Source organism: Scyliorhinus canicula, chromosome 21, assembly GCF_902713615.1.
Source record: "Scyliorhinus canicula chromosome 21, sScyCan1.1, whole genome shotgun sequence".
In the NCBI taxonomy this organism is placed as follows: Eukaryota; Metazoa; Chordata; class Chondrichthyes; order Carcharhiniformes; family Scyliorhinidae; genus Scyliorhinus; species Scyliorhinus canicula.
Genome location: NC_052166.1, coordinates 22,416,820 through 22,560,998, shown reverse-complemented (window position 1 = coordinate 22,560,998; position 144,179 = coordinate 22,416,820). Strand labels below are relative to the sequence as shown.

Sequence of the window (144,179 nt, the reverse complement as noted above, 5' to 3'; positions counted from 1 at the left end):
TATTTCAAATGAACTGAACCACCGCCGAGTCTATTTGGACAGCCTGAAACGATCTGAAGTTATTTTAGACAAGAATTCATTGTTAAGTTCCTAACCGTAATCTTGTATTGACTTTGCTCCCCTTTTTTCATTTTGGGAGATTTGTTATCCTCAGATATTCCTGAACAAAAACTAATGGAGTGTTTTAGCAACTTTCTAATCAAGGTGGATAGTCTAACTTGGTTCTTTTCCATATGCGCATTCCGTTTTCAAGACCTGTCAATTCTATACTCAATTTTAATTCTTTATCCTGCCAGCTGGCTAACAAGGAGGCATCCTTCAATTTTGGACAATATTCCCTCCACAGAGCAACTAACTTTTTAGCAGTTGACCCCCTATTATTTTCCTAAATCACTTGTTGAGCTTCTATTACTGTTGATCTTTAGTTGTTCACACAGCGTTTGCAGTACGCTGCCATTTTTAAAAGTTGTATCTAAAGTTTTACCCATTGCACCCTTTGTCTGATGCCAGATGGTCCTTCCGATTACAATTTTAACAATTGATTAAGGAAATTACGTGTGTGATGTTTTATGTCAGGGTCCACACGCCTTTTGCCCTGTTTATGTGTTGTTAAGCAGAGTTATCCGCATCTGCAGGAGATTATAATTTAAATAACGGAGTAATCGCGCTCCGTACAAACTAATTAACAGCTCGAAGGTGACACCGTAAAGATTCTGTGTCACCCGCCTTACAAAGTTAACGGGAACCTTTTATCGCGAAGGTTTCAAGTAATAACAAAGACCATGTTGGCATCGATATCTCTTTTCCTCTTTCAAATAATCACAGCTTGAAACATAATTTTTAAAGTCAAAGTCTGAAAAATGAAATATGAATTCTTTCCCTCTCTCTCTTATCTATCTCTCTCCCTCTCTACATAACTCTGTCTGTCTTTGGAACTCTTGTTGCTCTTTCTCTTTATCTGCCTACCTCTCCATCTCTGCCTCTCCCTGACTCGCTCTCTTTCGCTCTCTCTAACAGTTCCTGTCTCTGTCGCTGGCTCTCTCTCTCTCCTTCAATCTCTTCCTCTGTCTCTCTTTCTCTCTCTTGGATTCAGCCCTTGTCCTTGCGGATATTTTGAACAAAAATTTTTTCATTCTCTTTCGAAAACTTTATCTGTGTTATTCCATTTAAGTCAATTTGCACTGATTAATCTTAGAGGCATTAGCTGTTCTCTGAGATGTATTTCTTTTGTCAATTCAGAAAAGACCAACTGTCTGTTGAAATGGTTAATGTTTCCTGCAGAATCTAAGGGGCGGAGAACTTGGCGTGATGCCATTTACGTCTTTTCACGCAATCTAAAAACGTATTCATATTTCAATTACTCTTATTCGTAAAGTTACTTTCTTTTAAACTGATATAGTGTGAACTGAACAACTTTGAAAACATTTGCAAGAGGAATTATGAATGTTTTGCCATTAGTTTTAAAACAATTTGAGTACTCATTTTGTTGTCCTTCAGAAGAACCACTTGTTATCATAATAAGGCCAGTACAACATTCCAAGCAGTAGTCAGTTTACATTATCTGATGTACTAAATTTTGTTCAAAAACAATGTTAAAATCCAGTCATTATTGCCAGCATACTTCTAAATTGGTAACTTATTAACTTAACTTCTATAATTTCCTTATTGTGGATCTTTTAATCAATACCTTTTAGTCAATTATCATGTCTTCCGTAGAGAAGGGTTGTTCGATATTTACGGCTTGCGTCTGTGACTGAGTGCGTGTCGCTAAGGGGGATACGTTAGCGGGAGTTTCATTGGTAATGGGATCAGAAGTGGGAGTCAGGACTTGGGAAAGTGGAATTGTAAGATCGGGGAGCGCAAAATGAGGGTGGGGTCCAGGGTTCAAATTCTCCTCGTCTTCCGTATCGCTTGAATAGGGGAACATCGGCATGCCAGAGCAACTGGGAGGATCCTCCTTTCCTATAATCTGATTGGCCAATCCTACTTTTCTGCTAACAGGAGATTTGTTATTTCCAGATTGCTTTTTTTAGTGTTTTGATTGTTTTCTATCCCAAAGCTCACATTACAATTTTAAAGTATCCCAATCTTTCGCTTTACCGTTCACACACTCATTAATATCTCTTTTGGGGGCGTTATCTTTCCAACTCATTGTGATTGTACGTTGCGTTAAGTGGACTGATTTTTTCCACTGTAAAATTAAACAATTTGAAACCGGCATTTTTTTTTTCCAGATTGCTTTTTATTTCTGCATCAATGCTATTGTCAAAGTTCCAAGATCCCTGTGTTACCCAGTGGCCAGATATCGTTACCTAATTTATTGTTTAAAGCAGCGCTGCAGCCAATCTTCGAATATTACGTTCTTGAGAAGGAGTTTCTAAACACATGAAAAATAGTGGGGAGTTGCCACTAGTTTTATCTAAAGTTTGTCGCATAATGTCAGTAAAATGTGCCCCAGGCAAAAAACAAAATGCTCAAACAAAATTTCTGGTACCAAATCAAATTGGAGGGTCCTTGACCCCAAAAAATTACTGACAGGGTCCCTGACCCCAAAAAAAATTACTGACAGCCTGTATAAATCTGATGCGGATGAAAAACGAGATCAACGAGGTCCCTGACCTGCGGCTAATTACACAAAAAAAATGTACTCACAGTCAAATTTAGATTCGAGAACCGTCACCTGTTTAGTTACTTCCATCAGGGATGAGGGGTCGCAGCACAGATCCGAGAGAGAGAGAGACCAAGGTCTTTTTTTTTTTAAATTTAGTGTACCCAATCATTTTTCCAATTAAGGGGAAATTTAGTGTGGCCAATCCACCTAGCTTGCACGTTTTTGGGTTGTGGGAGCGAAACCCACGCAAACACGGGGAGAATGTGCAAACTCCACACGGACAGTGACCCAGAGCCGGGATCGAACCTGGGACCTCAGCGCCGTGAGGCGGTTGTGCTAACCACTAGGCCACCGTGCTGCCCTGAGACCAAGGTCAATCTTACCTTGTGCCGGCGTCTGTCTCTTTACTCTGGTCGTGGCTTTGATCACTTTTTCTCAGTCCCTCATGGAAGATCACTCAGGATATTGGATTTTTTCTCGCAGCGCCAAATGACGTATTCAATATTTTCCCCGCTTCTTGACTGTGATAGAGAAATTCAAACAGCATTCATTAGGTAAGCAAAACTGAACTTTATTTACGAATTAGAACTGACTGCTAGCAGTAATGGCTGAGACTTTTGAAGTCGGAAGGCAGTCAGTACAAACTGCTGAGTCCGTCCCAAGTCTGCGATATTACAGAAAAAGAAGGCGATTCTTATACATTATAGGATCAAGATAACATGAATACAGCTTGGTCAGGAATTTGATCGAAAGTAAAACATAAGTAATAATCGTTACTATGGCGTCACCTTGCTGACCTTTAGGGGACTGGAGTTTCATATCATTATCTTGTCTTTGTTTTAAGAAAGGGACAAATTTGTTTACGTACAGGAAGAGACAGTTTTTTAGCTTATCGTATATATTTAGACTCCTCTGGTCTCATGACGAACGAGTCTTATCTGAGTGTTAGTCAGCCAGTTCTCGGTTGACCTCGGCTGTCTGTATCTGTGCCTTAGGTTTAAATTCAATTGTACCAAGAAGACTTGACTAGTTTTCCCATCATGCCATTATTTGCTTCACACAATACCACACCATGACTTGCCCAGCATTGCGGATGCTCCACAGTGAGTCCACCCTCAGCTCCAGCTCCAAAATCCGTTCTTGGTCTTTCTCACACTTGTTTACCCTGTCGGCTCCGCTCTCGGTCTCGCTTTTTCCCGTGCTCTTATCTCGCCCCTGCTCCGCCTCAGTTTCGCTCTTTCTCACGTTCTTTGATCACCCTGGCTCCGCTTTCAGTGTCGCTCTTTGACAGTCAGAATGACTTTCACAGTTTCAACCTTATATCGAGGTATCTGCTCTCCATAGATACAGTTCATGATGGGAACACCCTCTTGACTGATACATTGCTGCCCGGCAGGCACAGGGTCAGTTTTGTCATTTTTATTTACATTTACATGTGATACATGTATCACACATGTGGTTACATGTATCACATTCCGGCATTCCTTCCCTAGTAACTTGACTGCTGTTTCAATCTCAAATCTTCGAGGTCTTTTTTTGAAAGTGGATATTTCAGATCTCCCAAATCATTTGTATGGTTTTCCAATACACTCATTTAATTTATCTCCGTATTGAACAAAGATCTGGGACTGATTTTTTTAATGATTCTAGTTTCTTCCAGGACTATGAGTAATTTTTGTACCAAAACGGCAAGAAACATTCCACGCAGCACGGTTCAATCCCCGTACCAGCCTTCCCGGACAGGCGCCGGAATGTGGAGACTAGGGGCTTTACACAGTAACTTCATTGAAGCCTACTCGTGACAATAAGCGATTTTCATTTCATTTCACACTGTAACCGGCTTCTTTTCGAGATTGTTTAAGATATCAACCAAGGGCAGCACGGTGGCGCAGTGGTTAGCACTGCTGCCTCATGGTACTGGAGGTCTCAGGTTCAATCCCAGCCCTGGGTCACTGTCCATGTGGGGTTTGCATATTCTCCCCGTGTTTGCGTGGGTTTCACCCCCACAACCCAAAAATGTGCAGGGTAGGTGGATTGGCCACGCTAAGTTGCCCCTTAATTGGAAAAAATCAATTGGGTACTCTAAATTTATTTTTTTCAAAAGATATCCACCGATTCTACTGCTGGACAATCATTTCCATTCGGAGATTTGATTCTCTCGTGAAAAGGTGTCATATGTGGACGGTTAAAAGGAAGCCAGGATTCAGGGGACGAATCTTCAAATATCCTGTGAAAACTTACTTGCCACCTTTTTGTTGATGAAGAAAACTGTTTCATAAAAAACAACTCAAAAAGCCAAAAAGCCCTGTCGAAAGCAGGTAGCGTTGACTGACACCTGACATCACCATGACCCAGTGAATTCTGAAATTCTTGTCCCACATACGGACAATAACCTTTCTGTCTTTCCAGTGAATGTATGAAAATATCCAAACGTTCATTAGAATGTTCCCAATATCAACCAGGATTGCACCCACTGCAGTTTGGCATGCATAATGTGAGTGGGCCGTCTGTGGCGGGATTCTCCGGTGTCCGGTGGGCGGGCCTTACTGGCGCCGAAAAGTGGCGTGAACCACTCTGGCTTCGGGCCGCACCAAAGGTGCGGAATCCTCCGCACCTTCGGGGGCTAGGCCAGCGCTGTAGTGATTGGCGCCGTGCCAACCGGCACCAAAGGGCCTCCTCCTGCCGGCGCGTGTTGGCGCATACGCAGGAGCGCCAGTGTGTTCCCAGAACTGCTGGCGTGATTAGTGCGCATGCGCAGTGGGTATCTTCTCCGCTCCGGCTGAGAAAGAGTGCCCCCACGGCACAGGCCCGCCCGCAGATCGTTAGGCCCCGAACGCGGGCCAGGCCACTGTGGAGGCCCCCCCCCCCCCCCCCTCCTGGGGCCAGATCCCCCCGTGCTCCCCCAAGGACTCCACAGGCCGCCTACAGAACAATGTCCCACTGGTAAGAACCTTGTGTAATTTACGCCGGCGGGACAGGCCAAAAACGGAAGGCCGCTCGGCCCATCGCGGAGCCGAGAATCGCCGGGGGGGGGGGGGGGGGGGGCGGGGCGCTGCCAATGGCTCCCGAGCAGCGCAACGAGATTCCCGCCCCCGCCAAAAAAACGGTGACTGAGAATTCGGCAGCCGGTGTCGGGGAGGCGGAGCGGGATTCACGCCGCTCCCCTGGCAATTCGCCGGCCCGGCGGGGGGGTCGGAGAATCCCGCACCCAAGTCTATTATTTCCCTTTTTAAGCTGGTCTTTAGTATGCACATATTCTCTTCTGTGTCACTGTACCCTGCCAATGTTCTTGTATTAGCTGCTGACTCAATTCCACAATTATTTATCTCAACCACAATACTGCTGTATCTGTAAAATGTCAGACACTTCGACCAGTTTATTAATCAAAGGTTTTACCCAGATGTCTTCATTGACGAGATGCGTATAAACATAGAACAGTACAGCACAGAACAGGCCCTTCGGCCCTCAATGTTGTGCCGAGCCATGATCACCCTACTCAAACCCACATATCCACCCTATACCCGTAACCCAACAATTAGGACACTACGGGCAATTTAGCATGGCCAATCCACCTAACCCGCACATCTTTGGACTGTGGGAGGAAACCGGAGCACCCGGAGGAAACCCACGCACACAGGGGGAGGACGTGCAGACTCCACACAGACAGTGACCCAGCCGGGAATCGAACCTGGGACCCTGGAGCTGTGAAGCATTTATGCTAACCACCATGCTACCCTGCTGCCCAATAAAGTTCAACCAAGTTTATTTAACACAATAACATTAACTCTTAAATTAGCCCAAAATCATTCACAAAAAGGGTCCCAAGGTTCATAATACGACCCGTGCCGATGGACTCAATCGTGCCATGGGTCCGATTCTCTGAATCTCGCATTCCTCAGGGATCACGCTGGCTGTCTCCTTCTGTCTTTGATCAGCCACCCAAATTGTCAAGGTCATTTCCACGGCAAGTCTTTGCTGGGATGTGTCTTGGGGAGTCTACCTTCATCCCCCTCCCTTTGCGTCTTTCCAGAAACTTCTCTGGGCTCGGCATATTAGCTATCGGGAGGATGTCCCAACACCTAATGGATTTGCTGATGACCATTTGGCGGAACACCTGGGACCCGTTCCTGGGTGTCCATCTCCATAGACATAGAACATAGAACAGTACAGCACAGAACAGGCCCTTCGGCCCTCGATGTTGTGCCGAGCAATGATCACCCTACTCAAACCTACGTATCCACCCTATACCCGTAACCCAACAACCCTCCCCATAACCTTACTTTTTAGGACACTACGGGCAATTTAGCATGGCCAATCCACCTAACCCGCACATCTTTGGACTGTGGGAGGAAACCGGAGCACCCGGAGGAAACCCACGCACACACGGGGAGGACGTGCAGACTCCACACAGACAGTGACCCAGCCGGGATTCGAACCTGGGACCCTGGAGCTGTGAAGCATTTATGCTAACCACCATGCTACCGTGCTGCCCACTCCGGTAACATTGTTCGCATGTAGCCTGTTGCCATATAAGGTAACGGCTGGAACTCTGGGTGCCAGAATGTCTGGCTCAATCTGAGTGTGGTGAATGTAACTTAGTAATTCACACTGTATTGACCAATACCATTGTAAGCGCAGTAGCGTTATCCAACCACTAGGGGGAGTAGCTCTGGGAATGCTCAGGAGTTTGTTCATATCTTAAAGCACGTGTCTAGTGAATTGATGGTTCCATCAATTTAATCTACTTAAGAACAGTCAGGATCGATCATGGAATCAGCCCTCAAGCCTGGACGCCTGGAACTCGATCCACAGGATGCAGAGGCAAAAGAAATCTTCTCCCACTGGCTGCGGTGCTTTAAGGCCTACCTGGCAGAAACGAGCACAGCTGAAACAACAGAGGAACAGAAGTTAAGTCTACTGCACGCGAGGGTAAGCCACAGAATCTCTACGCAACTAAATTCAGCTCGTTCATATACTGCAGCGCTACCGATACTCGATAAGATGTATGTAAGGCCCATTAACAAAGTTTACGCACATATTGTGTTCACGACTTGCCGCCAGCGGCCTACAGACTCACTCGCCAAATTTTTAAGAGAGCTCAATAATCTATCAAATGACTGTAACTATCAAGCGGTTACGGCGGCTGAACATAGAGAACTTGCTGTACACGATGTTTTTGTAGCGGGCCTCAGGTCTAATTATGTGCACCAATGACTGCTGGAAAAGGGGGCCCAAGACTTAGAAATAACTGTGGAAATTGCTACCACGATGGAGGTCTCCTTCCGCAGCCTCACCTCATTCCCCGCGGACCCCGCGTCCCAATCATGGGCCCCCAACCAGCGACTCCCCCAGGCCTGTGCCACGCGGCCGCCCAGCCACCATGCTGCCCCATCCAGCCACAATGCTGCTCCAGCCAGCCACTATGCTGCTCCAGCCAGCCACTATGCTGCTCCAGCCAGCCACTATGCTGCTCCAGCCTGCCATTTCTGCGGCCAGAATCAGCACCCGCGGCAGCACTGCCCGGCCCACAACGCGACCTGCAGCAGCTGCAGGCGGAAAGACCATTACGCAAGAGTGTGCCTCGCAAAAAGGGCCCCAGCTTCCAACTCCCCAGTGGCACAAAGTAATCGCTCCCCACATCTGCAGGCCTGCGGGGCCCGAAACTCTGCAGCCTATGCCCCGACCCCGCGCCCCGCCACGTGCGATCCATGAAGGCCACCATCTTGGCAAACCTCCACCACGCGGCCGGCCACGTGCGACTCATGGGGGCCGCCATCTTGGGCGCCATCTTCCTCGCCGCCCGCCTCATGCGATCCACGGGCCCGACCTGCATCTCCACGCTCGGACAACTCATCGGAAGAGTATGACCTCCCCGGGCGCTTGTCACGCGGCCCGCAACTCGGCGCAGTTACCCTGGATCAATCACGCCCGAAGCATCTGCGAAATTTGATGGCAGAGGTCCAGATCAACGGGTACAACACGCCATGCCTTTTCGACTCCGGGAGCGCTGAGAGCTTCATACACCCAGATCTGGTAAGACGTTGTTCGCTCCCCGTTTTCCCCATGCGGCAAACTATCTCGCTCGCTTCAGGCTCCCATTCTGTCCAGATCCAGGGGCGCACCGCCGCGACACTCACAATCCGAGGCGCTAGCTATTCAAAATTTCAACTCTACGTTTTTCCCGACCTCTGCGCGCCACTCTTATTAGGCCTAGACTTTCAGTGTAACCTTAAGAGCCTCAGCTTCGGCGTGCCCCTGCCCCACTCACTATCTGCAGCCTCGCTACGCTGTGAATCTCTCCCCCTCCTCTCTTCGCCAATCTCACAAAGGACTGTAAACCCGTAGCCACTCGTAGCAGACGATACAGCCTGCAGGATAGGGTATTTATCAGATCAGAGGTCCGAAGGCTTCTCAGTGAGGGGATTATAGAGGCCAGCAATAGTCCCTGGAGAGCTCAGGTGGTGGTTGTTAAGACCGGGGAAAAATTCCGCATGGTTGTCGACTATAGTCAGACCATAAATAGATTTACGCTCCTCGACGCGTATCCCCTCCCCAGGATTGCAGACATGGTAAATCAGATCGCCCAGTACCGGCTCTTTTCCACGGTGGATCTGAAGTCTGCATACCACCAGCTCCCAATCCGCCCGGAGGACCGCCACTACACAGCATTCGAGGCTGATGGCCGCCTCTTCCATTTCCTCTGGGTCCCCTTCGGCGTCACTAATGGGGTCTCGGTGTTCCAACGAGCAATGGACCGAATGGTGGACCAGTACGGGCTGCGGGCCACGTTTCCATACTTGGACAATGTCACCATCTGCGGCTATGACCAGCAGGACCACGACGCCAACCTCTACCGTTTTCTCCAGACGGCTCAGAAATTAAACCTCACTTATAACAAGGAGAAATGCGTTTTCCGCACAAACAGACTGGCCATCCTCGGCTACGTCGTGGAAAACGGAGTCCTGGGCTCAGACCCGGACCGTATGCGCCCCCTCTTAGAACTCCCCCTCCCCCATTACCCCAAGGCCCTCAAACGGTGCTTGGGCTTCTTCTCCTACTACGCCCAGTGGGTCCCTCAATATGCGGACAAAGCCCGCCCACTCTTTAAGGCCACACGATTTCCCCTGTCAGCTGAGGCACGCCAGGCCTTCAACTACATCAAGGAGGACATCGCCAAAGCGGCCATGTGGGCGGTGGATGAATCCACTCCATTTCAGGTAGAGAGCGACGCCTCAGAGGTAGCTCCAGCAGCCACACTAAATCAGGCAGGGAGACCAGTCGCATTTTTCTCCCGTACCCTCTCCGCTTCAGAACTCCGACACTCCTCAGTCGAGAAAGAAGCACAAGCCATTGTGGAGGCTATTCGTTACTGGAAGCACTACCTCGCAGGTAGGAGGTTCACCCTCATCACCGACCAAAGATCAGTTGCCTTAATGTTTGATAACTCGCAAAGGGGCAAAATAAAAAATGATAAAATTCTTCGGTGGAGGATCGAACTCTCCACCTATAGCTACGATATTAAGTATCGACCCGGGAAGCTCAACGAGCCTCCGGATGCCCTATCCCGCGGGACATGTGCCAGCGCGCAGATTGACCGACTGAAAGTCATCCACAACGACCTCTGCCACCCAGGGGTCACCCGGCTCGCCCACTACATCAGAGCCCGAAACCTGCCTTTCTCCAACGAGGAGGTAAAAGCGGTCACCAGGGACTGCCCGATCTGTGCGGAGTGCAAACCGCACTTCTATATACCAGACAGGGCCCACCTGGTCAAGGCTTCTAGGCCATTTGAACGCCTCGTGATTGATTTCAAAGGACCACTCCCCTCAACTAACAAGAACATTTACTTTCTAAACGTCGTAGATGAGTTCTCCCGTTTCCCATTTGCTATCCCGTGCCCTGACATGACCTCCCACACAGTCATTAGGGCCCTGCATAGTATCTTTACCCTGTTTGGTTTCCCCAGCTACGTGCACAGCGACCGGGGTTCGTCCTTCATGAGCAACGAGCTGCGTCAGTACCTGCTCGACAAGGGCATTGCCCCGAGCAGGACTACCAGCTACAACTCCAGGGGGAACGGGCAGGTGGAGAGGGAGAACACGACGGTCTGGAAGACCGTCCTACTGACCCTCTGGTCTAGAAAGCTCCAAGTCTCCCGGTGGCAGGAAGTCCTCCCAGACGCGCTCCACGCTATAAAGTCCCTCTTATGCACAGCGACCAATCAGACCCCTCACGAGAGACTCTTCATTTTTTCCAGGGGCACTACCACGGGGGTCTCACTTCCGGCATGGCTGAGGACACCGGGCCCGGTACTCCTCCGTCAGGGCACACAAAACCGACCCCCTTGTTGAGAAGGTGCGCCTGCTCCACTCCAACCCCCAGTACGCCTTCGTCGAGTTCCCTGACGGCCGTCGGGACACAGTATCCCTCCGGGACCTGGCACCCGCCGGATCCAGCGCCCCTTCTGCCCCCACAGAAGGACCCCCTCATCCTACACCCCATGCTGCCGCCCCCTCGCGCTCCCGAGCCCACGAGCTCGCTCCACCAGCTCCGTGCACCCGCGCCGGCCAGCCCCCAGCGCCCCCAGTCCCCGGTCGAACCAGAAGAGTATGAAGCTTGGATACAACCCTCCCTGGAGTCCACCATCGTACCCCAGCACACAACACCCATCCAGCCACCGCAAGAGGCTGCAACCCCGGTGCTCCGCAGATCACAGCTGACAGTTCAACCACCGGACAGACTTACTTTGTAGACCACCACCCCCGCCGGACTTGATTTTTTTGCAGGGGGTGAATGTAATTTAGTAATTCACACTGTATTTACCAATACCATTGTAAGTGCAGTAGTGTTATCCGATCACTAGGGGGAGTAGCTCTGGGAATGCTCAGGAGTTTGTACAGGGCTCCACCCTTGGCTCCGCCCACAACTCCTCCCCCTGGACTGCTGTATAAATACCCTTGTTCAGAGCCAGCCTGCAGTTCATCGAGAGTTCAACGGGTAACAGGCTGGCTCTGTAGTAAGTAGATTAAAACCACTGTTCATACCTTAAAGCACGTGTCTAGTGAATTGATGGTTCCATCTCTGAGCAACCCAAAACAAATCGATGCACAAGAATGGAGCTGATTATCTCCTGCTGGGTGATTGATAAGGCAGGTTCAGACATGTCCTGGCAGTTTGTCTGTGCTTCGTGAATTTGAGTTTGGTCAAGTTCAAATTCCCATAGGCTTTGTTGGAGTTGACTGTAGATTGATGTAAAATGTCCAATTCTTAATTTAGACTGTCCAATTTCCTCAGACTTAAAATCCAGGCCATTCCACATCACCACTATGCGCTCTACGTGTCTTTAAGTATGCCAAAATCTCTCATTCTTTTTTCTTTTTTCTATTTTCTTTTTTCCTTTTCTTTATTCTCCCACCAGGGGCGGGTTTATTTTATTTGATGCTTATATTGTCAGGTGGGCCGTTGTTTGGGGTGGTGGAAGAATGGGATCGTTCATAGATCATAGAATTTACAGTGCAGTGTTGTTGATAATGGGCTTGACATTGTATTTGTTACTGTTTACTGTTTGTTGGTGGGGTGTAAATTCTGAAGAAAATGTGAAAATGGAGAATAAAAATATATTTTTTACAAAGTATGCCAAGATCTGCAACTTTTGTTTGCATGCACATTAACACTGAATTAGCCAACCAAGACAGGAAACAATTTTCCTTTCTTTTACTTTCTACCTATTGTCCATTGCGCCTTAACATTCAATGACATTACCATTATCAATTCCCCCACTTCTCGGCAATCGCTCGCTAACGAGTATTATCCACCCAAGAAACTCTGTGTTACTGGTCATGGGTTCTGTGGGTCCTTGCATGGCCGAGGAGCCTGATCCTAGAGCCGCATCTTTGACCGCGCCCTTGGCAGGAAGTGGGATTGGTCCTTGGACTCTAGATTGCTTGTATTCCTTTCTCAGGCTCCTTTTTCTCTTCTTGCCGTCGGGTGTCTTCGAAAAATTGTGTCCCTTCAGTCAATGAGGTTCCTCCAAGTAGGTATCCTCTGAGCAAGGCTCTCCCTGACATTGACATTTATGTTGCATTTCTTGAGGTAAGCCTTTGGAGTGCCTTTGAGGTGCTTCCTTTGTCCTCCTCTTGTGCCGGAAGCTTTCCTTTAGCTGGGCGAAGAAGATTTGCTTTGGTCAGAATTATGACATCCTAAGCACCTGGCTGGCCCAACAGAGTTGGTTTCGGATGATCGTGGTCTCATTGCTGGTGCTCTTGGGTCCTTCAAGGACACTGATGTTAGTACGCCTGTCCTTCCAGCTAATGCATAATATCCATCTCAGACAGCATTGCTGGTACCTCTCCAGGGTTTTGAGCTGGTGTCTATAGATAGTCTAAGTTTTTGAGCTATTAGAATTGTTGGAAGTGACAACTGCCTTATACATGAGGATCTTGCTGTGAGCATGAATGTCATGGTCATCAAAGGCTCTCATCCCTAGGTATCCGAAGGAGGCACTCGCCGGCTGGATACGATGTGGTTCTCCGCATTGATGTCAGCCTTTAAAAAAAATAAATTTAGAGTACCCAATTAATTTTTTCCAATTAAGGGGCAATTTAGCATGGCCACACCACCGAGCCTGCACATCTTTGGGTTGTGGGGGCGAAACCCACGCAACACGGGGAGAACGTGCAAATTCCACATGGACAATGACCCAGAGCCGGGATCGAACCTGGGACCTTGGCGCCGTGAGGCAACAGATTTAACCACTGTGCCACCGTGCTGCACTATCGATGTCAGCCTTAGAGGAGAGGTGGCTCTCCAAATGGGAAATGTTCCACACTTGTCAGTGTTTCTCTGTTGATCTTGATGGAGGGAGAGACCAGATCTTGCCCTGGGGTGGATTTGTAAAGGATTTGAGTCTTGAGGTTGAGGCAGAGACAGTAAACCTCCAGTGGCAACAAAATAAAAGAACTCCAGCTACAATTCCGCCCTCTGTTCGCAAGAAATCATGGATAACAAAGGCCATCTAGCCCAGCAGATCTCATCCATCCACAATTACTCCACAGCATCCAATTGATTCTAAAATGATCCTGGGCATTTCACTCACCTTGTGCATCCAATGGCTCAATGAAGGGTGTTCTCATGTCAGTTACATCAGGCAGGGACCGCCACTGCTGACCATTGGGCAGCTGTTTGGTTTTCCAGCAGGAATTTCTAACAAAATCAGGACCCTGAAGTTGCCTGAAGGCCAGGAGCCCAAGCTGCTCAGTCTGGATGGCGAGAACTCGCTCTGTTTGCAACACCGGGTTTTGATAGAGTGATTAAGGAGAGATTATTTGCAGTGGTAAAAGGGTCGGTTTCAGAGGACACAGATGTAAGGTAATTGGCAAAAGAACACGATAAAGAAGCATTTTTAATCCGGAAAGAACTGATTGAAAGGGTGGAGCAAATAGATTCAATAGCAACTTTCAAAAGAGAATTGGACAAATACTTGAAAGGAAAGAAAATTGCAGGTCAATGGGTAACAAGCAGGGGAGTGGGACTAATTGGATAGCACTTTCAAAGAGCCAGCACAGGAAGGATGGGTGGAATGGCCTCCCTCTGTGCAGTATCATTCTATGATTCCATATCTCCAATCACTTTGACCCAGCCAATGCAGAAACCACAGTTACTGTAAACTGTACTTTATGAAACATTCCATAGATTATGTTTCTATTTTGTCCCTCGCCAAATTCTCCTGCAGACTTTGACCAACTTTGAGTATCACTCCATGGGTGCTAGCCACCCACAGGTACCTCTCCCAATTCATGCCATCTATGTTCAGACATCCCTCTCTGTTGCTGCCAGATGCCCTTTGGTGACTCTCCAGCAGTGTATTTCTTTTTTTTAAATTTAGAATACCCAATTCATTTTTTTCAATTAAGGGGCACTTTAGCACGGTCAATTCACCTAGCCTGCACATCTTTTGGGTTGTGGGGGTGAAACCCATGCAAACACAGGGAGAATGTGCAAACTCCACACGGACAGTGACACAGAGCCGGGCTTGAACCTGGGACCTCGGCACCGAGAGGCAGCAATACTAACCATTATGCCACCATGCTCAAGCAGTGCATTTCTAACATTTATATTGGGCTGGATTTCACAATTGAAGTCAGGAGGTGTTAACAGTCTGTTAACTATATTTTTCGATACCTACAATACAGAAGGAGGCCATTCAGCCCATTGAATCAGCATTGATGCTCTAAAGGAGCACCCTACCTAGACTTACTCACCCCCCTGCCCCCCCATCCCGTAACCCCATCTAAACGTTTTTTAATAAATTTAGAATACCCAATTAATTTTTTCCAATTGGGGGCAATTTAGCGTGGCCAATCCACCTACCCTGCACATCTTTGGGTTGTGGGGGTGAAACCCACGCAAACACGGGGAGAATGTGCAAACTCCACACGGACAGTGACCCAGAATCGAACCTGGGACCTCAGCACCATGAGGCTGCAGGGCTAACCCACTGTGCCACCGTGCTGCCCAACCTCACCTAACCTGCACATCTCTGGACACTAAAGGACAATTTAGAATGGCCAATCCACCTAACCTGCACATCTCTGGACTGTGAGAGGAAACCGGAGCATCCGGAGGAAACCCACGCAGACACGGGGAGAATGTGCAAACTCCACACAGTCACCCAAGGCCTCAATTAAACCCGGGTCCCTGGTGCTGTGAGGCAGCAGTGCTAACCACTGTGCCACCCCGTGCGTCCTACACAGGTGGAGGAAAATGCTTTATTAAGTATCTAGAGCACGTATAAAGAGAGATTGCTTGGATGCTGTGGGCAGGTAGGAACGAGATATTTGTAATGCTGTAATCTGTAAATAAACCTATTATCAAGAGAAGTCTTAATGCTCTTTTCACACTTTGCCAACTAGTTTAGGAGCAAATTAACAGGGGCTTGCAAAATCTTTCTCTGTGTCTACGCTCTCATGAACTGTTTGAAACTTTATTGGGGGGGCAGGGTAGGGACCAATTAATGGCCACTTAAGAGCTTCACCCCAGCCCCACTGGTATTTTATCCACAATATGAGGACAGAGACTGTGGTGATCTACCACTGTATATATATGTGTGTGCTTGCATTAGGGAATGTATGACAGTACCTGTATTACAGGTTTTCCGGTAAGCCCCTGCCGGCTAGCTCCGCCCACAGGGAGCAGTATAAATATTCATAAGTTTCCCTGATATGCCATTCTACAACTGCAGCCGAAGGAATAGCATCTCACTGTAATAAAGCCTCTCTTGTACCGATTCGAGTCTTTGTGTGCAATTGTTAGCGCCACAGAGACCACGGCGCCCTGTAAAATCCAACCCATTGTCTACTGCTCAGATTAGGCCATTCGACTCAGCTGATTTGTGCTGACATCTTTGCTCGATACAAGCCTCCTCCCAGTCTTCACCCCCAACAGCATTTCCTTCTATTGCAGTTTCTCCCTCAACTTTATTCCACTTTCTCTTGAAGGCATTTATACCATTCAACTCAACTTTCATCTTGTGGCAATGAGTTCCACATCCTTCCCACTCTTTGGTTGAAGATGTTTTTCTTGAATTCTTTATTTCATTTATTAGTGACTGTGTTACATTTGTGGTGTCTATTTCTAGTCCCTCCCTCCTCAGTCGGAAACATTTCCTGCACTCCCACTCGACCAAACTCTTTAATAGTCTTAATAATCTCCATCAGATCAACCCTCAATCTTCTCCTTTCTACAACCCAGCATGTTCCATCTTTCCTCAATTCTGCATTAATCCTGAATCTTTTTTTTTGCACATTCACCAGTGTCTTTTTATCCTTTTTATGATATGGAGACCGATGTGCACAGAATTTGTTTTTGAGTACCAAATTCATTTTTTTCAATTAAGGGGCAATTTAGTGTGGCCAATTCACCTACCTGACACATCTTTTTGGATTGTGGGGACTGAGACCCACACAGACACGGGTGTGCACGGAATTCCTTTTTTGTAAATTTAGAGTACCCAATTCATTTTTTCCAATTAAGGAGCAATTTAGCGTGGCCAGTCCACCACCCTGAAAATCTTTTGGGTTGTGGGGACGAGACCCACAAAAATACAGGGAGACTGTGCAAACTCCACACGGACAGTGGCCCAGAGCTGTGATCGAACCTGGGACCTCGGCGCCGTGAGGTAACTGTGCTAACCACTTGCGCCACCGTGCTGCCTTGAGCACGGAATTCTAAGTGTGCTCTAAAGAAGGCTCCTTACAAGCTTTTCAATGATATTCCTCCAGCAATGAACACCCAATGTTTTGTTTCCTCTCTTTATAGCCTTGTTACATTTTAGTGTTGCTACTTTTAGTGATTTGTGAATATGTACATCTAGATTCTTTGTTTCTCGACCAATTTAGACTCTCCAAACAGTAAGTGACCTGCTTGTTTTTCTCTGAAGTTCATTTGTCAATTATTCACAAATTTATGAATGTCTCCTTGTATCTCATTGTATTCTTGGGTGTTAGCTACACATTCCATGGGTGTTAGTTACACCCACAATTTGAAATCTGGAACATTTTAAAATTGCTTTTCCAATTACTGATTGCAGACATTTTTTTTATCTTTTAATTAGTTCAACATTGTATTGACTCAGTTGATTGCAGATTTGCATTATTTGAAGATATTGGGTCATGAGTTTGTCAAGAAGTCCAAGTCTCCGTGATATTGATATTTATCTTCAATTATTGAAGATGATGTTATATATGGCTACATTATTTTTGTTAATTTATGGGAATGTGGTTGTCCATGGCCAGTCCTGCAATGATTACCCATCCTTAATTGTCCTTGAGGAGGTGGCAATGAGTTACTTTCTTGAACCGCTGCAGTCCATGTGGTGTAAGTACACCCACAGTGCTGTTCGGGAGGGAGTTCCAGGATTTTATAATCATTAATGGGCTCTGTGTTTTCTTTCTAACCTGCTTTGTCATCTCCATATTTCGGCCTATTAATTTTGTAATCCCCAACCTGCATCGTCTAAATCCACCGCCCCTCTTAATTTGGGATCATCTACTTTTATTCAGACCATGAACACGACACCTCTTCCAGCCCTACATCCTGCTCACACCCATCACTCACTTAAGGTTCTCTGTATCCCACACTCCCTCTGTCCAATGCTGGTGGCCAAACTCTGAAGCTCCCACCCTTAACCCTCTGCCTTGCTACCTCTTTGACTTTGGTCTCCTCCCTTAATCAGGAAACAAAGGAAATTCGGCCTGTCCACACTGACTCTTATCAACTTTTACAGGTGCACCATTGAAAGCATCCTATCGGGCTGCACCACAGTCTGGTATGGCAACTGCTCGGCCCAAGACCATAAGAAATTTCAGAGAGTCGTGAACACTGCCCAGTCCACCACACAAACCCGCCTCCCATCCCGTTGACTCCATCTACAACTCCCGCTGACTTGGGAAAGCGGGCAGTATAATCAAAGACCCCTCCCACCTGTCTCACTCTTTTGTTTTACAGTTAGAGGGGGCGATTCTCCGAGCCCCGTACCGGGCCGGAGAATCGCTGCAACCGCGCCACAACCCCCCGACGCCGGCGCTCGATTCTCCGAGGTGCGGAGAATCGGGGCCATTTGCGTCGGCGGGTTTGATGCAGTGCCGACAGCGGGCCGCTGGAATCGGCGGGGCCGCCGATCCTCCGGCCTGGATGCACCAAGTGGCCGCGCGGAAACGACAGAGTCCCGCCGCCGCCATTCAGCCCTGGTCGCTGCTGGCGGGAACTCTGCGCGAAGGGTCGGGGGGTGGCAGTCTGTGGGGCGGGGAAAAGAGCTCCTTCACCAAGGCAGCACGGTAGCATTGTGGATAGCATAATCGCTTCACAGCTCCAGGGTCCCAGGTTCAATTCCCGGCCTGGGTTACTGTCTGTGGGGAGTCTGCACATCCTCCCCGTGTGTGCATGGGTTTCCTCCGGGTACTCCGGTTTCCTCCCACAGTCCAAAGATGTGCAGGTTAGGTGGATTGGCCATGCTAAATTGCCCTTAGTGTCCAAAATTGCCCTTAGTGTTGGGTGGGGTTACTGGGTTATGGGGATAGGGTGGAGGTGTTGACCTTGACTAGGATGCTCTTTCCAAGAGCCGGTGCAGACTCGATGGGCCGAATGGCCTCCTTCTGCACTGTAAATTCTATGTAAAGAAAAAACAAAAAAGGGGGGCTTCGATGGGATCTGGCCTGCTATCGGGGCCCACCGATCTCTTCCCCCCGGGCCTACTTTGTTGCGCGGCCGGACCCTGAACACCGATGCCATGTTGAGTTGGGGCGCTGAAGAAGTCCCCCGCGCATGCGCATGTTGGCGCGGCCCAACTGCACATGCGTGTGTTGGCGCGGTGCCCATTTGGCACCGGGAAGGGAGGCTGGAGTGGAGTGAACCGCTCCAGTGCCGTGCTGGCCCCCTGTGGGGGACAGAATCGATCGTTCCTGTGCCCGTTTAGTGCCGCCGTGAAACTTGGGGCGGATATTCTCCACTCCCGCGCGAAATCGGGAAGGCCGTCGTGAACTCGGCCGAGTTTCACGACGGCCTCAGAGGCCGCTCCTCGCACCCACCCCCACCCGGGGGGGGGCTAGGAGCGGCGCTCCGTAACTCTCGGCCGCCGGGCCTTGGCGCTGCGTCAAGGTGGCGCGCCGAGAATGACGCGACGGCGGCGCCTAAGTGATGTCGGCCGCGCATGCGCAGGTTGGCCGGCTCCAACCAGCGCATGCGCAGCTGACGTCGCGACGGCTGACGACTCCAACCCGCGGATGCGCGGTTGCCGTCTTTCCCCTCCGCTGTCCTGCAGGACGTGACGGCTTGATCTTGCAGTGTGGCGAAGAGGAAAGAGTGCGTCATTTGGAGATGCTGGCCCGTCGATCGGTGGGCACTGATCGCGGGCCAGTCCCCTCCCGAGCACGGCCGTGGTGCTCACTCCCCTCTCCGCCCCCCACAAGCCACAAACGAGAATTTGGAGCCCATGTTCACGACGGCAGCGACCAGGTGTGGTTGCCGCCGTCGTGAACCGGTCGGGAACGTCAGGCCGCTCGGCCCACCGGGCCGGAGAATCGTCGGTCGCCGAAAACGGCGAGCGCCGATTCATCCGAGCGGGGGGTGGGAGAATCGCGGGGGGGGAGCCAGGGGGGCGTGTCGTGAGTCGCCCGGTAGTCCCGCGATTCTCCCACCCTGCGTGGGGAGTGGAGAATCGCCCCCCCTCCATTTTGGAGAATTGTCCCCAGAGTACTCAATTCATTTTTGCAAATTAAGGGGCAATTTAACATGGCCAGTCCACCTACCTTACACATCTTTGGGTTGTGGGGGTGAAACCTATGCAAACACTGGGAGAATGTGCAAACTCCACACAGACAATGACCCAGAGCCAGGATCGAACCTGGAACCTCGGTGCCGTGAGGCAGTGCTAACCACTGCACCACTGTGCTGCCCTGGCTTACTCACTCTTCCAACTTCTTCCATCAGGCAGGAGATACAAAAGTCTGGGAACACGCACGACAGATTTAAAAACAGCTTCCTCCCCACTGTTATGAGACTCCTAAATGGCTCTATTATGTACTGACCTGAATAATACTACACTCCTGAATGCTTCACCCAATGCCGCTGTCTAGGTATTTTACATTGTGTACCTTGTGTCGCCCTATTACGTATTTTGTTTACATTTACTAAATGAGCTGTTTGAGTCGCACGCATAAAATACTTTTCACTGTACACCTGACAATAAACAAATCCAAATCCTTGCCAAATCCCTGCTTGGTTCCCAACCTGAAAGGCATCTGAGGTTGTTTCTCTGCATTAACGATACTATAGTTGTGAATGTGCTTGAACTCCATTACCACCACACAGTGAACCTGCAGTAAGGGACGATGGCGCATTAACATTTTAAATTGTTTGGGAATTTGGCATGAGAGTGTGAGAGATGACACAGGTCAGGAATGTGCAAGATTCAGGCTGAATGGGGCAGCGCGGTGGCGCAGTGGGTTGACCCTGCTGCCTCGCGGCGCCGGGGTCCCGGGTTCGATCCCGGCTCTGGGTCGCTGTCCGTGCGGAGTTTGCACGTTCTCCCCGTGTTTGCGTGGGTTTCGCCCCCACGGCCCGGGGATGTGCAGGGTAGGTGGATTGGCCACGCTGAGTTGCCCCTTAGTTGGAAAGGGTTAATTGGGTTCTCTAAATTTAAAAAAAAAAAAAAAAAAGATTCAGGCTGAATGCCTGAGGGTCAGTGTGTAAACTGGGTCAGAAGCAGGCTTCAGCTATAAGGTGCACAACAGCCGAGGGCACCCCTTCTTTATATACCCCCCCCCCCCCCCCCCCCCCCCCCAACCAACCCTCTACATTCCTCCTACTGTTACAACTGGCATTTCAAATGTTTGAGGTATTTTCAGCAGAAAGCCAGCATGTCACTCTGCGGCCTGAGGTCTTTCCATCTGTTACAATCTGCCATGCCTGAGTTTTTAATATTGGAAATGTAATTAGCTATACATTATATTAGAGAATATATGCATATGTATGCATACAGACACTGAACACTGTGCATATATATACATATATATCTGCTGGATCATTGAAGCTATTTTGCGTGTCACAAACTGAAATGAAATCTAAGTTTTACTATTTTCTTATTGCTGAAAGTTTTTTTTTAGAACATAGAAGAACATAGAACAGTACAGCACAGAACAGGCCCTTCGGCCCTCAATGTTGTGCCGAGCCATGATCACCCTACTCAAACCCACGTATCCACCCTATACCCGTAACCCAACAACCCCCCCCCCTTACTTTTTATTAGGACACTACGGGCAATTTAGCATGGCCAATCCACCTAACCCGCACATCTTTGGACTGTGGGAGGAAACCGGAGCACCCGGAGGAAACCCACGCACACACGGGGGAGGACGTGCAGACTCCACACAGACAGTGACCCAGCCGGGAATCAAACCTGGGACCCTGGAGCTGTGAAGCATTTATGCTAACCACCATGCTACCCTTGATATTCTTGCATTGAATAATCAAGACTTTTATTTCACACCTTTCATGACCTCAAGATGTCTCAAAGCTCTTTAAAGCCACTACAGTACCTTTTAAAGTGTGGTCACTGTTCTAATGTCCGGAACAAGGACACCGCATCTCTCAAACAACAATGTGACTATGACCAGACATTCCTATTTTAACTGAGGCCAGTTGAGGGAGATTGGTACCTCAAGGGAATCTCTCCTGCTCATCTATTGAAATAGCATCATGGAATCATTTATGATCACCTGAGAGGACATGGATGCTAACCTGTGAGTTAAGTGACATTTGAAAGCACAGAGTGCTCCAGCAGGACCATCGTGTAGTCATACACTGGCAATCGTGACCCTGCATTGGTCAGGAGACAACAAAGTAGCATTGCCCTGGCATCTGGGGGAGACGTGGACACTACATTTAAGGATAACTTACTGCGCTTGTTAGTACTGAAGGACATGTCAGGAGAGGTGTCAGCGCATCACTTTCATTCGACTTTATGGCTCCACATTTTCGACCTCCCAAAGTTAAATCTTTCCAAGGAAACCCTAACACACTGTTTGCACAATTAGGTGATAAAATCCACGTTGAATGCCCATTAGTGACCTGTGAAAGGAATTTGACCATGTCACTCTCGGAAGCCCTTCAATTACAAACTTAATTCCTCACATGTAATAAGCTGGTATCAACAGGCTGGACAATCACCTTTGACACCGCTCACTCAACACCATCCAGAATAAATTATAAATGATCACGAGCTGAACCAACTTCCACAGCTCTGCATCCTGCATATAGACAGTGGGAAATAATAAAGGATGAATGGTCAGCTGTAAATACGGTAATGAGAGAATGCTGCAGGCAGCCATGGGAGCCTATGGTCCTCAATGATGATTCGTACTGTGAGCTAAACCAAGCAGTCCTGAATTGCAGGCAATTGCAAAGTGTGCGAGGTTGGAGTAATTCCAACACGGTTCTCCAGCAAATCCTATTGTATTCACAAAGAGAAATTTCAGTGCTGCTGTATCAGCATGATCAATAATCTTCCAAGATCAATAGTCACGAGGACGGGGCAGCACAGTGGCACAGTGGTTAGCATTGCTGCCTACGGCACTGAGGACCTGAGTTTGAATCCCGGCCCTGGGTCACTGTCTGTGTAGAGTTTGCACATTCACCCCACAATCCAAAAATATGCAAGGCAGTTGGATTGGCCACACTAAATTGGCACTTAATTGAAAAAAAATAATAATAATTGCGTACTCTAAATGTATTTAAAAACGCGGACAGTTTATTCGATCCTTTGGCTTACATTTGCATTGTACAACCATCATGTTTCGTTCATTTCACTTATGTGGGACTGACTGAGATGATATTGGACTGATCTCTGTCCTCCCCTGCTAATTCCACCCCCTCCTCCTCGAAACACGAAAGGTCCTGGAACTTTGGCCTGCCCCTTCCTGTTTGAATCATAGAATCATAGAATTTACAGTGCAGAAGGAGGCCATTCAGCCCATCGAGCCTGCACCGGCTCTTGGAAAGAGCACCCTACCCAAGGTCAACAACTCCACCCTATCCCCATAACCCCATAACCCCACCCAACACTAAGGGCAATTTTGGACTCTAAGGGCAATTTATCATGGCCAATCCACCTAACCTGCACATATTTGGACTGTGGGAGGAAACCGGAGCACCCGGAGGAAACCCACGGGGAGGATGTGCAGACTCCGCACAGACAGTGACCCAAGCTGGAATCGAACCTGGGACCCTGGAGCTGTGAAGCGATTGTGCTATCCACAATGCTACCGTGCTGCCCACTTTTTGCGAGCTATCATGTCCTGTATGAAGACAAGTCCATGTATTGTGATCAGAACAGATGGAAGAGGAGTGCAGAAACATGCATGCCTGCTATGTGTGCTTACCCCTCCTTAGTAAGGGCTGAAGACGCTGTTTGTACAGGGTACTGCATGAGATGGTGATGTTAGAAGGGGCAGCCGGATATTCTGTGCTGATGTCCCATTTTTTGGCTGTGTTTGAAATCCCTGTGGACCCTTAGACTGTCTAATGCAGAGTGTGAGTTTGGAGTGAGGAGAAGGTTGACTTAGCCTGGCAGAGTATTCACTCACGCACCTGGGCTGCATGTGAGTGAAAACGTGTGTGGGTGCCATTTAATTATGGCGCCAGGACCTTCGACCCCATGAGATAACAACGGGATGGACCAATCAGTGTGTGCCCCAGCACAAGATTTATTAAGCTCCTTGCTGATGCACAATTAATGAGCTGGAAAATCAGACAAGAGAACCCCCCACCGCACTCCCCTCCGCCCATCAGCAGGAGACATGTTGATTTTCCTTCCTACCACCGCATTTAGTCTCCGAAATGGAACATTCTGCCCATGAGTTCCACTCCAGTGATCTGAGTGTATAGTCTAGGCTGACTCTTCAGTGCAGTACTGAGGGATTACTGCAATGTCAGAGATCTTTCAGTTGAGATATTAAAGAGTGTCACATAACACCATCCCAAAGAGCAAGGGCATCCGGGGGCTCGGTATCAAGACGCAGCCTCACCATTAATCAAGCCTGACAGCCGGCATTTGAAGAGATGCTTCTATGTGGATTTAAATTTGTCTCACGACTCACATGTGGCAAACATTTATTATTTACAAAAAATTTTTTGTTTTAAATTTAGAGTACCCAATTCATTTTTTCCAAATTAAGGGGCAATTTAGCGTGGCCAGTCCACCTACCCAGCACATCTTTGGGCTGTGGGGGCGAAACCCATGCAAACACAGGGAGAATGTGCAAACTCCACAAGGACAGTGACCCAGAGCCAGGATCGAAACTGGGACCTTGGCGCTGTGAGGTAGCAACGCTAACCAATGCGCCACCATGCTGCCCTCATGTGGCATACATTGACTGAAGATTCAACACATGGGTTTGGGGGATGGGGGTGTTCAAATCCCATGTGTGTATGGCAGGGTTTGGACCTGGGGATTGGGGTCGTACTGGGGCAAGGAGGGTTGGGGGTGGTGGTCAATCCAGGAGGGAGAGGGGTTAGTCTGGGAGTGAGGGATGGGGGGTCAGTCCAGGAGGTTCCCAATCCGGGAGGGGATTTAGGGAGGAGAGGGTGGTCGGCCGGGTCGCATCGGGAGGAAGGTTTGGGTTGGGTCGAGGTTGGTGGGGGGGGGGGGGGGGGGGGGTGCTGGTGAGTTGGGTCAGGTGTGGGGTGGTGTAATGGGTCCCCTGGGGGGTTATGTTTGTGCGGGGTGTCCCGTGTGAGGCTGGGTCTTGGTGTTTAAATTGTCTTTTTAAATTTGGAGTACCCAATTCTTTTTTGCCAATTAAGGGGCAATTTTGTAGCGTGGCCAATTCACCTACCCTGCACATCTGGGTTGTGCTGGGCAGCACGGCGGCGCAGTGGTTAGCACTGCTGCATCACGGCTCCGAGGTCCCAGGTTCAATCCCGGCTCTGAGTCACTGTCTGTGTGGAGTTTGTACATTCTCCCCGTGTTTGTGTGGGTTTCGCCCCCACAATTCAAAGATGTGCAGGGTTGGTGGATTGGCCATGCTAAATTGCCCCTTAATTGGAAAAAATGAATTTATCAATTAAATCAATTTTAAATGGCCAATTCACCTACACTTTGCAAATCTTTTTTGGGTTGTGGGGGTGAAACCCACGCAGACACGGGGAGAATGTGCAAACTCCACACGGACAGTGACCCTGGGCCAGGATTCAAACCCGGGTCCTCAGCGCTGTAGGCAGCAATGCTAACCACTGTGCCACTGTGCTGCCCTGTTTAATAATAAATTTAGAGTACCTGTTATAACCTGCCTGCTTACCATTGGCTGGGGACTAATGACAATCCCACAATCCTGTGGGAGTATGAGCTTCCCCAAGGAGGGGGGGGGGGGGGCGGAGAAATCATTAGCAGACTCCCTGCATAAATAGAGCTGGCCAGTTTGGAACCAGCAGACAGAGAGGAGTGAGCAGCAAGGGAAGTTGCTGCTGTTGTATATATATGTTATTGTAAATAAATGTTACTGGATTCTTCGTGGCCCTCACAAAAGTACCCAATTCTTTTTTTTTCCAATGAAGGGGCAATTTAGCATGGTCAATCCACCTACCCTGCATCTTTTTCTATAAAGAGATAACTGGACAGTTCCTCTCATGATTAATAAAACATTAGTCAATGTTAAATTTGACACGGGAGCGAAGGCCAATCTGATAAGTTTATCGTATATCCAAGAAATGAAAAATAAACCGCATGTTTTAAATAAAACAGGATACTTTTGAAGGATTATAATGCCAAAAGAATTCACACTAGGAGTATGCGAACAAGAAGTCTGTGTAAAGAATAATATGCATAAAGTGAATTTTTCCACTGCAGAGACTGAAGGTGAATCACTTGTGGGAGTGGAAGCCTGTGAAGCACTCGAATTGGTAAAAAGAATACACAGTGCTGACTGTGCTGTGACCATGCAAAGTACCTCAGTGGATTCAATCCTTAAATAGTTTCTAGAAATATTTCAAGGATTCTGAGTTTTGTCATTCACGTATTGGATCCAACTGCAAGAGAACCAGCCATACACGCACCAAGACAAGTACCAGCTCCACTAAAGGAATGACAAAAATATGAACTGCACAGGATGACAAATCTGGGGGTGATAAAACAAATTGAAGAAACAACCGATTGGATGAACTCCATGGTCTGCATGAAGAAACAAAATAATGACCTGAGAATCTGCATGGATCCCAAAGATCCCAATTTAAATATAAAGCGAGAACATTATACATTCCGAAAAGAGAAGCGGTTACATGTGAGATGTCAGGAGCGACATGCATCGCAGGGTTTTTGGCAACTCAAGTTGGATGTGGAGAGCACAAAGCTGTGCACCATTAACTCTCCATTTGGGCGATACTGTTTTCTCAGAATGCCATTTGGTATTATTTCAGCATCTGAAATTTTCCATAAGGTAATGGAACATGTCGTAGAAGAAATTCCAGGTGTCAGAGTATATGTACGCGATACCATCGTTTGGGGTTCCACAAAAGAACAGCACGATGAAAGGCTTACTAATGTGTGGAGAAGCATCAAAAAGCATGATCTCAGATTAAATAAAGCCAAATTCCAGTTTGCTGTTGAAGAAATTACATTCTTGGGAGACAACCAGATATGGAGAAGAAAAAGGCGACATTAAACATGCCACGTCCAGGCAAAACAGGAGCCTTCGTGATGCAAGGTATGATAAATTTTGTAGGAACGTTTCTTCCTAATTTATCAGCAAAAATGACATGCTTGCGGCAAATTATTAAAAAGGATAGTATTTTCCAATGGTCTGAAAGACATGAGCAAAAGTGACGAATGCTACAGGAAGCATTGACAAAGGCTCCAATGCTGACATTTTTTGATGCTACAAAGAAGACAGAAATATTGACAGATGCATCGAAAGATGGGTTGGGAGCAGTGTTATTGCAGCAAGACAATGATGAAAATAGGCTTCTAATTGCCTATCCTTCAAGGTCAATGACTGACACAGAGCGATAGGTCTGATAAACTGCTTAGACAAATTCCACGATTACGTATATGGCCTCCCAACATGCTTAGTTGAAACAGATCACAGACCACTTGTAGCGATAATGAAGAATTATCTAAATGAGATGTCCCCAAGAATACAGCATATGATGATAAATTTACAGAGGCACGACTTCAATCTCATATATACTCTAGGAAAACATTTTGTAGTAGCTGATGTACTCTCTCGAGTTACAGATATGATGCATGAACAACTCATGGATGAGGATGTGCAAGTACACATGAATCTTGGGACAGAAACTCTTCCAGATGTTAAATTGAAATTGATCAGAGAAGAAACCAACAAAGATGAAATGTTACAGAGGATCATAAAATACCTCAGTGAGGGATGGCCAAAAGGATCCTGTTCCAAATATTATAACATTCGAGCGGAGCTAAGTGCAGCCAATGGTTCTTTTGCTCAGGCAAAACAGGATTGTCGTACCACAATCTCTAAGACCCATGATTCTACAGAAAATTCATGAGGGGCACTTAGGCATAGAAAAATTCAAAGAGCTAGAGAAAAGTTTTACTGGTCAGGAATCAATAAGACATTCAGATCACGATAGAAAATTGTGCAACGTGTCAGAAATTTCAGTGCAAAAAAACGAAAAGAACCAATACAAATGGGCAAAGTAATAACGATTCCATGGCAGAAAGAATGGATCTGTTCTATCTGGTAGGAAAAGAATACCTGTTAGTGACCGACTATTTCTCTAACTTTCCAGAAGTGTACAACTAGCCAACTCATCAGCCATGTGTGCCATCAAACAAATCAGGGACATTTTTGCTAGTCGTTGAATACCTCAAATTGTCATGAGCGACAATGGCCCATGTTTTAGCAGTCATGAATGAGTTCGCACAGAGCTATGATTTTCGACATATTACTTCTAGTTCTCTTTATCCGCAATCCTGTGGGAAGGCTTGAAAAAGGTGGTCACATTGTGAAAAAAACTATGGATAGTCGGGAGGACCCATAGCTTGCGTTACTTAGCTATAGAACAGCACCATTGATTAATGGGTTATCACCTTCACAATTGTCAATGAATCGACAACTCAGAACTACCATACCATATCTCCCACAGGAACCAACTGATCACAAACTTGTGAAGAAGCTCACATTTCAAAAAAGGAGGCAGAAGAGGTATGATGATAAATCGACAAGATGTCTGCAACCGTTGGTAAAGAATCACAAAGTCAGGGTAGAAGATCCTGATGGAAATGGATGGTTGAAGTCTGCAAAGGTTATACAACCATCAGGTCCTCAGTCATACATCATCGTCGTCACCGATGAAGGGCAAGTTCTAAGAAGAGGAGAGCCTTGCTGAAGGGTCAGCAATCCCTTGTTTCAGAACTACTGGATGATGTTGAAAGCAATCTCAGGACAACTGAACAAACGTTACCTCAGCATACAGAAACAGAACAAGCTGAAGATGTACAAAGTACAGAAACACAGTGAGAACCATCTTCAACAACAGTCGAGAACCAGTCAAACTCACAAGTTCAACCAGTGCTTAGAAGGTCGGCAAGACACAGAAGAAAGCTAGACAGATTGAATTTGTGATGGAATTTAAATATGTAATTAATTGAAGCGTTATGCATATCATAGGGATTGTATATTAAATTTGAATAATGTATGCAAATATTGTACATTTCCAAAGGAAAGGGGATGTGATGATATGCACAAGCAATCATGAAAATATTAATAGATACAAACTCCAACCAGCAGGTGGCAGTATAGGACAACCACATGACATTCTTACCACGAGGAGTGTGGAGATAGTCGTCGTTGTGATAGTCACATTTGTAGTAGCTCTTAGATAATTTAATTTAATAACAATTTAATAATAGTAATACAGTAGTTAGTAGATTTTGATTGTTTTTTTTATTGTTAATAACATTGGACACAATGTTATTGTTTAACAATAGACATTCAACTAGTTACGAACTAGTCGTTCTCTAGTGCCCTAATTCTGACCGCCAAGCACCAAAATATAACAGGTGGGGTGCGGCAGGCCTCCCAAAAGAAGCAGCAAGATTTGGTCAAAGAAATCAGATCATTTAAGATTGTGAATCTGATCTTTGTAAGGAATTTTTTACATCTGGCCCACAGTGGTTACCTGGCAGAATTGTGGTGAAACCCGGTCTGGTCAAACACATGTTAGACTTGCAGGGCAGATGTGTGCAGAAGCACATAGACAATGTAAGGAGCCGAGAGACCACTACTCCCAATGGCTCAAGGGTGGAACCAGCAGTGCCCCCGCGTTGGAGCCAGAATCAACAAGAACTGGGGAGTTCTGTAGAGGCCCTGCCGACGACCCCTGAGGGAGCTGGAGAGATGGGTCACCCCATCAAACCCTCGAGGAAACCCCTCGCCCCCCCCCCCCCGACACTGCCTAATTGGTGGAGGAGCAGTTTGGTGGACTAAGGCAGTCCACTAGGTTGAAGAAGTCCCCATGATTTGCCCGATGAAGCACTGTTATAGACTCCCTCTTTTACAGTATCAATCTTTTATTGAACATAGTTGACTGTAAATGACCCATGTTGTGTGAGTGGGCGAGTAAGTGGAGCTGAGTCCACAAAAAGATCAGCCATGGTCTGGTTGAATGGCGGAGCAGGCTCAAGGGGTCAGATGGTCTACTCCTGTTCCTAGTTCTTATGTTCTTATGTTACTGAGGGACTTAAGGGGAGGAGGGATGTGGCAGCACGGCCCCTTTAAGGGACGATCCTATGTGAACGGCTCGATGCTCATCAAGCGTTCGCACGCAAACCTAGAGAAGGCCCGGACACCTAGGAGCAGGGTCCCGGGGTCAGTGTGGACCCGGTAGTCATAGACTGAAAGGCAGTTTCAGAGACGTCTGTGCCTGCATATAGTTAACCTTTCCCTTTTGGTTATACAAGAAGCCACCGCAGTATTTAAAAAAATAAATTTAGAGAACCCAATTCATTTTTTCCAATTAAGGGGCAATTTAGCGTGTTGAATCTACCAACCCTGCACATCTTTTGGGTTGTGGGGGCAAAACCCATGCAAACACGGGAGAATTTGCAAACTCTACACGGGCAGTGACCCAGAGCCGAGATCAAACCTGGACCTTGGAGTCGTGAGGTCGCAGGGTTAGCCCACTGCGCCACCGTGCTGCCAAGCCTCCGCAGTATTGCCTCGAGCCACCACATCTCAGTTTACCCTCACGAAGACTACAGGGAAACCAGTATCGATCACCCCGTGGGACCCGTGGGGTACGAGCTTCCCAGGCAGGGGATGGCACCCAGCTGGAGCTTGTTAAAGATCTACACACAAAAGCCGGCCCATGCAGGGTCCGGAATTGTTGGTTGTCCTGACAAGGACTGGATCAGGAGAGAGTTATTGCCGTGGGCAGAGTATTGTACATAGTTCAATAAATCCACGACTGCTTGATTCCTCAAATTACTAAACGGTGCATCTGACAGATGGCACCTCCAACAGTGCAGCGCCCTTAAATGCCAGCTGACATTTCCTGCCCAAGTGTCTGAGGCTAGCGTGCCACTGACCGAGTCACAGCTGGCATTCTCTAATCTACTTTCAAAATGGATTTGGACAAATACTTGTAAAGCAGGAAGACTGCCAGGCTATGGGGAAAGAGCAGGGGGATGGAACTAAGTGGATAGCTCTTCAAAGAGCCGGCACGTACACGATGGGCCGATTGGTCTGTGTCTTCGCAATATGTGTCTATGTTCAGAAGCATCATGGCTGGAAGGGGCCAATTATTTTTTTAAAATTTAGAGTACCCAATTAATTTTTTCCAATTAAGGGGCAATTTAACATGGTCAATCCACCTAACCTGCACATCTTTGGGTTGTGGGGGCGAAACCCACACAAACAGGGGGAGAATATGCAAACTCCACACGGACAGTGACCCAGAGCTGGGATCGAACCTGGGACCTCGGCACCGTGAGGCAGCAGTGCTACTCACTGCGCCACCGTGCTGCCCCAAAGAAGCCAAGAGAAGGGGAGCAAGGTGTTCACCTGCAGTTTCTCGCATCTACAAAGAGTGAAAGATGTTGGAAATAATGTGCCAAAGTCACCGGGGCAAAAAATAAAATTCAGGTCTCTCAAAATGCAGTGAGGTGCCGTCACAGCTGAGTCATTGAATCGATACTTGAGCTTTGATGAGTCACATGACCTTTTCTTGTCGCCGGCTTTTCAAATGCCAACCCAGCTCCTCGTGTTTCCGTGGAAACCGCACTGTTTATGATGGCTGATGCTTGTGGTCCACGCCTGACCTCCAGTGGTTCCCCTGTGATATTGCAATATGGCTGGGGGTGGTTTTAACTCTGGCAGTGTGTAAATCAGATGATATTTGAGCGGCACACCTGTTGTACACCGGGGACTCATTCACCTTCAGGTTAAAGTCAACAGACGGCGCGTATAAAGATCAGCTGATATGACGTTGCTGTTAAAATGGCACCATGTAAGGCCGGGGTTTTGAGAACAGAAAGTGACATTTATGCTGCAGCAATGCCTGCAGATTTGAAGTATTTCCAATTTTCAATGAAACCTTGCCTCTGAAAATTCTCAATCTTTATGTGCTTTGCCATCACTGCACTACGTTGCATCAGTTGAAACAGTGTGGTGCAAGGTTGGAGCCTCCACCATCACAATCCAAACCTTCAGGCTACAAAGTGTGTGTAGAAGTGCATGTGGCCACAGCAACTTGGCCTCCCCAAGGGATTTGTGACACATCACCACCACACTCTGGCTTCGTCTCCTCCTTTCCCCAAAGCACAAGTTTATCATAGAATCTCTACCGCGCAGAAGGCCATTCGGTCCATCGAGTCTGCAATGACCCACTGAAAGAGCACCCGATCCTAGGCTCACTCCTCCACCCTATCCCCGTAATCCGCACTAACCTGTACATCCTTGGACAGCAATTTTTTAAAAAGACATGACCAATGTACCTTTGAAAAAAAATAAAATTGGAGTACCCAATACTTCTTTTTCCAATTAAGGGGTAATTTAGCGTGGCCAATTCACCTAACCTGCACATCATTTTGGATTGTGGGGTTGAGACCTACGCAGACATGGAGCGAATGTGCAAACTCCACACGGACAGTGATTCAGGGCTGGGATCGAACCCGGATCCTTGGCGCCGTGAGGCAGCAGTGCTAACCACTGTACCAGTGGGCTGCCTGTAGCCGCATCTCCCTTTCATGCTCGAAATGCAATTGCATTCCCTCCAGTTCAATACCCCACCAGAACATATCCTCGATGCTACAGTACTTATTTTATTTTATAGATTTAGAGTACCCAAATCATTTTTTCCAATTAAGGGCCAATTTGGCGTGGCCAATTTCACCTACCCCGCACATCTTTGGGTTGTGGGGGTGAAACCCACACAAACACGGGGAGAATGTGCAAACTTCACACGGACATTAACCCAAAGCCGGGATCGAACCTGGGACCTCAGCGCCGTGAGGCAGCAATGCCAAAACCACCGTGTCACCGTGTTACCCTATGCTACACTACTTATTTTTTTTTTTTTTAAATTTAGAGTACCCAATTATTTTATTTTTTCTAATTCAGGGGCAATTTAGCGTGGCCAATCCACCAAACTCAGGGCAGGGATCCGAACCCGGGTCCTCAGCACTGCAGTCCCAGTGCTAACCACTGTACCACATGCCACCCCCTGCTACACTACTTATAATAATAATAATATTTATTGTCACAAGTAGGCTTACATTAACACTGCAATGAAGTTACTGTGAAAATCCCCTAGTCACCACATTCCGGCGCCTGTTCGGGTACACGGAGGGAGAATTCAGAATGTCCAATTCACCTAACAGTACGTCTTTCGGACCCTGTGGAAGAAAACCTGAGCATCCAGGGGAAACCCACGCAGACAAGGGGAGAACGTGCAGACTCCGCACAGACAGTGTCTCAAGCCGAGAATCAAACCTGGACCCTGGCGCTGTGAACTCTTCTGTGTTCCTAGCATCCCTTTCAGATTTAAATGTTGATTGATCACTTCAATTATCTCCACCTTCTTAGTTTTAACCGGTACCTCTACCTCTAATGCACCCACCAATTTGACTAGCTAGTCTTTGCGAAGCTCTTTTAACTAAACCAGAGATAAGTCGTCCACCTTAAGAAAAATCTTAGCCGCTTTCAGTGCCATCCTGTCATCCCTACAAATCTGGCGTCTCTTTTAATTTACACTGTAACCCATATCTATTGTCTACTGTTCCACAAATCCTGGACACGAGTCTTCAAATTGTGTTATGCCATCCAGGGCAAATGTGCGGTAAATTCCAGCCCCATGTGCCCCAGAGTGACAGCACGAGTGAATTAACCAACTATTTTTATAAAAAATCTTTGGCCCTTGGCTGCCCAATAATTCCAGACACGAGGGCCGGGATTCTCCCCTACCTGGCGGGGCGGGGGGGGTCCCGGCATGTTGGAGTGGCGTGAACCACTTCGGCGTTGGGCCGCCCCAAAGGTGCAGAAGTCTCCGCACCTTAAGGGACCAAGCCCTCACACTGAGGGGCTCGGCCCGCGCCGGAGTGGTTGGCACTCCGCCGGCTGGTGTGAACAGCCTTTGGCGCCACGCCAGCCGGGGCCGAAAGGACTTCGCCAGCCGACGTAAGTCCACACATGCGCCGGAGCATCAGCGACCATGGCAAAGGCGGAAGAAAAAGAATACCCCCACGGCACAGGCCCACCCGCCGATCAGTGGGCCCGGTGTCAGATCGCCCCCCCCTCCACCCCCCAGGACCCGGCGCCCGCCCGCGCCGCCAATCCCGCCGGTCAGGTAGCTGTTTTGATTCCTGGCAGCGGGAGAGGCTTGTCAGCAGCGGGACTTCGGCCCATTGCGGGCCGGAGAATCGCCGTGGGGGGCCCGCCAATCGGCGTGATTCCCGCCCCCGCCGAATCTCAGGTGGCGGAGAATTCGGGACACGGCGTGGGCGGGATTGACGCCGGCCCCGGGCAATTCTCCGACCCGCCGGAGGGTCGGAGAATCCCGCCCGAGGTTTGTAAGTAGAAACATAATTTTACTGTTTTTTTAAAACAAGAATGATGGTGAAATATGCAGTGAACTCAACTGGATAACAACAAGCTAACCTTCTGCCCTCTTTAACTGTCCCACCCTCTACCCACACAAACTAGGTAAACAAACATGGGGGGGAGGGTAAAAATGATACGTTTGAATGTGAAAGGTTAAGAATGTTTGTTTCCAATGGTGGTTCTTTAACATGCTTTTCTCACATCAAGCTCGCTGATTAAAGTCTCTGGTTTACAGCTGGTAATGACCTTCCTTGTAGAGTCTGTCATTCAGGGTCCCAGCAGGTTAGAAAATTTAATACTCACTGGCAGCAGGCTTTCTGGAGAGGCGCTTTATTTCTTAGCAATCTGGGCCTTCCGCTCGAGGTTCACATTCAGATCAATATCTTTCTGTATAAACACTTTATTTAACACCTAACCTTGCTCCCAGCTCGTGGTTTGACTTCAAGTCTTTTTGTCTCGAGAGAATGACACCCAGTCTTGCTGGAGAGAGTCAGTCCTCACAGTGGATTTCTGGAGAAGATTAGTTAGATATTAGATCTCTGAACCATTTCAGTGGGGTAAGATCTGATCACCACTGGTTCCCAGGCAGAACACAGCCCTTTGGGCCAATTCATTGGCCACCAGCCGAATCAATCAAACCGAGTCATCATTGTTGTCAGCCAGTCGAAAACAGCACAGCCTTCTGGATCCTTCTGTTTGAATTAAAGGCACAGGCTGCCTTAAAGCACGAGACCACAAATCATCCATGGAGCAAAAATGTAACAGTAAAAATAAAAGATAAAGAAAATAAGGGAATAAGCAAAGAACAAAGAAAAGTACGATGCGAAGATGCTAGCGTTGGACTGGGGTGAGCACAGTAAGAGGTCTTACAACACCAGGTTAACCAACACCAGCACCTACTACCCTCTTTGTAAAAAGCTTCCTCGCAAATCTCCTCTAAACTTTGCCCCTCGCACCTTAATCCTATGCCCTTTATTGAATTGGATTTGTTTATTGTCACGTGTACCGAGGTACAGTGAAAAGTATTTTTCTGTGAGCAGCTCAACAGATCATTCAGTACATGGGAAGAAAAGGGAATAAAAGAAAATACAGAATAGGGCAACACAAGATACACAATGTAACTACATAAGCACTGGCATCGGATGAAGCGTACAGAGTGTAGTGTTAATTAAGTCAATCCATAAGAGGGTCATTTAGGAGTCTGGTGACAGTGGGGAAGAAGCTGTTTTTGAGTCTGTTCGTGCGTGTTCTCAGACTTCTGTATCTCCTGCCCGATGGAAGAAGTTGGAAGAGTGAGTAAGCCGGGTGGGAGGGATCTTTCATTCTGCTGCCCGCTTTCCCTAGGCAGCGGGAGGTGTAGATGGAGTCAATAGATGGGAGGCAGGTTCATGTGATGGACTGGGCGGTGTTCACGACTCTCTGAAGTTTCTTGCAGTCCTGGGCCGAGCAGTTGCCATACCAGGCTGTGATGCAGCCCGATAGGATGCTTTCTATGGTGCATCTGTAAAAGTTGGTAAGGGTTAATGTGGACATGCTGATTTTCCTTAGTTTCCTGAGGAAGTATAGGCACGTTGTGCTTTCCTGGTGGTAGCATCGACGTGGGTGGACCAGGACAGATTTTTGGAGATGTGCACCTCGAGGAATTTGAAACTGCTAACCATCTCCACCTCGGCCCCATTGATGCTGACAGGGGTAACAGTACTTTGCTTCCTGAAGTCAATGACCAGCTCTTTAGTTTTGCTGGCATTGAGGGAGAGATTGTTGTCGTTACACCACTCCACTAGGTTCTCTATCTCCCTCCTGTATTCTGATTAGTAATTGACTCTTCCACCCTGGGAAAAAGCTTCTGACTATCCACTTTGTCTATGCCCCTCATAAATTTGTGGACTTCTATCAGGTCGCCCCTCAACTTCCATTGTTCCAGTGAGAACTAGCCGCGTTTATCCAAACTCTCCTCATAGCTAAGAAAAATATGGCACAGGAACAGGCCCTTCAGCCCTCCAAGCTTGTGCTGACCATGCTGCTCATCTAACATAAAACAATCTACACCTCCGGGGTCCGCGACCCTCTATTCCAATCCTATTCATATATTTATCAAGACTATCCTTAAACGAGGGCAGCACGGTGGCGCAGTGGGTTAACCCTGCTACCTTACGGCGCTGAGGTCCCAGGTTTGTTCCTGGCTGAGTCACTGTCCGTGTGGAGTTTGCAATTCTCCCCGTGTTTGTTTGGATTTTGCCCCCACAACCCAAAGATGTGCAGGCTAGGTGGATTGGCTACGCTCAATTGCCCCTTAATTGGAAAAAATGAATTGGGTACTCTAAATATTTTTTAAAATCCTTAAATGTCACTATCGTACCTGCTTCCATCACCTCCCCCAGCAGCGAGTTCCAGGCACCCACTACCCTCTGTGTAAAAACCTTCCTCGCACATCTCCTCTAAATTTTGCCCCTCACCCCTTAAACCTATGCCCCCTAGTAATTGACACATCCACCCTGGGAAAAAGCTTCTGACTCTCCACTCTGTCTATGCTCCTCATAATTTTGTGGACCTCTATCAGGTTGCCCCTCAACTTTCTTTGTTCCAGTGAGAACAAACTGAGTTTATCCAGCCTCTCCTCATAGCTAATGCCTTCCATACCAGGCAACATCCTGGTAAATCTCTTCTGTACCCTCTCCAAAGCCTCCACATCCTTCTGGTAGTGTGGTGACCAGAATGCTATGTTCCAAGTAAATGGACAGGGAATAAACAGAAACAAACAGGAAGCACAGTTGCATAAAATGTACATCATCCCACAAAGATACTATTAACTTTTGCCAGGAAAATGAAACTTACCTTAGCATTGAGAATGAAGGCCAGGAACTTCAAATCCTGATGGACCTCAGAGCTTTCGATCCTGTGCAGACAGGGTGTGGGCAACACAGGCACAGATCGGCATTTTTAACGTTCGTTGGGCCCAGTGTGCATGTGCGAGGAGGGAAAATGGCACAAAGACCAAGATCAGGTCACCAGCAGCAGAGGGCCACCAAAGGCTGGTTTAGCACAGGGCTAAATCGCTGGCTTTGAAAGCAAACTAAGGCAGGCCAGCAGCACGGTTCAATTCCCGTACCAGCCTCCCCGAACAGGTGCCGGAATGTGGCGACTAGGGGATTTTCACAGTAACTTCATTTGAAGCCATGGCCAATGTACCTTTTTTTATTCAATTCATTTCAAAGGCAACAGTCTCAGGAAGGGAACAGGGGGAATCCCCAAAAGGGAGAGGGGACAGGGAGAAGTCCCAAAGGAAGAGTCCCAGAGAGGAGACAAGGACAGGAAAAACATCCAGTTCAGGTGAAAAAGAGAGGCACAGCAAAAGAGGCTCTGAATAGGAAAAGGGCTGCCAGGAGTGGACTTAAAGTGAAGAAGGGGGCTGAATGTTGGTGATTCCGAGCTGTAGGCCATCGGGGCAGGGCCCTTGGAGCAATAGCGTTCTGTTCAGTGTGGCCAAGAAACTGGAGTTGTGCTTGCGAGCTGGTGCTTGATTGCAGAGTTGGGAACTCAGGGGAACGGAAGTTCATGAGATGAGATTGAAACCCTGTGAGGTGGGCCATTGTTGATGCCGTCCAGGTTGGAGTGATTTTTGGAAAGAATTTCCAAGTTTGTTTTTCAAGGGTTTAGACGGAAATTCCTCATGAAAGAGACAGATTTTCAGTGCGATTGATTGACTCACCGTGTTACTGATATGTGTGCGAGTTGTTGAGAAATTTGTAGACTCTGTCTTAGCCGCATCTGCATTTATTGTGCAGTGCAGTGTTTACGACCATAGTTGTCTTATTACTTCGCGTGTATTTCATTTTCACGATAACTTCATTGCAGTGTTAATGTAAGCCTACTTGTGACAATAAAGATTATTATTATTATTTACCCTGCATGTTAGAGGAGAAGATGGATATTGTAAATTATTTTATCTTTCCGACTTGTATATTGTAAATTATTTTATATTTCTGACTTTAAAAATTATTTTAGAGTACCCAATTCATATTTTCCAATTACAGGGCAATTTAGCTTGTCCAATCCACCTACCTTGCACATCTTTTTGGGTTGTGGGGGTGAAACCCACGCAAACACGGGGAGAATGTGCAAACTCCACTCGGACAATGACCCAGAGCCGGGATCGAACCTGGGACCTCGGCGCCGTGAGACTGCAATGCTAACCACTGCACCACCGTGCTGCCTGTTTATATTTCTGACTTGTATAGTAAAGCTTATTTTGGTTTATTCAAAAACTGTGGTAAATCTTGTAGCTTTATTCACTGAGCAGACGTCTTGAATCTAAATCTAAACAAAATGTTGATGGTCTGTAATCAGATATTACCAAGAACTTTGGGGGGTGGGGGGGGGGGAGTTCTGGCCGAGGATCATAGCACATTCAATAGGTAAACTGTTTCCAGTATACCCCTTTTGTCGAGTTTCTCCAAAAATAGTCGACAAATAGAATCCCATATGTACTTTTCCCCCCACAAAAGTTAGTGTTTCTGCAGCTAAAGTACTTTTCATGAACCTTTTTATTTTCCTAGCTTCTCACTAAAGGGCAACATTTTCCTTTTCCACCAATTGAAAATATTATGAAATCAGCTGCACTTGAATGTCCATCAGGAAGACTGGCATGAGAAGTATCACGAAGCATAACTAATTTTATGTTATTTGGGTTGCGCAGGGATGGAAACTGAATTTTGTATTTCTCCACATTTATTTGTTTTAGATTTTGTTTGCCCTTAAAACATCCTTGACTTTAGGGTGCCATATCATAGTGGTAGCATTCCCGTACCAGCCTCCCCGGACAGGCGCCGGAATGTGGCGACTAGGGGCTTTTCACAGTAACTTCATTGAAGCCTACTCGTGACAATAAGCGATTTTCATTTCATGTTTTCATTTCATTGTGCTACAGATGACTCAAGGTGTCCAAGTTGCTGTGACTCAAGCATGTTGTAGTCTGGAGCTATGGATAGCGATGGTAGAGCTTCCAACTTTCTCTTCATTACATGATGGACCAGGAATCTCTCTCATGCTTACCATCTGCCTTGGAAAGGATTTGCAAGTTGATGATCAAACTGTTTGCTTCATCACAGTTCTCAGTTCCAATTCATCAAAACTAGCATCCGATCTTGTCTGTGAATACAAAAACCCTGGAACTCCCTCGCTAACAGCACAGTGGGTGTACCTACACCTCAAGGATTGCATAGGTTCAAGAAGGCAACTCATCACCACCTTTTGAAGGGCAACTAGAGTTGGGCAATAAATGCTGGCCTAACCAGCATTCCATAAATTAATTTTTAAAAATACAACCAATTTAACTGACCAGTTTGCAACTATTCCGTTTCTTCTCTCGATGAGATATCATTATTGTGAGAACCTGTTACAATTAACCAGAATATGACTAATACTCTTTAGATAGGATTGTTGATTCAAAGTGACTCCCCACATATTCTGTTTCATGTTTAAGCCAGTACATTTAGCAGCGCATGGAGCCTATCATCCAATCTGAAATTCTATTTTAATAACTTAATAACATTTCTCACACCCCATAGTACCACCCCACAAGAAATCATCAACATGCATCAAGTAGACTCTGCAAAGTTTCCTTTAATAGTCTAATTCTGGGCAGCACTGTGGTCTAGTGGTTAGCACTGCTGCCTCACAGCGCTGAGGTCCCAGGTTCGATCCCGGCTCTGGGCCACTGTCCGTGTGGAGTTTGCACATTCTCCCTGTGTTTGCGTGGGTTTCGCCCCCACACCCCAAAAATGTGCAGAGTAGGTGGATTGGCCATGCTAAATTGCCCCTTAATTGGAAAAAAAAATTGGGTACTCTAAAAAATAAAAAAATCTAATTATTTTGCGTGGCGGGCAGCACAGTGGTTAGCACTGCTGCCTCACGGCGCTGAGGTCCCAGGTTCGATCCCGGCTCTGGGTCACTGTCCGTATGGAGTTTGCACATTCTCCCCGTGCTTGCGTGGGCTTTGCCCCCACAAGCCAAAGATGTGCAGGGTAGGTGGATTGGCCATGCTAAATTGCCTTTTAATTGGGAAAAAATGAATTGAATACTCTAAAAAAAGAATTAAAATTAAAAATATATATTTTGCATGGTGGGGACGAGCTTAGATCCCAAGCTCAGGGGGCTAAGACCCCAATAGGCTTGCACGGCCACAGGGCTGGATTTTGGCGGGACTAAGGGAGAAGGAAAGAAAGGAATGTGTACGGGAGGGGGGCAATAAAACTTCTGATGATTGCACAGGGTGGAGGGAAGGAGCCAATCCTCAATCCTGCAGCCTTGGCCCTGAGCTCCCCGGGGTCCGATTGTAAATTATTTATTATAAGAAAAAAATAAGAATAAATGCCTCTGGGTTATTCCTGCAACTCTTAAAATATTTCTACTCAAAATGGGCCCCAGGATTGTGTTTTTTGAAGAGGCTGCTGCAATTCAAAGAATTCCTAGTAATCACTGGGTTTTAATGTACCAATAATCAATAACTAATCCTGTAGATTGTGTGCAATTCCACAGAATCAAAGGATTATCCGGTTAAGCATGTTGCATTTTATAAAGAGCCCTGGCTTTTAATGGATTATAGATTGATTCCGTTTTTGTTTACTTATTGAGTGATAAGTTGGAAGATTTATCTGCATTTAAAAAGAAGATTTTTCCATTTCTGTAAACATAATTGTAATTTTTGAAGTGAATTTTTATTTAAATTATTCAGTGATTGTGTTAACTTCTGTAGCATTCAAGCACTGATTATCTTGAGAGTACTTCAAACAATATTTCATTTGTTTTTAGAAAATGCTTCTCATAGAATTTACAGTGCAGGAGTAGTCCATTCAGTCCATTGGGTCCGCACTGGCTCTTGGAAAGAGCACCCCACTTAAGCCCACACCTCCACCCTAGCCTCATATCCAGTGACCCCACCTAACCTTTTTGGACACTAAGGGTCAATTTAGCATGGCCAATCCACCTAATCTGCACATCTTTGGACTTTTATTTTTTTTTATAGAATCTACAGTGCAGAAGGAGGCCATTCAGCCCATTGAGTCTGCACCGGCCCCTGGAAAGAGCACCCCACCCAAGGTCAACAACTCCACCCTATCCCCATAACCCCATAACCCAGCAACCCCACCCAACACTAAGGGCAATTTTGGACTCTAAGGGCAATTTATCATGGCCAATCCACCTAACCTGCACATCTTTGGACTGTGGGAGGAAACCGGAGCACCCGGAGGAAACTCATGCAGACACAGGGAGAACGTGCAGACTCCGCACAGACAGTGACCCAAGTCGGGAATTGAGCCTGGGACCCGAGAGCTGGGAAGCAACAGTGATAATCACTACCATGCCGCTTCTTTTGAACGTGTTTGTGCACAAGGGTGGCATAGTGGTTGGAGGGCGGCATGGTAGCACAGTGGGTTGGCACTGCTGCCTCAGGGACCTGGGTTCAATTCTGGCCTGGTGGAGATTGTACTTTCTCCACGTGTCTGTCTGGTTTTCCTCCATCAGTCCAAAGATGTGCAGGTTATATGAATTGCCCATGTTAAATAGCCCCTCAGTGTCCAGGGACATGCAGATTAGGTGGGGTTACTGGGGGAGCGGGCCGAGGAAGGGTGCTCTTTCAGAGGGTCGATTCACCATCATCCTCCCTACCCATAACTCTTCTTTTGTGTTGGCACCTACATCCAGTATAGGGATGATCTCAAAATGCTACAATAGAGTCCTCCGTGCTTTGTAACACCGTGGAACATCCCTTTGGTGCCATCAAGGCTGCTGGAAACCATTGCTTCTCCAGGGAGTCTTTGAGGCAGTAGACATCTGCCCTAAAAAGAAGTTTCTTTCTGAAAAAGAATCCTCAATTGGGCCCGGGAGTCTGTCCATCTGCAACATCTTCGCACAATCCAGTAATTTAAATGCCAGCACTGAAGAAAGAATCTCTAAAATGGAATCTCGGTGATCTTTAATACAGTTTGTTAAAGTCTATGTGATGTTCCTGCATGGAGTGATGGCTTAGCTTTCAAAGCCTGACTCTACATTATGAAACCTAATACAAGAATTTTTATCTTCTTCGGAAGCAACAATGCAAAGGCCATACATTGCTTCCTCTTTGATAGGGCTGGAATTCGAAAATCCACTTCACTCTTTCACTGGTCTTAAGGACTCTCAGAATATTGGCGGGTAATCAAATCCTGACAATTTACTCTTGCTTTTAGCCATTCCTCACAAAAGGTTTCTCAGATTGCAATTCCCTATGTTTAATCTCCTTTGACTTTGTTTCGAACCATCACCTTTTGGTAACCCTCCTTTGCGACTAGATTAAACGTCCGACCATCAGATGGTGAAAGAGGAGGCCAGAAATCAATCTTCACTCAGTTCTTGATTTCTTTATCAAGTGAAACATGACAAGGGTAGAGTTCCTGATGTTATATCCCACCAGCAGTGTCAGTAAGTGTCTTGCTCGACTAAACAAGAAAGTTTTCACAGTAACTTCATTGAAGTATACGTGTGACAATAAGCAATTATTATTATTATTATTTTTTGTTTTTATAAATTTAGAGTACCCAATTCATCTTTTCCAATTAAGGGGCAATTTAGCATGGCCAATCCACCTACCGTGCACATCTTTGGGTTGTGGGGGCAAAATCCACACAAACACGGGGAGAATGTGCAAACTCCACGCGGACAGTGACCCAGAGCCGGGATCGAACCTGGGACCTCGGTGCCGTGAGGCAGCAAGGCTAACCCACTACACCACCGTGCTGCCGATTATTATTATTATTATTATTAAATGAACAAATTAGCTCATTGACCACCCCTTAAAAGCGGCACTGTGACAGAAGTCAAAGGGTGGGGTTCTCCGGTCAGCCAGCTGCGTGTTCCTCAACGGCGCTCCATCGCCGGCAGTGGGATTCTCCACTTCCACCACCTGCCAAATGGGATTTCCCATTGTGACTACCCTCCGCCGCTGGGAAACCCGCCGGGCATGGGTGCACTGCCAGTGGAAATAAGAGACCCGCCGGTGGAGAACCCTGCCCAAAAACGACAAAGAAAGCCTATTAAAGTGAAATAACATTGCCGGGGCTGATGATAAATTCCAGCTCCCTTTACTTTACACCTTTCCCAGGGATACTGCAGTACTGGGTCGGTGTGTAACATGGGTTTAGTGAGCATCTATTCCATCGCCCTGCTCCAAAAATCAATCATTGTGGGCGGCACGGTAGCACAGTGGTTAGCACTGTTGCTTCACAGTTCCAGGGTCCCGGGTTCGATTCCCGGCTTGGGTCACTATCTCTGTGGAGTCTGCAGGTTCTCCCAGTGACTGCGTGGGTTTCCTCCGGATGCTCCGGTTTCCTCCCACAAGTCCCGAAAGATGCGCTGTTAGGTAATTTGGACATTCTGAATTCTCCCTCTGTGTACTCAAACAGGCGCCGGAATGTGGCGACTAGGGGCTTTTCACAGTAACTTCATTGCAGTGTTAATGTAAGCCTACTTGTGACAATAAAGATTATTATTATTTAATATACAGTCCTCAAATAAGAGTCGTATCAGATATTAAACCGACATGTGCACAAGTCATTATTCTGTAGAGACTTGCTCTCAATTTCAGTGTCCTGTCAGCCCTGCATTTTTGTCTAATTTATTAATGATTGCTTTATTAAAAGAGTATGAATAGGGGACAGCTGGGTCACTAGGTGGAGTGAGAGCAGAGCTTTGAGAGTGGACTAGTCAATAAATATGCTCAGTACAGAAAGGTATACTGAGATCTATTAACGTAGGTGCTCAAATCGCTAGATGGTTACAGAATATAGTTGAAAAGACTAATGGAATATTGCCTTTTATCTTAAGGGGTCTGTGACACAAAGTTGAGGAAGTGGTTTGTTAGTTCTATAGACCCTTAGTTACAGTTCATCTGGAGTAAATGTGTTCAATTCTGAGCCTCAGGAAAGATATATTGGCCTTGGAGTGTGCACAACGCAGACTCACCAGAATGATAACCAGGTTAAATGGGTTACAATATGAGAACAGGTTACAAAGGTTTGGATTGTATTTCTTTGAGTTTAGAACATTTAGAGGGGTGATATGATTGAGGCGTTTAGTGTGATAAATGGAAGAAACAGGGTAGATTCAGCAATGTTATTTTCTCTGGTATGGGATTCCTGTACAGACAGACACAATCCTAAAATTGAAACGCTCTGTGCTGGGTAAATTGAGCCTTCGGGATTGGGATGTGCTGATTTTTTTTTGGGTAGGAATATTGAGGGAAATGTAGTTTTGACACAGAGTAGCCAAGGTCTAGTTGAATGGCGGAACAGTCCGCTCCTTTTCTTTTTAAAAATAAATTTAGAGCACCCAATTCATTTTTTCCAGTTAAGGGGCAATTTAGCATGACCAATTGTGGAAGGGAAATTAATGAGTTGCCCACATAGAAGCATGCTGGGAATATTGTCTATATTCTAACACTGCTTTTGAACGAAAATAAGTAGGACAGGTAACGTAACCAAAACACTGCTTCATGTTTTGGACTCGGCCTATGATAATAAGTTGGTCTTCCGAAGGACAATAAAATGCGTACTCGAGTTGTTTCTAAACCAAGGGCATAACATTTGTTTTTCTTCTTGCGTATGTTCTAAGGTTTTTATCTCTTTAAAGTTGTTTATTTCACACTATAAATATAATGGTTTTTAACTGTATAATTCAGAGTGCTGTGGAATGGCTATGCAGCTAGACCACTCCCCTCTCCACAAATATTTGTGCAAATAAATTTCCTTAAAACGAACCTCGAAAAATTTGTCTTTATTATAATTTCCACGACACCAATCCACCTACCCTTCACATCTTTGAGTTGTGGGGGGCGAAACCCATGCAAACACGGGAAGAATGTGCAAACTCCACATGGACAGTGACCCAGAGCTGAAATCGAACCTGGGACCTCGACGCCGTGAGACTGCAGTGCTAACCACTGTGCCACTGTGCTGCCCTCCTGCTCCTTTTCTTAAGTCTTCAATGCAACCCAGAAGATTACATGGGTGCCAAGCCAACTTCTGGACAGTGTTGCGTCTCTCATTTTGCCCCCTGCCTGTCTGTTGCTGCTCGGACCTGAACTTCACTCCCCGGAGTTGATGCTCATTGATGAAAGTTTGCAGAAAAAGTTCCATTTGAATTCCATTAGATGGCATAGTTGTACTGTGCTAAACATCAGGAGATATTCAGCCAGCATCTGTGGAACGAAGAAACAGCCGAGGCTTTTAGTTCAGATTACGCCGGAGAGCTGGTCGATGTTCAAGGTGCAGCATTTAAAAAGGAACAGGGGAAAGGGGTAAAACACGTAGTTACCATGCATATAGGATATGAGATAGAGGCAGCTGTAAAGTGCTTGATTGGAGAGCAGGATGCGGCTAAATGTCAGGAACCATGGCCGGGATTCTCTGAAAATGCGGCTAAGTGTTGACACTGGCGTAAACACCGGAGTGTTTCATGCCGGCGCCAACAGGCCTCTTGGCCCACAGGGGGCCTGAACGGCGCTGGAGTGCTCTGCGTTGCTCCAGCTGCTGTATGCGACCCTGCATTGCTCGCCGCAGGTCCGCGCATGCGCGCGGCGGACGCTGGCGCCGTGCAACATGGCGGAGCCACACAGCGGGCAGGCGCAGAAAACGGTAGGACCCCCACGGATTGCGCGCACCCGCCAATTAGTGGCCCCTGATTACGGGCCTGGCCGTCATGGAGGCCCCCCCTGGAGTCTGATCCCCCCGACTCCCACCAGGACGGTCAACACGGCCGCGGGTCCCAGTTCCCGCCAGGCGGAACCATGTTAGAACCACGCCGGCGGGAACTCGGCCGGTCGACCGTGGAGAATTACTGCGGGGACCTCTTTCATTGACCCCCCGACTGGTGCCGCATCGACCGCGCGCATACAGCTGGCGGTGATTCTCTGGTCGCCGGAGAAGTACGTCCCGGCGTTGGACCGGCGTCACGGGCCGTCCCAGCGCCAACACCGATTCTCCGAGCTGGCGTGGGCTCAGAGAATCCCGGTCCATATTTGCATTTCGACAAAATAACTCAATGGAATACATGAGGGGAGGAATGAATAGCTAAAGAAGGGAGAGCTAAGTGGAAGAAATAAGCAAAGAGATGCAACTCTGTGTCGAGTTTGCACTTCCTCCTCGTGTGCGCGTGGGTTTCCTCCGGGTGCTCCCATTTCCTCCCACAGTCCAAAGATGTGCAGGTTAGGTGGAGTGGCCATGATCAATGTGTGGGTTTATGGGGATAGAGCGCGGGGAGTGGGCCTGGGTAGAGAGCGATTTCGGATGGATGGTGCAGACTCGATTGGCCAAATAGCCTCCTTCTACACTGCATGGACTTTATGGCTTCTATGAAAATATATCAACACAACTTCCCATGAACAGGCGGAATAACATCAGTTCTGATGAAAGGTATTTGATTTGAAACAATGGCCCAGATATTTACAGGAGAAAACAGGGGGGGATCCTGGTGCAGGAGAGAGATTATGGTTAGGGGTGGTTGAGGGTGTTGTGCACTGTATTGAGACAATGACTTACCATTTACACTCACTGCAGGCAGATATTGCTCAAGTTATTTTACTTACACCTCCCAGCAGAGAGGCAAGCAGAGACAATAACAAAATGCTCAGATCTTACAATATACTACGGGGAGAGGTTGTGGTCAGGCAAGGTTGTTGCTCGAAGGGAGGAGAGAGATGGTGCTCAGGAAGAGAGAGATGGCGATTAGGTGGCGTGGGGGAGGGGAGAAAAAGGTGGTGGTGGTGGGGAGGAGAGAGGTGGTGGTGGGGGTGAGAAGGTGGCTGGGGTGAGGTGGTGGTCATGGGAGAGATCATGGATTTGGAGGGCGATTGGAGTGGGGCACACAGATCCTGGAGTTGATGTGGCATGACAGCAGATTGAGGGAATGTTTACATGTGGGACTGGAGGTAACAATGCTGCTCCTCCTGGCCCACAAACAGTGCTGTAAAAGGCACTGGACTCATGGATCGGGCCCTAATTTCCTCCTTTTACCTGCTGGGTCTCCAGAAGCTCAGAAAACCTGTCTAATCTGAGTTAAAAATAGAAACTCTGCCAAAATGAAGACTTGCTGCATCCTTAAAAAATTCCAATGACTGACCCACTTAGATAAAACTGGAGGAGGGTGGTTTGGAATCAGGTCGGGGCTGTGTGGAGTTGGGTTTTTAAACTTTACCTTCTCGCCTATCTCCAATTCTCAGAGTGGTCCTGAAAGAATATTTACTTCCAAGTGATTTGGTGTAAGTGCAACTTCGATACAAATGACAAAGGAGCTGCTGCTGTTTAATCACCAGTAGCTGGTGAATTTTTTACTTTTGTCTCGAAGGTAGGAACTTGCTGTTACTTTGCTAATTGGTAATTTAAATGAGATAAAACAATTCATTAATAAAGCTAAAATAATTGATTCAATTAGAAAATAGCTGAGTAATTCATCAAATGCTGATGTGGCAGGGCAGGTGGCATATGGGAACTTGCGGAGAGCATCGAGAATCCACAACTTCTAAATTAAAAAAAAATTATAATTTTAGAGTACCCAATTCTACTTTTTCCAATTAAGGGGTAATTTAGCAAGGCCAATCCACCTACACTGTGTGATGTTCTTTGCTTTATGGATGAGGATTGCTTCAAAGTGTGGTGTAGTGTCTCACAAAAAACATAAGCTAGGGCAGCACGGTAGCATGGTGGTTTGCATAAATGCTTCACAGCTCCAGGGTCCCAGGTTCAATTCCCGGCTGGGTCACTGTCTGTGTGGAGTCTGCACGTCCTCCCCGTGTGTGCGTGGGTTTCCTCCGGGTGCTCCGGTTTCCTCCCACAGTCCAAAGATGTGCGGGTTAGGTAGATTGGCCATGCTAAATTGCCCGTAGTGTCCTTAAAAGTAAGGTTAAGGGGGGGGTTGTTGGGTTACGGGTATAGGGTGGATACGTGGGTTTGAGTAGGGTGATCATTGCTCGGCACAACATCGAGGGCCGAAGGGCCTGTTCTGTGCTGTACTGTTCTATGTTGGGCAGCACGGTAGCATGGTGGTTAGCATAAATGCTTCACAGCTCCAGGGTTCCAGATTCGATTCCCGGCTGGGTCACTGTCTGTGCGGAGTCTGCACATCCTCCACGTGTGTACGTGGGTTTCCTCCGGGTGCTCCGGTTTCCTCCCACAGTCCAAAGATGTGCAGGTTAGGTGGATTGGCCATGCTAAATTGCCCGTAGTGTCCTAAAAAGTAAGGGGGGGGGGGGGCGGTTGTTGGGCTACGGGTATAGGGTGGATACCTGGGTTTGAGTAGAGTGATCATTGCTCGGCACAACATCGAGGGCCGAAGGGCCTGTTCTGTGCTGTACTGTTCTATGTTCTATGTTCTATGATTTGAACAAAGGCAATTTATTAAAACTACAACTAAATAGATTTGACTAAGATATAAAAGATGATAAATAAACTAAACTATGATTCTATCTACAGAGCTTCTGAAAACACGACTAGTCTCTATCTCGCCTAATCACCTACTCCCAGGATCACGTGATCCGTGTGTATGCGCCTGATCGCCATCTAGCGGTTGGATGCATTTACATTAAATTGTTAACCTTTCATTAACTTTACAATATACATATTGTCACACCCTGCACATCTTTGGGTTGTGGGGTTGAGACCCACGCAGACTTGAGGAGAATGTGCAACCTCCACATGGACAGTGACCCGGGCCCAGGATCGAACCCGGATCCTCGGCGCCATGACACAGCAGTGCTAATCACTGCGTCACCATGTCGCCCGAGAATCCGCAGCTTGAGCAACGTAGGCTCAGCATTGTTGAATTAAAGTCTGAGTTGTCAGCATTACGAGGCATCAGGACGGGGAGGCAGCGGGTTTATTTCATGGACTACTGGCACCAGTACTGGGGGGAAAGGGAGTTGTTCCACTGGGACCGGCTCCACTTAAACCAGGATGGCATTAATGACCTGCCGAATTGTATAATAAGGACACTATATGGTGCTTTAGACTATATAAAGTGGACTCCAGTGATAGCGATGTGCTGAATAGTTGCACGAAAGGTGGCTCTCCACTAGAAACTTCAACTTAGGTCCTTTTAACCTGGGAATTGACCATCAAACCAACAACGCCCCTCTCCCCCAATTCCACCCTCATCCAAAACAATCAACCACCTGAGGAACTGCCCTCAAATCCACCAGGGAGCAGAAAAGACGATAAGAGCAGCAAGAGTCTGGAGAGAAAAGGGCAGCACCGTGGCGCAGTGGTTAGCCCTGCTGTCTCACGGCGCCGAGGCCCCAGGTTCGATCCCGGCTCTGGGTCACTGTCCGTGTGGAGTTTGCACATTCTCCCCATGTTTGCATGGGTTTCGCCCCCCCGAACTCAAAGATATGCAGGGTAGGTGAATTGACCATGCTAAATTGCCTCTTAATTGGAAGAAATGAATTGGGCATTCTAAATTTATAAAAAGAGAGAGAAAGGCCCAGACTGCAGATACAAGGAGGTGAAGCAGAGCAGGAAATGGCGGATTGGAAGGGATCGCCAGCCCATTCACTGTCAGGGCAGCGCATGAAGCTCTGAGCACAAGAACATCTCAAACTTAGGGACTCCATTAAGGAGGACCCCATAGGGTGACAAGATGGCGCAGTTGTTAGCAGTGCTGCCTCACAGTGCTGAGGACCCATGATCGATCCCGGCCCTGGTCACTGTCCGTGCGGAGTCTGCACGTTCTCCCCGTGTCTGCTTGGGTTTCCTCTGGGTTTCCTCCCACAGTCCAAAGACGTGCGGGTTAGGTGGATTGGCCACGATAAATTGCCCTTAGTGACCAAAAAAGAAAAAAGTTTAGGAGGGGTTACTGGGTTATGGGGATCGGGTGGAAGTGAGGGCTTAAGTGGGTCGGTGCAGACCCGATGGGCCGAATGGCCTCCTTCTGCACTGTATGTTCTATATAAACTCTATGTACAGAGTATGTGGATTGGCCACACTAAAGTGCCCCTAAAGTGGAAAAAATAAGACTTGGATTCTCTAAATTTCTTAAAAAAACAAAATAAAGGGGACTTCCGGTGACGGCGAGCGGGAGGCAGCCGTGCGTTGGAGAGCACCCATTCGGGAACGGCATTGTCGGGGATTGACGCCTGGTCCTAGGGGCAGCAAAGGCGGTAAAGGTCAGGGGAAAGCTCAGGGAAGGGATATGTCGAGGATCAGTAAAAAAAACGGCCGTGAAAACAGCTGAAAGTCCTTCAGGGAGTAGAAAGGTCACCGCGGGGTCGGTAAAGAAAATGGAGGCTGAAGCACCAGGGGAGGCCGCATTGTTTACGGCTGAAGAAATAACTAAGGTGATGGCTGCGGAATTCGAAAGGCAGTTTACAAAATACATGGAGACAATGAGGAAGGAGATGAGTGAGGTTTTGAGTGTGCTGGTGGAGGAGGCAATTTCCCCGGTGACGACGGCGGTGGCGAGCGCAATGGCGGGGGTGCGGGAGCAAGGGGAGGCGCTGAAGGAAGTGGAGGAGACATTATTGCAGCACGGTGATCAACTTACCTCGAAGGGGAAGGAGATGCGGAAGGTGCTGGAGATTAACAAGGATCTGTGAGGAAAAATGGAAGGCCTGGAAAACAGCTCCAGGCGACAGAATTTGAGGATTGTTGGGCTGCCCGAAGGAGTTGAAGAGCCGATGCGACTGAGTATTTTGCCGCGATGCTGGCGAAACAATTGGGGGAAGGGGGAGGATCCATCCCGATATGAACTGGATCGGGCTCATCGGTCGTGGAGACCTGTACCAAAGGGGAGTGAGCCGCCAAGGGTAGTGACTCTGTGCTTCCGTAGGTACAGTGTGAAGGAGAAGGTCCTGTGCTGGGCCAAGCAGAAGTGGGTGGTGCAGTGGGCTGGAGCTGGTATACGTGTATACCAGGACTTTACGGTGGAGCTGGCGAGGAGGCGGGCTGCTTTCAACTGGGTGAAGAGGGCACTGTATATTAGCAAGGTGCAGTGCGGCATTGTATATCCAGCGAAGCTGAGGGTGACCTACAAGCTCAAGGACTTTTATTTTGGAATGGCAGAAGCAGCGGAGAAGTTTGCGAAGGCAGAAGGACTGTAGCAGAACTGAGAAATTAAGAAATGGCCATGTGCCGATGTAACCTCATGACTGTATTTTCTTCTTTTTCTTTTTTTGTTTCACTGCGTGTGGGTGTATGGGCTAAAGGAGCCAATGTTATATATATTTGGACAAGGGAAGTGATGGGACTTTCACTTGAAGTGAGGGCTCTTTGGGGGTGTGGTAATACCACTGTATATATATGTGTGTGCCTCTATTAGGGGATGTACAATAGTACCTGCTATTACAGGTTTGTCGGTAAGCCCCTGCATAGTTTGTCGGTAAGCCCCTGCCGGCTAGCTCCCCCCACAGGAGCAGTATAAATATCCATGAGGTCTCCTGAGCTGCCATTTTACAGCTCCACTTGAGGGAACAACATCCCACGGTAATAAAGCCTCTTTTGTACCGTATCGTGTTTCTGTGTGCAATTGTTAGCGCATCAATTTATTACCGTGAGATTTCCCTAATCATGGACATCAGAATAAAACCCGACCGCCTGCAGCTGGATCCGCAATCGCCAAACGCCAGGAAAGACTTTAACCACTGGCTGGCTGTCTTTGAGGCCTACATCACCTCCGCGGACCCTGCACCATCGGAGGCTCAGAAGATACAACTCCTTTACTCCAGACTGAGCTCCAGCGTGTTCCCGCTGATACAGGACGCGCCGACCTATGCCCGTGCTATGGAACTGCTCAAAGAAAATTATGTCCAGTCGACTAACACTCTGTTTGCGAGGCACGGACTCTCCACTCGCGTCCAGCAACCGGGTGAGTCGATTGAGGACTTCTGGCGGGCCCTTATCCCTCTAGTACAGGACTGTGAGTGTTAGGCCTTCTCGGCTACGGAACATTCGAATCTCCTCATGCGAGATGCTTTTGTGACGGGTATTGCATCGGACCCCATCCGGCAATGACTGCTGGAAGGGGCCGCGCTCGATCTAGCAGCGACAAAGACTTTAGCGCTCTCTATGATGGCCGCTTCCCGTAACGTGTAGTCCTACCCCGCGCGCCGCGCGGCCCACCCATCCTACCCCTTGTGGACCCCGCTACCGACTCCCCCGACTGGGGCCGCTACCGCGCAGTATGCCTGCGCTACTCGCCATACCGTGCACCCTGGGGGTCCCCGCTGCTACTTCTGCGGCCAACAGAAGCACCCCCGCCAGCGCTGCCCGGCCCGCGCCGCGACCTGCAAATCTTGTGGCAAGAAAGGCCACTTTGCAGCGGTGTGTCAGGCCCGCGCTGTTGCCTCTATCGCGCCCGACCTCTCCCCCTCTCCCCAGCCGATCCTCCCCAGCCGATCGCAGCTCCCGGGGCCACATGCGATCAGTGGGTGCTGCCATCTTTCACCGTCCCCGCAATGTGCACACCATGGGCGCCGCCATCGTGTCCTGCCCCCTCAACGTGCGCTGCATAGGTGGCACCATTTTCTTCCCCGCAGGTACTCCGGATGGCGCCATTTTGTCCTCCCCTCGGGACTGGATCACGGGACCCGGGTCGCTGCCACTACGCATCGGAATCTTCGGACTCTTCGGACGATCGCCCTCTGCTTGCCTCCATGACGCTCGACCAATCCCATCCTCGCAACCTGGCCACCGCTTCAACGACGGTGCTCATCAACGGCCACGCGACCTACTGCCTACTTGACTCCGGGAGCACCGATAGCTTCATTCATCCGGACACGGTAAGGCGCTGCTCCCTCGTGGTCCATCCCGCCTCCAGCGGATCTCCCTGTCCTCCGGATCCCTCTCTGTCCCGATCCGGGGCTTCTGTCTGGTCAGACTCACCGTACAAGGCGTGGAATTCAGCCGTTTCCGCCTGTACGTTCTCCCCAACCTCTGTGCAACACTTTTACTGGGACTGGACTTCCAATGTAACCTCCAGAGCCTCACCCTCAAATTCGGCGGACCCTTACCCCCCACTCACCATTTGCAGCCTCACGACCCTCAAGGTTGACCCTCCCTCTCTCTTTGCCAATCTGGCTGCAGATTGCAAACCCGTCACCACCCGGAGCAGACGGTACAGCACCCAGGACAAGACCTTCATCAGGTCTGAAGTCCAGCGGCTGCTTACGGAGGGTATATTCGAGGCCAGCAATAGCCCCTGGAGAGCTCAAGTGGTGGTGTTAAAACTGGGGAGAAACACAGGATGGTCGTGAACTACAACCAAACCATCAACCGGTACACGCAGCTCGACGTGTACCCCCTCCCTCGCATATCTGATATGGTCAATCAGATTGCGCAGTACCGGGTCTTCTCAACAATTGACCTGAAATCCGCCTACCACCAGCTCCCCATCCGTAAATCGGACCGTCCATACACTGCCTTCGAGGCGGACGGTCGCCTCTATCAATTCCTTAGGGTTCCCTTCGGTGTCACTAAGGGGTCTCGGTCTTTCAACGAGAAATGGACCGAATGGTTGACCGGTACGGACCGCGGGCCACGTTTCCGTACTTAGATAACGTCACCATCTGCAGCCACGACCAGCAGGACCATGACGCCAACCTTGCCAAATTTATCCACACCGCATCTCTCCTCAATCGACCTTATAACAAGGAGAAGTGCGTATTCAGCACAGACCGCTTAGCCATCCTCGGCTACGGAGTCCAAAACGGACTACTGGGGCCCGATCCCGACCGCATGCGCCCCCTCATGGAGCTTCCCCTCCCCCACTGCCCCAAGGCTCTCAAATGATGCCTAGGGTTATTTTCTTACTACGCCCAGTGGGTCCCACAATACGCGGACAAGGCCTGCATACTGATCCAGTCCACGCAATTTCCCCTCGCGGCCGAGGCACAAACGGCCTTCGCCCGTATTAGAGCAGACATAGCCAAGGCCGGTATGCATGCAGTAGATGAGACACTGCCCTTCCAAGTAGAGAGCGACGCTTCAGATGTCGCCCTTGCCGCCACTCTAAACCTGGCAGGCAGACCCGTGGCATTCTTTTCCCGCACTCTCCATGCCTCTGAAATTCGACATTCCTCAGTTGAGAAGTAGGCCCAGGGTATCGTTGAGGCGGTGCGGCACTGGAGGCATTACCTGGCTGGCAGGAGGTTCACCCTACTCACTGACCAACGGTCGGTTGCCTTCATGTTCAGCAACACGCAACGGGGCAAGATCAAAAACGATAAAATCTTGCGGTGGAGAATCGAGCTCTCCACCTATAATTACGAGATCTTGTATCACCCCGGCAAGCTCAACGAGCCCCCAGACGCCCTCTCCCGAGGTACATGTGCCAGCACACAAGTGAACCAGCTCCGTGCCTTGCACGAGAGCCTTTGCCATCCGGGGGTCACTCGTTTGTACCACCTAATCAAAGCCCGCAATCTACCCTACTCCATCGAGGAAGTACGGACAGTCACCAGAGACTGCCAGGTCTGTGTGGAGTGCAAGCCGCACTTCTACCGGGCAGACCGCGCTCGCCTGGTGAAAGCGTCCCACCCCTTTGAACGCCTCAGCGTGGATTTCAAAGGGCCCCTCTCCTGAATTCTCTAGGTTCCCCTTCGCCATCCCATGCCCGGATATGACGTCTGCCACCGTCATCAAGGCCCTCGATTCCATATTCGCTCTGTTCGGTTTCCCCGACTACAACCACAGTGACAGGGGATCCTCATTCATGAGTGATGAGCTGCGTCATTTCCTGCTCAGCAGGGGTATCACCTCCAGCAGGATGACCAGCTACAACCCCCGGGGAAACGGGCAGGTAGAAAGGGAGAACGGGACGGTATGGAGGGCCGTCCAGCTGGCCCTACGGTCCAGGAACCTCCCAGCCGCGCGTTGGCAGCAGGTCCTCCCTGACGCACTACACTCCATCCGGTCACTGCAGTGCATCGCTACTAACAACACACCCCATGAAAGGTGTTTTTACCTTCCCTAGGAAGTCTATATCTGGGGTGTCGCTCCCGACGTGGCTCGCAGCTCCGGGGCCAGTCCTACTTCGTAGGCATGTCAGACTCCACAAGGTGGACCCTCTGGTGGACAGGGTACGCCCGCTCCACGCAAACCCCCAGTATGACTACGTGGAGTTCCCCGACGGCCGCCAGGATACAGTCTCGCTCAGGGACCTGGCTCCCTCGAGTGCCGATCCCACGCCCACATACCTCCCACGCCCATGCACCACCCTCCTTTTCCCCGGCGCCCCCAACATCAGCCCCACCAGGTCCATCCCTCGTTCCCCTGCCCACACTAGAGGACATGGATGATTTTGGCTCACTCCCGGAGTCGTCCCGCCACTGGCCAGCACCAACACCGCCGCCACCGATGCCGTCGACGCCGATACCACCTGTGCAGATGTCGCCACCGCTGCTGCGTCGGTCTCAGCGAACCGTCAGACCACCGGACAGACTCAACCTATGACGGGCACCAGGTTGCAAGATGGACACCTGATTTTTTTCTCCCCCCCCTGTAAATAAATCACTGCTTATGTATTATAGTCACCCCGCCGGACTCATTCTTAACAGGGAGTGAATGTGGTAATACCACTGTATATATATGTATGCGCCTCTATTAGGGGATGTACAATAGTGCCGGCTATTACAGGTTTGTCGGTAAGCCCCTGCATAGTTTGTCGGTAAACCCCTGCCGGCTAGCTCCACCCACAGGAGCAGTATAAATATCCATGAGGTCTCCTGAGCTGCCATTTTACAGCTTCACTTGAGGGAATAACATCTCATGGTAATAAAGCCTCTTTTGTACCGTTTAGTGTTTCTGTGAGCAATTGTTAGCGCATCGGTGGGTAGGTGGATATGCGGGGTTTGTGTGCTAAAAGGGGATATCTGGGCTTTCCTAGGGTTGGGCAAGGGGGAAAGGGACCCGGGCGGGAGCCTCCACACTGGCCGGTTTAAGCTGGCCAGTGAATGGGAGTGAGGTGGGGGGAGGGGCTGCAGCCATCGGAGTCTGGTAGAACAGAGTGATCGGATTGTCTAGCTCAAGACAGAAGTGACAACATTGGTGGCAGCCCAGGGAGAGCTCAAGGCAAAGGGGGAAGACCAGGAAAATAGGTCTCGCCACCAGAGTATCAGGATCATCGAGCTACTTGAGTGCACAGAGGGCAGAAGCCCAATGGGATACATAGCGCAGACGCCAGGGAAGCTGGTCAGGGGAGAAAGCTTCCCCAAACCCCCAGAGGTGGACAGGACCCACAGGGCGTTCCGACAAAGGCCCAAAACAGGAGAAAAATGGGCGATCACTGCAAAGCTTCACAGGTTCCAGAACAGGGAGCGAGTTCTGAACTGGGCGGGCAGCACACGGTCCTGCAATTGGGAAGGGCATACGATCCACAGATAGCAGGACATCAGGGCCGACCTGGCCAAGCAATGGGCTGGGTTCGGCAGAGCCACGCCGACCCTATTTAAGGGCTGCACCCAGCAAGACTCTGGGTGACATATGGCAACAAGGAGAATTATTTCCACATGTCAGGAGAAACAGATTCAGAAGGACTGGCTGGGAAGACAGTAATAATGGAAGAGAATTCCTGTCAGGGAACATCCCTCCGAGCACTGGCCATGTCCCCATTGCCATTTCCCCCAGCCAGGTATTCAGGAAGCCCAGTGGTAGTGGCCATGTTGAGAACCAACTTATACACCACTTCAGTCTGGTCGCAATGTTCACCATGGCCCCCATCAGCAAGAACCAGAAATTCACCCACGCAATAATGGACGCCTCCTTTAAAAGCTGGAGGCAGAATGAAGGGACACTGATGGTAGGGAACCTGTACATAGCCGGAAAGATAGTGACTTTGGGGAAATTCACAACATGTTCCGGCTCATGAAAGGAAACGAGCTCTGACACATGCAGATAAGGAGCTTCCTCCGAAAGAAAACAGCAACATACCCCCAGCTACCTGGACATTCTCTACTGGACAGACTTCTGACCGCGGGTGAATGAGGCGACAGTAGCTGTGCGGGCATTAACGGACAACTATTAGAGGAAGTATGGTCACCACTGGAAGATACACAGGAAAAATGGGAGGAAGAGCAGGGCATGGAGATAGGGGGAGGACTCTGTATTGAAGCACTGCACAGGCGAACTCCACCTCCTCATGCACAGGGTTGAGACTAACGCAACTAAAGGTAGGGCTCTCTTAAGGACTCCCGTGAGCAGGTTCTTCCTGAAGGTGGGGACAAATGCGGATGGTGGCAGGGAGGCCCGGCCACTCACACCCACATGTTCTAGTCTTGCCCCAGACTCATCGAGTCCTGTTCAGCCTGTTTCAAGGCCAAGTCCCCGCTTGTGAGAGTGAGGGTGGAGCCATGTCCAATTGCGGCGGTCTGCGGGGTATCAGAACAGCCAGAAGAGAGGGGAGAGGGGCAGACACCCTAGCCTTTGCCCCCCTGATCGCCCGCCGAAGACTCCTGCTCGACTAGAGATCAGCAACGCCACCCAAGGACACAGACTGGCTGTCCAACTTGGCAGAATTCCTTAAGTTGGGAAAAATAAAATTCTTCATTCAGGGACCGGAAGAAGGCTTCCACAACACGCGGAGGCTGTTCACCAACCTATTCCAAGACCTGTTTATGACCACAAATCAATAGGAGGGATGCGGGGGGGGGGGGGGGGGGGGGGGGGGGTGGAGAGAAGGGGGGTGGGGGAGGAATGGACAATGGAAGGAAAAATGAAAGGGGGGTGGAACGCGGTGAGGAGAGAGGACATCAAGCAAAGCCCAGGGCTAGTAGGGAGCCACAAGGGACAAGCAGCAGGGACGCAGATGGGTATGACCCCAACAGCAATGGCAAGACACGCCCAGGTGACACCACATACATCTCCGGTATGTCCTAATACCAGGAGGCAGCATGTACATCATTACAATAGCACGGTTGCGGCAACCGATCACCAGGGCCACAAAAATAGGGTCCCCATGCCTGTACATAGGTTACTTTTGGATGTAAACCCGTTTGTTGTTTATCTCTTTTTTTAAATTTTCTTCCCTCTTTGGATTCCCAATTTTGTAGGTTCCTCTTTATTGTGTGTTATTAGCCCTGGCGAATGTTATTATAAATAAATGTAAACCCACTAAAAGTATTTTTTTAAGCTGTATAAATGGCTGGTGGACGAGGGCAGAGAGAAGTCAGGAACGAGTAAATTCAACAGGAGAAAGGCAAATGCCAGGGTTATAGAGCAGATTAATGCTTGGCATTAAAATAAGCAGAGTGGTTCAGGAAGAGACAGTGAGAGTAACAAATATAATAGGGATTGGTCACAAAGGTGAGGCCAGAAGAAAATGAGAAAGAGCTAAAACTAAAGACAATTGTCCAGATCTTCTGGTCTTTGGGTAGTCATGTGGGATGGTAATAGGGCAGAGTGGGTAATATGTGTGGGTAAGGAGGTAGGACCATCCTTAGTGAACATGGCTCCATGTTAGATATGAAGATCCTAGTCTAACTCCTGCGTAACTGTACAATCGAACGGACGGCACGGTGGGGCAGTGATTAGCACTGTTGCTTATCAGTGTCGAGGACCCTGGTTCGATCCCAGCCTCAGGTCACTGTCCGTGTGGAGTTTGCACATTCTCCCCGTGCCTGCATAGGTCTCACCCCCATAACCCAAAGATGTGCAGGTAGGTGGATTGGCCACGCTAGATTGCCCCTTAATTCAAAAAAAATAATTGGGCACTTTAAATTTAAAAAAATTGTAGAATTGAACTCCCAATCACTAATACTGACCGCTCCTGACTCCTCACGTGATTTCCAACTCTCCCCGAACCCACCGACTTCCCTCCCAGACCTGGCAAGCCACCACCACCTGACCTGTCCCAGATCTCCCGGCTAAACCCCACAACCACCAGATTCCCCCCACCGACTCGGCCTGACTCAACCTCACCACCCTTCCTCCTTACCCACTCACACTCCCCACACTACCACCTTACCAACCCACTTTATCCACCCTATGCTTTACCCACCTTTCCCCCTTACCTACCCACTTTACCCACCCTACCCTTTAATTCACCTTTCCCCCTTACTGACCCACTTTACCTATCCACCCTACCCTCTTACCCACCCACATTACCCACATACCTCCTTACCTACCCTTACCCCATATAGCCTTCCCCCTTACCAACCCACATTACCCATCTTGCCCCCTTACCCACTTACTGAATCAACCCTGCCTCCTTATAATTCCTACCTCCTTACCAATCCTACCCCTTCACCCATCCTATCCCTGTACCCACCTAACATGCTTTCCTACCCTACCAACTTAACTTACCCACCATGCCACCTTAGCTACCTTACCCCTTTACCCATCCTATCCCCTCTTTACCAACCCTATCTACTTTTACTTATCCTACCCCTTTACCCACCCTATTCCCTTACCTATCCCCCCCTTACTCACCCTAAACCCTCACCTAATTCATGCACTTTCTCCCTTACCTTCCCTTACCTTACCCACGTAACCCTAACCCTAAAGCATGCTATGCACCCTACGTGCTTAAACACGTACCTTCTCTCCGTAGCTTTGCAATGAAGCTTTTGGGCATTTAAACTCTTTACTTACCATAATACAGCAACTAAAAATGGGGTGTGGCTTCTGTGCAGGTTTCCTCTTAGGGGGCAGCACGGTAGCACAGTGGTTAGCACTGTGGCTTCACAACAGTTCGCTACCCCGCTGAGTCACTGTCTATGAGGAGTCTGCACGTTCTCCCCATGTCTGCGTGGGTTCCCTCCGGGAGATCCGGTTTCCTCCCACAGTCGAAAGACGTGCAGGTTAGGTGGATTGACCATGCTAAAATTGCCCTTAATGTCCAAAAAGGTTAGGAGGCGTTATTGGGTTACTGGCATAGGGTGGAAGTGAGGACTTAAAGTGGGGTGGTGCAGCCTCGATGGGCCGAATGGCCTCCTTCTGCACTCTATGTTCTATGCTCCCTCAAGTTCTGTTGAGTCAGTTTGAAAGGATCCTCCACTGCCGGAAGATTGCCCAGAAAAACAGAAATGAAAATGAAAAATGAAATGAAAATCGCTTATTGTCACAAGTAGGCTTCAATGAAGTTACTGTGAAAAGCCCCTAGTCGCCACATTCCGGCGCCTGTTTGGGGGGGCTGCTACGGGAATCGAACCGTGCTGCTGGCCTGCTTGGTCTGCTTTAAAAGCCAGCGATTTAGCCCTGTGAGCTAAACCAACCCCAGAAGAAGGTAAATGTGTTTTTTTGTCTGGTTAGCTTCAGGAATAGGGGGTTCTGATCAGGAACAGATACCTTGGGCCAATATCATATCTGACTGCGCGAAGCATTTGCAGAAAATTAGATACATTAGAGATTACTATGTGTATGTAATCTAGTAGCCATTATGGAGGTTTAATTACAGAGTCACCAAAGTTGGGAACTAAAATTTATAGGATATTTAACTTTTTGAAGGGATATGTTAAATGGAAAAGGAATAGGGGTAGTAGCCCTGATCATAAACCATGGGGATAAAGACGGTCAAGAGAAAGGATCGTAGCTCAAGGAATCAAGAATTGGAATCAGTTTGAGTGGAGCTAAGAAACTGCAAAGGGCAGAAAATATTAATGGGAATTATTTATAGGTCCCCTTCGAATAAATGTAGCACAGGGCAAGGTATAAATCAGGAAATTAGAAGTGCATGTAATAGGGGTAACACAGTAAATGTGGGTGACTTTGATCTTTATATAGATTGGGCAAACCAAATTTGCAGTAATAATGTGGAGAGAAAGTTCATAGGATATATATACAAGATAGTTTTCCAGATTAGTATGTTTTTAAAATAAATTTGGAGTACCCAATTCATTTTATTTCCAATTAAGGGGCAGTTTTGCGTGGCCAATCCACCTACCCTGCACATCTTTGGGTTTGGGGGCCGAAAACCACGGAAACACGGGGAGAATGTGCAACCTCCACACGGACAGTGACCCAGAGCCGGGATCGAACCTGGGACCTCGGCGTCGCTGTGCTACCGTGCTGCCCCTCTAGATTAGTATGTTGAGGCACTCAGGATCAGATTATTGCTCGATCTACTATTTTGCAATAGGAAGAAATTAGTCAATAATCTTGTAGAAAATGGGGCCGTTAGGCAAGAGTGATGGCATTCTGAAAGCTGGTCACGCCCGCTGGGCCCTTCTTCCCGCGCTCGGGAAAGCCGCGACCGATGGCCCGTGACCCTCCCAACCGGCGCGACCCTGAGTTTGAAAATGGCTGGTCTAAGATTAAGCGTCATTCAGGTAAACTATATTGCGATGAAGATAGGGCTTGTTTCCATTTCCAGCATTTGAGCCTGGCAGCTGTGCAAGTGTGAGTGTCAGGTGCGTCACACCTTGGCTTCTCAATTATGAGAACTAGGACAGAGGAAGAACGATGCTATTTAAAACTTTCTGAGTAGAGGATGTTCAGTACACCAAGGACTCTGTGTATCTCTCTCTCTCTTTCTCTCTCTTTTTCCAAGAAAAATGATCCAAATCCTTGCTACCGATTGTTTTTTTATACTCAGGTTTTCATGTCTCTGGCTTACCCGACAGGAGAGTATGAAATAAGGACGGAAGTGACAGGTTCCTGACTGCCCCCCACCAGGACTTGTGTGTCTTTTGTAGAATAGTGATCAACAATCTGCTAAAGGTGGTGATAGACCCTCAGATAAGCACAGACCATCATTTGTATCCATTAACTAAACAATTATGGGCTAGAGGTCTGCAATATCCCGCACGGTGCCTATGGAATGGGAATGCTTGTCTTCCCCGTGCTCCTTACAGAGCGCGAGCTCCCCCGCTAAGGGGGAGTGTATATAACTCCCAGTGTATATAAGGTCGCCAGTAAGGCACCGACAAGGGAAGTACGCAGTAAGAATCTACCGGGGATTGCAAATAAAACTTTGTTCTTACTTTTTTAAAATAAATTTAGATTAGCCAATTATTATTTCCAATTAAGGGGCAATTTAGCGTGGCCAATCCACCTACTCTGCACATTTTTGGGTTGTGGGGGCGAAACCCACCCACCCACGGGGAGAATGTGCAAACTCCACACGGACAGTGACCCAGAGCCGGGATCGAACCTGGGACCTCAGCGCTGTGAGGCGGTTGTGCTAACCACTAGGCCACCGTGCTGCCCTGTTCTTACTTTTACTTGGTTTAGACGCCTGTGTCCTTACTAAAAGGCCGAGGAAGAAACACGACAATAGATCCCGATCGGCTGGGTATTTTAAGAATCCAGCGTCCAGATTATCCTCTTTAAACAGGCAGACCCCCGTGGCAAAATGCCTGCCTGTCCTTGTTCACACATGAATAATCCATGTTTGAGCAGCATGAGGAGTGTAGAAAGGTACAAATCCCATCCCTGCCAACTGCCTGCTCTAACAGGAGCATGCATCAAAGATATTTTTCCACCTCTTGACCTGACATTTCGATTCCAGTGTGTAATTTTCAGGTGGTCCTATTTTATTTTGAAAGTGATTGCTCTCCTGAGAGGTTGTCACTCTCTGAGGTGACAGGCCCACAGAATGATGGGGCTCTTTGGCCTCCAGCTTTAAGAGCATTATGTAAGAGCTGTGTCTGTCATTATTAAACATTTATATGTACTGAATGTGGAGGGCTTGTGTTCTGCCCACGCGGATGACTGGTCGGGAGGGCGGTGTTGAAAGTAGAGTCTTTCATGGTGCTCTGACGTCTCGGCCGCATTGGGCAGGTTCCCTGCTGCAGCCTCTCTTTTCAGCTTCCTTTGGCCTCATTCTGTTCACTCGACCCAAATCCAATTGCTCCTGTTAAAAAGCAACCACCCAGAAAGAGAATTATATAGAAACACTCCAACATTTCATCGACTGCTCGACTACATCCCCCTCCTCTGCGACCTCTGCCCCTCAGGCGGACAGGAACATCGCATCCTTGAGCTATATCAGCGTCCCTTCATCAACGCTGGGTCAGTACATTGGGATTTTATACTTAATGTCGGGATGGCGGGGTGGCACAATGGCAGCACAGTTACCTCACAGCGCCAGGGACCTGGGTTCAATTCCAACCGTCTGTATGGAGTTTGCACACTCTCCCTGTGTCTGTATGGGTTTCCTGCGGGTGCTCCGGTTTCCTCCCACAGTCAAACTGTGCTACCGTGCCACTCTAATAAAAATAAAATTAATTTCCAAAATATATCTTTTCCCCTCATTTTATCCCCCATTGCCAGTGAAACGTCTTGCTGGACCCGAAGTTCTGTCTGCCAGTCCAGCTCACCCAAGCGGCAGTGTGAGCCTGAACAGCGGGTTTTTGACAGGGTATTCAACTTCACAACTGAATCTGGTCCTATTCCCCCTCCTCAGCGGTGGTTGCTGACTAGTGATTGCGAGCTGCTGCCTAATTCCAGGACGCTTCAGTCAATTATAACTATTGTGCCCGTTCTCAGACTAGCCAACACAGTCTGGGTATTTAACCTGGAACCTTCCACACTGTTTGGCTTTCTTACTGTACACTGCTGTTTACACCAAGTGAGCCATCAAAGGGTCTGGATTCAAGGTGTAACAGAAGAATCAGAGTTCCATGCGTGTGTTGAATTTGAGGTCATTGCAAATGGCTTGACCCCGCGCTTCTTCTCTGATCGAGTCACCCACTCCCACCCCATTATCTCAGGTTTCCTTCAAATATTTCCCTGCCTCCTATTTCTCATATACATGCTGCAGCTTGGCCACATCATCCAAAATCCCAGTTCACCCCCTTCATTCTCTCCACGTTTTCAGACGCCGGGTGGGAGAATCGCGGACGTGCTGGGCGATTCCCACCACGCCGTCCTGGCACCCACACGTGATTCTCTCAGCCCCCCCCCAAAATGGCGTGCTGCGTTTCACGACAAGCCGCTCAGAGAAACGGCGCTCGCCGTTTGTAGCAGGCGAGCGGCGATTCTCCGGCCTGGATGGGCCGAGCGGCCTGCCCAATCCGACGGGTTCCCGCCAGTGCCGTCCACACCTGGTTGCTGCTGACGGGAACAGCGCGGGAACGCTGGGGGGGGGGGGGTGGCCTGTGGGGGGGGGGGGGGGGGGGGGGGGGGGGGGGCGGCCTGTGGGGGGGGGGGGGGGGAGTGGGAGGGAGGATCGAGCACCAGCTCAGTAGGGGTCTGGCCCGCAATTGGTACCCACCGATCGGCAGGCCGGCGTCTCTAAAGGACGCACTCTTTTTCCTCCGCCGCCCCGCAAGATCAATTCTCCATGTCTTGCAGGGCGCCCGCGGGGAGGACGGCAACCGTGCATGCGCGGGTGACGTCATTTAAGCGCCGCCGGCCGCATCATTTACACGGCGCCGCTTTGACGCGGCGCCAAGGCCCGCCGCGCGTAATTGACGCGGCACCGCTCCTAGCCCCCTGGGGGTGGGAGAATAGGGGGCGAGGAGCGGCGTCCGACGCCGGAGTGAAACACTCCGGTTTTTACTCCGGCGTCGGCACTTAGGGCGCAATTCTCCGCACTCACAACGGTGCGGAGAATAGCGGGGTTCGTAAAATTTTACAGCCACACTAGTCTGACGCCCTCCCGCTATTCTCGCCACCCCCCCACGCCCGACTCCCGATACGAATCGCTGCCGCCGTTTTTTTACGGCCAGCAGCGATTCTCAGCTGGCCCGGGCCGAGTTCCCAGCCCTTTACGGCTGTTTTTACGAACGGCAAACACACCTGGTCTGGCCGTTCGTAAAAACGCCCGTAAAGATACAGACCCATATCTCTGCTGAATGCAGACGCCAAAATACTGGCCAAAATCCTAGCCAAAAGGCTAGAAGACTGTGTACCTGAGGTGGTCACAGAGGACCAGACGGGCTTTGTCAAAGGTAGACAGCTGACCGCGAACATCAGGCGCCTGCTGAACGTGATAATGACCCCCTCCGGGGAGAGAACACAAGAGGTGATCGTCTCCCTGGACGCAGAAAAGGCCTTCGACAGAGTCGAATGGATATACCTCATAGAGGTACTGGAGCGGTTCGGGCTTGGAACAGGGTTCACAGCTTGGGTAAAGCTCCTGTACAACGCTCCCATGGCGAGTGTACAGACCAACAATACCAACTCCCAATACTTCCAGCTGCACAGGGGCACCAGACAAGGATGCCCACTGTCCCCGCTGCTGTTCGCACTAGCAATCGAACCGCTAGCAATCGCGCTCAGGGCAGCAAAAAATTGGAGGGGGATCCGAAGGGGAGGTAGAGAGCACAGAGTCTCACTCTATGCGGATGATCTGCTCCTCTATATCTCGGACCCACAAAGCAGCATGGACGGAATCATCGCGCTCCTGAAAGAGTTTGGAGCCTTCTCGGGCTACAAACTCAACATGAGCAAAAGTGAGATCTTCCCATTACACCCGCAAGGGGGGGGGGGGGGCAGCACTAAAGGGGCTGCCGTTCAAACAAGCCCGACATAAATTCCGCTACCTGGGGATCCAAATAGCCCATGACTGGAAAGGGATCCACAAATGGAACCTCACCAGCCTGACGGAGGAAGTTAAAAAGGACCTGCAAAGATGGAACACACTCCCGCTCTCCCTCGCGGGGAGAGTTCAGACGATCAAAATGAACGTACTGCCCAGGTTCCTCTTCCTGTTTAGATCCATTCCGATCTACATCCCCAAGGCCTTTTTCAAAGCGCTGGACAAACTCATCATGGCGTTCGTATGGGGGGGTAAAAATGCTAGGATCCCAAAGAAGGTCTTACAAAAAACAAAAACCAGGGGAGGGTTAGCCCTCCCGAATCTACAATTCTACCACTGGGCAGCAACAGCCGAGCGAGTAAGGGGATGGATCCAGGAGCCAGAAGCTGAGTGGGTGCGTGCGGAGGAGGCCTCCTGCATGGGAACCTCCCTCCGGGCCCTCGCCACGGCAGCACTCCCATCCCCACCCAAAAAACACTCCAGCAGCCCAGTGGTGACAGCCACCCTCCAATCCTGGAACCAACTGCGGCAGCAACTTGGCCTGACCAAAATGTCGAACAGGGCTCCCATCTGCAACAACCATAGGTTCAAACCAGCACTGACCGACGCCACCTTCAAAAGGTGGAGGCAGGACGGGGGGACACTGACAGTCAGGGACCTATACACGGACGACAGGATCGCAACACTGGACGAACTGACAGAGAAATTTCAGCTAGCTGGGGGGAACGAGCTACGGTACCTGCAGCTCAAAAACTTCCTACGAAAGGAGACAAGGACGTACCCACAACCGCCACGACAGACACTACTGGAAGACCTACTGGACGCAAGTATCCTAGAGAAAGGGAACTGTAGTGACATGTATGACCGACTGGTAGATAGGGACGACACCGTACTGGACGCAACAAGGAGGAAATGGGAGGACGACCTGGGGATGGAGATCGGGTGGGGACTCTGGAGCGAAGCACTGCATAGGGTCAACTCCACCTCCACGTGCGCAAGGCTCAGCCTGACGCAACTAAAAGTGGTACATAGAGCCCACTTAACAAGAACCCGTATGAGTAGGTTCTTCCCGGAGGTGGAAGACAGATGTGAACGGTGCCAAAGAGGCCCGGCCAACCACGCCCACATGTTCTGGTCTTGCCCCAGACTCGTGGAGTACTGGACAGCCTTCTTCGAGGTAATGTCCAAAGTGGTGGGAGTGAGGGTGGAGCCATGCCCGATAGTGGCGGTCTTCGGGGTTTCAGAACAGCCAGATCTATTCCTGGGGAGGAGGGCGGATGCCCTTGCCTTTGCCTCCCTGATCGCCCGCCGTAGAATCCTGTTTGGCTGGCGGTCAGCAGCACCGCCCAGAGCTGCGGACTGGCTGTCCGACCTCTCGGAATCTCTCCAAATGGAGAAAATCAAATTTGCCATCCGAGGGTCGGACGACGGCTTCCACAGAACGTGGGAGCCATTCATGCAACTGTTCCGGGACCTATTTGTGGCCAATGTACAAGAGGAAGAATAGTCGGGGGAAGGTAGCGGGAGGGGGGGGGGGGGGGGCTACAGGTTCGTTACGGGGGTTCGATGGCTAGCTAAGGCCCAAAACCAAGCTAAATAAACATGTTGAGGGGGGGGGGGGGGGCGCAGTTACTACTACGAAGATGCTTACCTGTAAATATGTATGTTAATTTTTGCGTGTTTGTTTTTGTTTGTTTTTTTTTTCTCCTAACAATTTGTAATTTGTTCAATATAAAATACGAAAACTGAATAAAAACATTTATAAAAAAAAAAATAAAAAAAAAAAACGGCCGTAAAGTGCCGATTTTTAAAACCATGGCACCGATTGGCACGGCAGTACCACGGCCGTGCCAAGGGTGCCATGGGCCCGCGATCGGTGGGCACCGATCGCGGGCAGCGGGTCCGATACCCGCGCACTCTTTGTCCTTCCGCCTCCCCGCTGTATCACTTCGCGGGGCGGCTGAGGGGCATCCCGGCCCGCGCATGCGCGGGTTTCCCACAAATGCGTGATGACGTCATCCGCGCATGCGCGGGTTGGAGTCTTCCAATCCACGCATGCGCGGCTGACGTCATGTGATGCGTCAGCCGGCGCAAACTCTGGCAAGCGGGCTTAACGAAATTCGTTAAGCCCGCGATGCCGGAGTTTACGGCGGCGGCATGCTAGCCCCGACCGGGGACCAGAATCGGTTCCCGGTCGGGGAGGGAGAGGCTGGCGTCAAACCCGCCCGGATTTGACGCCAGCCTTATGATTTCTCCCTCTCTGGGAGAATCGCGCCCTTAGTCTCCCGTTGGGAGAATTTTGCCCCGTTCAACATCCAGTATTGGATGAGCAGAAATTTCCTCCAAAGAGATACTGGGAAGACTGAAGCCTCGCTCCCCATCACAAACTCCACTCCTTAGGCACTGAATCCATCCCTCTCCCTGGCTGAGATAGAACCAGACCCACTCACAACGTTGCCGTCATATATGACACCTGAGATGAGCTTCCGACCTCGTGTCTGCTCCAGGATTTAAGACAGACTATTTTCACCTCAGGAACATTGTATGACTCCGCCCTGCATCAACTCACCTGTTTCTGAAGCTGTCTTCTCTGCTTTTGTTACCCCTAGATTGTTCCAATGCACTTCTGGTCAGCTTCCCATTGCCCATCATCCACAACAAATTTGTGGTTATCCAAAACACATAGTTCATGCCAAGTCCCGTTCAGCCATCACCCTTGTATTTGCTTGCCTACGTCGGAAAGGCCTTAACTTTAAACTTTTGACTTTTGGCTTAGGGGCTGGTTTAGCTCACTCAGCTAAATCGCTGGCTTTTAAAGCAGACCAAGCAGGCCAGCAGCACGATTCGATTCCCGTACCAGCCCCCCCGGACAGGCGCCGGAATGTGGCGACTAGGGGCTTTTCACAGTAACTTCACTGAAGCCTACTCGTGACAATAAGCGATTTGCATTTCAGTGTCTGAGGAGTTGAGAATGGTGCTGAACATTGTGCAACCATCAGTGAACATTCCCATTTCTTTTTTTATTATATAAATTTAGAGTACCCAATTATTTTGCTTTTCCAAATAAGGGGCAATTTAGCATGGCCAATCCACCTAATCTGCACACCTTTGGGTTGTGGGGGTGAAACCCACGCAGACATGGGGAGAATGTGCAAACTCCACACGGACAGTGACCCAGAGCCGGGATTCGAACCCGGGTCCTCAGCGCCGCAGTCCCAGTGCTAATCACTGCACCACATGCCGCCCAACATCCCCATTCCTGACCTTATGTTGGAAGGAAGGTCATTAATGAAGCAGTTGAAGATGGTTGGGCCTAGGACACGACCCTGAGGAACTCTTCCAATTCATGCCCGGGACTGTGATGACTAACTGCCAACAACCACAACCATCTTCCTTTGAGCTAGATATGACTCCAACCAACAGTTTCCCTCCTGATTGCCGTTGACTCCAGTTTTGCTAGGGCTCCTTAGTATCCGTACAGTGCACAGGGATGCCGTTCGGCTCATCGTGAATGCACCGACCGTCTGAAATACCACCCCACCCAGGCACTCCTCAGGCCCACCCCCGCAACCTCACCCAACTTGGACAACTCTCGACTGCAAGAGGAGTGCTCGGAGGAAATGCCACGCAAATACGGGGAGAACATTCAAACTCCACACAGTTACATAGAACATAGAACAGTACAACACAGAACAGGCCCTTCGGCCCTCGATGTTGTGCCGAGCAATGATCACCCTACTCAAACCCACATATCCACCCTATACCCGTAACCCAACAGCCCCCCTTAACCTTACCTTTTAGGACACTACGAGCAATTTAGCATGGCCAATCCACCTAACCCGCACATCTTTGGACTGTGGGAGGAAACCGGAGCACCCGGAGGAAACCCACGCACACACGGGGAGGACGTGCAGACTCCGCACAGACAGTGACCCAGCCGGGAATCGAACCTGGGACCCTGGAGCTGTGAAGCATTTATACCTCTGTGAGGCAGCAGTGCTAACCGCTGTGCCACCGTGCTGCCCAAACATACTCAATCAAATGCTACATTGATGTCAAGGGCAGTCACTCTCATCTCATCTCTTTTGTCCATGTTTGAACCAAGGCTGTAATGAGGTCAGGAGTTGAGTGACCCTGGCGGAACCCAAACTGAGCGTCAGTGAGCAGGTTATTGCTGAGTGCCATGATAGCACTGTTGGTGACACCTTCCATCAGTTTACTGGTGATTGAGAGTAGACTGATGGGGTGGTAATTGGCTGGGTTGGAATTGTCATGGTTTTGTGCACAGGACAATTTTGCCGTTGCGTTTCCAGTGCCTGGGTTGATGCCGGGTGGTCGATCCAGTTTCTTTCCTTTTAGACTTTGTAGCTGTTTTGATCCCAGTGAGTGGCTTGCTCAACCATTTCAGAGTCAACCACATTGCTGTGGATCTGGAATCACAGATAGGCCAGACCAGGTGAGGATGGCAGATTTTCTTCCGTAAAGGACATTAGTGAACCACTATAATGCCTGAGTTCACTCAATTCTGGCCACTTGTTTATCTGTGATTTCATTTGCTGTACCATTAATAGCCATACATTCCACTGCCTGGGCCCCAAGCTCTGGAATTACCCCCTAAATCTCTCGATTTCCCCACCTCTCTCTCTCTCTCTCCCCCATTTATGAGCCTCGTGTTCCCAAAAATATACCGCTTTGGCCAAGATTTTGCACCCCTGTTCTGGTTTAGCTCACTGGGCTAAATCACTGGCTTTTAAAGCAGACCAAGCAGGCCAGCAGCACGGTTCGATTCCCGTACCAGCCTCCCCGGACAGGCGCCGGAATGTGCCGACTAGGGGCTTTTCACAGTAACTTCATTGAAGCCTACTCGTGACAATAAGCGATTTTCATTTCCATTTTCATTTTCATATCTCCTCACGTGACTCAGCGTCCGATGTAGTTTGGTAACATGCCTTGTGTAATGAATCGAGATGAGTAAAAGGCGCTATAGAAATGAAAGTTGTCGTTCTATCACATCCTTAGTGAATACAAACACCACCTGTTGCGCTCTGAACCATTCCGACCGGATAGGCCCCAGGCTCATTCTCTGGGGTGAAGTGGGAGGAAACAGTTAGCCAGCAATCCTGGTGTTCCTCCTTTTGTGGTGGAAAGGGTAACAGATGGAATATGCTAATGTATGATGTAGGTGATGATTTATCACAGACATTGGTCGATCATGTGTTAAACCTTCTCGAACACCATGCTCAGGAGCAACATGCTGACTCTTTAACCTGTTTTGATGTAGTACAAATAAAGAAAGGTGAAGCAAGAACCAGAGTAAGCAGTCTCTCCAGTAAGAAAGTACCACACCGAGTGACCACAGACAAGGACAATCTCAGAATACCTTTTGAACCGTTTCTTCAGGTACACGAACCCAGTTCGGCCCCCCCCCCCCTCCCTCTCCCCCCTTCCAAAGCCAGCTCGGCCCTTTAAACAGAGGAGTTGTCCCCTTGCTCCTGGCACTCCGGTTCAGCCAGAAACAAGCAGAACAAAGAACAATGCAGCACAGGAACAGGCCCTTTGGCCCTCCAAGCCCGTACCGTTCATGATACCAACCTTTGCCAAAACCCCCAGCACTTCATTGTACCGTATCCCTCTATACCCATCCTATCCATGTGTTTGTCAAGATGCCTTTTGAACGCCGCTAATGTATCTGCTTCCACAACCTCCCCTGGCAACGCGTTCCAGGCACTCACCACCCTCTGCGTAAAAAAACTGCCTCGCACATCTCCTCTAAACTTTGCCGCATGGACCTTAAACCTATGCCCCCTGGTGACTGACTCCGCCACCCTGGGAAAGAGTACCTGCCCATCCACTCTATCCATGCCCCTCATAATCTTGTAGATCACTATCAGGTCACTCCTCAACCTTTGTCTTTCTAATGAATGATGCACTATCATTGTACTAAAGACTCGGATTGGTACAAGCAAGCACTTTCCAGGAGATTCATCCGGAGTGAGACTCGTACAGAGTGGAGGATTGAAATTTGGTAATTTGGTGCAGTGAGGTAAATCAGCAAAGGTAAGTGGAAAATCTAATTCTGCTGTTTTTCAGTTAAAAGTGCAGTGTGGAGCTTAGTGTCTGATTGGTTGAAGCTGCCCCCACCCTAATTGCTGAGAGGCAGTTATCTGGCAATCACTTGAGGCCTGTTGAGGCCTGTTTAGGGGCACATTGTATTCTTCTCTTTGAAGTTAAGGTATTTTTTTGAGTCATCGGTTAGCTGAGGTCTGTATAAAAGACAGAGAGACTGCGCACAAAGTAAGCAAGCACTTTCCAGGAGACTCATCCGGAGTGAGACTCGTACAGAGTGGAGGATTGAAATTTGGTAATTTGGTGCAGTGAGGTCATTCGGTGCAGAGTGTGAGGAGGTGCTCTTTAACCCTGGTAAGTGACTGGTAAGTAGTCTCTCTTTTTCTTTTCATTGTCTAATTTACTTATTTTTATTTTGAAATTGTAGTTGTTTAAGTTTACCAAGGGTTTAAGACATGGCAGGAGATCCCAGACCCGTGTCATGCTCCTCGTGTGCGATGTGGGAGCTCAGGGACACGTCCACTGTCCCTGGCTCCTTCACGTGCAAGAAGTGTGTTCAGTTGCAGCTCTTGTTAGACCGCTTGACGGCTCTGGAGCTGCGGATGGACTCACTTTGGAGCATCCGCGATGCTGAGGAGGTCGTGGATAGCACGTTTAGCGAGTTGGTCACACCGCAGGTGAAGGTTACTGAGGGAGATAGAAAATGGGTGACCAAAAGAAAGAGCAAGAGTAGGAAGGCAGTGCAGGTGTCCCCTGCGGTCATCTCCCTGCAAAACAGATATACCGCTTTGGATACTGTTGAGGGAGATGGCTCACCAGGGGAAGGCAGCAGCAGCCAGGTTCATGGCACCGTGGCTGGCTCTGCTGCACAGCAGGGCAGGAAGAAAAATGGCAGGGCTATAGTGATAGGGGACTCGATCGTAAGGGGAATAGACAGGCGGTTCTGTGGACGCAATCAAGACTCCAGGATGGTATGTTGCCTCCCTGGTGCAAGGGTCAAGGATGTCTCGGAGCGGCTGCAGGACATTCTAGGGGGGGAGGGTGAACAGCCAGCTGTCGTGGTGCACATAGGCACCAATGATATAGGTAAAAAACGGGATGAGGTCCTACAAGTGGAATTCAGGGAGTTAGGAGTTAAACTAAAAAGTAGGACCTCAAAGGTAATAATCTCAGGATTGCTACCAGTGCCACGAGCTAGTCAGAGTAGGAATGTCAGGATAGATAGGATGAATGCGTGGCTCGAGAGATGGTGCAAGAGGGAGGGATTCAAATTCCTGGGGCATTGGGACCGGTTCTGGGGGAGGTGGGACCAGTACAACCGGACGGTCTGCACTTGGGCAGGACTGGAACCGATGTCCTAGGGGGGGTGTTTTCTAGAGCTGTTGGGGAGGGTTTAAACTAATGTGGCAGGGGGATGGGAACCAATGCTGGAAGTTGGAAGGTAGTAAAACAGGGACAGAAACAAAAGGAAGTAAGGGGAAAAGTGCAAGGCAGAGAAGACATAGTCAGAAATCCATAAGGGCGACAGTACAAGGTACAGTGACTGAGGGGAGCACAGTGAATAGGCCCAGTAATAACAAAAGGAATAAAACTGGAGATGTTAAGATTCAAAACAGAGGTAAAAAACCAACATAAGTGTACTTTACCTGAATGCTCGTAGTATTCGGAATAAAGTAAATGAGTTGGTGGCACAAATCATCGTGAAGGACTATGATTTAGTGGCCATTACTGAAACATGGTTAAAGGATGGTCACGACTGGGAGTTAAATATCCGAGGGTATCAAACTATTCGGAAGGACAGAGTGGATGGTAAGGGAGGTGGTGTTGCTCTGTTATTTAAGGATGACATCCGGGCAATAGTAAGGGATGACATCGGTGCTATGGAGGATAAGGTTGAATCCATTTGGGTGGAAATCAGGAATAGTAAGGCGAAAAAGTCACTGATAGGAGTAGTCTATCGGCCACCAAATAGTAACGAGATGGTGGGGCAGGCAATAAACAAAGAAATAACTGATGCATGTAGAAATGGTACAGCAGTTATCATGGGGGATTTTAATCTACATGTCGATTGGTTTAACCAGGTCGGTCAAGGCAACCGTGAGGAGGAGTTTATAGAATGTATCCGCGATAGTTTCCTAGAACAGTATGTAATGGAACCTACGAGGGGAACAAGCGGTCCTAGATCTTGTCCTGTGTAATGAGACAGGATTGATTCATGATCTCATAGTTAGGGATCCTCTCGGAAGGAGCGATCACAATATGGTGGAATTTAAATACAGATGGAGGGTGAGAAAGTAAAATCAAATACTAGTGATTTGTGTTTAAACAAAGGAGATTACAAGGGGATGAGAGAAGAACTAGCTAAGGTAGACTGGGAGCTAAGACTTTATGGTGGAACAGTTGAGGAACAGTGGAGAACCTTCCAAGCGATTTTTCACAGTGCTCAGCAAAGGTTTATACCAACAAAAAGGAAGGACGGAAGAAAGAGGGAAAATCGACCGTGGATATCTAAGGAAATAAGGGAGAGTATCAAATTGAAGGAAAAAGCATATAAAGTGGCAAAGATTGCTGGGAGATTAGAGGACTGGGAAATCTTTAGGGGGCAACAGAAAGCTACTAAAAAAGCTATAAAGAAGAGTAAGATAGAGTATGAGAGTAAACTTGCTCAGAATATAAAAACAGACAGTAAAAGTTTTTACAAATATATAAGACAAAAAAGAGTGGCTAAGGTAAATATTGGTCCTTTAGAGGATGAGAAGGGAGTTTTAATAATGGGAAATGAGGAAATGGCTGAGGAACTGAACAGGTTTTTTGGGTCGGTCTTCACAGTGGAAGACACAAATAACATGCCAGTGACTGATAGAAATGAGGCTATGACAGGTGAGGACCTTGAGAGGATTGTTATCACTAAGGAGGGAGTGATGGGCAAGCTAATGGGGCTAAAGGTAGACAAGTCTCCTGGCCCTGATGGAATGCATCCCAGAGTGCTAAAAGAGATGGCTAGGGAAATTGCAGATGCACTAGTGATAATTTACCGAAATTCACTAGACTCTGGGGTGGTCCCGGTGGATTGGAAATTAGCAAACGTGACGCCACTGTTTAAAAAGGAGGTAGGCAGAAAGCAGGAAATTATAGGCCAGTGAGTTTAACTTCGGTAATAGGGAAGATGCTGGAATCTATCATCAAGGAAGAAATTGCGAGGCATCTGGATAGAAATTGTCCCATTGGGTAGACGCAGCATGGGTTCGTAAAAGGCAGGTCATGCCTAACTAATTTAGTGGAATTTTTTGAGGACATTACCAGTGCAGTAGATAACGGGGAGCCGATGGATGTGGTATATCTGGATTTCCAGAAAGCCTTTGACAAGGTGCCACACAAAAGGTTGCTGCATAAGATAAAGATGCATGGCATTAAGGGTAAAGTAGTAGCATGGATAGAGGATTGGTTAATTAATAGAAAGCAAAGAGTTGGGATAAATGGGTGTTTCTCTGGTTGGCAATCAGTAGCTAGTGGTGTCCCTCAGGGATCCGTGTTGGGCCCACAATTGTTCACAATTTACATTGATGATTTGGAGTTGGGGACCAAGGGCAATGTGTCCAAGTTTGCAGATGACACTAAGATGAGTGGTAAAGCGAAAAGTGCAGAGGATACTGGAAGTCTGCAGAGGGATTTGGATAGGTTAAGTGAATGGGCTCGGGTCTGGCAGATGGAATACAATGTTGACAAATGTGAGGTTATCCATTTTGGTAGGAATAACAGCAAACGGGATTATTATTTAAACGATAAAATATTAAAGCATGCCGCTGTTCAGAGAGACTTGGGTGTGCTAGTGCATGAGTCACAGAAGGTTGGTTTACAAGTGCAACAGGTGATTAAGAAGGCAAATGGAATTTTGTCCTTCATTGCTAGAGGGATGGAGTTTAAGACTAGGGAGGTTATGTTGCAATTGTATAAGGTGTTAGTGCGGCCACACCTGGAGTATTGTGTTCAGTTTTGGTCTCCTTACTTGAGAAAGGACGTACTGGCGCTGGAGGGTGTGCAGAGGAGATTCACTAGGTTAATCCCAGAGCTGAAGGGGTTGGATTATGAGGAGAGGTTGAGTAGACTGGGACTGTACTCGTTGGAATTTAGAAGGATGAGGGGGGATCTTATAGAAACATTTAAAATTATGAAGGGAATAGATAGGATAGATGCGGGCAGGTTGTTTCCACTGGCGGGTGACAGCAGAACTAGGGGGCATAGCCTCAAAATAAGGGGAAGTAGATTTAGAACTGAGTTTAGGAGGAACTTCTTCACCCAAAGGGTTGTGAATCTATGGAATTCCTTGCCCAGTGAAGCAGTTGAGGCTCCTTCATTACATGTTTTTAAGGTAAAGATAGATAGTTTTTTGAAGAATAAAGGGATTAAGGGTTATGGTGTTCGGGCCGGAAAGTGGAGCTGAGTCCACAAAAGATCAGCCATGATCTCATTGAATGGCGGAGCAGGCTCGAGGGGCCAGATGGCCTACTCCTGCTCCTAGTTCTTATGTTCTTATGTTCTTATGTTCTTATGTTCTAACAGAGGCTTTATTACAGTCAGATGCATGGCCTCCTACAGCAGCTGGCAAAATGGCTGATCAGGAGGAGTCATGCATATTTATATGGCTCCTTGTGGGCGGAGCTAGCCAGCAGGGGCTACCGGCGAACCTGTAGTATAGGTACTACCTTACATCCCCTAATACAGGTGCACACAGTTAACACAGTGGATCACCACATTCACCCCCTGTTAACAATGAGTCCGGCGCGGGTGGCGTGGAACTATATACAGAATTGTGAATTATTTACAGAGGGGAGGGGAAAAAGTATATGTCCATCTTGTAGTCTGGTGCCCGTCAGAGGTTAAGCCTGTCCGGTGGCTTGACGGTTCACTGGGAGCAATGTAAAGGTGGTGGCGATGTCGGTACTGGCGATGACGGCGCCGATGACGTCGGTGCTGGAGGTGTTGGTGCTGGCCAGTAGTTGGATGACTCCGGGAACGTGCCAAAATCTTCCTCGTCTTCTAGCGTGGGCAGGGGAAGGAGGGGTGGACCTGGTGGAGCTGATGTTGGGAGCACCGGGGGAGGGGAGGGTGGCGGTTGGTGGGGAAGTGTGTGTGAGTGGAACCCGAGGGAGCCAGGTCCCTGAGTGAGACCGTATCCTGGCGGCCGTCGGGGAACTCCACATAGGCATACTGGGGGTTGGCGTGGAGCAGGCGTACCCTGCCCACCAAGGGGTCCGCCTTGTGGGGTCGGACATGCCTACGTAGTAGAACCGGTCCTGGAGCTGCGAGCCAAGTCGGGAGCGGCACACCAGATGTGGACTTCCTAGGGAAGGTAAAAACACCTTTCATGGGGTGTGGTATTCGTGGCAGTGCACAGGAGAGATCGGATGGAGTGCAGTGCATCCGGGAGGACCTGCTGCCAGCGAGAGGCTGGGAGGTTCCTGGACCGTAGGGCCAGCTGGACGGCCCTCCAAACCGTCCCGTTCTCCCTCTCTACCTGGCCGTTTCCCCGGGGGTTGTAGCTGGTCGTCCTGCTGGAGGCGATACCCCTGCTGAGCAGGAACTGATGCAGCTCATCGCTCACGAATGTATGTCACTGTGGATGTAGGCGGGGAAACCGAACAGAGCGAAGATGGAGTTGAGGGCCTTGATGACGGTGGCAGACGTCATATCCGGGCATGGGATGACGAAGGGGAACCTGGAGAATTCATCGACCACACTGAGGATATATGTGTTGCGGTCGGTGGAGGGGAGGGTCCCTTTGAAATCCATGCTGAGGCGTTCAAAGGGGCGGGACGCTTTCACCAGGCGCGCGCGGTCTGGCCGGTAGAAGTGCGGCTTGCACTCCGCACTGACTGTCCGTACTTCCTCGACGGAGTGACCCCCGGGTGACAAAGGCTGTCGTGCAGGGCACGGAGCTGGTCTACTTGTTCGCTGGCACATGTACCTCGAGAGAGGGCGTCTGGGAGCTCGTTGAGCTTGCCGGGGTGATACAAAATCTCGTAATTATAGGTGGAGAGCTCGATTCTCCACCGCAAGATTTTATCATTTTTGATCTTGCCCTGCTGCGTGTTGTTGAACATGAAGGCTACCGACCGTTGGTCAGTGAGGAGAGTGAATCTCCTGCCGGCCAGGTAATGCCTCCAATGCCGCACAGCTTCAACGATAGCCTGGGCCTCCTTTTCAACAGACGAATGTCGAATTTAAGAGGCATGGAGGGTGCGGGAAACGAATGCCACGGGTCTGCCTGCCTTGTTTAGAGTGGCGACAAGGGCGACATCTGAAGCGTCGCTCTCTACTTGAAAGGGCAGTGTCTCATCTACTGCCTGCATCCCGGCCTTGGCTATGTCTGCTCTAATACGGGCGAAGGCATATTGTGCCTCAGCCGTGAGGGGAAATTGAGTGGACTGTATAAGTGGGCAGGCCTTGTCCGCGTAGTTTGGGACCCACTGGGTGTAGTAGGAGAAGAACCCAAGGCAGCGTTTGAGGGCCTTGAGGCAGTGGGGGAGGGGAAGCTCCATGAGGGGACGCATGCGGTCGGGGTCGGCCCCAGGAGTCCGTTTTGGACTACGTAGCCGAGGATGGCTAGGCGGTTGGTGCTGAACACGCACTTCTCCTTGTTGTAGGTGTGGTTGAGGAGAGAGGCGGTGTGGAGAAATTTGGCAAGGTTGGTGTCGTGGTCCTGCTGGTCATGGCCGCAGATGGTGACGTTGTCCAGGTACGGAAACGTGGCCTGCAGTCCGTACCGGTCAACCATTCGGTCCATTTCTCTTTAGAATACCGAGACTCCGTTAGTGATGCCGAAGGGAGCCCTAAGGAATTGATAGAGGCGACCGTCCGCCTCGAAGGCAGTGTATGGACGGTCCGATTTACGGATGGGGAGCTGGTGGTAGGCGGATTTAAGATCAATCGTCGAGAAGACCCGGTACTGTGCAATCTGATTGACCATATCAGATATGCGAGGGAGAGGGTACGCGTCGAGCTGCGTGTACCGGTTGATGGTCTGGCTGTAGTCCACGACCATCCTGTGCTTCTCCCCAATTTTAACCACTACCACTTGGGCTCTCCAGGGGCTGTTGCTGGCCTCGATGATACCCTCCCAAAGCAGCCGCTGGACTTCGGACCTGATGAAAGCCTTGTCCTGGGCGCTGTACCGTCTGCTCCTGGTGGCGACGGGCTTTCAGTCCACAGTTAGATTGGCAAAGAGAGAGGGAGGGTCAACCTTGAGGGTGAGTGGGGGTAGGGGCCCGCCGAATTTGAGGGTGAGACTCTGGAGGTTACATTGAAAATCCAGACCCAGCAATAGTGCAGCGCAGAGGTAGGGTAGAACGTATAGGCGGAAACCGCTGAATTCTACACCTTGGACAGTGAGATTGCCCACACAGAAACCTCGGATCGGGACAGAGTGGGACCCGGAGGCCAGGGAGATCTGCTAGTTGACGGGGTGGACCGCGAGGGAGCAGCGCCTTACCGTGTCCGGGTGGATGAAGCTTTCGGTGCTCCCAGAGTCCAGTAGGCAGGAGGTCGCGTGGCCGTTGATTAGCACTGTCGTCGAAGCTGTGGCCAGGTTGTGAGGACAGGACTGGTCCAGCGTCATAGAGGCAAGCAGCGGGTGGTCGTCTGAGGAGTCAGATGGGGAGCGACGGCGACCCGGGTCCAGTGTTCCAGTCCCGAGGGGGAGACAAAATGGCGGCGATGGCGACGTCCGGAGGACCTGTGGGGGAGAAGATGGTGACGCCCATGGTGCGCACATTGTGGGGGTGGGGCAAGATGGCGGCGCCCACGGGCCACACGTGGACCTGGGGGAGAAGATGGCGGCGCCCACTGGCCGCACGTGGCCCCGGGAGCAGAAGATAGTGGCGCCCATTGTGCGATCGGCTGGGGGAAGGGAGTGAATTCGGGCGTGATAGCGGCGACTGTGCGGGCCTGGCACACCGCCGCAAAGTGGCCCTTCTTACCGCAGGATTTGCAGATGGCGGCGCGGGCTGGGCAGCGCTGGCGGGGGTGCTTCTGTTGGCCGCAGAATTAGCAGCGGGGACCCCCAGAGTGCGTGCTGTGGTGGGCAGCACAGGCATACTGAGCAGTCAGGGGGGTCATTTGCAGAGTCCAAGAGGAGTAGGAGGGGTAGACCACACGGTGAGCGGGGTAGGACTGGACGTTGCGAGATGCGACCGTCATGGAGAGCGCTAAAGCTTTCGACTCGAGCGTGACCCCTTCCAGCAGTCGTTGTTGGATGCGGTCCAACGCAATCCCCGTCATGAATGCGTCACGCATGAGGAGATTGGAATGTTCTGTGGCCGTGACAGCCTGACAGTCACAGTCCCGTACGAGTGGGATAAGAGCCCGCCAGAAGTCTTCGATCAGCTCACCAGGTAGTTGTACGCGAGTGGCAAGTACGTGCCTTGTGAAGAGAGTGTTCATCTTCTGAATGTAGTTCCCTTTAAGAAGTGCCATGGCGTCTGCGTAAGTCGGGGCATCCTGGATCAGCGGGAACACGCTGGAGCTCAACCTGGAGTATAGAACTTGGATCTTGTGAGCTTCCGTCGGCGTGGGGGTCGCTGAGTTGATGTAGGCCTCAAAGCAAGCCAGCCAGTGATCAAAGTCCTTTCTGGCATCTGGCGAGTGTGGATCCAGCTGTAGGCGATCTGGTTTGATCCTGATTTCCATAATGCAGAAAAATCTGACTGAAATAAATTGATGCACTATCAATTGTACTAAAGACTCGGATTGGTACAACAGAGGCTTTATTACAGTCAGATGCGTGGCCTCCTACAGCAGCTGGCAGAATGGCTGATCAGGAGGAGTCATGCATATTTATACGGCTCCTTCTGGGCGGAGCTAGCCAGCAGGGGCTACCGGCGAACCTGTAGTATAGGTACTACCGTACATCCCCTAATACAGGTGCACACAGTTAACACAGTGGATCACCACAATGAAGGGGCTGGTTTAGTACAGGGCTAAATAGCTGGCTTTTAAAGCAGACCAAGGCAGGCCAGGAGCACAGTTCAATTCCTGTTCCAGCCTCCCCAAACAGACGCCGGAATGTGGCGACTAGGGGCTTTTCACAGTAACTTAATTTGAAGCCTACTTGTGACAATAAGCGATTTTCATTTTTCATTTAATTCATTTCAAAACAGTCCGACTCTATTCAGCCTCTCCACATGGCTATCGACCTCCAGACCAGGCAACATCTTGGTAAATCTCCTCTGCACCCTCTCCAAAGCCTCCACATCCTTCTGGTAATGCGGTGACCGGAATTGTGCGCAATATTCCAAGTGCGGCCTTACCAAGGTTCCACACACCTGTAGCATGACTTGCCAGTTTTTACACTTGATGCCCCATCCAATGAAGGCAAGCATTCCATATGCTTTCTTGACTACCTTGTCCACTTGTGTTGCCACCTTCAAAGATCCGTGAACGAGGAGGATTCCTCAGGAATCAGTCTCCTCAGATTTCTGCAGCAATCCTTTCCCATCAGATAGTCCGTTGTTTCCGGATTTTGGGGTTTAACACTTGGGCCTGGAACCAATCTGCATTCTTGAGGACCACGGGGAAACCGTTGCTGATCTCCCCGTGGGACTTGTGAAGTACGAGCTTCCCAGATAGGGGCAGATGCAACCCTTCTGGGGCTTGTTATGTATTGATATAAACACTGGCCCAAAGCAAGGCTCAATGAGATCTGTCCTCCCAGCAAGATTAAGGGGCTGGTTTAGCACAGGGCTAAAGAGCTGGCTTTTAAAGCAGACCAAGGCAGGCCAGCAGCACAGTTCAACTCCCGTACCAGACTTCCCAAACAGGCGCTGGAATGTGGCGACTAGGGGCTTTTCACAGGAACTTCATTTGAAGCCTACTTGTTGATGTGTTATGTACTCTGGGATAACACAGGCTGCAACTGGATGCATCTTTAACCAAAAGATACTCCAGACCTTGAAGTTAGTTCAATTTGACTTATTGAACCAGTAGCACAGTTAGCATAGTTCTCTATGAGTTCGACTCTCTGCTAACCTAAGTGTGGTTACTCTGTCTGACTGAACCAGACTAGCTCTTAGCCACATGCTGGAGGTGTGATACTGTACATGCACCCTGACTCACTCTATAGATGTTCATCAGTGGAAAGAGGCGGAGTATGAGTGCCTTGTGCCTTTTGTAGTGAGATACCACCCCTGAGTGTCCTGCCTGCTCATTGGTCATGTCCTGTTCTCTGTGTTCATTAGCTGCCTATCTGTGCCTGTCTGTATATCATTATCTGCATGTCTGCATATCATGACACTTGTAACAATAATCGATTTTCACTTCATTTTCATTTCAAGATCGTACTGGGAGTGAGATTCTGCTTCACTACGTCAAGAGCATAACAAAATAAAACTCTCTCGAACACCATGCTCAGGAATGTACAATTTTCACCTGCTTCCTCAAGTTACTAAACTGGCGATGGGGATTGCTATTTGGGACGTGACGTCGTAAAGATTTAAGATGCTGTTATTCGGGAAATTGTAAGCATTCGACGCGGGCCTCTAAGATTGGAAAACGGGATTTTGGGGAAAGACAGTCAGAAGGTCCTCCTCCTGATCGTCTTTACGATCCAGACTGTTGGGATCATAAAGAGTCTGACGTATCTGGCTGCAACAGACTCCAAATCCTTTGATGAGCTGGTCGCTATGATTTTGGAGCACTATGACCTTAAGCCCTCCGTAACTATGCAATGATATCATTTTAATAAGGCAGCGTGGTCCCCTGGCAAATCAGTCGCGGACTTCTTGACCGGCTTAAGACGTCCGGCTGAACACTGAGTACGGAAGTGTTGAGGGACTGTCTCGTGTGCGGTATTAGCGACACGGCCATGCAGAGGAAGCCATTGGTGGAACCTACCCTCGAGAGCACGCAGAGAAAAGAGTGCAGGAGCTGCTGGAGTCCGTGGACTATGGGGTGCATATTCTGGACCACCTTTCTTTTTGAACTCCTTCATCGCGGGACGGTGCTGGTCTGGCATGACTTCCTCAGAAGGGAAAGCCTCAGAGGGAATTCTGCAGCAGGACCCGAATCTCGGGCGCCACCGCTAACCGGCGGGATACCTCCCCCCGAGGATGAGAGAGAGAGCTGGCCCAAAGCAAGGCCCAGACAGATTAGTCCTCTCAGCAAGGATTGTATCGGGAGGGAAATGCTGCTTCACACAGTCCTTTGTATGTCGTTAAAAATAAGTTCATGTTCAATCTTCGCCTACTTCCTCAAATTACTAAACTCGCCATCCATTTTGATGCCCTCGGTGCACCCATGTGCATCTCGTTCAACATATTGTTCAATAAAATCAAGTTCAGATGGGGTCAGGGTTCTCTGAAGAATGTGCTTCAAATCTAATGCTGAGAGTGTGCTGCCAAATATCTTTCGAACCGCATTTAACTTGAAGTTTATTAGTTACAGTTACATAGGTCACGGCTTTGTTTCCTTGAAGCACAACGCAACACAGAATCGTAGGTCTACAAAGTCACACAGTGTGTACAGAGAATGGAGAATGCCATTAACCTCAAGTCAGCCCATTCAGCCAAAAATAAAGTTTTGCATTTCTATCACCCCCTTCTATAACCTGAGCACGTCCCCAAAGTCCTTTGGAGGCAAACTTTTGAAGTGTGGCTACTGTTGTAATGCAGGAGACGCAGCAGCCAATTAGTGCAGATCAAGATCCAACAAACAGCAGTGTGATAATCTGCGTTAAGGTGTTGGTTGAGGGCTAAACATGGGCCAAGACTCTGGGGAGAACTCCCTTGCTCTTCTTCAACAATGCAGCATGCCCTCGGTACTGTACATGAGTGCCAGGCTTGCTTTTGTGCTCAAACCTCTAAATGGAGCTTTGAACCCACAACCTGACTCCAGAAAGACAGCTTGCGATCAATCACAGAATCCACCCGTGTCTAAGGCTGCACGTGACACATTGTTCTTGGGCTACTGCAGGTTTAGGGCCTGTCGGTCAATGATCTCCTGTCTGGATGTTGGGTATGTGACATAGTGACCATGTATTCCTTATCCAGATCTGGAAACGTATCTTCAAATCCCACTCTACCTGGAGCCTGGTTTCAGGAAAGAGGCATGCTATCCTAGATTCACCTCTGTGGCCGTGGAAACGCCTGTCCATTCACTGAACTATGAATCCCTCACTATTTCCCAACATTCCTTTCCTACTTCCCTGTATAGCTGAGCTCACTGAGGGGCCTTGGACTTGGCTCTGACAATATGAAAAAATATTGGAAATGGTGGAGGCGGGATGGCACAATGGCACAGTGGTTAGCACTGCTGCCTCACAGCGCTGAGGATCCTGGTTCAATCCCGGCCCCAGGTCACTGTCCACGTGGAATTTGCACATTCTCCCCGTGTCTGCATGGGTCTCACCCCCACAACCCAAAAAGATGTGCAGGGTAGGTGAATTGGCCAAGCTAAATTGCCCCTTGATTGGGAAAAAAAATTGGGTACTCTAAATTTATATAACAAAAAGGAAAGGGTGGCGGCACTGACCACCACAGAATCTGTCTCCCAGCCCTAATCGATTTTGAGAAGGTGATGGTGAGCTGTCTGTGGTGAATGTATTATGGTAACCATTCACCACTGTACTACATTGTACCACGCTGTTGCCCATGTGGGCTCCACCTATGGACCATTGTACTGTACTACACTGATTCTATCATGTTGGGGCCCTTGTGGGTTCCATCCCTGGCTCCGCCCCCTTGAGGGGAGGTAGAAAGAGCAGCTGCCCTGTAGGCGGCTCTCATTTGCAGCACAGTCGCAGGCAGGCACTGTTCTAGTCGATTAAAGCCACTGTTCACTTCAACTCTCTGTCTCATATGAATTGATGGTCGCATCACTGTCTTCTTGAAAATGAAAATGACAAAAGAGATAAACCAAGGAGTGAAAAAGAAAACAGGAACAAACAAAAATCACTGGAAATATTTCACGTATTATTCTCCCCTCGCTCCGTGACCGTGGTCCCCATCTGCCTCAGCTGTGCTCCCCATGTGTAAGCCGAGCGTGCATTAACCGCCGTGTTTTTTTTGTTGTTATTCACTGTGGTTTTCTGCTTGCCCTGCAGCTGTCTTTAGTACCTCGCGATCTTTTTAGTGAGTTTTTCGCCCACCCACCCCGTTTCTCCCCCGCCATCCTCTTCCCTCTCCCCCCTTTCCTTTTCCGTTATGTTCCGTGGCTTGTCTGTGCCTCCACACCCCCCCCCCCCCGCCAACCCCCTCCCCCCCTCCACCCCACCCCCACCCCCACTCCCCCCCGACCTTCCTCTTGTTCGTTGGCCACAAACAGGTCCCGGAACAATTGCATGAATGGCTCCCACGTTCTGTGGAAGCCGTTGTCTGACCCTCGGATGGTGAATTTGATTTGCCAAAGAGGCCCGGCCAACCACGCCCACATGTTCTGGTCTTGCCCCAGACTTGTGGAGTACTGGACAGCCTTCTTCGAGGCTATGTCCAAAGTGGTGGGGGTGAGGGTGGAGCCATGCCCGATAGTGGCGGTCTTCGGGGTTTCAGACCAGCCAGATCTATTCCTGGGGAGGAGGGCGGACGCCCTTGCCTTTGCCTCCCTGATCGCCCGCCGTAGAATCCTGTTTAGCTGGCGGTCAGCAGCACCGCCCAGAGCTGCAGACTCCAAATGGAGAAAATCAAATTCGCCATTAGCAGCCTTCCTGTGGGGAAATTGAAATAGGAATAGTTTAGTCCTGGTGTTCACAAATGAACAACAGAAAGAGCAACAACTTAGAGCGATTTGCAGTTAGAAAGTGCCCTTAATGTAGCAAAACGTCCCAAGTTGCTTTACAGAGGTTTGACACCGAGCTAAATGGGGAGAGATTAGGCTAGATGACTAAAAGCGTTCACAGAGCTGAGTAATAGGCAGCATTTTAAGGGATAGCAGACTGGTAGAGAGACAGAGGGTAGATGAGGGCCATATGGTTGATATGGTGTACATGGACTTCCAAACACCGTTTGATAAAGGGCAGGATCTACCGGCTGTTCATGCCGGCAGGAAATTCTGGTCCCACGCCGGTGATGAGGGGTGCTGTCACCGGGAAATCGCCTTGACAACGGCGGGGTTAATAGATCCCGCTGGTGGGCCGCCTCCGCCCCTGAAAAACACGCGGTGAGGTGGTCAGTAAATCCCACCCAAAGTGTCACAAAGCAGGCCTGCCAGCAAAGTCCGAGTCTGTGGAATAACAAGGACAGTAGCAACATGGACACAAAAATGTTTGAGGGACAGGAAACAGAATAGGGATGAACGGTTATTTCTCAGACAGGAGGAAGATACACAGTGAGGGTTTCCTGCTTTTTGTGATAAATGTCTCGTTGCCACATTTTGCATGTGCAGGGCACAATTTCAAAATTCACAGACGACACAAAACCTGGAAGTATTGTGAAGTGTGAGGAGGATAATGATAAACTTCAAAAGGAAACTGACAGGCTAATGGAATGGGCGGATAAGTGGCAAGTTAAATTTAATGCAGAGAAATGTGAGGTGACTCATTTTGGTATAAAGAACGAGCAGAGGCAGTAGAAACAAAGGGTACAATTCTCAAAGGGATGCAGGAACAGAGAAATCTAGAGGGTGTGCGCACAAATCGTTGAAGTTGGCAGGTTGAGAAAGTGGTTACTAAAGCAGACGGAATCCTGAGCTTAATAAGGAGAGACATAGAATCGTGGATTCCCTACAGTGCAGAAGGCGGTCACTCATTGAGTCTGCACCGACCCCTCTGAAAGAGCACCCTAACCAGGCTCCCACCCTATCCCTGTAACCCAGTAAGTCCACTTAACCCGCACATTCCCAGGCACCAAGGGAAAATTTAGCATGGCCAATCCACCTAACCTGCACATTTTTGGAGAACATTTTGGTACAGAGTAGAAAAACAATAATGTCGCGGTAAACACTGATTGAGCCTCAACTGGGGTATTGGATCCAGTTCTGGGCATTCCACGTATGGACAGCCATGAAGGCACTAGAGAGAGTGCAGAGAACATTCGCGAGAATGGTTCCAGAGGTGAGGAACTTTAGTTTCCATAAGACTATAAGATATAGGAGCAGAATTAAGCCATTTGGCCCACTGAGCCTTTTCCACTATTTGATCATGGCATCCCCATTCTTCTGTCTTTTCTCCATAACCCCTGATCCCCTTATTCATCAAGAAATCCCCTTACTAATCAAGATTTGTGCTTGAGGTGCTGTTACCTCCAGGGCTACAGGCCAAGGGCTGGAAGGTGGAATTAGACAGAATAGTTCTTTCTTAGAACATAACATAAGAACTTGGAGCAGGTGTAGGCAATGTGGCCTCTCGTGCCTGCTCCATTGTTCAATGCGGTCATGGCTGATTTAATCATGGCTTCAGCTCCACCATCCTGCCCGTTCTCCGTAACCCTTCAACCCATTACCAATTAAAAATTTGTCGAACTCCTCCTTAAATTTACTTATTGTCCCAGCATCCACTGCACTCTGGAGTAGTGAATACCACAGATCCATGACCCTTTGGGAAAAGTAGTTTTTCCTCATCGCATTTTTAAATTTGCTATTCCTTATCCTTTATTTATTTTTAAAAGAATTTAGTGTACCCAATTCATTTTTTTCCAATGAAGGCACAATTTAGCATGTCCAATCCATCGTGACTGCACATCTTTGGGTTGTGGGGGCGAAACCCACGCAAACACGGGGAGAATGTGCAAACTCCACCCGGAGAGTGACCCAGAATCGAACCTGGGACCCCGGTGCCGTGAGGCAGCAGGGCTAACCCACTGCACCATCGGGCTGCCCTGCTATCCCTTATCCTGAGACTGTGACCTCTTGTTGTGGAATGCCCCACAAGATGGAGCATCTGCTCCATGTCTACTTTACTATTACCGTTTATCATCTTATAAACCTCAATTTGATCTCCGCTCATTCTTCTAAGCTCCAGAGAGTATAGGTCTAAACTGTTCAATTTCTCTTCACAAGACACACTCATCTCTGGAATCAATCTAGTGAACCTCGTCTGAACTGCTTCCAATGCCACTACATCCCTCCTCAAATAAGGGGACCAAAACTGTGCACAATACTCCAGGTGCAGCCTCACCAATGCCTTGTACAGGTGCAACAACACTTCCTTACCTTTATACTCCATTCCATTAGCTATAAGAGACAAAATTCCATTCTCTTTCTTTATTAAAGTTTTCTGCGGCTCATGCGAGAGGACACCCAGATCCCTCTGCACCGGACCACCCTGTTTAAATAATAGGTTGCCGTTCCATTTTCCCCACCAAAATGGATGACCTCGTGGTCAGATTGCAGGACCTGGGGCTGTTCTCCTCGGGGAAGGGCGGACTGAGAGGAGGTTTGATAGAGGTCTCCGAATCCATGAGGGGTCTGGAAAGAGTCGATTGAGAGAAACAACTTCCATTGGCAGGAGGGTCGTGAGACCAAGAATACTGATTTGAGGTGATTGGCGTAAAAAGCAACAGTAACATTCGGAAAAGGTTTTTTATGGAGTCAACGGTTCTGGAGTGAAGCCCCCTGAGAGTGTGGTGGAGGCAAATTTAATTGTGACATTCCAAAGTGAGTGGGATAATTATTTGAAAATGTCATGGCTATGGGGAAAAAGCAGAGGGGTGGGAGTGGCTGAGTTGCATGTGCAGAGAGCCAGCACAGACAGGACAGGCTGAATGGCCTCCTTCCGTGTGCTACAACCATTCTATGCTTCTATCAGCTCCCCTTTTAAAAGTGGGTACATGAATTGTCAGCCTCGATGATGTAAGGTCGCTGAAATGTGAGAGAACCCCATGACCTTCTCAGTCCGGGTTGGGGCCGACACAGCGGGTTGAGTTTTGAGGGGACCGGCACGATTCTAGAAATTGTCCCCGTGTTTGTGAAAGTCACCCCTTTTAATTGCCGATGATGGATGGCACTAACGTCCTTTTAAGCTCTTCACTTTCTTTTGGAACGGCGAGATTTGGATGTAGTCCAGACAATTGGCATTGCGGTCTCTCGGTCTGACAGACAATTATTAAAACCGTGCCCCAGTTGCATGCAGTGAGGAAGAGAGAGGCTTCCGTTCAGTGGAGGTGCCCTGACCTCTCCTCACCTCACACAGTGCTGATCACAGTGTTCGGCTCGCTGCAGTAGTGGCCGTTCAATTAAATACTCTTGGCAGCAGCATGAGGTTAATTTTCCAGTTCATAAAAAAAAGTCAGTGACAAATGAGCTCGAAGCTCCATCCGCTCACCACTTACAATCAGTAAAGTGGCCCAAATGACATCCCAAAAAACGTACCCATTATTTCAATTAGCAAAAAGAGACAGTAAAAAAAAAATCTCCGAACAAAATCCACAATTTGTGCCAATACTGTTAATCACCTACCCTCAGTTAAGTGAATTAACATTTTGATTGAAAGTTTTTTTGAGCAGCGCCAATGTGTGCTCAGTAACCCAACTCTGCTGAGGTTGCATAGACACACACAGGAATAGATGTGGAAATGGAAAAGGCTGAGAAGAGACACTGATTTGGTGTAATGTAAACTTCATGGGTGAGATTCTCTGTCCAGCGACGGCGGAATAGGGAAACACGATCGGGCGGAGAATCGCACTTAAGGTGAAAATCGGGGCCGGCGCCGGGCCCCCGGCAGAATGCCATCCTCCGGACTTCCAGTGGCGGCTATGCAGGAGTAAGTCGCACATTTGGTGGCTCCCGCTCTGGTCGTCTTTTGGACCTTTTCCCCCGATTTTCTACCAGACTTGAATTGTAAAACTGATGTCAGAGGCAATTGTACACTGAATTCCCACATGGGTGCATGGAGAGAAGGACTAGAAGTGCTCGTAAAGGCAGAAACAGAAAGACAGAGGCGGCTTGGGCTGAAGCTGTAGGGGGAGACAGCATGGCGGAGGACCGGAACTCTGGTTTGTCGATCCAGCGGTCAACGGAGCAGCTGATGCAAGTTATTCAGGAAGGCTTTGCTAAGCAGAAACGGGACAGCTTGGACCCGATAAAAGAGTCAATTGAGTGGCTGGAGCTTAGATTGGACCCCCAAGATCGGGCGATCCAGAAGGTAGAGAAGGCGCTGACTGAGCAGGAGGAACATCAAACTGCGGTGGAGTTGGAGGTGGGGATGCTGACAGACCAGCAGAAGAAGCTCCTGAGAAGGTGGAGGACCGAGAGAATAGGTCCCGGTGGCAGAACTTGAGAAACGTTGGGCTCCCGGAGGGGTCCGAAGGAGCGGACACTGGGGCATACATCACAGATATGTTTGAGAAGCTGCTGGAGGATGGAACATTCTCCCGACCCTTGGAGGTGGACAGGGCTCACAGAGCGCTCGCGAGGAAGCCGCGAATGGGAGACCCCCCGGGGGCAATGATGGTGAGATTGCAAAGGAACTTGGATAAGGAGCGTATTCTACAGTGGGCCAAGCAGACACGGACCTGTAAGTGGGACAACAATATCCTGCGGGTTTACCAAGACCTGAGTGTGGAGGTGGCCAGGAGGAGAGCAGGTTTCAACCAGATTAGGTCAATCCTTTTTAAGAAAAAGGTGAAGTTCAGACTGTTTTATCCAGCCTGTCTCTGGGTCACGCACGAGGAACAGCGCTTTTATTTTGAGTCGCCTGAGGACGTGCTGGACTTCGCAAAAAGGAAAGGACTGGTGGTTTACTGAGAACTTTTGAACTTTGCTGCAACGTCCATGTTTCTTTTTTGTTTTGTTCTCCTGTTCTTTTAAAAAAGGAAGTTTCTCGTTTTTTGTTTTGTGCAAGCTGTTTGTAATGCCTTTTGCATTGATTTGGGACCAGCGGTAGAGCTGAGTGAGTTAAGCTTTTCATTTGCACTGTTGGGGGATGGAGGTGTGCTTGTTTAGATCTTGGTGTTTTTCTGTCGGGCAATTGTGTGGGGATTGTTTGATGTTGGAGTATGTTTGTATGAGCTCAGGGGGGAGGGGGGAACCATAGGTGGGAGACTATCCGGCGCCAGGGATGGGGGGCCACCAAGCTAGCCTGGGCGGGCTAGCTCACAGTTTATTTAAGGGTTTGGGTTACAGAGTGTTGTTACTTGGGGGGGAGGGGTGTAAATGTTCTGCTGATGGGTGAGGGACTTGGGCTAAGGGACAGAGAGGAGGTTGGGGGGGGCGGAGTTTGGGCTGGAGGCGGGCCCAAAAAAGGGGATGGCTGATCGGCGAAGGGGAAGGGCAATGAGCCCCCCAACTAGGCTGAGCACCTGGAATGTTCGAGTGTTAAATGGGCCGGTCAAGAGGGCACGTGTGTTTGCGCATCTCAGGGGACTGAAGGCGGACATGGTAATGTTGCAGGAGACGCACCTTAGAGTAACTGACCAGATTAGATTGAGGAAAGGCTGGGTCAGTCAGGTCTTTCACTCGGGACTAAACTCAAAGACTAGAGGGGTTGCGATCCTGAACAATAAGCGGGTGGTGTTTGAGGCAGGTAGAATAGTCTCGGAGGTGGGAGGTCGGTACATTATGGTCAGTGGGACATGGAGGGGGTGCAGGTGGTATTAGTAAATGTGTAAACGCCAAATTGGGATAATGTGGAGTTTATAAAGAGGATGCTAGGGAAGATACAGGACCTGGACTCGTACAGGTTGATCATGGGAGGGGACTTCAACACAGTTATTGGCCCTGGCTTGGACTGGTCAAGCTCGAAAATGGGCAGGGTGCCAGCATGGCAAAGAGTCTTTCGGTGCAGACTCGATGGGCCGAATGGCCTCCTTCTGCACTGTATGTTCCATGTTCTATTTTACTGATGACGAGGTTCACTTTCTATGGCTTTGTTTATTTTTGCCTGTGGCCATACCCAGGCATAATCGATCAAGCACACTAGGCATTGATAGTAAATAGACTCACATAATCAGGCACAGAACAATTGAAGACTGCACGGTGCATCTGGGAGATGCCTCCAACAGACGATGAGCTTCATTTTTTCCAGAATCTGGGAGATGCACTCCAGATTCTGTAAAAAAAAGCTCATCGTCTGTTGGAGGCAGTTCACACAATTGTGGTGCCTGGAGACTGAGTGCATGTGAGACTTGAATCCAGGAATTTGGCAAGTGATGGAGTTTTATGGGTTGATCTCTTTCTAAAATCTAGTTAAGTTTACATGTAATATTTAACGTAACCTGAACAGTAAATTATATATTTTTAAAATTTCTTCTCACTGATAAACAAGCTCACTGTTGAGTCCACAGCGCTGGGTTAATTAGATAAGTAGTTTGAACTGGCTCCCTGACTGACTCAGCTCACTGGAATTTGAGCCAGTATAAACAGTGTCAGGGAAGGACACAAGTGAAATGTGGAACTTGTTCAAGGAACAGGTACTACGTGTCCTTGATATGTATGTCCCTCTCAGGCATGGTTGACAAGAGAGGTTGAATGTCCTGTTATGAGGAAGAAGGAGACTTATGTAAGGCTGAGGAAACAAGGTTCAGACAGGGATACAAGATAGCCAGGAGGGAACTGAAGAAAGGGATTAGGAGAACTAAGTGAGGGCATGAAAAATCTTTGGCGGGTAGGATAAAGGAAAACCCCAAACCTTTTACACACATGTGAGAAATATGAGAATGACTCGAGCAAGGGTAGGTCCGATCAAGGACAGTAGCGGGAGATTGTGTATTGAGTCTGAAGAGATAGGAGAGGTCTTGAACAAGTACTTTTCTTCAGTATATACAAATGAGAGGGGCCATATTGTTGGCGAGGATAGTGTGAAACAGACTGACAAGCTTGAGGAGATGTGTTGGACATTTTGAAAAACTTGAGGATAGACAAGTCTCCCGGGCCTGACGGGATATATCCAAGGATTCTATGGGAAGCAAGAGATGAAATTGCAGACCCGTTGGCAATGATCTTTTCGTCCTCACTGTCAACAGGGGTGGTACCAGGGGATTGGAGAGTGGCGAATGTCGTGCCCCTGTTCAAAAAAGGGAATAGGGATAACCCTGGGAATTACAGGCCAGTTAGTCTTACTTCGGTGGTAGGCAAAGTAATGGAAATGGTACTGAGGGATAGGATTTCTGAGCACCTGGAAATACACTGCTTGATTAGGGATAGTCAGCATGGATTTGTGAGGGGTAGGTCTTGCCTTACAAGTCTTATTGAATTCTTTCAGGAGGTGCCAAGCATGTGGATGAAGGTAAAGCAGTGGATGTAGTGTACATGGATTTTAGTAAGGCATTTGATAAGGTTCCCCATGGTAGGCTTATGCAGAAAGTAAGGAGGCATGGGATAGTGGGAAATTTGGCTAGTTGGATAACGAACTGGCTAACCAATAGAAGTCAGAGAGTGGTGGTGGATGGCAAATATTTAGCCTGGAGCCCAGTTACTAGTGGCAGGGATCAGTTCTGGGTCCTCTGCTGTTTGTGATTTTCATTAATGACTTGGATGAGGGAGTTGAAGGGTGGGTCAGTAGATTTGCAGATGATACGAAGATTGGTGGAGTTGTGGATAGTGAGGAGGGCTGTTGTCGGCTGCAAAGAGACATAGATAGGATGCAGAACTGGGCTGAGAAGTGGCAGATGGAGTTTAACCCTGAAAAGTGAGAGGTTGTTCATTTTGGAAGGGCAAATATGAATGCGGAATACAGGGTTAACGGTAGGGTTCTTGGCAATGTGGAGGAGCAGAGAGTTCTTGGGGTCTATGTTCATAGATCTTTGAAAGTTGCCACTCAAGTGGATAGAGCTGTGAAGAAGACCTATGGTGTGCTAGCGTTTATTAGCAGAGGGATTGAATTTAAGAGCCATGAGGTGATGATGCAGCTGTACAAAACCTTGGTAAGGCCAAATTTGGAGTACTGTGTGCATTTCTGGTCACCTCATTTTAGGAAGGATGTGGAAGTTTTGGAAAAGGTGCAAAGGAGATTTACCAGGATGTTGCCTGGAATGGAGAGTAGGTCTTACGAGGAAAGGTTGAGGGTGCTAGGCCTTTTCTCATTAGAACGGAGAAGGATGAGGGGTGGCTTGATAGAGGTTTATAAGATGATCAGGGGAATAGATAGAGTAGACAGTCAGAGACTTTTTCCCCGGGTGGAACAAACCATTACAAGGGGACATAAATTTAAAGTGAATGGTGGAAGATATAGAGGGATGTCAGAGGTAGGTTCTTTACCCAGAGAGTAGTGGGGGCATGGAATGCACTGCCTGTGGAAGTAGTTGAGTCGGAAACATTAGGGACCTTCAAGCGGCTATTGGATAGGTACATGGATTACGGTAGAATAATGGAGTGTAGATTAATTTGTTCTCAAGGGCAGCACTGTAGCATTGTGGATAGCACAATTGCTTCACAGCTCCAGGGTCCCAGGTTTGATTCCGGCTTGGGTCACTGCCTGTGCGGAGTCTGCACGTCCTCCACGTGTGTGCGTGGGTTTCCTCCGGGTGCTCCGATTTCCGATGTGCAGGTTAGGTGGATTGGCCATGATAAATTGCCCTTAGTGTCGAAATATTGCCCTTAGTGTTGGGTGGGGTTACTGGGTTATGGGGATAGGGTGGAGGTGTTGACCTTGGGTAGGGTGCTCTTTCCAAGAGCCGGTGCAGACTCGATGGGCCGAATGGCCTCCTTCTGCACTGTAAATTCTATGATAATCTATGATTAATCTAGGACAAAGGTTCGGCACAACATCGTGGGCCGAAGGGCCTGTTCTGTGCTGTATTTTTCCAATGTTCTAAACACTTAGACTGTTTAGGAGACGCAAAAAGTAACTCACACAAAGGAATTTGGCAAGTGAGGGAATTTGGTGCAGTGAATGAGTGGGCCAAGAGAGGGAGCCAGAGACAATGAGACCTGAGAGATAGATAACTGGTGAGTTTTAAGTTATATTTCCCCCTCTCTCCCCCTCTAAACCGGGGCAAAAAATGTAAACTGGTACAGAGGCGACGTAAGTATGATATTAAGTTTATAGTTTAACTCGGTAAATTCCTAAATATATCTGTGGATAATTATTAAGTGATATTCTAAACTTTAACTTAATCAGTTAAACAACGTGATAAACAGAGCAGGTAATGTGTTGCAGCTGTAGCATGTGGGAACTGGTGGACAGCAGCGTGATGCGCAGCAACCTTATCTACTGTAACTTGACTGCACCTTGAGGAGCTTTGGCTCAGATTTGATGAGCTGGCAGCTGAACTTCGGACACTGCCTTGCATCAGAAAGGATGCTTCAGGAGGCAATGACACCCCTAAGGCACAATACTTCAGATTTGGTCTGTGGTAAGGTCCAGGAGGTTGTAAACACCAGTGAGGCAAGTATGGGAATTCATAAGATAGCAATAGAGGAGTCTCAGATCTTCTAATTATCCAACAGGTTTGACGCTCTCGCACCTTGTGTGGATGAGAGCAGGAACTGAAGCGAGGATGAGGAACGAATGCTGGAAAATCTCAGCAAGTCTGGCAGCATCTGTCGGGAGAGAAAAGAGCTAACGTTTCAAGTCCGATGACTCGTTGTCAAAGCTAACAGACAGAGAAAGTTGGAAATATTTATACGGTGGAGTGAGAATGAAAGATGAGTCATAGCCACGGAAACCCAGGGATATCGGGTGCTAGTGGCCACAGATACCAAGGGGAAAGAGTGTTAATGGCAGTCCCAAGAGAGGACAACAGATGTGAAAGGTCAAACAGCAGAGAAACTAACATCAGAGAATAGACTGTAGGTGTGGGGGGAGGGGAAGCGGGAAGCAAAGAGGAAAAAGGTGCAGGAAAGGTGGATAAGATTGGGGGGGGGAATTAAATGTATATTAAGAAAGAAAGAAATGGTAAAAGACAGTTAAAATGAAATGAAAACAATTGGGTCGAGGTGGGGCTGATCATCTGAAGTTGTTGAATTCGATGGTCAGGCCGGAAGGCTGTAGCGTGCCTAACCGAAAGATGAGATGCTGTTCCTCCAGTTTGCGTTGCGCTTCACTGGAACATTGCAGCAGGCCAAGAACAGACATGTGGGCCTGGGAGCAGGGTCTTTTGTTAAAATGGCAAGCAACGGGAAGGTCAGGATCCTGAATGCGCACAGAACGAAGATGCTCTCTTCCATGAGAGGATGAGGAAGTTGGCCATAGCATCATGGTACAGACGCAATGTAAGAGCACTCTAGCCAGACCCACTCCGCTGCCCTCAACCTAACCTAGACATCTTTGGACGGTGGGAGGAAACCGGAGCGCCCGGAGAAAACCCACACAGACACGGGGAGAATGTGCAAACTCCAAACAGTCACCCAAGGCCGGAATTGAACCGGGCCCCTGCCGCTGTGCTAACTAGTGAAGGATGACTAAAACAAGGGAGAAACTGGAGCATGAGAGAAAAGTAACAAGAAAAATAAAATCAGACAGAAAATAAATGTGTAAAAAGGAAAGAAGTAGCTAAAGTGAGCACTGGTCTCCTGTGGATTGGGATTCATCGCACGGTTCATGGCCCAGATGTGTTTTCCTCCAGCCTTTGTCACCCTGGACCACTTTTATACCGTATTCTAATGATGAATTCATTGCCTATGCCAAGGGGTCTCACTATTGTGGATTGTGCCCTCCCCCATCCCCCCATTGAGTAATTGGGCGCGTGAGTTCCACCTCCTCTGAAGTGGCAGTACTGACCGGGAAGAGGAGATTCTGGTGGGATTCTGTTTCAAATCTTTATGATGCGTGTACGGCCGATGCTTTTTTTTTCTAAAGTGTTTTTATCGTGTTTTCACATCTTATATTTCACAATTTAGAAGTTACATAATTCAAAACCGCGCAAAGAAAGAAACAAACAGAAGGCAGCCCACATATTTAAAGGCAATTGACGTCCCTCCAGCCCTGGCTGTGGCCCCCCCTTCAGTTGGCCTACATCTGGTACAATCCCCAGGATGACCAGAGCATATATTTACAGGTGTTTAATTACAGTTTGGGCTTCAGCCTGCCCTCGGACCAATCCCCTGCGGCTTTGTCCCTTGTCCCTCTCGCTTTCTTTACATGCCTTGGCTGCTCCCCCATCCCCCATGCCCTCTCCCTCTCTCCTTTTCCTCCATGCTGGTCTGGGGACTCGAGATGTCGAGAAGCAAGTCAGAGTGAGACTCTACGCTCTTTGTCCACCTCTCCACCCCGTTCTGAGGGCAATCACCAGTGGTTTGATTGCTGAGGCAGAGGGCATAGCGGGTTCAGCGGGGATGACGGGGACAGCGGCGATAGCGGGGACAGCGGCAATAGCGGGGACAGCGGCGATAGCGGGGACAGCGGCGATAGCGGGGATAGCGGCGATAGTGGGGACAGCGGGGACAGCGGCGATAGCGGGGACAGCGGCGATGGCGGGGACAGCAGCGATAGCGGGGACAGTGGGGACAGCGGCGATAGTGGGGATAGCGACAATGGCGGGGACAGCGGCGATAGTGGGGATAGCGGGGACAGCGGGGACAGCGGCGATAGCGGGGATGGTGGGGACAGCGGCGATAGTGGGGATAGCGGCGATGGCGGGGACAGCGGGGACAGCGGCGATAGTGGGGATAGCGGGGACAGCGGGGACAGCGGCGATAGCGGGGATGGTGGGGACAGCGGCGATAGTGGGGACAGCGGGGACAGCGGCGATAGCGGGGATGGTGGGGACAGCGGCGATAGCGGGGATGGTGGGGACAGCGGGGACAGCGGCGATAGTGGGGACAGCGGGGATAGTGGGGACAGCGGGGACAGCGGGGACAGCGGGGATAGTGGGGACAGCGGGGACAGCGGGGACAGCGGGGACAGCGGGGATAGTGGGGACAGCGGGGACAGCGGGGATAGTGGGGACAGCGGGGACAGCGGGGACAGCGGCGATAGTGGGGACAGCGGCGATAGTGGGGACAGCGGCGATAGTGGGGACAGCGGCGATAGTGGGGACAGCAGGGACAGCGGGGATAGCGGGGACAGCGGCGATAGTGGGGACAGCGGCGATAGTGGGGACAGCGGGGACAGCGGCGATAGTGGGGACAGCGGGGACAGCGGGGATAGTGGGGACAGCGGCGATAGTGGGGACAGCGGGGACAGCGGGGACAGCGGCGATAGTGGGGACAGCAGGGACAGCGGGGATAGCGGGGACAGCGGCGATAGTGGGGACAGCGGGGACAGCGGGGATAGTGGGGACAGCGGCGATAGTGGGGACAGCGGGGACAGCGGGGACAGCGGCGATAGCGGGGACAGCGGGGACAGCGGCGATAGCGGGGACAGCGGGGACAGCGGCGATAGTGGGGACAGCGGGGAGAGCGGCGATAGTGGGGATAGCGGGGACAGCGGGGACAGCGGCGATAGCGGGGATGGTGGGGACAGCGGCGATAGTGGGGACAGCGGGGACAGCGGCGATAGCGGCGATAGTGGGGACAGCGGGGACAGCGGCGATAGCGGGGACAGCGGGGACAGCGGCGATAGCGGTGATAGCGGGGACAGCGGCGATAGTGGGGACAGCGGGGACAGCGGCGATAGCGGCAATAGCGGGGACAGCGGCGATAGTGGGGACAGCGGCGATAGTGGCAATAGCGGGGATGGTGGGGACAGCGGCGATAGTGGGGACAGCGGGGACAGCAGCGATAGTGGGGACAGCGGCGATAGCGGGGACAGCGGGGATGGTGGGGACAGCGGGGACAGCGGGGACAGCGGGGACAGCGGGGACAGCGGCAATAGCGGGGACAGCGGGGACAGCGGGGACAGCGGCGATAGTGGGGACAGCGGGGACAGCGGGGACAGCGGCGATAGTGGGGACAGCGGGGACAGCGGGGACAGCGGGGATAGCGGGGACAGCGGCGATAGCGATGACAGCGGGGACAGCGGGGACAGCGGCGATAGTGGGGACAGCGGGGACAGCGGGGACAGCGGCGATAGTGGGGACAGCGGCGATAGTGGGGACAGCGGCGATAGTGGGGACAGCGGCGATAGTGGGGACAGCGGGGACAGCGGGGACAGCGGCGATAGCGGGGATGGTGGGGACAGCGGCGATAGTGGGGATAGCGGGTATCCCTGTCTCGTGCCTCTGTGCAGCGGACATATTTAGAGCTGGTGGTGTTTGTCCGTATGCTGTCAATGGGAGGTGATCCCTGGTCTGAACACAGTTGTTTCAGTGCCTTGATGAGGTAGTTATGATTGCGGTGTACTCTGCAGCTACCTCTGCACGCAGTTCTCCAACCTCCTTGCCAGGGTCATTGCCAGGATCTTTGCATCTACGGAGGAGGAGATGGGCCTGTAGGACCTGCACTCAGTCAGGTCTTTTTTGGGTATCAGGAAACAAAGGAAATTCGGCTTGACCACATTGAATTTTAACAATTTTTACAGATTCACCACCGAATGCATCCTATCTGGCTGCATCACAGCCTGGTATGGCATCTGCTCAGCCCAAGACCGTAAGAAACTACAGAGAATCGTGAACACCGCTCTGTCCATCACATAAACCCGCCTCCCATCCATTGACTCCATCTACACTTCCCGCTGCATTGGGGAAGCGGGCAGCATAATCAAAGACCCCTCCCACCCGGGTTATTCTTTCTTCCAACCTCTTCCATTGGGCAGGTGATACAAAATTCTGAGAACACGCACTAACAGATTCAAAAACAACTTCTTCCCTGCTGTTACCACACCCCTGAATGACCCTATTATGGACTGAACTGATCTCTCCGCTCATCTTCTCTATTGTGTAGAACCACATTCCGTGTGCCTCACCCGATGTCTGTGTCTATGCACACGGCAGCACGGTAGCCTTGTGGATAGCACAACTGCTTCACAGCTCCAGGGTCCCAGGTTCGATTCCGGCTTGGGTCACTGTCTGTGCGGAGTCTGCACATCCTCCCCGTGTGTGCGTGGGTTTCATCCGGGTGCTCCGGTTTCCTCCCACAGTCCAAAAATGTGCAGATTAGGTGGATTAGCCATGATAAATTGCCCTTAGTGTCCAAAATCACCCTTCGTGTTGGGTGGGGTTACTGGGTTATGGGGATAGGGTGGCGGTGTTGACCTTGGGTAGGGTGCTCTTTCCAAGAGCCGGTGCAGCCTCGATGGGCCGAAAGGCCTCCTTCTGCACTGTAAATTCTATGAAAAAATATTCTATGTTTTTTCATGTATGGAACCATCTGATTGAGCTGCATCCTGAATAATACTTTTCATTGTACCTCAGTACACGTGACAATAAAACAAATCAAATTTTCCCTGACCTCACAAATCAATGTAGTCCTTCCCTCACAGCTTTACCCATCCACACTGTTAAAACTCTCTCCACCTCCCACTCTAACAACTATACCCACCGCCTACTCTCCGACCCTACCCGCCCCCCCACTCTCCCAACTCTACCCACCCCTACAATTATACCCACCCCCCATTCTCACAACTATACACACCCCACACTCTCCCAACTATACCCACCCACTCTCCCAACTATACCCACCCCACTCTCCCAACTATACCCACCCCCACTATTATACCCATCCCCATCTCCCAACTATACCTAACCCCCACTATTACAACTATACCCACCCCTCCACTCTCCCAACTACACCCACCCCCACTCTCTCAACTATACCCACCCCCCACTCTCACAATTATACCCACCTCTCCACTCTCCCAACTACACCCACCCCCCACTCTCACAACTATACCCACCCCCCACTCTCCTATACCCAACCTACCCCCACTCTCACAACACAACACCCCCCCCATTCTCACAGCTATACCCACCCCCACCCCCCACTCTCCCAACTACACCCACCCCTCACTCTCACAACTATACCCAACACCCACTCTCCCAACTATACCCACCCCCCACTCTCCCAACTACACCCACTCCTCACTCTCACAACTATACCCACCCCCCCCACTCTCACAACTATACCCAACACCCACTCTCCCAACTATACCCAGCCCCCACTCTCCCAACTATACCCACCCCCACTCTCACAACTATACCCACCCCCCCACTCTCACAACTATACCCACCCCCCACTCTCACAACTATACCCACCCCCCACTCTCACAACTATACCCACCCCCACTCTCCCAACCATACCCACCCCCCCCCCACTCTCCCAACTATACCCACCCCCACTCTCCCAACCATACCCACCCCCCACTCTCACAACTATACCCATCCCCCCCAATCTCACAACTATACCCACCCCCCACTCTCACAACTATACCCCCCCCACTCTTCCAACTATACCCACTCCACTCTCCGAACTATACCAACTCCCCACTCTCACAACTATACCCATCACCCACTCTCCCAACTATACCCACCCCCCACTCTCACAACTATACCCACCCCCCACTCTCACAACTATACCCACCCCCCACTCTCACAACTATACCCACCCCCCACTCTCACAACTATACCCACCCCCCACTCTCACAACTATACCCACCCCCCACTCTCACAACTATACCCACCCCCCACTCTCACAACTATACCCACCCCCCCACTCTCACAACTATACCCAACCCCCACTCTCACAACTATACCCACCCCCCACTCTCACAACTATACCCACCCCCCACTCTCACAACTCTACCCACCCCCCACTCTCACAACTCTACCCACCCCCCACTCTCACAACTATACCCATCACCCACTCTCCCAACTATACCCACCCCCCACTCTCCCAACCATACCCATCCCCCCCACTCTCCCAACTATACCCACCCACACTCTCACAACTATACCCAACCCCCCACTCTCACAACTATACCCACCCCCCACTCTCACAAATATATCCACCCCAACTCTCACAACTATACCAACCCCCCACTCTACCCCCCCACTCTCACAATTATACCCACCCCCCCCACTCTCACAATTATACCCACCCCCCACTCTCATAACTATACCCACCCCCCTACTCTCACAATTATACCCAGCCCCCACTCTCATAACTATACCCAGTCCCATTCCCAACTATACCCAGCCCCCACTCTCACAACTATACCCAGCCCCCCACTCTCACAACTCTACCCACCCCACATTCTCACAACTCTGACCCCCCACTCTCATAACGCTATCCACCTCTCCACTGTCACAACTCTAGCCCCCCCACTCTCACATCTCTACCCCCCCACTCTCACAACTCTACCCACCCCCCTCTCGCAACTATATCCCCCCGCTCTCACAACCAAACCCACCACCCCCATTCTCACAACTCTACCCACCACCCCCACTCTTGCAACTATACCCACCCCCCACTCTCACAACTCTACCCACCCCCACTCTCACAACTATACCCACCCCCACTCTCACAAATATACCCACCCCCCACTCTCACAACAATACCCACCTCCACTCTCCCAACTACACCCACCCCCCACTCTCTCAACTATACCCACCCCCCACTCTCACAATTATACCCACCTCTCCACTCTCCCAACTACACCCACCCCCCACTCTCACAACTATACCCACCCCCCACTCTCCTATACCCAACCTACCCCCACTCTCACAACACAACACCCCCCCCCATTCTCACAGCTATACCCACCCCCACCCCCCACTCTCCCAACTACACCCACCCCTCACTCTCACAACTATACCCAACACCCACTCTCCCAACTATACCCACCCCCCACTCTCCCAACTACACCCACTCCTCACTCTCACAACTATACCCACCCCCCCCACTCTCACAACTATACCCAACACCCACTCTCCCAACTATACCCAGCCCCCACTCTCCCAACTATACCCACCCCTACTCTCACAACTATACCCACCCCCCCACTCTCACAACTATACCCACCCCCCACTCTCACAACTATACCCACCCCCACTCTACCAACCATACCCACCCCCCCCCCCCACTCTCCCAACTATACCCACCCCCACTCTCCCAACCATACCCACCCCCCACTCTCACAACTATACCCATCCCCCCAATCTCACAACTATACCCACCCCCCACTCTCACAACTATACCCCCCCCACTCTTCCAACTATACCCACTCCACTCTCCGAACTATACCAACTCCCCACTCTCACAACTATACCCATCACCCACTCTCCCAACTATACCCACCCCCCACTCTCACAACTATACCCACCCCCCACTCTCACAACTATACCCACCCCCCACTCTCACAACTATACCCACCCCCCCACTCTCACAACTATACCCACCCCCCACTCTCACAACTATACCCACCCCCCACTCTCACAACTATACCCACCCCCCACTCTCACAACTATACCCACCCCCCACTCACAACTATACCCAACCCCCACTCTCACAACTATACCCACCCCCCACTCTCACAACTATACCCACCCCCCACTCTCACAACTCTACCCACCCCCCACTCTCACAACTCTACCCACCCCCCCACTCTCACAACTATACCCATCACCCACTCTCCCAACTATACCCACCCCCCACTCTCCCAACCATACCCATCCCCCCCACTCTCCCAACTATACCCACCCCCACTCTCACAACTATACCCAACCCCCCACTCTCACAACTATACCCACCCCCCACTCTCACAAATATATCCACCCCAACTCTCACAACTATACCAACCCCCCACTCTACCCCCCCACTCTCACAATTATACCCACCCCCCCACTCTCACAATTATACCCACCCCCCACTCTCATAACTATACCCACCCCCCTACTCTCACAATTATACCCAGCCCCCACTCTCACAACTATACCCAGTCCCATTCCCAACTATACCCAGCCCCCACTCTCACAACTATACCCAGCCCCCCACTCTCACAACTCTACCCACCCCACATTCTCACAACTCTGACCCCCCACTCTCATAACGCTATCCACCTCTCCACTGTCACAACTCTAGCCCCCCCCACTCTCACATCTCTACCCCCCCCACTCTCACAACTCTACCCACCCCCCTCTCGCAACTATATCCCCCCGCTCTCACAACCAAACCCACCACCCCCATTCTCACAACTCTACCCACCCCCCCCCACTCTTGCAACTATACCCACCCCCCACTCTCACAACTCTACCCACCCCCACTCTCACAACTCTACCCACCCCCACTCTCACAACTATACCCACCCCCACTCTCACAAATATACCCACCCCCCACTCTCACAACAATACCCACCCCCACTCTCACAACTATACCCATCCCCCCCAATCTCACAACACTACCCACCCCCACTCTCACACCTATACCCACCCCCCCACTCTCACAACAATACCCACCCCCACTCTCACAACTATACCCATCCCCCCCATCTCACAACACTACCCACCCCCACTCTCACACCTATACCCACCCCCCCCCACTCTCACAACAATACTCACCCCCACTCTCACAACTATACCCTCCCCCCACTCTCACAACTCTACCCACCCCGCACTCTCCCAACTATACCCACCCCCACTCTCCTAACTATACCCACCCTGACTCTCACAACTGTACCCACCCCACTCTCACAACTATACCCACCACCCACTCTACCAACTATACCCACCCCCACTCTCACAACTATACCCACCCCCACACTCTCAAAACTATACCCACCACCCACTCTACCAACTATACCCACCCCCACTCTCACAACTATACCCACCCCCCACTCTCACAACTATACCCACCCCCACTCTCACAACTCTACCCACCCCCACTCTCACAACTATACCCACCCCCCACTCTCACAACAATACCCACCCCCCACTCTCACAACTATACCCACCCCCACTCTCCTAACTATACCCACCACCCACTCTCCCAACTATACCCACCACCCACTCTCCCAACTACACCCACCCCCCACACGCTCACAACTATACCCACCACCCACCCTCCCAACTATACCCACCCTCTCACTCTCACAACTATACCCACCACCCACTCTCACAACTCTACCCATCCCCCCACTGTCCCAACTATACCCACCCCTCCAGTCTCACAACTCTACCCACGCCCCCACTGTCCCAACTATACCCACCCCGACAACTATACCCACCCCCACTCTCACAACTCTACCCACCCCCACTCTCACAACTATACCCACCCCCCACTCTCACAACTATACCCACCACCCACCCTCCCAACTATACCCACCCTCTCACTCTCACAACTATACCCACCACCCACTCTCACAACTCTACCCATCCCCCCACTGTCCCAACTATACCCACCCCTCCAGTCTCACAACTCTACCCACGCCCCCACTGTCCCAACTATACCCACCCCCACAACTATACCCACCCCCCACTCTCACAACTATACCCACCCCCCACTCTCACAACTATACCCACCCCCCCCGACTCTCAAAGCTTATCCACCCCCACTCTCCCAACTATACCCACCCCCACTCTTGCAACGCTATCCACCCCCACACTCACAAATCTACCCATTCTTACAAATCTACTCACCCTTTCAGGGTCCTTCTGGTTTATTCCCGTTATTTTACCTTTCTTCTATTATGATCCATAGATCATTAATGGACATGTCTTTTTAAGGAAAGCAGCCTGTGTCCTTAAATTAAATAGAAGAATCCAGAAGTTTAAGGAGCAATCCCTTGCTAGTTTAAACTAGAGAGGCAGACATTTTGGCACTAGCACGAGTGATGGGTTTGGTACTCGGTTTGATTGATTGGCCGGTGACCAATAAATTGGCCCAAAAGAAGGCTGTGCTCTGCTCAGTAACTGGTGGTGATTGGATCTTATTCCATTGATATGCTTTTCAGAGACCAAAGGTTGCAGTTTTGTTTCTGGCAGCACGGAGGAAAGGCCCAGATGATTTTCTGCAGAACGCTGCAGTGAGCACCATCTCTTTCTCCAGCAAGCCAGTGGGGGGCTGTATTCCTGAAGCTACAGACGCCTGAATACCCACCACCAACATGAAAGCAAGATTTAAAGAGAAGTAAAGTGCCTCTCCAAGTATGTTGTGAGTACTGCATAGAACAAAGAAAGAACAAAGAAAATTACAGCACAGAAACAGGCCCTTCGGCCCTCTCAGCCTGCGCCGATCCAGATCCTTTATCTAAACCTGCCACCTATTTTTCAAGGATCTACTTCCCTCTGTTCCCCGCCCATTCATATATCTGTCTAGATGCATCTTAAATTGCTATTGTGCCTGCCTCTACCACCTCCGCTGGCAAAGCGTTCCAGGCACCCACCACCCTCTGCGTAAAAAACTTTCCATGCACATCTCCCTTAAACTTTCCCCTCTCACCTTGAAATTATGACCCCTTGTAATTGACACCCCCACTCATGGAAACAGCTTGTTGCTATCCACCCTGTCCATACCTCTCATAAATTTGTAGACCTCAATCAGGTCCCCCCTCAACCTCCATCTTTCCAACGAAAACAATCCGAATCTACTCCACCTTTCTTTATAGCTAGCACCCTCCATACCAGGCAACATCCTGGTGAACCTCCTCTGCACCCTCTCAAAAGCATCCACATCCTTCTGGTAATGTGGCGACCAGAACTGTGGCCTAACCAAAGTCCTATACAACTGCACCATGACCTGCCAACCCTTGTACTCAATACCCCGTCCGATGAAGGCAAGCATGATGTATGCCTTCTTGACCACTCTATCAACCTGCGTTGCCACCTTCAGGGTACAATGGACCTGAACTCCCAGATCTCTCTGTACATCAATTGTCCCCAGGACTCTTCCATTGACTGTATAGTCCGCTCTTGAATTGGATCTTCCAAAATGCATCACCTCTCATTTGCCTGGATTGAACTCCATCTGCCATTTCTCTGACCAACTCTCCAATCTATCTATATTTTGCTGTATTTTCTGACAGTCCCCCTCGCTATCTGCAACTCCACCAATCTTAGTATCATCTGCAAACTTGCTAATCAGTCCACCTATACCTTCGTCCAGATCATTTATGTACATCACAAACAACAGTGGTCCGAGCAGGGCAGCACGGTGGCCTAGTGGTTAGCACAACCGCCTCACGGCGCTGAGGTCCCAGGTTCGATCCCGGCTCTGGGTCACTGTCCGTGTGGAGTTTGCATATTCTCCCCGTGTCTGCGTGGGTTTCGTCCCCACAACCCAAAAATGTGCAGAGTAGGTGGATTAGCCATGCTAAATTGCCCCTTAATTGGAAAAAATAATTGGGTAATCTAAATTTATTTTTAAAAAAACAGTGGTCCGAGCACGGATCCTTGTGGAACACCACTAGTCACCTTTCTCCATTTTGAGACACTCCGTTCCACCACTACTTTGTCTCCTGTTGCCCAGCCAGTTCTTTATCCATCTAGCTAATACACCCTGAACCCCATGCGACTTCACTTTTTCCATCAACCTGCCATGGGAAACTTTATCAAACGCCTTACTGAAGTCCATGTATATGACATCTTCAGCCATTCCCTCATTAATTAACTTTGTCACTTCCTCAAAAAATTCTATTAGGTTTGTAAGACATGACCTTCCCTGCACCAAACCATGCTGCCTATCACTGATAAGTCTATTTTCTTCCAAATGTAAATAGATCCTATCCCTCAGTATCTTCTCCAACAGATTGCCGACCACTGACGTTAAGCTCACAGGTCTATAATTCCCCGGATTATCGCTGCTACTCTTCCTAAACAAAGGGACAACATTAGCAATTCTCCAGTCCTCCAGGACCTCACCTGTGCTCAAGGATGCTGCAAAGATATCTGCTCAGGCCCCAGCTATTTTGTCCCTCGCTTCCCTCAGTAACCTGGGATAGATCCCATCCGGTCCTGGGGACTTGTTGACCTTCATACCTTTCAGCATACCCAAAACTTCCCCCTTCCGTATGATAACTTGACCGAGATTATTTAAACATCCGTCCCTAACCTCAACACCCGTCATGTCCCTCTCCTTGGTGAATACTGATGCAAAGTACTCATTAAGAATCTCACCCATTTCCTCTGACTCCACGCATAAATTCCCTCTTTTGTCTTTGAGTGGGCCAATCCTTTCTCTAGTTACCCTCTTGCCCTTTATATACGAATAAAAGGCTTTGGGATTTTCCTTAACCCTGTTTGCCAAAGATATTTCATGACCTCTTTTTGCCCTCTTTATTGCGCGTTTGAGATTTGTCCTACTTTCCCGATATTCCTCCAAAGCTTCATCAGTTTTACACAGAACACACAGAACAGTACAGCACAGAACAGGCCCTTCGGCCCTCGATGTTGTGCCGAGCAATGATCACCCTACTCAAACCCACGCATCCACCCCATACCCGTAACCCAACAACCCCCCCTTAACCTTACATTTTAGGACACTACGGGCAATTTAGCATGGCCAATCCACCTAACCCGCACATCTTTGGACTGTGGGAGGAAACCGGAGCACTCGGAGGAAACCCACGCACACACGGGGAGGACGTGCAGACTCCGCACAGACAGTGACCCAGCCGGGAATCGAACCTGGGACCCTGGAGCTGTGAAGCATTTATGCTAACCACCATGCTACCGTGCTGCCCCGATAAGTTGCCTCGATCTTATGAATGCTTCCTTTTTTATTTTAGCTGGTTTCACAATTCCACCCATCCATGGTTCCCTAATCTTGCCATTTCTATCCCTCATTTTTACAGGGACATGTCTGTCCTGCACTCTAATCAACCCTTCCTTAAAAGACTCCCACATTTCAAATGTGGATTTACCTTTAAACGGCTGCTCCCAATCCACATTCCCTAGCTCCCGTCGAGTTTTGTTATACTTGGCCTTTCCCCAATTTAGCACTTTTCCTTTAGGACCACTCTCGTCTTTGTCCATGAGTATTCTAAAACTTATAAAATTGTGATCGCTATTCCCAAAGTAATAACCGACTGAAACTTCAACCACCTGGCCAGGATCATTCCCCAATACCAGGTCCAGTATGGCCCCCTCACGAGTTGATCATTTACATACTGCTCTAAAAAACTCTCCTGGATGCTCTTTACAAATTCTGCTCCATCTACGCCTCCAACACTACATGAGTCCCATTCAATGTTGAGGAAGTTAAAATCTCGCATCACGACCACTCTATTGCTCCTACACTTTTCTATAATCGGTCTACATATTTGTACCTTTACTTCACGCTCGCTTTTGGGAGGCCTGTAGTAAAGTCCCAACAATGTTACTGCACCCTTCTTATTTCTTAGCTCTACCCATATTGCCTCAGTGCTCGAATCCTCCATAGTGCCCTCCTTAATCACAGCTGTGATATCATCTCTGACCAGTAATGCAACTCCTCCACCCCTTTTACCTGCTTCTCTATCCCTCCTGAAGCATCTATACCCTGGGATATTCAGTTGCCAATCTTGCCCTTCCCTCAACCAAGTCTCAGTTATACCAATAACATCATATTCCCAGGTACTAATCCAAGCCCTAAATTCATCTGCTTTACCTGCTACATTTCTCACATTGAAACAAATGCACCTCAGACCACCTGTCCCTTTGCGTTCATCATCTCTTCCCCGTCTACTCTTCCCCTTAGTCACAATGAGTTTATTATCTAGTACCTTACTGGCTTTAATTGCTGCCTCTTTACTGACCTCTAACTTCCTAATCTAGTTCCCATCCCCCACCACATTAGTTTAAAACCTACCCAATAGTGTTAGCAAAAGCACCCCCTAGAACATTGGTTCCAGTCCTGCCCAGGTGTAGACCATTCGATTTGTAATGGTCCTACTGCCCCCAGAACCGGTTCCATGGTCCCAAAAATCTGAACCCCTCCCTCCTGCACCATCTCTCAAGCCATAGGTCAGCAGCACGGTTCGATTCCCGTACCAGCCCCCTCAGACAGGTGCCGGAACGTGGCGACTAGGGGCTTTTCACAGTAACTTCATTGAAGCCTACTCGTGACAATAAGCGATTTTCATTCATTTTATTTCATTCATTCTGACTATTCTTGAATTTCTACTCTGACTGTCTCGTGGCACTGGTAGCAATCCTGAGATTACTACCTTTGAGGTGCTACTTTTTAACTTATCTCCTAACTCCCTAAATTCTGATTATAGGACCTCATCCTGTTTTTTTATCTATATCTTTGGTGCCTATATGCAACACGACAACTGGCTGTTCACCCTCCCCCTTCACTATGTCCTGCAGCCGATCTAAGACATCCCTGACCCGTGCACCCGGGAGGCAACATACCATGCGGGAGTCTCGTTTTTGACCACAGAAACGCCTGTCTACTCCTCTTACAATTGAATCCCCTATGACTATAGCCCTGCCAGTATTTTTCCCACCCTTCTGTGCAACAGAGCCAGCCACGGTGCCATGAGCCTGGCTACTACTGCCTTCCCCTGGTGAGTCATCTCCCCCAAAAGTATCCAAAACGGTATACCTGTTTTGGAGGGAGATGACCACAGGGGACACCTGCACTGCCTCCCTGCTCTTACTCTGCCTTTTGGTCACCCATTCCCTGTCTCCCTCACTAATCCTAATCTGCGGTGTGACCAACTCACTGAACGTGCTATCCACGACCTCCTCAGCATCGCGGATGCTCCAAAGTGAGTCCATCCGCAGCTCCAGAGCCATCATGTGGTCTAACAGGAGCTGCAGCTGGACACACGTCCACCACATGAAGGAGTCAGAGGCATCGGCTGTGTCCCTGAACTCCCACATTGAGCACGAGGAGCATAACATGGGTCTGGGATCTCTTGCCATTTATACATTTTACCTTAACTGATTACAAATATAATATCAAATAATGAATAAGTGAAAGGAATAAAAATTTTACTTACGAATCACAATATTTACCAACACACGACGAGTTAAATTTCTCCCAGCTACTGCTAATTGGAGCACTTTCCTAACCAACCAATCAGGTCACTGCTTTGCTGTGATGTCGCTCTTCAAATTTATCCCCAAAGACCCTGTGGCCACTATTTAAGCAGCGAAGCAGCTCCGCCCACTCCAACAGCTGAATTCCAGCTGAAAAGACTCTAATCCGGGAAGCAGCTAGTTTAAATACTCACCGCTCGACTCTGTAGCTCCGCCCACTCCAACAGCTGAATTCGCGCTGAAAAGGCATATCTTTTTTTTTTGTTTTTTTAATAAATTTAGATTACCCAATTATTTTTTCCAATTAAGGGGCAATTTAGCGTGGCCAATACACCTACTCTGCACATTTTTGGGTTGTGGGGGCGAAACCCACGCAGACACGGGGAGAATGTGCAAACTCCACACGGTCAGTGACCCAGAGCCGGGATCGAACCTGGGACCTCAGCGCCGTGAGGCGGTTGTGCTAACCACTAGGCCACCGTGCTGCCCGAAAAGGCATATCTAAACAACAGAGAACCTGAATGAATAGATCTCCAGAGAAGACCACTACAGGCTGCAAACCAAAGACTTTAATCTGCATGTTTACTGTAAAGAAAAGTATACTAAAAAGCATAATCTGAGGCAAAGGTTCCTTTTCCTTTCCCTTACGTTTTTTAACCCCTTTCCATACCTCTGTGTTTGTCTGTCTTGTGTGAGTGGGTAGAGGGTGGGGGTTGCAAGTTAAAGTCCGAGTTAAGAATCAGTTAATAGTTAACCAACTGTATCTGCTGCATATATAAATATAGTTATGGTTATAAATAAATAGTAATGGTGTTTAAACTCACAAACCGGGTGACTGTAATTATTGGGCAGCCAAGGGCCAAAAGACTTTGAGTACTTTTGTAAGAATTATTGGTTAATTCACTTGTGTTGCGACTCTGGGGCATGTGGCGATGGAATTGACCACGCACTTGCCCAGGCTGTCACAACATCCTCCCAGCTCTCTAATCTCTAGCCACACCCACCTTTTCACAATTCTACTCCTCACGCTTCCGATTCCAGTCCCACCCTCATGTGGCCTGATCAGCGCCGATCGTATTGATTGTCCTAGCAGGCCTGATGGGCCAATTGCCCATATCTGCTTCTACTGCTGATTAATGATTCAGTCCAGGTTAACTTAACCCGAGCCAGCCCATATGTCACTGCACACAAGATGCCCAAAGCCGCGTTAAGGCAGCCAACATTGACAGCTAAATAGATTGCCTGACTTAACATGGGGTCAGGTGGATTTCAGTCCTTCTTTGGATTGCGAACATTAGCTCATTGAAATCTGAAAATGTACCGATTGCAGTCCAATGTGTACCCCTGTTTCTGGTCTGTTTTGTAGCTGACCTAGCAATGCTAATGAAAGAGTGCTGAGAGAAATATTTCTGGACCTGCTCTTTACTCGGGAGTGTTTGGGCAATGTGGAGAGAAATTTACTCTGTATCTGATCTGCGCTATACCTGCCCTGAGAGTTGCTTATCAGAGCAGTGTTCAAGCTGAATCAAACTCATAATTGCTTCGTGCTGAAATAGAATGCCAGAAGTGAAAAAAATGCTGCAATTCTACAGCATTTTTCACCTTCATAACCATAGAAAAGGCATCCAAGGATAAAGAGATCTATTTAGAAAAGGGAATCTGCGTCTCATCAATCTTGCATCTTTATGTGCAACTGTTTCAGTGGTGCCTGAGCCCTCCAGCAATTTTGAACTAAATTCCATTTCCCTGAAATTGGGACACTGCTAACCGGGGCCAGCTTTCCCTGATGAATAGGCAGCCCCCACAGGATAGGAGCAGAACAGCAGGTCGAGCTCAACCAACAGCTCCCGGAATTGAGGGGAGTGGCTCATTCGGCCAGAGCCCCGGTTCCGGCTGAAAATGTCACCCTGTCCTTAATCTAAGACAAGGACAACCGTAGAAATAGGTCGATTTCGAGTAGAGAGGAAGGTTTGGCTCCGTCACATGGGATATCTTCACTGCACCTGAAGGAATGGACCGTGACAAGGATGAATTAGAGATTACTAATGGAACTGGATCAATCAGCCGGCAAGAAATGTTGATTAAAGATTCAGGAAAAGATATACCGAGCTATGAAATATTGAAGGAGCAAGGGCTGGCTTTAACCACTGGACTATAGCTGCCATTGAATGAATCCACGTGGTTTGGTTCACTTGTTCCAGTGTCTCCACGGGGAAACCTGTCCTTGAGCTTTGATTTGGCTCCTAGAGCTTGAACCTATCAAACTATTCTTTTTCAAAATATATTTTATCACAAACATGCATCAAAATAGGTTACAGCAAACAAACAACCAACATACTTCCCAACAATCAACTACACAGTCTGTACCTATAAACCTATTCAATCAATCCCCCAGCAAGCAGCACAGTTGGAAAATCTAGGCAGAAAACAAATGCCAAATAAAATCCGAAACATTGAATCCACTCACTTGGAATTAACGGAACAAGAGAAGGTCATTCAGTGCCTCGAGCCTGTCCTAACATTCAGTTAATTCATGCCTGATCTCTTCTCAAATAGGATTGCTGTCTTTCTGCATGATAGACATGGGCAATGGCGAGGAATGCTTTTAAATATATAATGTCTAACCTATTTTGAAAAAGAAATGGAACTATAGAAGTTATAGCAGGCAGGATATCACTGCGACAGGAAGTTCTTACTATTGGGCAAGATTTGAACGGTCTATGTTTTTACGGACAAATTTTCTTCATTCATAACTGGTCACGTGAGAACGCGATGATGCGGCTACAAAAGATGTCACGTGGCGAGAGCGTGGGAGATATTCCTGGGGCGGGCAGGAAGAGCACAAGCATTCTGATAAAGTTTTCACTGAGCGATGCATGCGATGCCTGCCGTGTTCTCACGTCGCTTCAGCAAGGAGTCAGGAGGGCCAAAAGGGGTCACGAAAAGTCATTGGCAAATAGGGTTAAGGAAAGTCCCAAAGCTTTTTATACGAAAATAAAAAGCAAGAGGGTAGCCAGAGAAAGGGTTGACCCACTAAAGGACAGGGGAGAGAATCTGCGTGTGGAGCCAGAGGAAATGGACGAGGTACTAAACGAATACTTTACATCAGTATTCACAAAAGAGAAGGAATTGGTGGATGTTGAGTCTGGCGAAGGGTGTGTAGATAGCCTGGGTCACATTGAGATCCAAAAAGACGAGGTGTTGGGCGTCTTGAAAAATATTAAGGTGGATAAGTCCCCAGGGCCTGATGGGATCTACCCCAGAATACTGAAGGAGGCAGGAGAGGAAATTGCTGAGGCCTTGACAGAAATCTTTGGATCCTCACTGTCGTCAGGTGATGTCCCAGAGGACTGGAGAATAGCCAATGCTGTTCCTTTGTTTAAGAAGGGTAGCAAGGATAATCCAGGTAACTACAGGCCAGTGAGCCTTACGTCAGTGGTAGGGAAATTACTGGAGAGAATTCTTCGAGACAGGATCTACTCCCATTTGGAAGTAAGGTGTTGTATTAGCGAGAGGCAGCACGGTTTTGTGATGGGGAGGTCGTGTCTCACTAACTTGATAGAGTTTTTCGAGGCGGTCACAAGATGATTGATGCAGGGAGGGCAGTGGATGTTGTCCATATGGACTCAGTAAGGCATTTGACAAGGTCCCTCATGGCAGACTGGTGAAGTCACACGGGATCAGGGGTTAGCTGGCAAGGTGGATACAGAACTGGCTAGGTCATAGAAGGCAGAGAGTATCAATGGAAGGGTGCTTTTCTGATTGGAGAGCTGTGACTAGTGGTGTTCCGCAGGGATCAGTGCTGGGACCTTTGCTGTTCGTAGTATATATAAATGATTTGGAGGAAAATGTAACTAGTCTGATTAGTAAGTTCGTGGACGACACAAAGGTTGGTGGAATTGCGGATAGCGATGAGGACTGTCAGAGAATACAGCAGGATTTAGATCGTTTGGAGACTTGGACGGAGAGATGGCAGATGGAGTTTAATCCGGACAAATGTGAGGTAATGCATTTTGGAAGATCCAATACAGGTAGGGAATATACAGTGAATGGTTGAGCCCTCAAGAGTATTGACAGTCAGAGAGATCTTGGTGTACAGGTCCACAGGTCACGGAAAGAGGCAACGCAAGTGGAGAAGGTTGTCAAGAAGGCATACGGCATGCTTACCTTCATTGGCCGGGGCATTGAGTATAAAAATTGGCAAGTCATGTTGCAGCTGGAAAGAACCTTAGTTAGGCCACACTTGGAGTATAGTGTTCAACTCTGGTTGCCACATTACCAGAAGGATGTGGAGGCTTTAGAGAGGGTGCAGAAGAGATTTACCAGGAGGATGCCTGGTATGGAGGGCATTAGCTATGAAGAGCGGTTGAATAAACTTGGTTTGTTCTCACTGGAACGAAGAAGGTTGAGGGGCGACCTGATAGAGGTCTACAAAATTATGAGGGGCATAGACAGAGTGGATAGTCAAAGACTTTTTCCCAGGGTAGAGGGGTCAATTACTAGGGGGCATAGGTTTAAGGTGCGAGGGACAAGGTTTAGAGGAGATGTGCGAGGCAAGTTTTTTACACAGATGGTAGTGGGTGCCTGGAACTCACGGCCGGAGGTGGTGGTGGAAGCAGGGACGATAGTGACGTTTAAGGGGCATCTTGACAAATACATGAATAGGATGGGAACAGAGGGATACAGACCCTGGAAGTGTAGAAAATTTTAGTTTAGACGGGCAGCATGGTCGACACAGGCTTGGAGGGCCGAAGGGCCTGTTCCTGTGCTGTCCTTTTCTTTGATCTTTGTTCAGAATGCAGGGAAACATTACAATATAGATTATTCTGTTAGGGCTAAGACTGCAGTTCGAACTGTTACAATCCCAGCTGGTGTTAACCTGTAACAAAATAGAACCTTTATTGATCAAGAAATGATTGACTATAATAAAATGCTCCTTCACCCCACCTATATCTTTACAGGTGTACCCAGATTTATAAGGATAACCCAAGTTACAAAATATATCTTACACTATAATGTTCTCAATAAATACACAGTCCATGTAAACCAACAGGCAAAATGTGATCATATACACCACGCTCTGAAACCAAGTGACAGACGCCACCCAAAACAACTTCTGTGGATTTCACACCAAATCCCCTCAGATGCTTTGAGCGAATTGATCTCACTGGAATGCTGATGTCCATATGAATGTTTCCAAACTCCATTCTCAAAGAACATGCTTTTGAATCTTCCCCAAACAACGCTCTCTCTCAGATGCCTTCACCAATGATCCACTTCCAGGATTTCAATCTCTCCTTTCGGTGTTCATCTACCTTGGATTGCCGTATGCGTTTCAGCTTCCACACAATCTCTCAGGTACCGAGCCACGGCAACAGAATATTACTGCTTCACAGGCTGTCACCAAACTTTTGATTGACCCCAGATGTCTGGCTTCTCCCCGAGTTGACCGTAAATCTGGGTGTTGCAGCTATCTCATTAATTCAGAGCACTTTCTCTGCTCTTTATTTGAATTCTCCTGAACCGGACCTTGTTCAACTTCTAGTTCTTTGTTCATTTAACTTAACTGCCTTCCTGACGCATTCGCCTTGTCTCAACACCATGGTTTTTAGAACTCTTTTCATTCTTTTGTGAAGTCTGCCAAAAGAAGTCTGTAGCTCCCGTGTCCTGTCTAGTTTCTTCTGATTCGAGCTGACAACTAATTAGAAAGTTATTTCTATCCTAGGGTGGCCCCTGGTTGCTAAACAACAGCCTAGATTTCCTTTAAGCTTGCTTGCGTGTCGTAAACTCTCATTACTATGCATGTATCTAAACCAAACTGGGGTCATTAAACCTTTCAGATACAGAGACACAAAATTAAACTTACTGAATGTCTAATGTCCACACATATAAATATAGATGATTTAAAACCACCTGTTTCTGGCCGAAATTTTATCATGGGTAAAATTATATACACAAATGGATATACTGGCAAGGAAAAAATTAGCAGAAAGCTTAAGACCTGGGTTTGAATCCTAGCCCTGGGTCACTGTCCGTGAGGGGTTTGCACATTTTCCCCGTGTCTGTGTGGGTTTCACCCCCACAACCCAAAGATATGCAGGATTGGCCACACTAAATTGCCCTTTAATTGGAAAAAATAATTGCGTACTCTAAATTTTTTTTTAAATCAGCAGAAAGAATGCAGACTTAAATAAATGAAAATTGGTTACCTGCTTAAAAACAATATCCAAACTTCCTGCAGCTATCCCCAACGTTTTGTTGGATACACAATCCCAGATAGTGAGTGTGAGATGGCATCTCATTCCAACTTTACACAAAAATAATTAACAGGCTGAGGAAATTATTTTGACCATAAAGGTATGTTTGGTCCGGGCGAGGGGGGTGGGGGGGAGGGGGGGGGGAGGGGGGAGGAAGAGGGGGAGGGGGAGGGGAGGAGGGGAGGGGGAGAGGGGGAGAGGGGGAGAGGGGGGAAGAGGGGGAGAGGGAGGGGGGGAGAGGGGGAGGGGGGCGGTGGAGCACAGAGTCTTGCTTCATGCAGTCAACCTGCTTCTGTATGTATTGGACCTAATAGAGGGGATAGAAGAAATCATGAGGATTCTGGGGGAAATTGGCCGGTTTTCAGGGTACAAGCTAAATATGGGGAAAAGTGAGATGTTTGTGGTCCAGGCGAGGGGGCAGGAGAGGCGATTGGGGGAGCTGCCGTTTAGATTAGTAGGGACAAGCTTTAGGTACCTAAGCATTCAAGTGGTGCGGGAATGGGACTGGCTGCACAAATTAAATCAGGCCCGGCTAAATAGACCAAATGAAAGACGATTTTCGGAGGTGGGATGCGCTTCCGTTGTCACAAGCTGGGAAGGTGCAGACGGTGAAGATGACGGTCCTCCCGAGATTCCTGTTCGTGTTTCAGTATCTCCCCAACTTTATTCCGCTGTCCTTTTTTCAACAGTTCAACAAAGTGATCACTGGCTTTGTTTGGGCGGGCAAGACCCCGCGGGTAAGGAAGGTAATGCTTGAGCGGAGTCGGGGAGAGGGTGGGCTGGCGCTGCCAAATTTTAGGCCTGAGAAAGACAGATTTTTAATCAGTCAGGGAATCGAGGGTTATGGAGATAAGGCGGGAATATGGAGATTATCACATCAGGTCAGTCATGATCTCATTGAATGGCGGAGCAGACTCGATGGGCCGAATGGCCTACTTCTGCTCTTACTTCTCATTCTGCAGTGGAGCTTGCTTTTGAATCAACATACTCTGAGGAAAATAATAATACATTACAGCGTGAAACAATGTCAAACAAACACGGCACAGTGGCACAGTGGTTAGCACTGCTGCCTCACAGCACCAGGGACCCGGCTTCAATTTCGTCCTCGGATGACTGTCTGTGTGGAGTTTACACCTTCCCGTTGTGTCTGCTTGGGTTTCCTCCGGGTGCTCCGGTTTCCTCCCACAGTCCAAAGATGTGCCGGTTAGGTGGGGTTGCGAGAATAGGACAGCAGACTGAGCCTAGGTAGGGAGCTCTTTCAGTGGGTCAGTGCAGATTCAATGGGCCAAATGGCCTCCTTCTGAACTGTAGGGATTCTATGGTTCTAAACACGTTTCTGACATCCGTTGCAACAGTTGATAAAATGTTTGTCTGCAGGATAACACAGGCTGATACTTATTCTACCCTAACTGTGTTTCCATAGTTACTTTGCTGTTTGGCAGATGTTGCCTTTAATTTATTTCCTTGATTTTCAAGAGGCCACTCAGCTTGATGATTTTATGTTTGAATCCTTAATCTGTCACTTGCATGAACGCGGTGAATAAACCTCATCTACCTTTCAGAAAATGTAACAATAACCTCTCACACACTTTGCCTGCAGCCTGTTTATTGAAGCTTTTAGTGTTAGTGTTTCGGAGAGGTTAAGTTAAACCCAATGATTTCCCCGGCGGAAAATGCAGCATTGTGGACACCCTGTGTTCTGGAGGCGATATTCGCACTCTCGGGAACAGCCACTGCCCGAGCTCTCCCACCAGGAAACAAGGCAGTCGGTCAGGTTACCGAAGAGTTGTCACTGTCCGTGGAACTGCAGACTCAACAGTTGCTTTTAATTCCAGATTTGTATTGAAACCATATGTTACCATCCGCAGCGGTGGGATTCGAACCTGGGATCCCAGAGCATTGCTCCGGGTCTCTGGATTATTAGTCCGGTGGCAATACCCCTATTCCACCGCCTCTTCACATAGCTCCATAAACCTTCCCCTGGTTTGTGTGCATGAATGGGAGATGCGTCCATGGTACAAGCTACCAATCACTGCCTGGGTGTATTCCTGAGAACGGAGATTTTTCAGAACTTGAGGTAATTGTTCCAAATCTCCTGATTCTGCTGTTCATCAGACAGAAAACCAGCGACTAACTGGATATGTTTAAAAAGGCTAAAATTGCTCTCCTTTCTGATGCAGAGGAACTCAATGCAGGAATCCTCACAGAGAGCAGGAAAGACAATCAGTGCAGAGGTCAGATCCCCTTTTTATGACACTAATGTTAAATGTCAAGTGTTAATGTTAATTAACGGTGATGAATGAATGGTTAGTGAATAGGCAGGGTGGTCAGGTGGGTATGTGGGCCAGGTAAGTCAACTCTGGTCAGGAGAGTAGTTGGGTGGTCAAGAGGGATGTTGGAGAATTCAGTGTGAGTGATTGGGGCTTTTTTTTTGTCTAACATTTCCTGGGTAATTACCCAGGTAAGTACCACGGAAATGTCCGAAGTCTCCGACTCTAACTCAGATTTGGAGACTCTTTTGGCCGGTCCTGGGGATCAGGAAAATTGCCCATCGGGAGCTCCTGAGCAATTCCTTTGCAGTGAGTGTGCCAGGACATCTGTGGGGTCGCCATGTAGATGGCAATCGATGGAACGGGGAAGAAGTGGAAGCTCAGGGGAAGATAATCTAGGAGCTTGAAAAGGTGCCGATGGACCAGAGTGACAGGATTGTTGCTCTGGAAGCTGAAATAAAAAGGTTGGTGGTGACCCAGGGGAGCCTGCAGGGGAAAGTCAAGGATCAGTAAAACCAGTCTCGGTGGCAAAACATCCAAATTGTGGGCCTGCCAGAGGGGAATCGAGGGCAGGGATCTGACAGACCATGTAGCCCAGTTGCTGGGCATCTTAGTCGGGAGGGACAGCCTCCCGGAGATCGGCAAGGAACAGACAAGGCCGATAATCGGCAAACTACAGAGGTACCAGGATCGGGAAAGGATCCTGCGTTGGGCACGGCAGACAAAGGTGAGTAGTTGGGAAGGACACAGAATACAGGTGTACCAAGACATTGGGGCAGACCTGGCAAAGTGTAGAACCAAGTTTAACCAAGTGAAATAGGCCCTGTACAAAAAGGGAACAAAATTTCCTCCCACAGTCCAAGATGTGCAGGTTAGGTGGATTGGCCATGATAAATTGCTCTTAAGTGTCCAAAATTACCCTGAGAGTTGGGTGGGGTTACTGGGTTATGGGGATAGGGTGGAGGTGTTGACCTTGGGTAGGGTGCTCTTTCCAAGAGCCGGTGCAGACTCGATGGGCCGAATGGCCTCCTTCTGCACTAAATTCTATCTATCTATGTTCACTATAAATATTGATCTTACAAATATTGAAATATTGATATCAAGAGCTAATTATTGATCAGGAATGCACCCCCTGCTCTTCTTCAAGTTGTGCCAGCGAATCCTTTCTATCCAACCATAAGGACAAACAATGCCTTCGTTCAACATCTTGCAGACCGGAATTCTCCGGCCGGTTGCTAGCTGTCAGAATTCTCTGGTCCCGTTGGCAGTGCAACCCCTGCCTACGGGTTTCCCGGCAGCATGTAGAGTCTCCAATTGGAATTCACACTGACACGCGGCAGGAACAGAGAATGCTACCACCAGCAAACGGTGCCCAGCTGCTTCTCCCGCCGGGGGGGGCGGGGGGGGCGAGGAGAATCCCACTCCTCATTTGAAAATTGACAACTGTGACAAGTGCTAGCCTAGGCTATGTGCTTGTGTCAGGTGTCTCACAGAGTCAAGAGTGCAACCCATTGAGCTCTAACTGGTACCAGAGGAGCCTGTTGTATTGTGCCAAACGCCTGATTCATACCATTTTAATAAGGTGCCACATTGGGGGTGGGAGGGAGCGGGGTGTCAGGCAGGAAGTGGTCAATTTGAAGACAAATTGGGAAGAGCCTCTCGAGGGAGCCTCTAACGAGTTGGTTTGTATACATGCCTAGCATGGATTAGGGAGCAGGTCACGCGCGCATGGCACAGCAATTAAAGATTTATCGAGTGAAAAAGATACATATGTTAAAAAATATACTGAAAGAACCTTTGGTGAGAGCAATCTGTTTTAAATTGATTGATCACTAATGCTACACAGGAATTGTGTTGAATATTTAATATCCAGATTTGCATTAAAAAGTAATGTGGAATGAATATTTTAAAGAAACTTGTACTGGCTAATGAAGGCAGCACAGGAACAAGGCGGAACAATGAGGTTTATTAGAATGACAAAGAGTGACAGAGTGTGGGAAAGTTAATTTAGAGTCACTATAATTGTTAGGGTTGTTACTATGTGAAGAGATTCTGATTGTTGGGGTAGTTACTGTGTGAAGGGATTCTGATTGTTGGGGTTGTTACTGTGTGAAGGGATTCTGATTGTTGGGGTTGTTACTGTGTGAAAGGATTCTGATTGTTGGGGTTGTTACTATGTGAAGGGATTCTGATTGTTGGGGTTGTTACTGTGTGAAGGGATTCTGATTGTTGGGGTTGTTACTGTGAAGAGATTCTGATTGTTGGGATTGTTACTGTGTGAAAGGATTCTGATTGTTGGGGTTGTTACTATGTGAAGGGATTCTGATTGTTGGGGTTGTTACTGTGAAGGGATTCTGATTGTTGGGGTTGTTACTGTGTGAAGGGATTCTGATTGTTGGGGTTGTTACTGTGAAGGGATTCTGATTGTTGGGGTTGTTACTGTGTGAAGGGATTCTGATTGTTGGGGTTGTTACTGTGAAGGGATTCTGATTGTTGGGATTGTTACTGTGTGAAGGGATTCTGATTGTTGGGGTTGTTTTAACTGTGAAGAGATTCTGATTGTTGGGATTGTTACTGTGAAGAGATTCTGATTGTTGGGGTTGTTACTGTGAAGAGATTCTGATTGTTGGGATTGTTACTGTGTGAAAGGATTCTGATTGTTGGGGTTGTTACTATGTGAAGGGATTCTGATTGTTGGGGTTGTTACTGTGAAGGGATTCTGATTGTTGGGGTTGTTACTGTGTGAAGGGATTCTGATTGTTGGGGTTGTTACTGTGAAGGGATTCTGATTGTTGGGGTTGTTACTGTGTGAAGGGATTCTGATTGTTGGGGTTGTTACTGTGAAGGGATTCTGATTGTTGGGATTGTTACTGTGTGAAGGGATTCTGATTGTTGGGGTTGTTTTAACTGTGAAGAGATTCTGATTGTTGGGATTGTTACTGTGTGAAAGGATTCTGATTGTTGGGGTTGTTACTGTGAAGGGGTTCTGATTGTTGGGGTTGTTACTGTGTGAAGGGATTCTGATTGTTGGGGTTGTTACTATGTGAAGAGATTCTGATTGTTGGGGTAGTTACTGTGTGAAGGGATTCTGATTGTTGGGGTTGTTACTGTGTGAAAGGATTCTGATTGTTGGGGTTGTTACTGTGAAGGGATTCTGATTGTTGGGGTTGTTACTGTGTGAAGGGATTCTGATTGTTGGGGTTGTTACTATGTGAAGAGATTCTGATTGTTGGGGTAGTTACTGTGTGAAGGGATTCTGATTGTTGGGCTTGTTACTGTGTGAAGGGATTCTGATTGTTGGGGTTGTTACTGTGTGAAGGGATTCTGATTATTGGGATTGTTACTGTGGGAAGGGATTGTGATTGTTGGGGTTGTTACTGTGTGAAGGGATTCTGATTGTTGGGGTTGTTACTGTGAAGAGATTCTGATTGCTGGGGTTGTTACTGTGTGGAGGGATTTTGATTGTTGGGGTTGTTACTGTGTGAAGGGATTCTGATTATTGGGGTTGTTACTGTGTGAAGGGATTCTGATTGTTGGGGTTGTTACTGTGTGAAGGGATTCTGATTATTGGGGTTGTTACTGTGTGAAGGGATTCTGATTGTTGGGGTTGTTACTGTGTGAAGGGATTCTGATTGTTGGGGTTGTTACTGTGAAGAGATTCTGATTGTTGGGATTGTTACTGTGTGAAAAGATTCTGATTGTTGGGGTTGTTACTGTGAAGGGATTCTGATTGTTGGGGTTGTTACTGTGTGAAGGGATTCTGATTGTTGGGGTTGTTACTGTGAAGAGATTCTGATTGTTGGGATTGTTACTGTGTGAAAGGATTCTGATTGTTGGGGTTGTTACTGTGAAGGGATTCTGATTGTTCGGGTTGTTACTGTGTGAAGGGATTCTGATTGTTGGGGTTGTTACTGTGTGAAGGGATTCAGATCGTTGGGGTTGTTACTGTGTGAAGGGATTCTGATTGTTGGGGTTGTTATTGTGTGAAGGGATTCTGATTGTTGGGGTTGTTACTGTGTGAAAGGATTCTGATCATTGGGGTTGTTCCTGTGTGGAGGGATTTTGATTGTTGGGGTTGTCACTGTGTGAAGGGATTTTGATTATTGGGATTGTTACTGTGGGAAGGGATTCTGATTGTTGGGGTTGTTACTGTGTGAAGGGATTCTGATTGTTGAGGTTGTTACTATGTGAAGAGATTCTGATTGTTTGGGTAGCTACTGTGTGAAGGGATTCTGATTGTTGAGGTTGTTACTGTGTGAAGGGATTCTGATTGTTGGGATTGTTACTGTGTGAAGGGATTCTGATTGTTGGCGTTGTTACTGTGTGAAGGGATTCTGATTGTTGGGGTTGTTACTGTGAAGAGATTCTGATTGTTGGGGTTGTTACTGTGTGGAGGGATTCTGATTGTTGGGGTTGTTACTATGAAGAGATTCTGATTGTTGGGATTGTTACTGTGTGAAAGGATTCTGATTGTTGGGGTTGTTACTGTGAAGGGATTCTGATTGTTGGGATTGTTACTGTGTGAAGGGATTCTGATTGTTGGGGTTGTTACTGTGTGAAGGGATTCTGATCGTTGGGGTTGTTACTGTGTGAAGGGATTCTGATTGTTGGGGTAGTTATTGTGTGAAAGGATTCTGATCGTTGGGGTTGTTCCTGTGTGGAGGGATTTTGATTGTTGGGGTTGTTATTGTGTGAAGGGATTCTGATTGTTGGGGTTGTTACTGTGTGAAGGGATTCGGATTGTTGGGGTTGTTACTGTGAAGAGATTCTGATTGTTGGGGTTGTTACGGTGTGGAGGGATTTTGATTGTTGGGGTTGTTACTGTGTGAAGGGATTCTGATCGTTGGGGTTGTTACTGTGTGAAGGGATTCTGATTGTTGGGGTAGTTATTGTGTGAAAGGATTCTGATCGTTGGGGTTGTTCCTGTGTGGAGGGATTTTGATTGCTGGGGTTGTTATTGTGTGAAGGGATTCTGATTGTTGGGGTTGTTACTGTGTGAAGGGATTCTGATTGTTGGGGTTGTTACTGTGAAGAGATTCTGATTGTTGGGGTTGTTACGGTGTGGAGGGATTTTGATTGTTGGGGTTGTTACTGTGTGACGGGATTCTGATTATTGGGGTTGTTACTGTGTGAAGGGATTCTGATTGTTGGGGTTGTTACTGTGTGAAGGGATTCTGATTATTAGGGTTGTTACTGTGTGAAGGGATTCTGATTGTTGGGGTTGTTACTGTGTGAAGGGATTCTGATTGTTGGGGTTGTTACTATGAAGAGATTCTGATTGTTGGGATTGTTACTGTGTGAAAGGATTCTGATTGTTGGGGTTGTTACTGTGAAGGGATTCTGATTGTTGGGGTTGTTACTGTGTGAAGGGATTCTGATTGTTGGGGTTGTTACTGTGTGAAGGGATTCTGATCGTTGGGGTTGTTACTGTGTGAAGGGATTCTGATTGTTGGGGTAGTTATTGTGTGAAAGGATTCTGATCGTTGGGGTTGTTCCTGTGTGGAGGGATTTTGATTGTTGGGGTTGTTATTGTGTGAAGGGATTCTGATTGTTGGGGTTGTTACTGTGTGAAGGGATTCTGATCGTTGGGGTTGTTACTGTGTGAAGGGATTCTGATTGTTGGGGTAGTTATTGTGTGAAAGGATTCTGATCGTTGGGGTTGTTCCTGTGTGGAGGGATTTTGATTGTTGGGGTTGTTATTGTGTGAAGGGATTCTGATTGTTGGGGTTGTTACTGTGTGAAGGGATTCTGATTGTTGGGATTGTTACTGTGTGAAAGGATTCTGATCATTGGGGTTGTTCCTGTGTGGAGGGATTTTGATTGTTGGGGTTGTCACTGTGTGAAGGGATTTTGATTATTGGGATTGTTACTGTGGGAAGGGATTCTGATTGTTGTGGTTGTTACTGTGTGAAGGGATTCTGATTGTTGGTGTTGTTACTGTGTGAAGAGATTCTGGAGGCAAAGCAAGTGTGCAGCACGGTAGCATTGTGGATAGCACAATCGCTTCACAGCTCCAGGGTCCCAGGGTCGATTCCGGCTTGGGTCACTGTCTGTGCGGAGTCTGCACATCCTCCCCGTGTGTGCGTGGGTTTCCTCCGGCTGCTCCGGTTTCATCCCACAGTCCAAAGATGTGCAAGTTGGGTGGATTGGACATGATAAATTGCCCTTAGTGTTGAGTGGGCTTACTGGGTTATGGGGATAGGGTGGAGGTGTTAACCTTGGGTAGAGTGCTCTTTCCAGGAGCCAGAGCAGACTCGATGGGCTGAATGACCTCCTTCTGCACTGTAAGTTCTATGATCTATGATTTATAATCTACTTAATGATGTCCTGGATTGGGAAGGAGTCATTATGGATTGATCTGCAAATCAAGATTTAACTTAACATCGTTCGTGTGATTTAATGGCCTCTTTGCGCCCAACGCTGATCTGTACATTCCGGATAAATTGTGAGAGAGGCCGAAATCGGGATCCACACCTGGCCCCAATTGGTTCACGATCTATCCTGCCCGCTCCCACTCCCGGATTCTGGATCCTGTCCAGACGTGGCGAGACATCGCTTAGGACAAATTAAGGACAATCTCCATCTAATTAACGGGATGGAAGCCCAATCTAATGGCCATTTCGCAGTCCTATTTAAAAACGGGAAGTTGTCGCAATGGCTGCTGAGGAGAGCTGAGGAGGTGAGGCGCCATTTTCATTTTCGGGCTTGTAGCCAGGGGCACTGAAGCCGCTGCCTCAGTGCTCGGGAGAGGGGTGGGGGAGCACGGGGGGTGGAGGAGGTGGAGGGGGTGAACGGGCCTGATCGGGAGGGTTTTGCATCATTGATCGGGTGTCGCCTATACACATTACAGAGCAACTACAGCTGCTGCCTGCCTGTCCCACCGAACACTTCCAGGACACAGCCCTGTTCGTGGTTGAATATAGATGGTCACTCGGGCAGCACGGTGATGCAGTGGTTAGCACTGCGGCCTCACGGCGCCGAGGTCCCAGGTTTGATCCCGGCTCTGGGTCACTGTCCGTGTGGAGTTTGCACATTCTCCCCCTGTTTGCGTGGGTTTCGCCCCCACAACCCAAAGATGTGCAGGGGAGGTGGACTGGCCACGCTAAATTGCCCCTTAATTGGAAAAAATGAATTGGGTACTCTAAATTTTCTTTTTAAAACTTGACGGTCACTTTAACTTCCTCTGACGGTGAGCAGTCTCCAGCTGCACAGCTGAAGATTGTTGATAATAAGGAATTGGCCTTATTAGTTGCAGGTTGTGTTTGCTGGTTGCCCCTGCTGGTGGGTGCAGATGCCTAAAGGCTGCTGTTGATGTTTTCTTCCTTTTCTGTAGCCGGTAAGAAGGACAATTGTTTCTAAGATACCTGGTTCCTGAATACCGTGCTCATGGAGATGTTTGAGTCCAGAAGGCAATCCGGTTTGAAGCAAGAAGAAGCTGCGGCATCCGGACAGCAGGATTCATCGAATCATAGAATTTACAGTGCAGAAGGAGGCCATTCGGCCCATCAAGACTGCACTGGCCTTTAGAAAGAGCCCACTTCAGCCCACGCTTCCACCCAATCCCCGTAACCCAGTAACCCCACCTAACCTTTATTGTTAAAGAATGTTTATTGTTTTTTTCTCGACATGGTATATTTACAGATGTACACTTGGAGAAACCAAAAAGAGATAACAAAAACACTACATCAGTAAAATAAACCAAGGGATGGGAAAGTAAAAACTGGGAAAGTGTATATACATAGAAGCAAAGGAGAGACAAACCGGCGGAGGGGGGGGGGGGGGGGGGTGGCTTTCTCGCCCCCTCCCCTCTTTTCTGTTCTTTTGAAATGAAAATACGTACAGAACAAGCAAAACAAAACAAAACTGGGTGTGCGGGTGCCTGGGCAGCGCTCATGATGTTACTTGCTTCTCCCGGTCGGTTTTTGCTGTTGTTGTTGTTGTTGTGTGTTTGCCTCCTTATCGGCTGTCTGTCGTTCCTTCCCCCTGTACTTTCTTGCTCTCTGTTGCCCTGCTGTGTTTGTTGCGGTCATTGTCGTTTCCCGTGCTCTCCTTCCAGTTTGTATTCCCTCGTCTTTCCTCCCCTCTGGCCCCCCTCTATTATGCTTTGGCCCCTGTCCCTTCTTCCCTCCCCCCCCCCCCCAACTTCCTCCCCTTTCCCCCCTCCCCTCCTATCCCTCTCTGCAGCTCCCCTTTCTTTTCAGCTGTGTTTGGCAGCCCCCTTTTTCAGTGTTCCACCCCCCCCCCCCCCCCCCCCCCCCCCCCCCAACCACCTAACCTTTTGGACGCTAAGGGCAATTTAGCAAGGCCAATCCACCCAACCTGCACATCTTTGGACTGTGGGTTCACTGCCATTACCAGGGGCAATCTCCATCTCATTAACGAGATGGAAGCCCAATCTAATGGCCTCCCGGGAACTAACTGACTCCCCAGCGAGAGGTCACACCGACGCCGTTCCGCACTCCTGTTTAAAAACGGAGGTTCAGGGGGTAGCTCGCATGTCACCTTGAGTGTACTGGGGCATCATGGAATGCCCTTCATTAACAGGAAGGGGTGCCACTCTCTGAATGTTCAACTCGTGAGCAACCACCACCTTCGCATCATCCATCTTCCCAGGGAGCGTGCATGCCAGCTACATCCTGAAACATTCGGAGATCCCCGGCATCTTCGAGGACCACCACAGGATGATAGGTTGGGTCTTGGAGGCTAAAGGGTACCCGCTGAGGTCCTGGCTGATATTGCCAGCGTGGATGCCGGAGATCGAGGCGGAGCCCCAATATACCGAGGCCCATGTTGCCTCTCATGCTGTCATTGAGCAGTGCATCGGGCTGCTGAAAATTTGGTCCTGATGCCTGGACCTCTCTGGCGGTGCACTGCAGTGTACTGCAACCCCCCCCCCCCCCCCCCCCCTCCTCTCCCCCCCCCCTACAGAGGACCTCCCGCTTTGTGGTAGTCTGCTGAGGTGTGTGGCTCCACAACCTGGAACAGCAGCATGGCAACGCGCTGAAGGAGGAGGAGGAGGAGGAGGGACATGTGGCTTCGTCTTAGGAGCATAAGGAGGCGCTGGACCAGGAGGGGCAGGAGGACAAATCCGAGAAGGACCCACGGAAGTAGTCAGAGGATGGAGGACAGGCGGCGAGGCTCTGTCATGCCCGGAGGGCCAGGGTGGCCGTGATCCTCGCCCGCTTCTCATAGGATGAGGCTTGATTCATTAACTTATCCCCTTCTTCCCCAATCCCCCTTTAACCCAATCCCCCTTTCCCAATTCCCCCCTTCCCCAATCCTTCCTTCCCCATTTCTCCCTTTTCCCTTCCCCCAGTCTCTCCTTCCTTCCCAATCCCCCTTCTCCCATCTCCCCTTCCCCCAATCCCCCATTCCCCAGTCCCCCATCCCCCTTCCCCAATACTTCCTTCACCATACCCCCTTCCCACCAATCTCTCCTTCCTTCCCAATCCCTCCTTCCCCCCTTCCCCCACCCATTTCCTCTCTCCCCCCCCCCCCATTCCCTGACACTACCCCACTCCCCCCCCCACCCCCCGTGAACCCTGTTCCACCCTCCCAGGGTCTGTGCAACTCCAGGGTGATGGGCCTGAGTTAGTGCTGTCAGAGGTCAATATATAAGGCAGGAAAGTGACGATCACTTGCTGTGAGGTAAACTATGGTGTTCCTCACTCTATGCCAAAGTCTGACTCCTGTCTTTCTGCTGACAGAGCGTTCACACCCGTAACTTGCACGGGGTCTGCATCGGGGGCTCTTGCTGTCGGACCACTGTGCCCAGGGGGGTGGGGGGGGATGTAGGGGAAGCAGAGGGCAACAGCGGGTGGAGGTGTGAGCCAGCTTGCTGTGAGGAATACAGTGACAGAGGCTTTGCATGTATCAGGTCTAAGGTGTTTTAACTGGAAACATTCAAAACCCTCATTGTGCTTTGCAGTGCCGGCCCTAGGGTTGCTGGCGCCCCGGGCAAGCTGAACTTCGGCGCCCTTCGGGGGGGGCAGGCGCGGGGCCGGGAGGGGGGGGGGGGGGGGCGGGGGGGGGCGGAGGGGGGGGGGGGGGCGGGGGTGGGCGGGGGCGGGGGGGGTGCCGGAGGGGGGGAGGGGCGGGGGGGTGCCGGAGAGGGGGAGGGGCGGGGGGGGCCCGAGGGGGGCAGAGTGACCACCGGCAAGCCTGGATCCATCCGCCATGTTTGTGCGGGGCGGCCTGAGGGAGGGCGGCCACCGCGCATGCGCTGGTTGGCACCGGCCCAACTGCGCATGCGCGGGACCCGCACTCCTTGATTGCGCCCCCTAGCACATGGCGCCCCGGGCGACTGCCCGAGTTGCCGGTACCTTGAGCCGGCCCTGGTGCTTAGCTACAGATGGTGTCCCCCCACGCCCCGAGTGCCCCCTTCTCTCTCCCAGTGCCTGCTCAGTGATCCTCAATCTTACTTCTGTGCTCTGTCGCTACGTCTAGGTGTGTCCTCAGGGTGCACATTGGAGATGTGGGAAGGCTGCTGCTTCTCATGCCCTGTAGTTTTTGGTGTCCTTGGCGGCCATCCGCTGGGGGCCTGAAGCCGGAGGGACCCGGCAGACTTACCAGTGTCATTGGCATTGCCATGCCACCCTGTTCTGCCCACTGGCCTTGAGATGAGCCGGTGACAGGGGGGGGGGGGATTCGGGCAAGGTGGAGACCACCGTTGTCTCCCTGGTGGAAGGCACTGGGACGGGCTCTAGCGCTCCCTCCTCCTGAACAGTGCCTGTAAGGTCCTGGGGGACTCCTTGGGATAGAGAGGCAGCTCCAGAGGCCTCCATCATCTGCCCCTGCCGGGCCTGGCACATACCATGTGGCTCCCTTGGCGATTCTTCTCAGTGAATGGGCCATGCTCTGAATTGCCTCGGCAATGTCCACCTGCCCCTGGTACTTGGCCCTCAGCGACTGGGGCATGCTGTCGAGGCCCTCAGCCATGGCCATCACAGACTGAGCCAAACCTTGGACACCACCTCTTACGATGTTGAGCTCGTGCTGCTGACTTTTCACTGTGGTCGCCACCCTAGCAGTGTTGTCCTCAGTGCCACGCATCAGTGGCAATATCACCTGGTCTTTGGGATTCCTCCAATCGGCTACTTACTCGCCTGAGTGTCACTCACATCCTCTCCTGAATCTCACAGCCACATCCTTGCATCTGCATCATCTCCAGGATAACCTTGGCCAGGGCGTGAGGTCAGGTTTAATGCCTGGATCTGTTTCTTTTGTGGGGACCATGAATTGGTTTCAAGTTGATTTGAATTGGTTTTTGGAGCAGGCAAGGAGCTGGATTAGGGGTTTGCCCTGTCCTTTGGCTTTGTAATTCTCATACAGGAATACAAAAGAACAAAATAAAACAATATTGACGGTGGCTTTTGGGTTGTCCCATGGGCAATGTTTCTGTAGGATATGAGAAACTTGTTTACACATTGAGCTAACAGTGCTTCTGTTGCTTTATTGGCATTCTTCAATGACTGTACCAACCTCTCCGCCAACCCATTGGTAGAAGGATGATAAAGTGCAGATTTCATGTGGTGTATGCCATAGTTTCTAAGGTAGTCCACAATTCCTTTGACATAAACTGAGTCCCGTTATCGCTGACTAGTTGTTCCAATTTGCTAAACCGCGCCAAAATTTTGTCCAGTCGTTTGATTATCTTTTCAGTAATCGTCGTCGATTTCATCATCATTATTTAGGGCCATTTTTAACGTGCATTCACCAGAATGAGAAACAATTGATCCCGGGAAATCAATATGTACTCATTGCCACTACTGTTTTTGCAAATCTCAAGGGTGAAGTAGTTTTGACAAAGGGTCATCTGGACCCTTTCATCTGAAACGTTAGCTCTTTCCTCTCCCTACAGATGCTGCCAAACCTGCTGAGATTTTCCAGCATTTTCTCTTTGGTTTCAGATTCCAGCATCCGCAGTAATTTGCTTGTCTCAAGGGTGAAGTGCTGGAAGAGGTGGAGTATTTTGTACCCTAGCACAAGACTGACACTGATCTGTTCTTTCTTCAATCTGTGAGTCTAGTTCCGGCCACTAAAAATAATTCTCTGTGAGTTCTTTCATAAGAACATAAGAACTAGGAGCAGGAGTAGGCCACCTGGCCCCTCGAGCCTGCTCCGCCATTCAATGAGATCATGGCTGATCTTTTGTGGACTCAGCTCCACTTTCCGGCCTGAAGACCCTTAATCCCTTTATTCTTCAAAAAACTATCTTTATCTTAAAAACTTTAATGAAGGAGCCTCAACTGCTTCACTGGGCAAGGAATTCCATAGAGTCACAACACTTCGGGTGAAGAAGTTCCTCCTAAACTCAGTCCTAAATCTACTTCCCCTTATTTTGAGGCTCTGCCCCCTAGTTCTGCTTTCACCCGCCAGTGGAAACAACCTGCCCGCATCTATCCTATCTATTCCCTTCATAATTTTATATGTTTCTATAAGATCCCCCCTCATCCTTCTAAATTCCAATGGGTACAGTCCCAGTCTACTCAACCTTTCCTTGTAATCCAACCCCTTCAGCTCTGGGATTAACCTAGTGAATCTCCTCTGCACACCCTCCAGTGCCAGTACGTCCTTTCTCAAGTAAGGAGACCAAAACTGAACACAATACTCCAGGTGTGGCCGCACTAACACCTTATACAATTGCAACATAACCTCCTTCGTCTTAACCTCCATTTTTTGCTTTACCACTCATTTTAGTGTTGTCTGCAAATGTGGACACATTGGCCTTGGTCCCCAACTCCAAATCATCAATGTAAATTGTGAACAATTGTGGGCCCAACACTGATCCCTGAGGGACACCACTAGCTACTGATTGCCAACCAGAGAAACACCCATTAATCCCCACTCTTTGCTTTCTATTAATTAACCAATCCTCTATCCATACTACTACTTTACCCTTAATGCCATGCATCTTTATCTTATGCAGCAGCCTTTTTGAGGCACCTTGTCAAAGGCAATCTGGAAATCCAGATATACCACATCCATTGGCTCCCCGTTATCTACCGCACTGGTAATGTCTTCACAATATTCCACTAAATTAGTTCGGCACGACCTACCCTTTATGAACCCATGCTGCGTCTGCCCAATGGGACAATTTCCATCCAGATGCCTCACTATTTCTTTCTTGATGATAGATTCCAGCATCTTCCCTACTACCGAAGTTAAGATAACTGGCCTATAATTACCCGCTTTCTGCCGACCTCCTTTTTTAGACAGTGGTGTCACATTTGCTAATTTCCAATCCGCCGGGACCACCCCAGAGCCTAGTGAATTTTGGTAAATTATCACTAGTGCATTTGCAATTTCCCTAGCCATCTCTTTTAGCACTCTGGGATGCATTCCATCAGGACCAGGAGATTTGTCTACCTTTAGCCCCATTGGCTTGCCCATCACTACCTCCTTAGTGATAACAATCATCTCAAGGTCCTCACCTGTCATAGCCTCATTTCTATCAGTCACTGGCATGTTATTTGTGTCTTCCACTGTGAAGACCGACCCAAAAAACCTGTTCAGTTCCTCAGCCATTTCCTCATCTCCCATTATTAAAACTCCCTTCTCATCCTCTAAAGGGCCAATATTTACCTTAGCCACTATTTTTTGTTTTATATATTTGTAGAAACTTTTACTATCTGTTTTTATATTATGAGCAAGTTTACTCTCATAATCTATTTTACTCTTTATAGCTTTTTTAGTAGCTTTCTGTTGCCTCCTCAAGATTTCCCAGTCCTCTAGTTTCCCACTAATCTTTGCCACTTTGTATGCTTTTTCCTTTAATTCGATACTCTCCCTTATTTCCTTAGATATCCACGATCGATTTTCCCTCTTTCTACCGTCCTTCCTGTTTGTTGGTATAAATCTTTACTGAGCACTGTGAAAAATCGCTTGGAAGGTTCTCCACTGTTCCACCATAAAGTCTTTGCTCCCAGTCTACCTTAGCTAGTTTTTCTCTCAACCTATTGTAATCTCCTTTGTTTAAGCACAAAATACTAGTGTTTGATTTTACCTTCTCACCCTCCATCTCTATTTTAAATTCCACCATATTGTGATCGCTCCTTCCGAGAGGATCCTTAACTATGAGATCATTAATCAATCCTGTCTCATTACACAGGACCAGATCTAGGACCGCTTGTTCCCTCATAGGTTCCATTACATACTGTTCTAGGAAACTATCGCGGATATATTCTATAAACTCCTCCTCAAGGCTGCCTTGACCGACCTGGTTAACTCATCGACATGGAGATTAAAATCCCCCATGAAACCTGCTGTACCATTTCTACATGCATCAGTTATCTCTTTGTTTATTGCCTGCCCCACCGTAATGTTACTATTTGGTGGCCTATAGACTACTCCTATCAGTGACTTTTTCGCCTTACTATTCCTGATTTCCACCCAAATGGATTCAACCTTATCCTCCATAGCATTGATGTCATCCCTTCCTATTGCCCGGATGTCATCCTTAAATAACAGAGCTACACCACCTCCGTTACCATCCACTCTGTCCTTCCGAATAGTTTGATACCCTCGGATATTTTACTCCCAGTCGTGACCATCCTTTAACCATGTTTCAGTAATGGCCACTAAATCATAGTCATTCACGATGATTTGCGCCATCAACTCATTTACCTTATTCCGAATACTACGAGCATTCAGGTAAAGTACACTTATGCTGGCTTTTATAGCTCTGTTTTGAATCTTAAGACCTCGATCAATAACCTCTCCTAAGTTATATTTCCTCTTAACTTTTCTCCTAATTTTCCTTCCATATCTTCATGTAACAACCTGCCGCATCGCTTACCATTTATGTTTTTACTTCCCGTTTTATTCCTTTTAGTATTACTGGGCCTATTCACTGAGCTCCCCTCAGTCACTGCACCTTGTACTATCACCCTTTTTTGATTTTTGACTATGGATTCTCTGCCTTACACTTTCCCCCTTACTGCCTTTTGTTTCTGTCCCTGTTGTACTACCTTCTGACTTCCTGCATCGGTTCCCATCCCCCTGCCACATTAGTTTAAACCCTCCCCAACAGCTCTAGGACATCGGTTCCAGTCCTGCCCAGGTGCAGACCGTCCGGTTTGTACTGGTCCCACCTCCCCCAGAACCGGTTCTAATGTCCCAGGAATTTGAATCCCTCCCTCTTGCACCATTCCTCGAGTCACGCATTCATCCTCTCCTATCTATCCTGACATTCCTACTCTGACTTCATCCATAAGCTTCCTGACTGTCCATCGCGGAGCAGATCCAGTATACAACTCTATTTGTCCAATGGGTTAGGATCATGGACAAGGGCCCAATTTTGGTCAGGATGCCAGACGGCAAACTCTTTCAATTTGTTAAACTGTGAGGGAGGATATTTCACCACAGGAGTGGTTACTTTGACCAACAGGCATCTTTTATATTAAAACAAGCTTTCACAAAATTTTAAATTTTTTAAAATATAAATTTAGAGTGCCCAATTTATTTTTTCCAATTAAGGGGCAATTTAGCGTGTTTAATGCACCTACCCTGCACATCTTTGGGTTGTGGGGGCGAAACCCATGCAAACACGGGGAGAATGTGCAAACTCCACACGGACAGTGACCCAGAGCCGGAATCAAACCTGGGACCTTGGCGCCATGAGACTGCAATGCTACCACTGCGCCATCGTGTCCTTAAACACAGATTTAACCACATTAATATCAAGTAAATAGCTTTACAATTAACAGTGAAGCAGTTCTTGAATAAAAGGAAACATTTGACTCACTATCTACACCTGCCATGATATACATTCCAAGTAAGCAACCCAATACAGTTCACAATCCACTCATAAATAAAGTTAACAATCAGGGTTACTTGCTGTTCTTTGTGCAGACCTTGGGAAAGAGACCCTTTCAGGAACAAATTGAAAATCCTTCTGTCTTGTCAGACTCAAATCCTATGATAAAACTGCCAAAAACTAGACAGACCTGGCTCCTCTCATTAATTACATCGTCTGTAACATACTAAGATGTCCCATGGCCTGCTTAGCTAAGACTAAATACCCCTTGCTAATAAATGATCTACACACCATTGAATCTCCTTTCTATAAACAATATTCCATTAGTCATCCAAATGTAAACAAGTAAATGGTTAAAATCAATGATTATCTCACCTTCATGACTCCTTAATAACAGTTTTAGCAGACATACTGCCTGTATGAATTTGAACCCAATGTTTTTAATAGCATTAGGGGAGCACGGTAGCATGGTGGTTAGCATAAATGCTTCACAGCTCCAGGGTCCCAGGTTCGAATCCCGGCTTGGTCACTGTCTGTGTGGAGTCTGCACGTCCTCCCTGTGTGTGCGTGGGTTTCCTCCGGGTGCTCCGGTTTCCTCCCACAGTCCAAAGATGTGCGGGTTAGGTGGATTGGCCATGCTAAATTGCCCGTAGTGTCCTAAAAAAAAAGTAAGGTTAAGGGGGGGTTGTTGTGTTATGGGTATAGGGTGGATACGTGAGTTTGAGTAGGGTGATCATTGCTCGGCACAACATCGAGGGCCGAAGGGCCTGTTCTGTGCTGTACTGTTCTATGTTCTATGTTCTATTACTCCAAGAAAATATACAATATAATAATTTCTTAAAATAATCTTAGTTATGATACACTCTGCGGTCTAGGTGCATCTAAAGTCACAGTCATTTTCTTAGGTTCCTGGTGGAGCCCGTCATTATCAATTACAAGATAGCTTATTGATGATTGGAAAAATTCACATTTCTCTCTCTTGACGCAAGTCTTTCAAGAGGTTCCAATGTGTCTTCTGAATTCTTTAAGTGCTCTTGGTCAGTCCTGCCAGTGATTAAGATGTCATCCAAATAATACTGAACACCATGTAGGCCATCAAGGATTTGGTCCATGGACCTTTGGAATAGGGCCGGTGCTGATATTATTCTGAATGGTGGATGCTTGAACCTGAACAATTCTCTGTGTGTTACAATTGCTAGAAGAGCTTGCGACTCAGCTGCTATAATAATAATAATCATCTTTACTAGTGTCACTAGTAGGCTGACATTAACACTGCAATGATGTTACTGTGAAATCCCCTAGTCACCACATTCCGGTGCCTGTTCGGGTACACAGAGAGAGAATTCGGAATGTCCAAATTACCTAACAGCACGTCTTTCGGGACTTGTGGGAGGAAACGGAGCACCCGGAGGAAACCCACGCAGACACGGGGAGAACGTGCAGAATCCACACAGACAGTGACCCAAGCCGGGAATTGAACCCGGGATCCTGGCACTGTGAAGCAATAGTGTTAACCACTGTGCTACCATGCTACCTTCATTTGGAGGTACGTTTGGGACAAATCTATCTTACTGATCTTTTGTCCGCACGACAATAGAGCAAATTGGCTCTGTGCTAGTGGTAAGGGACACTGGTCAGCGCACAACACTGGGTTGATCGTCATTTCAAAGTCATCACAAATTCGTACAGAGTCACCTGGTTTAAAAATTGCCAATTTCGGGGTTGCCCAATCGCTCATTGTCACAAACTCGATCACTCCATCTTTTATCAATTTTCCAATTTCCACTTCAACTTTTGGTTTAATTGCATATGGCACAGTTCATGCCTTTAAGTATTTTGGGATGATATCAGGTTATATCTTAAATTGCCCTTCGACTCCAGTCATTTCTTCTAAAGTGTTTCCAAATACTTTGTTTTACTTTTCTGAGAGTTTCTATAATGTGTTCTTTCCATCAACCATTTGGTTCACAGCTTGCGAATTTAGTTCGATTTTGTTCAACCACTCACTTCTGAAAAGTGCTGGAATGTTTCCTTTTGACACATGTAATGGCAAGTTTGCAGGTTGACCATTTGCCTCAACTTGCACCAAGATATAAACCCTTCACTGAAACCACACTTTCCGTATAAGTTCTCAAGATCATATCATATAGCTTTCATAGTACGTTCTTGAGCTTTTAGAACATAGAACATAGAACGATACAGCGCAGTACAGGCCCTTCGGCCCTCGATGTTGCACCGACATGGAAAAAAAAAACTAAAGGCCATCTAACCTACACTATGCCCTTATCATCCATATGCTTATCCAATAAATTTTTAAATGCCCTCAATGTTGGCGAGTTCACTACTGTTGCAGGTAGGGCATTCCACGGCCTCACCACTCTTTGCGTAAAAAACCCACCTCTGACCTCTGTCCTATATCTATTACCCCTCAATTTAAGGCTATGTCCCCTCGTGCTAGCCACCTCCATCCGCGGGAGAAGGCTCTCGCTGTCCACCCTATCTAACCCTCTGATCATTTTGTATGCCTCTATTAAGTCACCTCTTAACCTTCTTCTCTCTAACGAAAACAACCTCAAGTCCATCAGCCTTTCCTCATAAGATTTTCCCTCCATACCAGGCAACATCCTGGTAAATCTCCTCTGCACCCGTTCCAAAGCTTCCACGTCCTTCCTATAATGAGGCGACCAGAACTGTACGCAATACTCCAAATGCGGCCGTACCAGAGTTTGGTACAGCTGCATCATGACCTCATGGCTCCGGAACTCAATCCCTCTACCAATAAAGGCCAACACACCATAGGCCTTCTTCACAACCCTATCAACCTGGGTGGCAACTTTCAGGGATCTATGTACATGGACACCGAGATCCCTCTGCTCATCCACACTACCAAGAATTTTACCATTAGCCAAATATTCCGCATTCCTGTTATTCTTTCCAAAGTGAATCACCTCACACTTCTCCACATTAAACTCCATTTGCCACCTCTCAGCCCAGCTCTGCAGCTTATCTATGTCCATCTGTAACCTGCAACATCCTTCCGCACTGTCTACAACTCCACCGACTTTAGTGTCGTCTGCAAATTTACTCACCCATCCTTCTGCGCCCTCCTCTAGGTCATTTATAAAAATGACAAACAGCAACGGCCCCAGAACAGATCCTTGTGGTACGCCACTCGTAACTGAACTCCATTCTGAACATTTCCCATCAACTACCACTCTCTGTCTTCTTTCAACTAGCCAATTTCTGATCCACATCTCTAAATCACCATCAATCCCCAGCCTCCGTATTTTCTGCAATAGCCGACCGTGGGGAACCTTATCAAACGCTTTACTGAAATCCATATACACCACATCAACTGCTCTACCCTCGTCTACCTGTTCAGTCACCTTCTCAAAGAACTCGATAAGGTTTGTGAGGCATGACCTACCCTTCACAAAACCATGCTGACTATCCCTAATCATATTATTCCTATCTAGATGATTATAAATCGTATCTTTTATAATCCTCTCCAAGACTTTACCCACCACAGACGTTAGGCTCACCGGCCTATAGTTACCGGGGTTATCTCTACTCCCCTTCTTGAACAAAGGGACCACATTTGCTATCCTCCAGTCCTCTGGCACTATTCCTGTAGCCAATGATGACCTAAAAATCAAAGCCAAAGGCTCAGCAATCTCTTCCCTGGCTTCCCAGAGAATCCTAGGATAAATCCCATCCGGCCCCGGGGACTTATCTATTTTCACCTTGTCCAGAATTGCCAACACTTCTTCCCTACGCACCTCAATGCCATCTATTCTAATAGCCTGGGTCTCAGCATTCTCCTCCACAATATTATCTTTTTCTTGAGTGAATACTGACGAAAAGTATTCATTTAGTATCTCGCTTATCTCCTCAGCCTCCACACACAACTTCCCACCACTGTCCTTGACTGGCCCTACTCTTACCCTAGTCATTCTTTTATTCCTGACATACCTATAGAAAGCTTTTGGGTTTTCCTTGATCCTACCTGCCAAAGACTTCTCATGTCCCCTCCTTGCTCGTCTCAGCTCTCTCTTTAGATCCTTCCTCGCTTCCTTGTAACTATCAAGCGCCCCAACTGAAACTTCACGCCTCATCTTCACATAGGCCTCCTTCTTCCTCTTAACAAGAGATTCCACTTCTTTGGTAAACCACGGTTCCCTCGCTCGACCCCTTCCTCCCTGCCTGACTGGTACGTACTTATCAAGAACATGCAATAGCTGTTCCTTGAACAAGCTCCACATATCCAGTGTGCCCAACCCTTGCAGCCTACTTCTCCAACCAACACATCCTAAGTCATGTCTAATGGCATCATAATTGCCCTTCCCCCAGCTATAACTCTTGCTCTGCGGGGTATACTTATCCCTTTCCATCACTAACGTAAAGGTCACCGAATTGTGGTCACTGTCTCCAAAGTGTTCACCTACCTCCAGATCTAACACCTGTCCTGGTTCATTACCCAAAACCAAATCCAAAGTGGCCTCACCTCTTGTTGGCCTGTCAACATATTGTGTCAGAAAACCCTCCTGCACACATTGTACAAAGAACGACCCATCCAATGTACTCGAACTATATCTTTTCCAGTCAATATTAGGAAAGTTAAAGTCTCCCATAACAACTACCCTGTTACTTTCGCTCTTTTCCAGAATCATCTTCGCCATCCTTTCCTTTACATCTCTAGAACTATTAGGTGGCCTATAGAAAACTCCCAACAGGGTGACCTCTCCTTTCCTGTTTCTAACCTCAGCCCATACTACCTCGGAAGAAGAGTCCCCATCTTGTATCCTTTCTACCACCGTAATACTGTCCTTGACTAGCAGCGCCACACCTCCCCCTCTTTTGCCCCCTTCTCTGACCTTACTAAAGCACCTAAACCCCGGAACCTGCAACAACCATTCCTGTCCCTGCTCTATCCATGTCTCTGAAATGGCCACAACATCGAAGTCCCAGGTACCAACCCATGCTGCCAGTTCCCCTACCTTATTTCGTATACTCCTGGCATTGAAATAGACACACTTCAAACCACAGACCTGAACACTGCCGCCCTCCTGCGAAGTCAAAACTGTGCTCCTGACCTCTCTACTCTCAATCTCTCGCACCCCAAAACTCCAATCCAGGTTCCCATGCCCCTGCTGAATTAGTTTAAACCCCCCCAAAGAGTACTAACAAATCTCCCCCCCAGGATATTGGTGCCCCTCAGGTTCAGATGTAGACCATCCTGTCTATAGAGGTCCCACCTTCCCCAGAAAGAGCCCCAGTTATCCAGAAATCTGAATCCCTCCCGCCTGCACCATCCCTGTAGCCACGTGTTTAATTGCTCTCTCTCCCTATTCCTCATCTCACTATCACGTGGCACGGGCAACAACCCAGAGATAACAACTCTGTTTGTTCTCGCTCTGAGCTTCCATCCTAGCTCCCTAAAGGCCTGCCTGACATCCTTGTCCCCTTTCCTACCTATGTCGTTAGTGCCAATATGGACTACGACTTGGGGCTGCTCCCCCTCCCCCTTAAGGACCCGGAAAACACGATCCGAGACATCACGTACCCTTGCACCTGGGAGGCAACATACCAAACGTGAGTCTCTCTCGCTCCCACAAAATCTCCTATCTGTGCCCCTGACCATTGAGTCCCCAATTACTAATGTTCTACTCCTTTCCCCCCTTCCCTTCTGAGCAACAGGGACAGACTCCGTGCCAGAGGCCCGTACCCCATGGCTTACCCCTGGTAAGTCGTCCCCCCCACAAGTATCCAAAACGGTATACTTGTTACTCAGGGGAACGACCGCAGGGGGTCCCTGCACTGACTGCTTCTTCCCAGTCCCTCTTACAGTTACCCATCTATCTCCAGTCTTTGGTGTAACTACTTCCCTGAAGCTCCTATCAATGACCCCCTCTGCCTCCCGAATGATCCGAAGTTCATCCAGCTCAAGCTCCAGGTCCCTAACACGGTTTTTGAGGAGCTGGAGTTGGGTGCACTTCCCACAGATGAAATCAGCAGGGACACTGACGGCGTCCCTCACCTCAAACATTCTGCAGGAGGAGCATTGTACTGCCTTCCCTGACATCCCCTCTAGATTAAAAAAAAACAAGAAAAAGAAAAAGAAAGGAAGAGCTTACCTGATATTATCTCAAACCCTGATCCCGCTGAAAGGTAAGCAAATTTAAAGGCACTCACTCACCTTCACGACAGGCCCCTGCTCCCGCTTCCCAACCACCGTGGGGTGGGGGGGTTGGTTAGAGGAGGAGGTAGGGTGGGGGGGTTGGTTAGAGGAGGAGGTAGGGTGGGAAACACTCACAAAGTGTTTCGGGTTTAACTGTCACTTGCCAACAGCCCCTCCACAAACCACCTTCAACTTAGGCTGACCGCACTGCACGTCTGCAAATTTCCCCAGAACAGCTGATCAGTAGCTCTGCTCTGCTGCCCTCTGCTGGTTGCTTGCCTTTACTCAAACTCCTTGGGTCTTCTTCGCAGGTTCACCTTCAACTTAGGCTGACCGCACTGCACGTCTGCAAATTTCCCCAGAACAGCTGATCAGTAGCTCTGCTCTGCTGCCCTCTGCTGGTTGCTTGCCTTTACTCAAACTCCTTGGGTCTTCTTCGCAGGTTCACCTTCAACTTAGGCTGACCGCACTGCACGTATGCAAATTTCCCCAGAACAGCTGATCAGTAGCTCTGCTCTGCTGCCCTCTGCTGGTTGCTTGCCTTTACTCAAACTCCTTGGGTCTTCTTCGCAGGTTCACCTTCAACTTAGGCTGACCGCACTGCACGTATGCAAATTTCCCCAGAACAGCTGATCAGTAGCTCTGCTCTGCTGCCCTCTGCTGGTTGCTTGCCTTTACTCAAACTCCTTGGGTCTTCTTCGCAGGTTCACCTTCAACTTAGGCTGACCGCACTGCACGTATGCAAATTTCCCCAGAACAGCTGATCAGTAGCTCTGCTCTGCTGCCCTCTGCTGGTTCTGTTGATATACATTTTCAGAGAGAAGAGATACAATCCCAGGTTCGATTCCCGGCTGGGTCACTGTCTGTGTGGAGTCTGCACGTCCTCCCCGTGTGTGCGTGGGTTTCCTCCGGGTGCTCCGGTTTCCTCCCACAGTCCAAAGATGTGCGGGTTAGGTGGATTGGCCATGCTAAATTGCCCGGAGTGTAAGGTTAATGGGGGGATTGTTGGGTTACGGGTATACGGGTTACGTGGGTTTAAGTAGGGTGATCATTGCTCGGCACAACATTGAGGGCCGAAGGGCCTGTACTGTGCTGTTCTATGTTCTATGTTCTAATGGCACCTGTATCTACTTCCATTTAAGTTCCATTCCCATTTATTTTTAGGTAGACCCTTGCATCGATATTACACCAAGTTTGAGTTCCTTGATCTCGCCAGGCTTGGGAATTTTCACCATCTTCAGCCATTCTATTGACTTTGTGTGGAATTGGGTGCCTTTTTGTGTTTACCCATCTCTGAGGTTATGTATTCTGTCTGGCCAAGAATGTCTTTGTTATGTGGCTTTTCTTCCCGCAATTACATTTGTTTTCTCGACACCAACATTCCTGTGGAGAACGTCCCACCCGGGCATACTTATGGCATGTTGTGTTGTGAGACATCTTCTCTTCTCAAGTGTGCACCTTGTTTACTTTGGTGCCAAGTCCGATTCGGGAGCTTCTTTAGCTGCCAAATTCATGGACACTGCTACTTCGACAGCAATTTTTAGTATTAGAGAGCTTTCTGTTTGCAATTGCCACTAAATTGCCTAATTTCTCAACCCGCAAACAAGTCTGCTAAACGGCGTGTCCTCAAGGTTTGGTTCAAACTCACAATTCTTTGCTAGTTCCGTAGTATGCCTTCAAATTATTGAATATTTTCACCTACTCCTCAGCGATGTCGATCAAATCTGAATCTCTCTGCAATGATCAATGGTTTACATAGAACATACAATGCAGAAGGAAGCCATTTGGCCCATCGAGTCTGCACCGACCCACTTTAAGCCCTCACTTCCACCCTATCCGTATAACCCAATAACCCCTCCTAACTTCTTTGGACACTAAGGGCTATTTAGCATATCCAATCCACCTAACCTGCATGTCTTTGAACTGTGGGAGAAAAACAGAGCACCCGGAGGAAACCCACGCAGACACGGGGAGAACGTGCAGACTCTTGCACAGCCAGTGACCCAGTGAGGAATCGAACCTGGGACCCTGGCGCTGTGAAGTCACAGTGCTAACCACTGTGCTACCGTGCTGCCCGTGTTTGGGCGAGAAGTGTTCATCAAGGGTCTTTGTCAATTCCTCGTAACGTTTTGTACCATACTTTTGCAGGATGGATAAGTATTTGTAATAGGGTGAAAGTTTTCCATCCTAATACGCTCAACAAAAGTAGCTATTTTAATTTCATCTGGTATTCTGTTTGCAACAAGGGAGTTTGGAAATCTTTCTTCATAGGAGTTCCAAGCTTCCACATTCTCATCGAATGGCTCCACAGTGCTACCTTTTCCCACCATCACAGTTCCCTGTACTTATGAAACTTTTCCTCCCTTTTAACTTATTTTTTTAATTGGACTGTGGCTTTAAGATTTTTTTTTTTTTAGGCACCAATCTGTTTTAAAACCAGAATATTCCAGCATTAATTATGCTTAATCTTGGCTATTATTACTTTTTAATGCGTCTTTTTCCATTCCATAAACAACTCCCTCTTTCTCTGAAATTGAGAAATCGCCATTGCAGCCCGCCACGTGCGAAGGCAGTCAGCTGGAAAAGAGCCCCCAGCTTCGGCAACTAGGCTCGTTTTTTTACACAACCTACCCCCTTATTGCCTTTCTGTGCTTTTTTTCCAGGATGTTCTGAGCCCACCGATTTGTTTTGATTACCCCCTAATACCTTCGACGAGCTGACTGAGAAAATCTTTTTTCCCAGTCTCCAACTCTCCAAGCGTCCCCAGGCTCGCTTGAGCAAAAGAAAATCAAGGACCAGTTTGGAGTTCTTTCTATCACTTTTAAAATGAATGTATACCCTTAACAAAGGCTAAAGGCCTATTTAAAACAACCAGACTTATCGTACTCCATTGATGATGGAGTGGCGTCCTGAAAATCGATTCTTGACTGAGGTCTTTGTCTGAATTGTTTCCTCTGACTATTTTTACTGGCGTCCTCGTCGCCCGCTTTGTCTTTACTGTCATATTTTTGCGGGTTCGGCTCTTCGTTACAGTGGAGACAACGGATTAAAGGTTGATCCACCCTAGGTTACCTAACCAGCTAATCAGACTTAATTAAATAGGTGTTTCTTGCTTATAGTCTCAGCTTAGAGCCAAAATCTCCCAAGTGCCTCTGATGATGTGCACATGTATCACATGGCACACTACACAGCAAGGCATTAGCTTACAAAACACAACAAGGATGTCAGAAGTGGCTATAAACCAAGCATTCTTCCTCACATTGCGGTTCCCTAAACATGGTTTTCTCTTCCTCTTCTGCTTCTCCTAGATGTGACCAGAGTGGCATTGTCACAAGAGGAGGTTGA

General features: G+C 48.8%; 1 protein-coding gene across 1 annotated transcript; it reads left to right on the top strand.

Annotated features, from left to right (window-relative positions):
* Positions 1-28,555: 28,555 nt before the first annotated feature.
* On the top strand, positions 28,556-112,530 carry LOC119955934 (dentin sialophosphoprotein-like). Its single transcript, XM_038782593.1, has 5 exons — positions 28,556-28,715; positions 70,952-71,070; positions 86,107-86,288; positions 96,848-98,646; positions 112,382-112,530. The coding sequence occupies exons 1-5, from the start codon at positions 28,556-28,558 to the stop codon at positions 112,528-112,530; spliced, it is 2,409 nt and encodes an 802-aa protein (XP_038638521.1).
* The last annotated feature ends 31,649 nt before the right edge of the window (positions 112,531-144,179 follow it).

Bases quoted from the DNA above. Each gene is read 5' to 3' on its own strand.
- LOC119955934 (XM_038782593.1), top strand. From the start codon at position 28,556: ATGATGTTGAAAGCAATCTCAGGACAACTGAACAAACGTTACCTCAGC. The intron at 71,071-86,106 runs GTACACGAACCC...TTGCATGTGCAG, and splicing joins CTTTTGAACCGTTTCTTCAG to GGCACAATTTCAAAATTCAC. The intron at 86,289-96,847 runs GTAGAAACAAAG...TTGCTGAGGCAG, and splicing joins ATAAAGAACGAGCAGAGGCA to AGGGCATAGCGGGTTCAGCG.